The sequence below is a fragment of the Falco peregrinus genome, chromosome 5 (assembly GCF_023634155.1).
Source record: "Falco peregrinus isolate bFalPer1 chromosome 5, bFalPer1.pri, whole genome shotgun sequence".
NCBI lineage: Eukaryota > Metazoa > Chordata > Aves > Falconiformes > Falconidae > Falco > Falco peregrinus.
Genome location: NC_073725.1, coordinates 4,347,537 through 4,491,715, shown reverse-complemented (window position 1 = coordinate 4,491,715; position 144,179 = coordinate 4,347,537). Strand labels below are relative to the sequence as shown.

Below are 144,179 nucleotides of genomic sequence, written 5' to 3'. Positions count from 1 at the left end.
ACAGTTACTGGCCCAATAAGGCTCTTTGCAGACCCTCACAAGCACCAAGCTTCCAGGTCAAAAGGATCCTCTGCTAACCTGCAGGGAGTCAAATGCCAGTTATGTCAGCCCTACCACACATACACAGGGACAAACATGATGCTCATGAGCTGTGGAATCTCTTTGTGCACAGCACATTCCCAAGGTGTCAATCTTCTAAAGCTGACTGCGGCCTCCCCAAGCCAACATTCCTACATCAGACCTATTATGGCTTGTATTTCAGACTTCTCTCTTTCCTTTTTGACTCATTGTCTAAGACAGGAATATTTAAGAGAACTGGAAAGGCCACAAAGACTGTATTTAAACTGCAGTGAAGACTGGCAGAGAGAGAATGGGATTTAGCAATCCCTGCAGGGCTTTGAAGGTGCTTTAGAATGAAGAAGGAAACATGTAATTACAGAAAATGTAATCTGTTAGGAATTAGCCCTAGATGGCTGCAAGTGGTCAATATAGTAGCTAAGGATTAATAGTGGGCATTAACTTGGTGCTTATAAAAATAGTTAAGAACAAGAAATATGGACAGAACAGCTCTGCTGCTGTGTTGTGCTTACTTAGCTGTTTAGGATTCCTGAAGCATGTGAACAAAAACCAACCAAACAAAAAAGTCCCCAAATGCGATGTATTTAAACACCTTAAATCATTTTTGTAAAGCATTTTGAAATTAACAAAGCAACAAAAGAAACTTTATTGGAAAGCTCTCTCATGGATTAGCAATTGGCTTTGCAAAAAGAACACAAAGAATAAACTTAAATTGCTACTTTCTGTGTGCTGACAGATTAATATCTCTGCTACCCAGAACTCAGGAACATAGCTAATATTGGTTCAATGAATATCGTAAGGAGCTGTAGCCAAGCGAGGATTACAGAAACAGAACCAGCACATAGGCATTCATTGGTTTTTTTTAACTGCTTAATTAAATGAGATTATTCAATTGTTTCCCAGAGAGGACCTGAGGAGGGAGCAAAATGCCATTGTATTTTTCATTGAGATTTTTTTTTCATTGCAGTCTTCTCAGTTGTCCTATTAAGAGGTCAGATACATATTTCCCTCTCCCTTCAAGCAAATTGCCAGAATTCAGAAGACTGCCAGGATCACACACTGAATATACAGCTCAAACAGAAACATGCTTCAAGCTAGTCACTATCCACTGGACTTTACAAGGAGAGATACCAGCAAAGAACCATGGCAGAAACGTAATCCCCTGATTACTTTATTCGTGTGTGAGATCTTCAGGAGGCCAGTCAGGACACAACGCCCCAGCAGTGCACTATTGTCTGTGCAAGCATTCAGAGTACAAAGGGCTCAGTGGCTACCAAGAGAATATAAGGAAAATTATGTGACAGGAGTCAGAGCTTACTTTCCATTAGGAGAGGATACTCATTTTCTATCCCACCTTTACACATCTCAGAAACAATCATACTTTTAGTCCTTAAAACAGAGATGATTGATAGATGTATTAGGATAGAAGAAGAGCACAGGAGACTACAGGATTTGGTACAAAAGTTACTGTCCAGCATAACAACAGATGAAATATGAAAGTGAATTATGAAGACACACTGCAAAGAATTGTTGAAGACAACTCAGGCACAAATGAGTTTTAAAATATTTGTTACCTCCTGGACAAATGATTTCAAAGTAAGTACAGACTCCTGCCTTTTGCTCTAATCTCCTGAGTGGTGCTAAAGGCGATGTTAAACTGCAGAGAAAGGAAAATATTATGCTATTTCATAATTCTTGTGTATCTTGCATTTAATTTTGTTCAGCACATTTCATAAGTGACTAAAAGCAAAAAAAAGTCTGGAAAAGAGCAACAATTATTAAAAATGTGATTAGTTAGTTACACCCCAAGAAAGATATGTGAAAACTGAACTTGTTCTTTCTAGGAAAAAAAAACCAAACAACCAAATCAAACACACACACACACAAAAAAAAACCAAACAAGAAACCATACACACAAACAAACAAAATCCAAGAACCCCCCCAACCCTATAAACTACAACTTACTACAACTTAACAATAAGTATATAACACATTTACTATAGACAAGTTTCATCAGTCATTTGTATCATGTATTTGTAAGCCCCCAAATGAAAAAGCAGTGGGACTTTTTGTTTGGTCAAATTTACCAGACAAAAGAAGAAACTTAGAAAGTACACTCTAATTTACTTGTTTAGTTTCCTGCTTGGAACAGGATGAAGGCAAAGAGCTTGGTATCATTAAAAAAGCTTGGAGACATCCTAGGAGCATAAGATAAACATCTGCAATGCTAGTAGTTTGGATCAAGTGTTCTCAGTGCCCTGAGACTTCATGTTTTAGGATAATAAGCTCATCCTGGGCAGTTTTTAGTGTCTGCAAAGCATCCAGCATTGATCATTGTCAGAAACAGTGCTAAACCACTGATTTGCTCCAATACAACACTTGACACGTTCCTACAGTCATACGTAAAACCAAGCAGACAGTGAAGCTGGAATAATTAAAACCTGATTCTAAAACTGCCAGCCAGGTGATTACTGGGTTACAAGTCTTGAAAACTTGACACAACAGGCAGCAAAACTAGCATAAAATCTCAGCAGGAATCCCACCCCTCCAATGACAGAAACATCCCATGGGTGCTACCACCTGCAGCAGCAATTTCCTCTCAGTGAAGAAGACAGCTTGTACATCTATGAATCATGAACATGTTGCATGACTTGGTCAGGCTTCACATTCAACAGCTTATCCTGCTCTTAGCTCTGCAGAGAACTGGATATACACTTAACAGCACCAAGCCAGCCATAGCACACAAATTTTATTCGTATGGGAGAAAAGAGCTAAATTTAGCAGTTTATGACCTTATTTCTAATGATGTTATAAATGGTTTCTCCTTTGAAAATCCTAAGGCAAGCAAAGCTTTTTTTTTTTAAGACTCTCACCTGAATTGTGGGGCCATGCTACTGCTCTTATTTCATGAAAGGTCCTCCTGTCTGGTCTACAGCTTAAATACAAGAACTGTACGCTTTAGTAGATCACATTAGATTAGCATGCCAACATTACATACAGAGACCCAACCATACAAATCTCCTTACAGAAGGAGTCTTAATTTGGAGCTTTTCTCAGGGCTCAGTTGATTCTTTGGAGACTAATTTGACAATATCTTTGTTTAAGCTGCTGCAGAAGTACTTCTTACTCTACAGCTTAGATTATTCAGAAGATGATGTCCCAGCTGACAAATGTAAATCAGAGGACAGTAATCTTTGGCTTGCACAGATACACAAGGCAAATGTATTATCAATGTAATCAACTGTCATCCCCTTCAAACAGGATAAGGCTGAAATTCTTCCATTTGATTCATCAGAAAGAAAAATCCTTTTTTAAAAAATTGGAAGTGTGGTAGCTTTGGCCAGTGACTTGCCACCTAAGAATATAGATTGAGGCCAGTAGCAATTACTGTTCTTGTAAGATGTTTTGTTCTCAGATGGAATCAGACTCTCAGACAATGCTCAAGGACATGTATTATACCTCTATTATTTTAAGTTTTCCAGCAAACTGTGGCAGACTCCATAATAGCATAAGACTAGCTTTAAAGTTAAAAACATAACAGACTTAATGAAAAGATAACCTTTTATTTGCCTTTCAGTTCTTAAGCCTTTAATTTTAAAATTCTTTTCCAAAAGCAACAAAATTACGGTTTTAATAAAAACTGAACTTCTGACAAATCGTTAGGTCCTGAATCTTTCAAATGTGAATGTCCTTGTGAGTTAATGAACTTTGGCCTTGAGTCAAAAAATGTTCTTTTTTTAAATTACTATCTTGAATCACCTATCTTTTTAGCCTACTTTCTCTATGGGAACTGATTTATAAAGACTCAGGGTGAGTTTTCTGACAGTAAAACAGAAGTTGATGTAGCCTTGTCCTAGGACAACTCTTGTATTTGGCAGCTATTTCTTGCTATTCCATGTTTCACTGCAAATTACCTGACTTTATGCATTCATGTTTCATACTCACCGTTCCCCTACACTCATCCAAACAAGGTGCTCCTGTTGTGCTACTTGCCTCAAACCATGAACTGATTACAGAGAAGTTGTATCCCACACTTCTACCTTATACTGAGGTTCCAAAGCCTCATCATACTCTTCTGTGAGTCTACAGATAACTAGCCATCTATCGGTCTACAGGCAGGTACTAGAACAAATGCTTGAGCAGGCCAGTCCAGTACCTCAACATGGAAAAGACAGGCATTGAGTCAACGTTCTCCTCCTAGAGGTCTGTGACTAAGTTGACCAAAAGTGACTTCTGAACCCTGGATCTTCTTAATCTACCCAGCTCCCCACAAGCCAGATGCTAGGAATGTCAGAAACCTCTACCTACAACAGTCTTGGGAATACTTCCATCATAAAATAAATGGCTCCCAAATAAATCTCCACACCTGTGACGTAAATCCACAGCATCAAAGTACTTTGGTATTTTCACACCTGTTAAACTCATCAGTAAATTTATCACTCAGTAAGTTGTGGCATTATAATGGTTGTGTGATTGATTCAGCTATGAAATATTTTGGCAATCTTCCAGCTGCCTGCTCTGCTTTGCACTCTGGGTGGATTAGCTGGTGTCTCTACCTGTGTCACCTGTCATTTTTTTGACAGTTTACTGCAATGGTGAGCAGCAATGCCTCACCCTGTGCCTACCTGGAGTCTACAGCAATATTCTGGCCAGGCAATTCTCAGCCTCACTGCCCACCTGAAACCTCTCATAGCAGAATATCCCTTATCTCCCCCAGCGCCAAGCAGTTGCATCCACAGCCCTACAAAACTCTCCAAAACCACAGGAACAGCAGATACAGAAAGAACTCGTTAAGTTCTGCCTTCATCTGCTAACATCAAATCCTTCAACTGCCACTCTGCACCCTGGCAGGGTGCAGAAAATATTTCTACGTCCAACTCCCAAATACTTTATCTTTATAAAAAAGGTATGTGACAATACAGTAGTAGTTCTTTTTAATTTGAGAATAGCCTTTATCTGTTTGATAACAGAAAGTAAGTATTGAATGCAATCCAGATATTCAAGTCAATACAATACTTATTTTAAAAAAATAACAATGTTGTCTGAGACAACTGCAAAAAGCTTAAATACGCTGCCACATGAAATTACTATAAACAGAGCTCAAAATAAAACCAAGACTTCTTTGATAAAAATGTTACAAAAAAGCAGATGCTATGCACAAATTTAGCTTTGTCTTAAGAAGGAGCCTAATACGTAGTGACCCTCAGCAACTGCCACATCTCAGAGACTCCACCTTTCCAGCTGTTCCAAGCAGTAGCACACTGGGATGTGTGCTTGGGAAGCCCCATCCCTGGCAGTGTTCAAGGCCAGTTTGAACGGAGCTTTGAGCAACCTGATCTAGTGGAAGGTGCCCCTGTTCAGGGCAGGGGGGCTGGAACTAGATGATCTTTAAGGTCGCTTCCAACCCAACCCATTCCATAGTTCTCTGATTTGCCCTCTCTGTCTTAAGACTGTATAAAACACAGCAAGCTGCGAAGATTAGAGACACTCTATTCAGAGGCACACTATTTTCAGACTCTTAGACTCAACAGGCACGTTTAGACTCTTTAGAGACTCTTCATTCTATAATGTTTGCCATCTTTGTTCCTCACCTGTTTGGGTGAGCAGGTTGCTGTCTTCCATCCAAATGCCTTGTAAAAGACATGATAAACATAAAGCTATCAGTATATTCCGAATAACAGGACTTGCACTCTAACAGTGTTGAAAAGTAACCCTCAAAGCATTTGTTTTCCACTACAGTATATGTTTGAAGGATCCTAGCATCAAGAATTTTTGAAGCCCAGCCCAGAACTGCTCTTTCATGCTGATAAACCAGGCTTTGAAAAAACTATGGATAGACCATTCTCCCAAACAATTTCAAAGGCAAAGATTTTTTTTTTTAAAAAAAAAAGCAAGTATTCTGAACAGCTTCAGTACAATTCAGAAATCCTAATCGTGCAAATTAGTCAGTACTGTTTTGTGATGAGGTAAGATTTACGACTCAGATCATATTCTTAAAACCTGCTCACCCCACCGTGACTGCAGCACAAATCGCAGACTCACCAACACTGATAACTAGCAGCACCTCGGGCTTGGCCTACTTCCATGATGTAAGAGGATGAGAAGAGGCCAAGGTACTCAAGCACCTAGCCCCTGAAGATATCAATGCAAGGAATGGGTTCTAAGGTATCCACCAAAGACCAAACAAAACGTTCACCACTGAACTGAGAAAAAACTGATGTTCTCCTGAGTTCTAGTCTAGGCCCGTAAGGCCATCTTTCTTCTTTTATCTGCAGTGTACCTCTTAAAGAGAAGTGGTTGGCTTTTTTGCCATTTTTCCTTTAGTATTAGACGTCACATGTTGGGTTCATTTTTCCTTCCTTCGGGACAGAATTATACAGCAATAATTCTGACTGCAGAATAACTATTGTTCCAGTGTGTAATAGTCTGAGGTAGTAAAGAGACAAAGGCATTTCAGGTGTAACCACAGTGAATAACTGAAAGGCTAAAATACAAACCTTCTAGGCAAACCATACCAAGGCAGTCTAATTAATGTTAATACATGCAGCAAAGTAATAGTGCATTGAAATACGCCCTGAGTCATTTTAGCCTACTTAAGCAATTCAAACCCACAAAGGCAGAAAAGCCCTGACCTTGCCTTCAGCATTGCCTCTGGAAGTGCCACAACATACTCTGTCCTACAGAGGAAATCATACGTGTGCAGGATTCACACATAACATACACTACAGACGCTGTACTTAGAAGAAATTGTCCTACCACAGAATGTTTCAAAAAATAAAACACCGGGCACCTTGAACAACCCCCCTTCCTGCACCTTCCACTTTACTTACAGACCAGTTCTTACCACTGTGTTGCTCCAGATTCACATGTACTTATACCAAAATGGGCTTAAATAAGTAAGTTCTCTTTGAGATACCTCTTCTTACTGGTGAAAACACCTTCTAAACTCGTATATGTTTATATTAGGCAGAACCTCTGCTTCCACTAACCATACAGGTATGCAAACCCATCAACACTCCATTTGTATCATTTACACCTTCATGAAAGGGTATTACATCATGACTGCTGCAGACATCTGCATGGTCAGGTGTAAAGCAGAGAAGACAACAGTTCATTTCACAGACTAATTTTTAGTACACTAGTCTTTAGTGCTGAAAACCTCACAGGTTCAGTATTTTCCCTGAGAGTATTACTTCCTTATTTCAAATGTTTAGCAAAACCGATTCAACTGTCTTGAATTAAGGCGTGGTTTTCAAAAACAGCTTCCTGGAGAAAAATTAAAGTAACATTTGTAATACAGTGTCCCTCCACATGCATGAGAATGGTTAACCATGAAGTTCAACATGCAAGGTTCAGTATGGAGCGTACATATTTACATGGCAAAACCCAACAGAAAATGAGAATTACATATGCTTGAAGCCTGCATTCTGTGACGAAAGGGAGAACCTTTGGATGGGCGTGAGTGGCCATCAGTCCACATTAAGCACTTAAAGAAGCTTAAGAATTTCTACTACTGTAATTTCTTAACACAGCTTAAAAGGTACTCTCAGCTCCTTCCTCTTTTAAAGATAAAGAGAAACCAGCAGTCTTATGAGTCTTGTGATAGTAAGTTAGATACATCTGGCTCCTGAAATCATGTAAGACACAGAAGGCTTACTGAACAAAATTACATTCCCTACAATCATGGTAAAAAAATCTAAAAACATGAGCAAAGTGCACCATGAAGATTCAAAACCAAATGGCAAATAAAAGGAACAGAGAACGCCTTTAGCTTCTAAACTAGTATTTTTCCAGTCAACCTCGTCATTCCAGGAGTCTGACATGATTTGAGATTTGAGTTGGGCAACAGGAGGTCATGATGCAAGTTTAAAGTGGTTCCATTGCACATGTATTACCTCACTCCCCGTAAGGTATATGAATTTAGCTGTATATTATATGCAAATTAGTTTTATTGTGGTAAGTGTACTGCCTACAGTGTTAACTGTTAAAGTTTACAACTATATTAATATTTTGTATACACCTTCTGATGAAATGTTAGAAACTGCACAAACATGTCTCTCATGCTGTAGACACCACAAGCGCTGGAAAACAACGTACTCTCCAAACCTGGAAGTGATGTTTTGCTGAATATTCTTATGAATTGTCTGCAATATTCTACCATCAGTGGAACTTTTGTTATATTTTTACCCTATCCTCATTTCTTCTTGCTTCGTTGGCACTTCAGATGAGCACTGCCTCACAGGGCAATCACTGGAGCAACTTACACCAGTTCCAGCACAGCATAAAAGCACACACAGGAAAAACCTCTTCCAGTGCCAGATAGTGGTAAATTCTCAGTTTTAATGTCTACAGTTAAGGCAAACAGTTCACCTCTTGTGATCACTGTGTTTTGATCACTGGACGTTATTACACTAGGCTTTTTTAGGTTTTTTTTAACAGCTTTTCTTCCTGGCCAAGGAGAGCGAGTTGGGGTCACATCTGAAATTCATTATTTGAATTCTGTTTAGAAGCCCACAATGTATGGATACCAGCACATCCTCTTCAGGCACCACAATGCTATCTAGCCAGCTGGGAAGATGCCTGGGGTATCTTCTTTTCTTGTGGTGGTCAGTTCTGTAATACTCTCATCTTCTTCAAAACTGCAAGATTTTCGGATGCCACATGAGATGTAGGCTTCAACCGCGCACCTGCTCCCCCTCCAGCAGCATATGGTGGCCACAGGCGAGGGGTCCCGGCTGGCCCTTGTCCAGCCCCCGCGCTACCTGAGGCACTTCCCGCTCTCCACCCCCTGGGCTCCCTGGGGGCAGCTGTCAGAACGGCCAGCACTTCCCTCAGGTTCGCCTCACCGCTCCTTCCCTCACCCCTCGAAGGTGCCAAAAAGCGCGGGCGGCAGCGGCCAACGGAGCGCAGGGGAGGAAGGGGGGGAGGAGGGGGGGCGGGGGGGGAAGGGTGGGCGCCGGCTCCCGCCTACGGCACGCGCAGGGGACCCGCCCACCGCGCCGCCACGCGGCCGCCCGAGCCCGCCCGCTGAGGTCGCCACCCGCCCGCGGCGGCGCGCGACCCTTGCCTCGCCTCGCGCCCCGTCGTTCCGTACGTACTAGAGTTACGTCTGACGCCCTTCCGCGGGGAGGGGCAGGAAGCCGGAGGCCCGCCTCGCAACCTACCCCGCTAGCCGCCAGCGCAGTGACGTCAGCGTGACGGACAGGAGGCACCACCAGTCAGCGGTCCACCGGCCGCACTTGATTGGTTGTCACGTCGGAAGAGGCGGGTCGAGAACCTGCGTAGCTAGGTTGCGCCAACACCGGCTTACATAGGGCGGAGTACGGCGTGTCCTTGGGCTCAGACGCCGGACGGTGCGGGAGTTAGCGGGGCTGCGGTCACCGCCGTGGGCGCAGCGTCAGCGGGGCGGCCGGCCAGGCAGGTGCGGGCAGCAGCTGCGCGCGCGGCCTGGCCCTGCCCCCGGGCCCGGGCCGTGGTCCGGGGGGACCGTTGGCTCGGAGCGGGGCGGTGGGGCAGCCGGGCCGGAGGGGTGAGGGACGGGATGGGGCGGGCGATGCCCTCGTCTGTTCCGGGAGCGCCATTCCCGCCTCCGCGGGCCGGGGCGGGGGAGCCCGGGGTCGCGGCCTGCGGAGGCGCCGGGTTGCGGCGGAAGGTCACCGCGGGGCCTAGTGGTCCTACCGCGGGGGTCTGCGGCCGGGGGGCCGGAGCGGTGGCGGGGACCCGGCCTGTCTGAGCTCCGCCGGCGGCCGCTGCGGTCGGGGGTGGCGCGGCCGGGCCCGCGCGCCCTTGCGGGGTGAGTGCGCCGGGCACCGCTGCGGGGTCGCGCCGGGGCGGCGCCGCTTGCCCGGAGGGGCCCCCGCGCCGCAGCCCGTCCGCCGCCTCAAGGTCAGCCTGCGCGGGGCAGGGCACGGCCGGTGCCGTTGCCCTTGGTCGCGCTCGCCGCAGCCCGCGCCGGGAGCGGTGCCGCCGGCGGGAGCGGGCCGGGCCGCGCCGCGGCCCTGTCCGTTTACATAATTGCGATTTTACACAAAGTCACGGTAGGAAGCCTTGCTGTTATAGACGCACAAGCTATGTACGTGGGTGTTGTGTTCAACTTACTCTTCAGAAGTTATCTCTGTACGCTCCAAATGCAGTGGGGCGATTACTTTGCCTGAGGGAATGACAAGACCGTCAATGTTTATCACCTTGATGCCTTTTATGTAATTTAACAATTATGTGCTAACCTTGAAACCCGGGAGCTTGTGGATGGAAGGTGTGCTGGAGAATTACTAGACTGATGGGCCACGTATAAGGTTTTATAAACAGGATGCTTTTAAAGTTTCTGTTGATAGGTGACCTTGAAATTGTGATACTGACCTCTGCATGTGTTCTTGGTCTAGTACTGAAAATGGGAGATATTGAGAAGGGCAAGAAGATCTTTGTCCAGAAGTGTTCCCAGTGCCATACGGTTGAAAAGGGAGGCAAACATAAGACGGGACCCAACCTGAATGGCCTGTTTGGACGCAAAACTGGACAAGCTGAGGGCTTCTCTTACACGGATGCTAATAAGAATAAAGGTAAACTTTAAAGCTGCTCTTCCAGGTTACTAAGTACAAAATTACTCTGTTATCAGTGATAGTTCTAGGAGTACTGAAATCGGCCAAAACATAAAATAACATAGAGGACAAGAATATAAATGTGTGTGTTATTGTAAAGTTGCCAACTACCCTTTTTTTTTTTTTTTTTTTTAGGTATCACCTGGGGTGAAGATACTCTGATGGAGTATTTGGAAAACCCAAAGAAGTATATCCCAGGAACAAAGATGATTTTTGCGGGTATTAAGAAGAAGTCTGAGAGAGCAGACTTAATAGCATACCTCAAAGATGCCACTTCAAAGTAAAAGTGATCTGCTGCCTTATTTATTTCAGAAAGGAGATGGCAATGGAAATGTCTGTGATGAGATCGGTTTTTAAACTTTCTATTTTTACATGTACTGTGTCTAAACTTAAAATCTGTCTCGCCCATCAGATAACACTGCTCACAGTGGGTCACTAGAGTACACGCTTGTTTGGCAGCCGTTAACTTCATGGAAACTATGTAATTGCATTGATTTAAAAATGACTATAATGTTCAGTCATTCTTGGTGGTAGAATTAAAAAAAAAAAATAAAAATTTCCTGCCTCTTCATTGTTTAAAAGAATTATATAAATAATCAAACAAGTAATTGTCAACAGCATAATAGCTTTGACAGCCCAACTCTTTCAGGTTTAAAAACAGGGTGGTTTTTGGCATCTTCCACCATACATCTTCAGTTGCATTACTTTAAAGATTTTTAAAAACACAAACAAAACAACAAAAACTTAAAAAAAAAAAAACCTCAAAAACAAAACCAAAACTCCCTCCACCAAAACCCCAAGATAATATTTTTCTAAATTTAATCAGTACTAGGTGTTACATATTAATCAAAAGCTTGCGGTAAGAATGCGTTTCATCTGACTTAAGTACTATTTGTAAAATGGCAGTTGTGCCCCGCCACTTTTTTTTTGTTGTTTTTTTAATCTAGGGGAAGCATGTTACCTAATTTATCCAAGACTCTTGACAGCTGCATGCACTAGTAGAGTATAACTCCCCTTCAGAAACATCTTCAGCTTTGAAATATTATTGAAACCCTTTGTTCAGTAAATCTTCTGAAAACAGCCATCTTTAATGTAATGAATAGAACAGAAGAACATCCTATTCTGGAAATAAAAGTGCTGAAGATCAAGCTGAGGGTTATTAAATCTTAATTCAGCAGAAGCATTCACCTAAAATCTACTGTTACAGGCCATTTCAGATGAAGGGGTACAGAAATGAATGCACTGGTAGACTAAAGGGAAAGGGTCTTCCTCTGTGCCTGGCTGCAGCCGATGTCATTACTTCCAAGGTTCTGTTTCGCACAGTGTAAAGCAGACTTTTTAATGTTTTAACTGCATTTTTTCATACTAAGTGAATTGTTCAGATGAATGTGTTTACTGTGTACTAGCAGTAAAGCATAACTTGGAGCAATCAAAACTGTAAATTAAAAAAAATTAAAAGTCTTGTTTGCTGTATGTGTCTGAAATTAAGTGAAAACCAGTGAGAACATAGAGAAAAGTTGGGAGTCCAGCTTTACATCATTAGGATACAAAGCGAGCAAAAGCTCAGTGTGGGGAAAAATAAAAGTAGATGCTAATGGAGTTGGTGTGAGAAGCATGAATGTGGCAAAGCTAGAAAGTAGTTGGGACTAGAATGGGCAAAGCTGAGCTTTTCCACTGGTGTTCTCTTCAATGGCGCTTTTGCTGTGCTTCCTGAGAGAGACAGAGGAGAAAACTTGTAGTTTGAAAGCTGTAGTGGTGTTGAATTGGCCGAGTTTGAGTCATGTCAATAGAATAGCGTGCTTAATGACTTGAGTTGCAAAGGGCTGTTATTCACAGTAAGTGGGAAGCGTTAAGATTACTAACAACTTGTCTCAATGGTGGTTACCCTGTATGTTGTGTTTATTAACTTTTTTTAAAAAAAAAACTAAATGTGCAAGCAGTATTTCTTCCAGACAGAAAGGCTTAATATTAACCAACAGCAGCGTCTTTACTAAAAGCTTGTTAAGAGACACCTTCAAATTGTAGTAGTCTATTAGTGTTCCAGTTTTCAGAAGTGATGTTTGTTATAGCACCCTTATGGCTGTGCAGAACTCAGTTTTCACTGTGCCAAAATCCTGGTAGAGCAGTTGTATGTACAGCATGTAACCTTACCCAGCCCTACAGTATTCTGAAATGATTCTGAAATGAAAGTGGATTGCATGGAGGGAGTTGTGACACTTTCTGTTCTGTCAGCACTTCTGTGAGTTGGAAGAAGACTGATCTCCAAGCTGCTTTTCTTCCCTAGTTGAGCCAGAGAAGAAACGGACTGGAGAACAGAAATTTGCAGTAAGGTGGCATTTATTTCTGCACAGGCAACAATCTACAAAAAATGAAGTTATCCATCATCAGAAAAACTTCAGGAGAAAGCAGTGTGATTCTTTGGCCCAAGTGAGTAGGGGACACAATTTAGCTTGGCTTATTCTACCTGTCAGTACCTCGAAGACCTTGGCACAACAGCAAGTGCAGCTTATACATACCACTGAAGATGGAGAAAATTGAACTTCTTAATTCTAGGCTAGGCATGCATCCTTGCTTATGTTTTAGGGAAAAGACCCTTCTTACCTTTAAAATTTTGTATTTTCGTCTGTATACAGCCCTAGACAACAACGATTTGTTGTAGTAGATAACTTAGCAACCGCTTACCACTGGACAAACACAATGCTGTAGTATTTCTACAAGTGAATTGGTGAAGCAAGAATGTTAAAATGGAAGGAGTTAGATTATCACTTGTTGAGAGAAATGTTAATGCAAGTGCCTGAGTTGGGTCTTTTGGAGGCTGGGGGAAGGCGTCCGGATTAGTTCTGGAATCAAGCTTTAGTTCTTTGATTTGTAGCGTAGGAGGAATGGGGTTTGCCTTTGTTTTACAAAGTAGCAAGTTTAGTGTTTTTTCTTTCCGATAATGATACCAATCTAGACACTTGGTATTTCTGTAGTTCCTTTACAGTTCCAAATTGGAATCAAGGCACCATTGCCAAACATTGCACCATCCCATAAAAATGGTTCTTGGCTACTAGTTTACAAATTTGATGTGGCATGTCTTTAAAACTGTTTTCACGTGTACTCATGCAAATGCCTAAACATTGTCAATAACGATGTCAATATCAAAAATGACTGGAAAAAAGGTAAAATTCAAAAGTACACCTTTTCACAGTGCGACTTTTCAAACCCAAAGTGGAATAGGTAGGGTACTTTTAAAATGGTAGAAGTTATTATTTATGCGCCCCATTGAAATTTAGTGACATAGAAGCTCTTGTTTTATTTAGAGTAACAACTTGAGCGTAATCACTCTACAAACAGCTTAATTTGGGAAAATTCCATTCATAGCTGTTTGTGCAATTTTAGAGAATCGCTTCAGTTAAAGATCTGTTCCTTTTAATAAATCTCGTCTTGTATGGAATACTTTCCTTTTTGTGTAAAATACAGTATTGGTGATCCAAAACAAATGTGATGCATTATGCTTCTCTTATGGGGGAGAACAGAAACTAAACAGCTAATAGTTAAGAACTATTAGATATTCTACTCTCGTGTATATCAATGGCCATTGAAGTGCGCACATTTACCTCTGTAATAAGCCTCGTCATTTGCCTTTATCTAAAACGCATCCTAAAAACTCTTCCAGGGCCAAAGCCAATAGAAGTCTCTGTCTTACTGCATATAGGATGAGTTGAGCCGTTTCAAACTGGTGTCCTGCAAATTTTTTATTGTGGGAGATGAGCAGCCCAGAGCTAGCTGTAGGAAGCGTTAACCCTGGGGAAGGGTGTGAAATCCTGGCCCTTTCCAGTGCTACAATGGCTGAGTAAGGACTCCAGGTAGTTACTACCATCTGCTCATGATTCAGAGCTTGCATGTAAGTACTTGCATGGTTTTTTCCAGGATCATTCTTTTGATTTGAAATACAAAAACCACTATGGTCACCTTTTCAATAATTTGTTTCTGATTAGAGGTCTCACAGGAGGTAAGAGGTGTGGATGACATTTGTTTCTGTGACAAGATCCAGATTCACATTCCCAGATTTCCGGAAGGCTGCATTAACCACCAAGCTGAATGTGTATGCTTTGAAGAAGATGCTCTGTACCTCTGTTGGAGCTGTCATTATACAAAAGGAGAGCCGGAAAGGAAATTGGCAACGGAGGAGCTAACTGTAGCATAGTGTTCAAAACAACACACCCTGGAGCGGGAGAGGTGTGTTCTTTCCAGGTTGTTTATGCATTTAATTTTAAACAGACTTGCATAAAAATAAACCTGGCAGTGAAGATCAGAAGTCATTACTCTGCTGGTTCTACATGTTACTAACACTTCACCGCTGCTTGCTCAGGCAATGTGAAGCCCTGCGTGAACCCCTGCCTTGTTCCTTTCAGAATCACCCACGCTCCAGGCGCATCTTCCCCTTCCTCATTCTCTATGTGTTAGACCGTAGTTTTGTATATAAGACTGTGCTGTCCCTGCCTTACCGCACTGCCTGGCTTTTGGTCATCAGCACACAAAAGCTGTTGATGGAAACATCAAGCGGTGTTTGCATCCTTACAGTAATCTGCAGAAATTCACTGCTGATGTCCCCATTCAGTTGTGACCGGTGACAATTTTTTCTTAAGACAGCTGATGGTTCTTAATCTATATGACATTGCCTTTTATTGATCTTTTTTAATTCAGATTTTTTAGTAGAGCTAACTAAAGCAGGTAAGAGTTTTACGTGGCTTTTACCTGCACTGTCTCAGGGTTTGGTTTATTTTTTACTGTGAGGTGCAGCATGATGATTCATCATTCCCTGATGTGTAGTGCTTCCAGAGAAGTTGGAAAAATGCACCACATACACTGAATTTTAAAAATTCTGGTGTCACCTACATGTCATTGGTAGCCTCCTCTTACCCATGTTTCATTGCAGGAATGTGCCTATGCTGACTGTAACCATTCCCTGAAAGCATTTCTCACATTTCTCCTTCCGCTGCTGATTCATTGTATGGAGAACAGAGAGAAATGGAAATCAGACTTCTCCCTATCTTACCATGTTTCCTCTAGGACTCTGTCATTTTATGTGCAATTATTCTGTCACTCTACCTGCTATTGATACTGGTTCTGGAGTTCTTCCAGCACTATTTTTAAAGGAAAGTTACCACATTTTCAATTTCACAGATTTTTGCCATAGTAAATGATTTTAATTCTAATTCTCATATACAAATTATCACTGGTTAGCTTACCCATCTGGTCTTTCTCTTCCTCATTTTACAGGTTACTGTTACAACTTACACTTCTTTCGTATTGGATGAACTGCCGGCAGCTTCTTCACTGTTCAAATGTACTCTTTAATTTACACACCTCTTAACTCTGTAGTAAACTGTTTTTTAAAGTTTCCAGGTAATTACTTTACTTATTTCATTGCCTTTTTCGTAGGTTAAAATATTTTTTTTAAAATTCACTGAAAAGGGTTTGGTTTTTTTTAAGCTGTCCCTCACGCATTGATGTTCTATTTAACTATTTTGTATACACCACTGTTTTGGACCCAGATATTCTTATGTATTAAACAAGGACTGTGTCCTTCATATGGATACCTGAGAAACAGTCTTATGAGCCTCAGAACAGGCTTCCAAAAAGCAATCATGGGAAGTGCTGAGAAACTTCTTTAACTGGCGCGGAGCCGGTTATTGCTTGCAGTAAATGAACAGGAGGGGGAGCAAATGTACTAAAAAGCTGGAGGAAAAAATGACGTGCACTGGAAGGTAATTTTGAGCAAACCTGGGACTGTCTGAAAGACAAAGTTCATTTGTACAAAAAGCAGTTTTACTGCAAGTGCCCAGCAAAAAGCGCCGGAGGTGATTAGTACAGCTGAATGCATTTATATGTCTGCAATAAATTTAAGGTCTTCTGAATTCTTAAACTAATTAACGTTTCATATTTTATCAGGCTAGCCCAAGTTTGAAATAGCCTCTATTAAATTTCAACCTATTCAAATGGTATAAGATTATTTAGAAAGCAAAATGTTTCTTTCTGACTACTCAAAGAATCTTAATCAAAAGTAGCAAACTCTAATGCATACTCTGGCTTTGTTCCTACTGTGGAGCTCACTGATACCATCAGTTGAAGTATCGCACTCGAGATGGATATACAGACTGTAATGTAGTTTTTCCACTTGCAGTTAGGTAGGAACACGATGACCTTTGTTAGTAAAAATGCACTTTAAATATGTCTTTAATACTGTTTTATGGATGGCGTTTGATGATAAACTCAAATTACTCTGCAAACCATGGTAAGTTTTATAATGCAATTATAACTAAATACCAGCATTGTTACTACCTAAGGTCCTAGGAAATCTAACATTTGCAACACTGAGTCAGAATTTTACTTACCTGGGACATTGCTCGTGGGGATATCAATGTTAATTTAACTATCAGTATGGATTTCCTGGCACATGCCCAAGCACAAAGCCTTTGCAACTCTTCAAATTACCCTGTTGCCTTTCTTCATATCAATCCGTGGTCTACATGGATGTTGCAAGTTAAGCTTGTTTTTCAGTGCCTAACTCTTACCAGCCCCAATGTGATCAGACATTAAAAATTTCGCTCATATGTGTGTTTGCTGTCACTCTGTATTCTTAGATGACATCTCTCTTTTCTACCATGCAAGGACACATCAGAAAGAAACCCTGCATAGAAAGAAGCAATCCAAGGGAAGAGCTTTGTAGTTGAAAGGTACTGCCACACCAGAAAATCTGTCAATAATATAGAGAGTCTTCTACAGATGAACAGGGCTACAGGATAGAAATCAAGATGGCACAAATGAAGCAAAGAAAGGGGAAACAAGGCAGAAGTGAAACAAGGTTAGTACTGCATGAAATATTACATATTCTCATTACGTGTTCAGCAGTTACAAAGACTGTGCCTGTGCTTTAACCTAGTGAGCCAGGTATTGCAGTATGAAAGCAAAAGCAGTGGAAACCTAGAAGCAATAAAAACCAAACTTGCCTACCTCCAGCTGAAGGTTTGGCAACTCTGTGTGTGTTCAGTGAATATCCCTTTGGTTGGATGCCTTTAATTTTGCTTCAGTTCTGTGAAGTCATCCAATTGAGGCTACCTGGCTCCAGCAGTCTGTACTCCCTCCACTGATTTTAGTGATATATGTTCCACATTAGCAAATCAGCCAGCTGAGAAATGGTGTGATGTTTACTCAGTGCACATATCAAATGATGTTTTGCAGGGCTGTAAGCTCTGATCCTTCTGTAACACTAGAGCCTAACATCCCCACTTATGCAATATGCTTGAGTTACACTGCAGTTGATGGCATAGGTTTAAATTTTGCTCCAGTTTCAGATCTTACCTCAAAAGTACAGGCCAGTAGCTATGGTGAACATAAGATAGACAAAAGGGCCACAAGAAGGGCTCTAGAACAGCAGAGAGTAGTCACGCAGTAGAGTCAGCATGAAAAACAGCCTTTGTTCCTTAGCCAGAATAGACGAAAAGCACTGATGGAGAGCATGGCCTAAATTACATTTACATTACAGATTATTTTCTATGATAGTTCTCTGAGCTGCTCTGTGCCAATCCAGAATTCAGTTGGAAGTCAAGTTATCAAGGAAGTCATCAACAAGTTAAGATAAAAAGATCCAAAGCCCAGTGAATCCACATCTGCTACAGTGCCCTCTGTCTGGCTCTCTTAACTGTCTGGCTCTTTAACACCAATTTTCATTTTCTAGATAGTGCAGCCTGATGCTCAGACTGATCAGGTAGCAAATTGATGTTTTTCTCCCAGGAAATAGTTTCCTATAACCTTTTTTCATTATTTCAAGATTTTAAGGAAAATATTCCTTTGGTAAAGCAGTTGGGTTTGTTTTTCTCATACCAGTCAAATCGGTGTCATACATAGCACTGATGCTCTCACCAGGAGAGCCGGAGAGGGAAGTCACAAGCAAAGGCTTCGCCCGCTGCCTGCAGTGAGCTGGGGTAGTGCCCTCCAAGGGTTTCACACCACGGCCCAGAGACAGCACCATCACAAACCGTGCAGCCACAACCGTTTGGTGCCTGGCAGCTGGGGTTTTGCTATGGCTCTGGGAAGCCCTTCCCAGCCCCGTTTTTGTGATCTAATGACGGCCAGTCTATGCCCACTCCTACTGTGGTTACAAAAGGGGATGGAGGAAGAGACAGAAACTGTTACCAGTTTGTCCACTGTGATGCAGGGGTTCAGTCTGGGAGAGTTTCCAGTTTGGGCTAGTGTGCTGAGAGATGTCTTGCCACCCAGAGTTATCTTTAATCTTGACCTTCCCACTGCCCATCACCATTAGTGCCTCTGCTGCCTCTCCCTGCAGCTCCCTTTCCTGCATAGCTACAGCAGTAACCTCCACCAGATCTTGGGCATGTTTGACTTCTTCAAACAGGGGGACAGTCTCCACTGATCTTGCAAGGTGGGTGTGATTTCCTTTCTACTGTGTTACAATTTCCAAACATCCTTTCTTTCTAACCTTAGGGTTACAGATTTTGGTTCTTCTTTAAAGTGCAGCACAGGATGCTTTCTGGAAGAAGCTAGTCACTTGAATTCTTCAGGTCTTTCTTGGGCAATCCAATCACTCTTGTTTGTTTTACCAGAAGAGCTGGGCTCTTCATTTTCTGGAAGATCTTCTAAGTTCAGCGGGATGAGTTTTTCTGGGTTGTTTGTTTGTTTTGCAAGAAGTAGTAGGTTTTATTTGAGAGGGTCATTTGAATGTCCCAGCTAGTCCCTTCCTCATGGGAGAAGAACAGAACAATATAATCACAAGGGCTTTGCTTTTTTTCCTATTTCTCTGACTGCTTGAAGGTGACTTTGAGGGACTTCAAATATTGGGTAGGTATTTCTTGTTACTTTATCTGCAGAAGTTCAATTTATTGGTGCATCATATGCTCACCTTCTTTTCATTTATGGACCTAATGTAATTTGAGAACTTGTAACTTCACTGAAAACAGTAGTAAATATCAAGTGTGCATTTTATGACAGCACTCAACATCAAGAGGTTTCAGAGGAAATTTTCTTAACTTTCAGTAGCACAGGTGCATAAGCCTAAACAAAAGCTTTATACCTGCACAATGAGAATCCTTAATTTGGAAGTTTCGTATTAGAACAAGAAAATACTAATGAAATTCTAAAATGCTTGATCCTCTGTTGACCCACCCTGCTTTCTTTTGCTGTCTTCAGCTGTTACAGCCACGTGTCTCCAGAGAATCAAATACATGGCTGTGGTGATTACTGGAACCTTCAGCTAGCAGACGCTTGTTTTAAAGCTATTTTTAAGGGAGTTCCTACATGAACTCAATAGCTTGTTCATTTTTCTTTTTTTTTTTTTTTTTTGTTTAACTGAGACCCTTGTCTCTCACACACATGGAGGGTGGAAGAGGAAAGAGAGGAGCAAGTGAACTCTGACCACTCTTTCTATAGCTGTGGATGTGGTCCATATGGGTAGTGCTTTCTCTTTTTCCTGTGACTTGTTCATACGTACCGTTTCTTTCCAGCCACAGAGGAAGGAGACCTTCTCCCTTGTGGTGAAGCCACCTTTTAAAGGAATGCCTGTTATTTTGTTGCCTAAGCCCCTCTTTTTCAGTAAAGGTGTATTTTCAGGAGGTAGAACCAGTCTGAGTTTGCAGGCTCTCACGCCTGTCTCTGAAACTGTTTCTTTGCAAGTTTAAAGTGGTGCAGAGGTTTTATTTGATTAATAGAAGCAGAGTTTTCACTCCTCTAGGAGTGGTATCCACACACAATTGTAAAATAAAATGCTTTAACTTTCTAACTGTGGGCAAATATGCATTTGTTTGAAATGTGCAAGGAGGTGGAGTCTTTCTGTCTTGCCAAACTTTGTAGCAGTTAGTGCTACAAGCAATTTGTAAGTATTGAATAGACTTCGGTTAGTTCAGAAATGCTAGTTTTTTTCTCTTACACTTTAATGGATATATGAGAGTGTGAACCTGCCAATAGGTGTCTAATCACAGAAAATGCAGTAAGTCCACACTGGGCGTACAAAAAGCATGCCAGAGGCGTGAGCTTAACTGTTCATTTCTTGTTAGTCTCAGGAAAACCAAGGTCTTAAAAAATTGCAGGTGTCAAGTAGAAATTAATGTGGCCATATGTCTCACACATGTCTGCCTGAAGTTTGGCTCCTACATCCAAACTTGGAGTGGATTTACTCTCCATATTGGCCTTGGTTTTAGTCCCCTGTCACCATGATCAAAACGAGAAACCTCTTCTAGGCGTTATATTAGCTGGGGAAGTTGTGTGTAGACCACTGTATTAAAGCATCTCAGTAGGGGCTTGCAAGGCTGGTGTATATGTACATCAGCCCTGAAGGTCTGTGCTTTTGTTTTTCAGCTCTGGACTTCAGTTGTTTTGCTTTGATTGCATCTTGCTGGTATGTCCTTTCCTGGATTATTTCTCTTTAGTTTCAAAGCTTGCCTCAGAAAAGCTCAGAGGCCACTATTTCTATTCCTTCTTTGAATTCCATGTTACAGAAGACACAGGAGAGGCAGTCCAGTAATTAAGAAGAAGTGAATGTTTTGCTGCAGTTACCTTAATGAGAAGAGCAAATTCAATGACTGAAGCAACAGCTTTGGTTAAAAAGACATAGACGTGCTTTACCCGGAATCCCATTTTTATGTCCTGGAGGGATCAACTCTTCATCTTTCATTTATCCAGCATTAAATACTCTATTCGGAAGGAGCTTGTCTACAGTGAAAAGATGATGAACCACCCCCCACCCCCACCCCCACCCCCCCCGCCCAGCTCCTTCTGGAAAAGTAGTTTGTCTATTCTTTCTGAACAAAGCCTTGTCTTGGTATTGCTCTGCTGTTTGCTCATTGATGACTACCTCATATATATATATATATATGTGTGTGTGTATGTTCTATATTCTCTCATTGCTTCACAGTTTATGTACAGATAACAAGAGGTTAAAAGTCTGTACCACATAAGTTCCTACAACAATAATTACAGATTCAGTGCACTGAGTGATTTTTATTTTTTTTTAAGTAATTGTCCCTAGCAATCCAGAACAGTTAAATAGGATGCTGGATAAAGATATCTAGCCCAAGGACAATGTTTTCAGCAATCCTGTTTTTGCAGCTCCTTTCCTACTATTCATATGCATTTTCTCGATCTGTGTCTGAAGCTCAGGAGGAAAATAATCAGCTTTTATGGGATTTAGATATTACAGTGCTTCTCTATTTCTAAGCACTCAAGTAACAAAGGCTTTTGTAATCATCTCCAGCATACAGTATCACTATCTTTCTAAACTCTCATTGCTGTTAAGTTTAATGGCTACTCTACAATTTAGAAGCTACTATGAAAATCAAAAAGGATGGCACCACAACTGTAGGCTGAAATCCCGAAAGCTGTGGTTCTTGCTCCAAGAAAAATATTGAATGCATTAGCAGAACATGACTTCATTAACAGTATTAAATGTTATCATTTATGGGAAGGCAAGCTCTACTTTGGCACATTTCAGTGAATGACAACTTTTTGAATATTTAAACTAATACGCATTGACAGCTAGTTTAGGGCAGCAGGTCTAAAAGCATTTAAGATTACAGCACTGTTCTTGCACTCATGTTTTTCATTTTAAAAATACATTTTGCAGAATGTTTATTGTATACTAATGCTCATATATAATTTAAACTAGAGGCATGTCTCCTAGCTAATTATGTTGCCCAGTATCTTTCTAAAATGATTGTCTTTTATACTTTTCTTTTTTCGTCATAGTAGAAAAAGAAACATTCTAAATTTTGCTCCTTCATGGCTTTTATAGTTTTGCTTAGGGTTGACTCAATTTTGGGACTGGGGGGTTGAATTGTTTCCTTCTGCTTCTCCTCTGTCCTCACCTCTATGCACAAAACCTATGTAATTCTCATTAGTCCTTTCTGCAGCCCTGTCTGGACTTGTTGATGATCTCTTTATTTCTATCAAGGCAGCAGTGAGTCCTCTCCTAGGCTGCTAACACTGCTAGTGCCACACTGAGATTTAGCTTTTGTGACATCCATTCTGGTAACAGCAGAACAGATTTCTTGGATTTCTGCAAGCCACCTATCTGAATAAGAATATACCACTCTGCAGCTCAAAGACTGCTATTGTTTCCTGAGCCAGCAAAACAATATTGATAATATTTCTTAGCTGTTTTGACAACCAAATTTTTTCTCATCTATCTCATGGTTGTTACATGAATAGCTGCTATAATTTTGATTTAGGACAGCATGATTCAATGTTTCAGAAAATCAGGATCAATTTCAATTAGACTTTTTCAATTATCTTTTACTTACAGGAAAAAAAAACAGTGGGTATGAATGCTATTCTGTCTCTGGGGATTTCTTGTTTGCAATTGTAAGGCTTGATTCTTTTCTGTTTTACAGTGACACAAACGATGCATAAATGTAAGTAAGGCACAGCATAAATGTAGGCTGCTGAAAAGCAGCGGGGAGAGAGGAAGGAATTTGGGCCTAAGATGGGCAAAACGGAGAGTATTTAGATGCAGGTAGAGTGCATGATCTTCAGAGCAAAGATGGCAAAGACAGAAGGTCCATGAATCCAAAGTGGACCAGTAATCTGAACTCAAATCCTGCAGAAAAGCACAAGGGGCAGCCGGTTTCACGTCCCTGCCCAGCCTTGCCACAAGGCAATGTTTTCAGATATGCCTCTTCGGACAGAAGGACATACAGGTAAGGCACTTGACAGGCAGAAAGGGAACATAACCACGTAATACAAGCCTTCCTCCACCTCCAGGGACTGGGAAAGGAGAGGAAAGGCAGACAGGCTGTTTCCACATCCTAACTGGCTGTGGGTGGCTGCAGAGACCAAGCACACCTCACCATAGCTAAGAGTACCCAGGGGGTTTCTGGAAACCAGGAGAGCTTCTCAGCAGCTGCAGTGCCTGAGGTGCTGCAGATCCAGCAGGACCTGCCTTCACTGTGCCCAGGCCTGGGAGCAGCTGTCGTAAAGCAGATTTCTCTCCCAGGCAGTTAGAGAAGTCATGCAAGCTTCATCTGCTGTCACCACACGCTAACAGAGCCAATAGCCTCCTCTGTAATGGAGCTGGGCATCATTATGTCATACTAAAAAGAATGAAAAATGAAGTTTAAAGAAATTTGAGAACAAAACAGGAAAGTAAATAAAGTCAAGCTAAAATTAAGCTTGCTCTTCAGCTTGTCACGGTGAAAAGAGTGGGGACAAGAAGTCAGCAAGCCCTTGAGGGAAGGAATAGGGCACTACATCAGTTAACAGTGGGAACTGGAAATGCACGATGTTTGGTCCTCAAATGCTTTGTTGCTTACATCTAATTTTCTACCAATGTTTTCAACAATAATGGCCATTAAACAACAACACATACATGCACAAAAGCTTGTATTGTAGAAATGGCATTCTCTTCCTCAGTCACTACAGACCATCTTGTAGCACTAAACAACTGCCTGGCAATGCAAGGAGCTATTCTCTCTTGCTGCCTACTGACACTGGTTGCCTGTGTCTGCCCTTGCTGCCAGTTACTGAACATGGGCTTTGGCACACCTGACCAAGCTGCAATGTCACCAAGGTTTCCTCAAGCCACTGAAAAATCAGCTACATAATTCACATTTGGCGAGGGTGTGGAAAGTAAAGTACCAATGATTGAGGCAGTTGGTGTGCTCCGTGTCAAGCATTTAGATGGAGAAATGCACAGGCACTGAAATAAAAGAATGAAATCTCAGTTGTGGAAAGGAGTAAGGGAAACATGGAAGGGGCTGAGGGGAAGGTGAAAAGAATTCATGGGAGAAAGGTCCCCAAGACTCCCACTCCTCAGGAAGAAGACAGCAAAAGGGCTGGAGATAGTCAAGGGGAAGGAAAGCTGGTGAAGTGATCACATGGAAATTAGGGAGGCAGACCTGATGACATTTACTGGGGACACAGTGCTGAAGGGAGACTAAGCTGTAAGTAAAGCAGGCGGCTTTAGGAAGGAGGAAAATAAGTGCAATTTAAAAGGACCAAGGAATTTCCGTGGAAAGTGTGAGAAATGAAGACAATTACAGAAAATTCACCGGGACATAAAAAGATGATAATGCTGGAGAAACACAAAATAAGAGTTGGAGCAGGACTAGGATGTTATTTGCTTTGCTTTATTGTTTGGCCCATCCAGCATTCTGCCCTATGAGTGACCGACTAATAGCTTGCTTTCCTCCCTAGATTCTGCTCATTTGAATACCGTCTACACCAGCCTTTTTCTTTTCATTCTGAAAAGCTAACTGATCTTGCACTCGTACAGCTGAAAGTCCATAAAAATTCAAAAAAGTAATCTCACAGCAAAAAGCAGTATCACAATAGCGAAGCCCTGTGCCTCCACAGGCAGCAGCTGCAGGAGTGGGGTCTAATCTTCACTCTGATCAGCTCCTCAGCTGAGCATTTTCACATGCCTGTGGTCTCATTCTGTGCAATAACCAAGAGGTAACAACTGAAAACTATGGAGAAGCTTCATATTATTAATTATGTAGTTACTTCATTAGTAATTAGAACATATATAAACAGGAGGACATATACATACATTGAAACAATTCTAAATTACTCAATTGAAATCACACTTCCCAAAATGCCCAAGCCAATTATGCTCTTTTTCATATGGTTTTGAGCTTTGTACCTTATTTGTTCATAAAGATATGAATCCTTTATTTTCTTTACTTTGTTTTCACATAGAAGAAAGAGATTACCTATGATCCCCTTTCCTTCAGAGGAATTTCAGAGCAAAGAGTATCTCTAGTAGCACTAAATAACTCGTTGAGCTAAGCCTTACATACAAACTCATAAAATAATAGCAATTCTTGAAGGCAACTTTCATTGCTGAAATTGATAGTCCTATACTGTCGTCTTTTGATTAAAGTTCTTTTGGAAATATGGAGTGGGGGAAATTACTACCCACGCTGTTTATGTTCCTTTTAATAATATTGCCCCACAGTTCAGTGATAGCCAAAATGTTGCTTGTATGTAAATATATAGACAGTTTCTATCCTCTGATAATAAGTACGTGTCTAGGAACATCTGAAGCACGGGATTCATTTCAATGGGAAATGGAGTTTTACAGAAAATCTCATGCCTCACATGGCAGGCACTTTACTGGCTTCTTGACAACAGCATTTTCATTTCTGAACAGTTTATTTTTTTAATTTGTGCTTAGGAGAAGGCCTGGTTAAAAGGACGCTTCAGCAACCGAGTAAAAACTCCTCGAGGAAGTAATGTTTCCATACTGCAGGGTGACAGCAGAAGTGGGTGCTCCTCCTATTCTCTTCTGCTCTGCGCTTGCTCCGGCTCTTCACTCTAAGGGTTAGGAGTACCTGTGCTGCACGCTGCAGCATGCTGTAAAGGTTTCCAGACTAATTGCTATCACAGAGATGAGCTGCATTAGCAGAGTACTGTGTGACAGCCAATTTCTCCCGCTGAGAAACTTGCTGGGACGCCTCTACTCATTTAGCACTAGGTCAGGCGTCACAGCCAGGTAGCACAGTCTGGCTTGGAGACGTGGGCAGTGTTCCTGTAGGAACTGACCGCTTCCCCAGTGATTCATCAGGCGAGTCTGCCCGTTAGCAATCCATGCGTGATGTCCCACAGCCTTCGGTCAGCCATGAGTGACACAAAGAGGCTGAGAGACCTTTGCACCTTCAGCTCCTCAGCAAACTCCTCCATGAGAGGAGATGCAGGTGAGTGGTAGCGGCTGACTGGGAACATTGATCTGGGTATAGATTTGTTTCGTTCTCCAGCCTGAGCAGAGCAGGATCCTGCCCCTCCTTTCGAAGGGAACTGGCTGCGCGGGGGCCGAGGCAGAGCAGCATCTCTCTGATGCCTGGAGATGCCGGGGGAGGCTCTGCAGTCGTTACAGCCAGTGCTTCACCCAGCACCAGGAGCAGTGCTATTGATTTTGCTCCGTTCTCTTGTCATCAGGACTCAGTTCTTCTAAAAAGCTGCATTATAAAAGCATCAGCAGAAGATCCGCTGCACCTCCACATATTGTTCAGAAAGCTCGTGGGATTAGCTAGGCCTAATGCAGTAGGATAGCATATAATCTTTCTCTTTGATTGCTGGAAATCTGTTGTTACGCCAGGCTCTGCCTGTCCTGAGAGAGGAATATTGTGCCAAATTTCACATTGAGTGAGTGCAGCATTAAACATCGGCATTAATGCTTAGCTTATTAGAACTACAGGCAAATAAAAGAAGGCTACATGAGCAAGACTGTATATTTAACTATGTTTGAGGTACGATTCAAACAGCACAAGGCCTGTGTGTTGGATGTACTGTCAGTGGACTCAGTACTGAAGCTGTTTACTGGGGAGCACTCACTTCCCTTTAGCCAAATGACAAGAAATCCTTTTTGGCATTGTATGACTGTGATACTGCAAGTTTTGCAGTGCAGAAATAAACTTGAAAATATAATTTAACACTGAGCAATATCTTGCCGATCACAGACCGTAACATTCATCTTAAGGTAAATCACTTTCCTCTAGACAACAGCAATTAATGGTTAGACACAGACATATAACAGGCAGTTCAGAAAGAGGGTAATGTCTTCATTCCTGTGTCTCATAAACTCATTGTCCAGGATGTACATAGCTCTGCTTAACCTTCACGGATGTCCTCTGCAGAACAAGTGTTTCAGACATTTGCTGCTTAAAGGATGATCAAAACCATAATAAGATGAAAATCGTTGTGATTTATTCTTGAAGCTGTTTGTTGCAAGATTCTGACCCAGATTCTGAGCCCTCCTTAGAGCGATTTTGCACTGCACTGGGCAGAGTGCCCTTGCAAAGGGCAAAGCTTGTATATTTGTGGACTACACTCCAAGGTGTCTTCAGCAGCAGAAGTCATACTCTGCTTGCTCTATGAATTATTTTTTTTTAAGTAAAAAAAAAAAGCTAAAGGCGAAAAAGAAAGAATTTAGTTTGTAAAGAATATGCTGTCTAAAATCTGTGTTGAGATCATGTTTGGTGAACAGCGCATTAACAAGAAATCAAAGTGATTCCTCCAAAAAATTTGAAAGCAGACCTTATTGTTGAGAAAAATAGAAGAGGAGGTTAGCCATTCTAACTAGTACCCTTTGGATTTGCACTTTGATACTGATGCTGAAAGTACCAAGTTGACAGTCGGAGTCCAGCTTTACAAACTTGACCCTACTTTTACCTTTTGCTGAAATGTTCTATAACAAAATGGGGGCCCCGTTTCCTTTTCCATGAGAGATAGGCTTTTGTCATCCTAATTCCACTAAGAAAAAGAAAGATTCATAGGAAGCAGCATCATCTCCACTGGCTTTAGTTTACAGATGAAACTTGCTGTTCTTCCTCCCGCCTGTCCTTTCTGCATTCTCCTTCCTCACATCCCATTTTCATTTCTCTTCTTCACCCTCTCCTTGAGCAGGTAAGACTGCACACCTCCGGAACACCTGGATTAGGAAGCTGTGCCTTAAAGGGGCTGAATGCTAATGCCAGCTCATTAGATTTCACAGGCTGTGGACTTAATCTGGGTGCAAGGAGTGCTGCAGCAGCACAAGCCTCATCTGTATCTCCTGCATTTTCACTCTGCTGTGTCCACTTCTTTTGTCTTTGCAGAAACACAGCTAGTTTCTCAACAACTCCCCAGGGAAAGACCACGCTGTCTGTTCTTCTAGAGACTCTTTTCAGATGGGCTTCAGCTGCTGGGATGATCAGATAAGTGCATCAATAAGGATTCCTGTCTCACTGCTGCTAGACCAGACAAATTCATCTCGATACAGAGAAAATCAAGTTTGCTTTCCTTCCCTCTATGTGTCTTCCTCATATACACAGGCACGTACACACATATAGCTTCCTACCTGTTGTTTCACATCCCTCTGGGCCTGATTGTCACACCAGCAAGCTATAGCATGACTGAAGGAAGTTTCCATATTTGTATGATTAGATTTGTCCAGGGATATTCCACATCATGAAAGACAGCCAAGATCCAGAGCATCCCCCCAAATCTGCCATTTGTGGTTGATAAGCCCCACTGTGCACTGGAAATATCAGCAGATGTTGTATTCCCCTACACATAATGAATCTGTTCTTCAGTGTTTGGCCTGGATTGTCTGTCTGTCCTAGGACTCAGCAGACAGTAGTAGTTGGTCTCAGCACTTCAAACTGTGTTTAACTATTCATTGCTATTCAGAGACAAGATTGTGCTAGCCCCGTTCATTTATCTGGCCTGTGTCACCACTGAAATTAGCCCAGCGCTTGCCACACAAGTATCTTTCACTTAGAAATCATTATATATGGATATAAGAGCACCGTTAGGACTCTGCTGCACGCATCTGTTAGAGGAGGCCAGCACACCTGATCTGCAGAGCCTGGGGCCTAATTCTTCAACACGAGTGAAGCTGAGAGGAAATTTCTCCCCACACTTAAGCTTATGCAGAAGTCAGAATGGACATTTGCTGTAACTGATAGCAGAAGTAGACCATAGACAGTTGCAAACTGCAGGTGAGTGCATGTCACAAGATTAGGTAAGCATGACAAAAGATTCAAAGACTGATGCAACCTGCATGGTTTCTTCTTCATCTTTGGCTTTCCTCATTAGAAAATATATATATTTTTTTTTTATCTTCCTCAATGCAAGATTTTAAAACAAGAGTGAAGTAGGTGTGCAAGTATCAGGAATAATTCTCATACTCGCCCTGCTGCCAGTGTCCTTGGGAGCTGAGATGGTATTGACATTTTCCTACTTAATTATGCTTCTCTTAATTTGCTGCCTGTCCATAAGGAAGCTGCTAGTCTGGAACAGCTGCTGGGTCTGTGTAAAATTAACCTGAGCTACATCCAAACTCTAGCAGATGGGTACTGCTCTGCACAAGCTGACGCATTTGGTGCTGACATCCCATCCTGAAGCCGAGTGCAGAAGGCTGAAAGCCGGGTATGCCCTGGAGATCAGTATGTCCTGCCTTCTTCTGGGTTTATCTTCTTAGGCCTCGCAGAGATGGATTTGCAGGGGGAAATCGGGAGGAGCATAATTCTCCTCATCTAGAAGTACCATCGCATATTTTGTATCATGAGATGGGGAAATGACTCTGGCAGGCACCGCTTTCTCCCCAGAAAGGGCATCACAACTGCTCTATAGCTAACCCTGACCTATGAACACGTAGATGAGATACTTCTGGAAAACCCTAACTACCTCCTACTCCCCATTTTCCACGCTAAAGAACATGACACAATTTCTTGAACTAAGGCAAATCCGCCCTGGCTGGAAATTCTTACCCCAGCTAAAAGGCGAGGTGATTCTTACGTTAGCAGAGGTGGTTTACTCTGGGAACAGTAGCGTGTGTGCTGTTGGTCTAGGGCGGCTACCTCTGGGCTTTCGCCTGGAAATTTTTATCTCGGGGCAAGTTTGGTTAGTGCTTTTGCTCTGGTTTTACCTGTTCTCTCAATGATATGATGCAGTTTTCAGTGCTCCCAATACAGTGTTTGGCTGCAGTGTGCCCAAGACTCATTTTGTCCTGTTATTCCGAATGCTCTTATCTCAAATTAAAGCTGTGTTTCATGGGGAAAATCAGCAATGCTATGGTGAGTCAAGAAGTAGAAAAGTCAGTTATTGTAACTTAAAAAAGGAGAAACCTGTATGGTGAAGATTTCATCTACAAAATGTCTTTGAATCAATTCAGAGCACTCTTTCACTAAGGACTAAATCCCTTAAGGATTAAGGACCACTTTAGTCACATTAGGACCACTTTAATCCTAAATGAGGACACTCATTTGGGGCTTTAATGCATGTTGATTTCCCATGGTCAGATGAATTGGCTTAACTTACCGAGTGTCCCCTTGCAGACAAACCCTAAGGCTCCTTTGTTTAGCACTTTTGCAGTATCCTACAGCAAAGGACTGCTGCATCACACCTGCTACCCCACGTGTACCCAATCCTCTTTCCTTCTTTAAGTCACTGAGTCATCTCTTTCATCAGCTGACTCTCTGCAAAGTTTTGTATGCTGCAAGCTATATAAAGAAACAAATTGCATTCAACTGTATTAGCAAGGAGCCTGGAGGGGGTTTTAATTTTTTTTTTTTTTGTACAGTGCCAGAAACTGATTTTCCCAAATCTTCAAAATTTCTGAAACACTTGACTCACATTCCTGAGTTATCAGGACTACTTACTTCATGGTCATGTTTTACTCCTTTATTCACTGTGTTCTTTATTCAGAGCTGATAATTTTTTCTGAAATTATTTAGATGATGCTACAATTAGCATAATTCACATAGAACTAGCAAGCCCATCTACTCTGTCATAGTAATTAGAGAGAAATGTAACACATTTGAAAATAAATAACCCAGGCATGAGGTGGTTTTGTGGAACAATACAGAACAAGTGGGTGGACAGGAATGTGGAAATAGAGCCAGGATTCCAAGCAGTAAAAATTGGCTCATCTCCACCAGCTTGCTAGATGTACAATAGCTTGAACCCTTGTATGTGGTAATAAGGTATAAAATGGCAAAAATACATCGTATAAGGAGAAATGTGTCCTTCTAAGCTGTTCTTTCAGTGGAGTTCTTCTGACAGCAGCACATCCTCGGAAACAAATGTTCTAAACTTAGGTTTCTGTAGTTGCACTCTTGGCTGCAACTCACATGGAGTTACGGGGCGGGGGGGGGGATGGGGGCAGCGGCAGCGGGGAAGAGGAGGGGGGAGAGAAAGAATGAGAGAGAGAGATCTGAATGGCCAGGAAATATGATTGCTGTGACTGACACTTTACGATTTGTAATTTTATGCCCTTGAGCAATGGACAGAAAGGAATATTGAAAGAATCCTTTTATTTTTTTCCTCTTCTTGCTAGCACAGCTGCTTCTTTTCCCAGGTTAAATTCTGGAGTATTGTTTTAAAAAAAGCCAACATATCTTCAGAAAAAAAGAGGTTACAGGTTCCATATTCAAGGTGCTGTTGGAAGTTGTAATCCCATCCTGCCAGTCATCCCTAACTTCATACCAGGAGTCTCCTACACCACAGCTTCTGTTTATAGCTTCTCACAGCCAGATCTCTGGTTTGTGTAGATTGGTTGGGCTCCCTTGACATCTTCCAAAAGATCATAGGCAGTGCTCAATAAAGAAAGAGACACCTAAAATCTGCTTCAGACATCATTTTGTTAGCACTAAGAGAAGAAGATCATACCTTGGTGGGCTAGCTTCCTAGGGTATTATCTAGGGATAGAAATGTGTCTTGAAACAAGACCTTATCTACTTGTTTGTTGCTATTTAAGAAAGTCAGGTCATTAAATCCAGTTACTCATATCAATCTTCACTTGAGAATCTTGTTCATCTTTTCTGTTTTTCTGTAAGTCAAAAGATTTTGTGACAGTTTAGAAATATCTCATCATAGCTATGCTGTATTTATTAGTCAGAAGTCTGATAAGATATGGCCTTTTCTTCTTATGACCCTCCAAACACATTCTTCTACTTTCATTTATTTGCTGCGTCTGGCTTACAGCAGCTCTTCAAATGGCTTAATATAGCATGTAAATAGAATGAATTTGCAAAATATGGAGCATCAAAGAAGTGAATTACATTGTACTGTGTCCTCCCTCATTTCTCAGGCTAATATAAAATGGCATATGCTTCTGTTACTGAACTGGAAACAAGTTGTTTCTTTTCTTTAAATTTAGGTTATGGTGAAAGGCTAAGGGTACTCCCACATGCTTACATGGGAAAATATTATAAGTATGAATCATCTTTATTGCATTTTCTTCCTCCCTGATACTAGCAATATGGCTAGTGATCTCTCCCAGCAATGAGATTGTGTGTGCTGTTCCACCCTTGATGTACATCTGACGGCTGGGATTGGGACCAGTACTTGGTTTTCACAGTTGCCAGCTGAGTTTCACACTTATACTACTTCTATCCTGAAATTAGCAGGACAAAAGAGTTTGTGCAAAGCCCTACTGAGCTGTTAGTGTAACAGCTATTATTAGGATAGTGTTGGGAAGCAAGACTCATTTTTCATTTATTATTGAATGAAGTATCCTGTCAAGATTATTTTACATAGCTAACTCAGGTTTCCTACAATGAATGATCCAATTATCACCTGCATTGCCACTGATCATGCAGATGTAGACCACAGGAATACTGGAAGACCAGAATTTGCTCAAAATTGTTAATGTTGGTAGAGTTGAGATGTCTGTGGCCTTTCAGATGACATCTGCAGCTCAGGGGAGGCTAGGTAGGGAAGACTCAGAATTTCAGAAGTGCACAGTTTCCCCACTCAGACATGATGAGCTTTCTGGGCTCAGTGGCCCGGGAGAGCTGCCAGGGACTGCCATCATCACTTGTCTGCAGACAGAAGGACATGAGTAATGGTTTGGATGTCACCCCACACCTCTCCTACTGCAGAGCAGTGGTGGTGCTGCAGCAGAGTCACAATTCTCCCTGGAATCCAGGCTGGCAGCAGGAATGTTGTCCTACTCATGTTTTGCATCTCACGCAAACCTCTGGGCGTAAGTGACGCTTTGGTCTTGGCTAAGAAGAAAAACAGAGCTGAACCTGAGGTTTTTTCCCTAGATTTCTAGGTCTTGTTATTTGGAGTACCATGCACCTCTAGTGCTTGGCCAGGTTCTCACTGCTGTAGGTTCTCCCTCTCCAGTGTATAAGGATGCTAAGTGTGCACACTCTTAGTGGATTATTTTTCTTAGAGAGGGAAAGAAAGAGCATGTTGGTTTGTTTTTTTCTTTTTCACTTTTGTGTCTTAAGGAAACAAAGTCTCTGTCAAAGAGTTTTGAACATGTTGCTGGGCAGAGATCTCTGAGGAGTGAAGATCTGACAGGTGGTTGGATGGGGGCAAGAAAGAGGGAGCAGCAGGGGGAACTCAGCTGAGATTTCTCTCTGACAGCAGCTGGTTAACCAGTGACTGTGCCTGTAGCTCTTCATACCCTGTGCTTGCTTGTGCTCAGCAGGAAGCCTGAAGGCTGTAAACAAGGGACATAAGTAGATCTTTGGATGTTGTATGAACAGATCAAGGGACTGTAAGAGGAGCTTGAGGTGAGGAGGATTTAGCAGAGGTGGAGATTGGGGACATGGAGATTGTGGTGTTGCAAGAAACATAGGTGAGAGTTGGATTACATATATGGATTAGTGCTCAGGACACAGAAAATACATTTGTAAGACATCAGGCTTAACTGGCTTTACTCCTAACAGAATATGTTATTTCCCTCTTCAGTCCCAATTGCCATAGCTCTGGTTTTGTATCAGACCCCTCGTCCACAATGAGTAGAGAGGCAGGCACAAACTTCCACAGTAGCTTGACATTTTAGCATGGAAAAAAATAGTGTTTCCTAGCCAGGGAACAGCTGCCCAATAACTGCAGCAAATGGAAGAGCCCGAGCTCTGAAGTGCATGTGTGCTTCTGTCAGCAGTGGTTCTCTCTTTCAGTGCAGCAATCTGTACGAATTAGAAGCAGAAGTTGCTACACAGCCAGCTGATATAAGTAGAACTTACCCAAAGTGTGGTGCTTAGCACCTTCTCCTACTCTTGGCTTTCTGATGTGCTTAGTGTGGGTGTTCTGCAAATGTGAATAGGCCTTATCAAGCTGTGACCTTGAAAGAGCTGCTATTATGCAAGAAACCAGATTCCACTTGTACAGTGCTTGTGTAAAAGTTACTAGCAGTCCACCATAGAGTTATTAGCCGCTTCCTCGGTGAATAGAGGTTTTTTTCACTTGGTGGCATGCCTAGTTCAGAGTTTGTACTAACCAGAGACTAAGTCTAGATCTGTTACTTACTTCTAAGAATAGCATTTGCAATAGATCTGATTGCTGTTCCCTTTGTCAAGGTAACCGTGTAACCTTTTGTAGTTCAGTATTATGTTCTTACAAAACTTGAGCTTTACAGAAGTCCTAAGACAAATGGCAACAGCAATAATATTTCTTTGAGTCTCCAAGAAAGTGGTGGGATATGACAAAGTGAAAAGACTTGGGATAATTACCCTCAGCCTTCCAGGATCCATGTTATTCACGTACGTGATCTGACGTAAAGTATCGTGGAACTTTACAGGATGTGTAAAAGGAAGCGCTGTGCCTACTGGCAGCTGGAAAGCCCAATTTCAGAGAGCAGACCAAAGGCATTGTACGACATTCATTTCACCAAGCTGAAAGATGCTACAACAACATTATTTGTAGACAGGCAATGGGCAGTCTGTAAAAATGGTCCAAAACATTTAAAAAGGCACAAGTTTACTCTGCAGAAAATAAGATGACCATTATTTATTATTGTCCTAATCTAGGAATGTGAAGATCTAGCAGTAAAATGAGAAATGGAAATGGCCTGCCAAATTAGTGACACCCTCCTTTTCCTCGCAAGACTTAGACCACAGCCAGAATCCTTGCTACTTTGTCTTGCTCCCCTTACCAGTAAGTTTCAGAAACTCTCTGAGAAGATAATGGTTTGCAACTTTTATGATTACATCTCTGGAGTGCTGTCAGAAGGAAATGCTTGCCCTGAGCCGCCACAAAGTATTGTGCTGCCAAAGAAAGTGGCTCTTTGTAACCAAGGAACTAGAGATCTCCAACTTTTCTCAGCTCTGCTTACACAACTTTGTTGAAAACAGTCACAAAAGGCTATGTCCACATGGACAGCTTAACATGCTCATGCAACAAATATCTGACCATCAGAAAGAATTGTCAAGAGTTTATTGTGGAGACAGAGGAGAAAGGAGAAGCAGGTTGCTAATACAAGACTAGTGCTTATTCTCTAGATGAGCTTAACACACAGTAGGATGTAAGATGTCATGCCAAATCTCCAGCGGTTCGCTTCACACCACGAAAAACACTTGAGCTTAGTCACTCAAAGGCATGTCACTGTTAGATGCGGGCAATTTGTTTGAAAAGTACGACTATGACTTGGCCACACACTAATAGATTTTGTTGCATTGTAAATCAATTGTATTCCTGATAAACTTTTTAATTGCACACTTTTTAACAGTTTGTAGACTTCTTAATATTGCTGAGTTTCCATATTAGCTCTTCTTATTACATCTGGAAGAGGCCCTTCCCATGCACAAATATTTAAAATACCTGCAGTTTTTTGAACCAGACCAGCGTTTACCTTTTATACCACATTATCCTTATTCAGGTGCCTACTTTCCTGGTCAAAAGCATCAATGTTGCTCTCCCACTGAAAGGTGTGCTTTTGGATCAGCCAAGAAATCTTTGGAGGAAAAGAGTAATTGTATGACAATGTTCTTTTTAATCTTTTGTATCACAACAGCAAAGAAATGTACAAAAAAGTCACATGGCCAACACCTTCTCTAGCCCAGGAAATGCAGACTACCCTAAAAAAGGCAGTGTCATGGACAAGACAGAGTAAATGACAGTGGATCTGGGAACTGGGGGTTACTTGTCAACCAACAAAGTTAGAACTTTTACCCTTCTTAATTACTTCACACACTCACTCACGCCCACTACCACCCCAGTGTTACATCCACCAGGCCTCAACTTCCTTTCTCAGCAGGGCCATCACTGTCCATCCAGGAAGGCCATCCCCTGGCACTCACCTACATGCAGCCCTCTGGTCTCCAGGATCTTACCCTACTTTCAGGACCTTTCCTCTAGCCAAGAACGTCACCTTCCTTTTTCCAGGCAATCTTCTTTTTATTGAGACCACATCTTTTCAGAAACCCTTAATTTTATCACCAGCTCTTCTTTCCAGAATTCCAGGACCCCATTTTCCCCAGTCTGAACAGCCAGTGTGCAGAAGCACAATGCACATGATCAGTCTCGTAATTGGTGGTTCTGTCTCATCTCTTCATTAATTACAGGATTTGGGATGTGCCATTTCTGTTTAGTCCAGGTGTTAACAAAATCTAGTACCAGCCTGTACCAGTTGCAATTAGTAAGTAGCAGGCTTCTGCTTGATAGTTCAGAAGTTCAGCTTCAGACCTTCACCCTGCCACACATACATCCAACTATCTGTCCCTGTTAGCTTTCACAATTTAAGCCATTTTTTTACTTAGGATAGGCAGGACAGAAGTTTTCCACATTCTTCACCCACTGCATTAGCTGGCACTGGGATTAAAGGGCTTGGGGTGAATGCTTGAGGACGACTAGATTTTAAAGTATATCTGGCTGGAGAAACACTGCTGAATCCTACCTGGGCTTTACTGGAAGAAAGAATGTAGTTGGAAATAACTTGGTCATTTCTGTCTTCCCTGGCATGGGTCCACAAAGGCCACCCTCAGGTTTCTGGGCCAGAGTCAGGGCCACAATCCTGCCGAGTGAGGGAGCTGTTAGGATAAGATGGACAAGACAATAACAAAGTTAATGAAAACACTGGTAAAACTTGGCATCAGCACATACAAGAGATTTAATAGTAGGCAACTCTGCAGTACAAGGATCTCCAAACTCTCATAAGCTCTAACTCCTAGAGCACATCCCCATGGGAACATGGGTGTATTACTTCCAGACTTAACCTGGCTCACGTGGAGCCCATGAGAGCAGTGTTTCCAGGCCACCTAGTTAATTCTCCCCCACCTAACCAGGAGGAGACTGTCATTGTTTTGGATGGGTTAATATAAACTAAACCTCGCTTACTTGTATTTCATACAGGCTAAAAAAGACAATAATGACTGGATCTGGTGTCTAGGATGGCAGTGTTTTATCAAAAGTCTGTTCCACACTTGCAATGCTTCAACCCAGCTTTCATTAGAGACTCTTGCCTTTTTCTTCTTTTATATTTCTAGGAGCTAATTTCCATTTACTAAGTTATTTCAGCTGGATCACATAGCTAGGTTTTACTTCTTTTTAAAATGACTGAAAATTATTTAAGTTTATTCATTGTGAAAAGAAGCCCCAGAGTGTTGAGCATTCACAAGAGAAAACTATTTTTAGTCTTTTTTCTTAAGGAAACAATGCCTACTCAGCCAAGTTGTTTGCTCACCCATACGTCAATTTAGTTCTAGTAACTATAAACCTGCAGACCGACTTCAGGAAGACTTGGCAAATTTGCAAAGTTCCCATAAATCACGTAAAAAATCTGTGGTTAGGTAGAAAAAGCCTATTGTTTCCTTCATGATACAGAAAAGGGAAGAAAAATTAAGTCATTGTTCTTTTGAAAGAAAACAGGCTGGACCATTAGTCTGTGCTACATATTGACCAGGTGCAGAGCTCTAATTCAGCTACAGCACATCTTGCCTCATCCCTGCATGGTAATAAGAGTACTGGGAGTGAGGTGAGACTACTGTAGGAGAGCTTAGGGACATGTAAGTGTACTGGAAAAGATGAAGGGAAGACTGGGGTTATTGAGTGGACCTTTGTAGGAAACATGTAGAGAAACAAACCTGCAGGATATCAGACTTCATTAGTTCTGCTACCTGTGAAATACTGTCTTGTCTTTCCCTCTGGAGTTTCTTACTCTGAATTTTTTTTTACCATTTATATTCAGAAATCTCACCTGAATGACTCAGATCTTTTCAGCTGGCAGTTTGAAGATGTCATTGCCATTCAGCCTACATTTGCTGGATGAAAATGACAGCCACCTTTCTGAGCATCTTCTCCCTGAGCTACTTTGAGAGCACAGAAGCCCAAGCAGCACACTCCGTTTTTCCCCCCACGTTGTCTGTGTCACTTTGCTTTTCTTCTTTTTGGGAGTGTATACTGAATGTACACCTCACAATGACACTGGGGAACTTTTATGATGACAGTCATGATTTGTGAAAGTGTCAGCTTGTTACATCAGGATCATTTTCTTTCTTTTAGGTGTGAGATTTCAAGTATTGAAGGCATAGAGATTTTTAGCATGGATCAGCTGAACAAGGTCCTTTTCAAATTCAGGTTATTCTCAATCTCAAATACATACAGAAGTGACAGGATAACCACCTGAGGAGGTGAGAGGGGAAAAGGGGGAAAAATAGAAGTAAAATAGTAGAGGGAATGTTTGGATCTGCACTTGTGGTACATGTGAGTCTGGTAAAGGAACAAATGAGAAGAGAGGTAGATGAAATGAGGGAGTGGAAATGCAAAAAGCTGCACATGAAAGCAGTATCGTCTTTGAAAAATGCCTTTAAGTTTCAGACCTGCTCTGGAGCAGCCTTTTGTTAACTGACAAAGTGAAGACCAGAAGAACACTGCATAGTATCATATTATTTTGTTTATTACCTTTCATTTTCTTCTTATGTTAATACTTCATTCACTTTGCAACATCTGCTGAGCACTCAGCAGATGTCTTGGGGTGAGCTGTCAACATGCATTTGCATCTTGAGCACCACAAATTGATTTGATAGCTAAAATGGACAATTTAAACAAAAATTGGTTACAATTAAGATTGAAGTCTATCTTCTCCTTGCCAAAACAAACCACTGGAAAACACTGGTTCATTTGACACAGATACTCCGTTCAGCCTTAGAGAAAGGCTTTGCTTAAAAGAAGAGGAAAATACAATCTAACCCTCCAACATTACTGTTCCTGCCTCTTCAGTAAGCAAGCATGAAGTGGGACTCCTAACCACCTGCCTGAAGCATTTTCTGGGATAACTGAAAGGAATCAATGTGTTTTTTTGGCATACAACTAATAAAACATACTGGATCAGTTAGAGGCATTAAAGCACTGCATCTTCTTGGGAATAGTTTAATCACTGCCAAGGTTAGGCATTCATTCTCTTTTTTTTTTTTTTTCTCTAAGTAAATGAAATCCCTCAACCCACACCCTTTGGCACAGCTTGTGCTGTGGTAGCTCTGGAATTCCCCCATGAGATAGCATCTCCCTCACAAAGGAGGAAGAGGAACTGGTTCTGCTGCATCTTTGCCAATTGCTCCAGTTATTTCTTCACTTTTTTGAATATGGCTCTCAACCATTTATGGGTCTTTTCTTGTTGAAATTATTTAGCAAAGTCAGATCATACTTGCAAAGAGTCTTGAGATGACAGCAGTCACACTGGCAGTTTTACTGGTGGTTTTTTTAATGGTCTTCTTGCCAGTTCTGCTTAGAGCTGTCCTTGGAGGTTACAGTTCATTCACAGCCCACTGCACCCAAGTGTGCCACAGCCTATGTTCCTTCCAACAAGGCTTATATTGAACTTTCTCTGTTGGCATTTCATTTACAATTATATTGCTTCCAAACATTTACAGTAGCTTTATTAGATCCATCTGGTATTCTTCATAATCCTCACAAATTATGCCAAACCCAAATAATCTGTATCATAAGGCAATTTTACTATCAGACCATTCATCCTCCCAAGACTGCATAATATACAGAACACTGGCTCTAGCCAGGGTCCTGGGGGCATCCTGCTATTAACCTTTTTTCCATTTTAAGAGGTAGTAATTTATTCTAGCTCTTCATAGCCTCTCTCTCAGCTAATTTTTAACTCATGACATAACTTTACCTTTCACCTCTGATTCTCAAGCTCCTTTACAGCCTCTTCGAAAAAGACTTTCTTTGACAGTGTTTCAAGGCTCTGAATTAATTGCAACCCCTCATTCTTCATCAGCCATTATTTTAATATTGAAATATTGTTTATGTCTTAGAAAATAAATGTTTTTTTCTACCATTAGCAAGTGTCTTTATTTTGGTTTATCGAAGCCAGTGCATGGAAGGCATATCTGCTTGCTTTTCTCCCAGTGTTATGACTGTTTGCTTTCAGCCTATAATAGTCCTCCAGCTGCCTCAGAAATGCATTTTCTAACAAAAATTTAATTCTTTACCTCAGCACTGAGCTAAAATTCTATAACCTGTACGATTCCTAAAATCAACGTGAGTTCCACTTTAAAGAGTGAATACTATGTTTTTCATTTTCTCCTTGCAAAGTAAATGTTTGCCATAACACATTGCCTTAGCTCTTTGAGGTCAGATAAACAAGCCCATTTAATTCAAAGTGCATTTTTCATTTTGTAGGCTGGGTTTTCCTGAATTCAGCTGCTTCTTACTTTAGTTCTTACTAGACATTCATATATCACCAGCTTCCAGTTATGTAATGTGATTTAATTTCATATTTTCAAAGAAGTCTCCAGGAGTCTTTTGCCTTTATTACTTCTAAAAAGCAAGATAAACCCCTGAATTCCCCACAAGGTAGTTATTTCCTGCCATTCCATTGTACTAACTAGGGTGAAAATGAATGTACATAAATAGCTCTATGTCCCTGCCAAATAGTTTTCTTCTTTGGTTATGGGTGGAGGACTTTCCCTTTTTAATCACTTTAAAATACACCTCTTTGCTCTTGGTTCCTACAAATGTGTACAGACCAATGACCTCAAAATTTTTGCTATAGTATTTGCTTAAATTTGAACAGTTGTTTTGGTGGGTTTTTTAATTCCATTACAAAATAGCAGCTTATAAAAATAAAAATTTTAACAGCTGGTAAATCTGTGTCTATTTGTATTCAAAAGGAGATTTTAAAAGTGGCTGGCTTTAAAACCTTGTACAGACATCCCTTTTCCACACCTTTTCTGGAGGCAGGAAAGTGGAAAGGCAGCTGCACACCTCCATCGTGGTTGGGGGCACTGTTAATTGAGTTTGTGCTGAGTTACTACTTGCCTGATCAGCAACTGACTGGACTGAGGTGACCGTGATAAACTGGCTATACCTGGGCTGCAGGTAAATAAACTTCCTTTCACGACTTTTGCTAGTGACCTCTATAGTTGTGTTTGCCCAAGGCAGGCTGCATGGGAGGTTTGCTTTTCCTCTATTTTACTTTGTCAGTCAGTCAGTCAATGTGCACTAATGCCATAAATGCTTTTGTTCTTTTCTTTCTCAGCAATCACCTTTGAGTTTAATTAAAGGTTTTCGTTGCTTTAGCATTGTCAAAATTTTCTTAACCACAGAGAGCCATTCCTCAGCAGTAAACCCGCAGAAAAACAGCAAGTATGAAAGGATGCATTGAGCAATAGACTAGGCAGCCTGTCTTGCCTCAGTTATCACAGGGCAACAGTGGAGGGATGTGGTTGTCCTGCCAACAGCTGCCTGGATTCTCGTCAATGTCTTGAGATGCAAGGGAAAATTCCAGCCACTCAACATTTTGAACTGTTAGGCGAGGCACCTGACCCCAAAGCGTGTTGAACTTGAAGGATGATTTTTCCATTGATTTCAACAGCTCTAGATCTGGTCCAATGCAGCTGCCTGGAACTGTAACATTACTTTGAATAAAGGCAAAGATTTAATTTCTTGGACATCCCTTCTGCCTGGAACCATTGCTAGCCTCTGGCAAAAAAAAAGGAAAAAAAAAAAAAAAAAAAAAAGCAAATCTGTCTGGACTTACTGACTTGTTTTGTATGGAGTCAGGGTTATGAAGTGTGGGAAGATATATTTTTCTGTCAAATAAGGTCTGCTGGCAGCATTGAAAATGGAAAGTAAGCGCCATACTAGTATGCTTCTGAATTGTTTCAAAACTCAGGCCATGACACTAATGGCTGTGGTACAGAAAGAGGAGTGGCTACTACTGTACATCAGCAGAACTCAACCCACCTAGCTTAGCTTTTCCCTGCTGCAACTTGGCAGTCAGACAGAACAGTTCCTCTGTTGGAAGTCTCCTGATGCAAAATGAACAGTTAATCACACCAGCAACAGGCATGCTTTCTACTCTCCTCTAGTGAAGTTCTTATCTAAGTACATGTAGCTAAGAGCTGTGGCAGTGGATAGGTCTGGTACATTAGTTTTTTACTGAGGTGCAGGTCTGGGGGTGCAAAGTATCAATAGGCCAAACTGGCTGAAACTATGCCTAGTCTGAGAGCTAGGAGACTGTCTGATCACTGGAGCAGGAAGGCTCTGGAACAGCTCTTTGGTTGGAGGCCAGAAGCCTAACTTTCAAGTGAGTGTGAGGAGATCTGATCCTCTCTTCTTTCCTTCTGACACCAGTGAGGAATATCTGTTTGCTAACAAGTTTAATGTCTGTAGCTAGACTTGCAGACATTGTCAGGGTCGTGCTCGTTACTGCCATTATTGACCCTTGCTGAGTCAATGAAGCACTGGCAACTTTAAGGAGTTCACACAATGGAAAGCTTTGTCCATGCTGGCAGGAAATGTGCCTTGTAGGTATAATTTACAAGGTTTGAACAATTATGATTTATTTTTACTTTGAAGTGAAACACAAAGGCATCTATCCCATGGCCTTCCAGATATATATTCAGTGCCCTATCTTAGCTTTTGCTTTCATGGTCCCAAAAGAATGAAATAACTTGACGTCAGCAGTTTTTGTGCATTAATGTTTCCACATTTTTCCTATTGTGTGCATTCAAAAGAAAAGAATAGCAAAGGTAGCACTAATAAGAGAAATTGGGATGCTAGTCTCACTGCAGAAAACACGAGAATCTTCAAAGATTAAAGAATCTGTGTGTAGTTCCTCTGAGAAAAGGAGAGCAGGAGCCTAACCTCTGGACTTTTAAGTGCTCCACGCTATGTGCAGTAGTTACAGAGAAAGAATAACAAAAGAGGTATGCCTGTGCCTCACCCAGAGCCCAGTGAAGTAGAAACTTCAGTTGCAATGGTCAATACATTAAGTCTTCCATCTGCAAGTACCTAAGACTTTAGAAAGACAAAACACCTGTGGGCGTGGAGTATCTGCTACTCCTTTGTGCCCCACAGGAGGTTTCTGTCTCTCCTACTCCAGAGAGAACCCCCCACTAGCAACCCGAATAACCAGGCTTGCATGAGTAGGAAGGATAATCTGGCCCACAGTGCAGTGAATTACGCTGTTTCCTAATAGCTGTACTGCTGCCTGCCAGTTGAACTGCATCTGGATGCCAGATTCTGCAGAGGCCTGTATCACATCTCTCTAAACACGCTTTCTGAATACGGTAAATTTCTATGTACTCTGATACTTTCTGTCTTAAGTAATATGGAAAAAATAGGACTGTTTTCTTCCATCTGACTGCATTTTATATAAATACTAAAATCCTAGAATACTTGGAAGAATGAGTAATAGTCACCAATGAGGGGGAGGATAAATGTTATAAAACAGCATCTGGCATGTATGAAACCAGCAGAAGACTGACAAATCCAGAATCTTCAGTTGCCAGTTTGTTTAGCTTTTCTTCTTAAAGGAAAATGCTACTATTTTAAAAAAATCAGAATAATTTTATCTTGAAAACCTTGGAGTTGCCTCTCATTTCCAAGTCAGTATTAAAATTACTGCTTGAAGCACGTCCTCATCTGTGTGAAGCAGAAGCTTAGTGATTCTTAACTCCCTGTTTCTCCAGCAGTCTGGATGTCAGATTTTCTCATTCACCACACAGTGACCACTTGACATTCACAAGTTGGCTCTCAAATGCAGTAAGCCTGGGAGCTAGACCAAACACAACTGGGCCCTCTCCATTTCCCTGGAGCTAAATGGAAAATTAAATTAACAGCAAGAAAAGTACTAGCAATGAATGTTACTATTAGGAATTCAGCTACTTCCAAGTCCACAGGTCTTGTTGTGGAAGGTGCTGCACAAACACACACACACACAAAAGACAGGGTTCTTCAGAGTCTGCATTGTCAGCTTTGTGTGTTTTTTAAAAGAAATGGTGTTACATGCCTTCTCTATTTCTTTGCTGTCCACTGGCACCTTCCAGGTTGGATTAGCAATGCTGTGGAAAGAGACTGTAAAGCTATCTTGTGTCATGTTACCCAGCAGGTAAACACTACGCACAGTCATGGCAGCCACAGTGAATCTGTGCGTCTTGTTAATGTTTGTTGCCTGGTTTATCCTACTCCAGCTTTGTAAGTCTTGGGCCAGAGCAAACTTCTTTTGCCTATTTGGCACAGGGACTCTCTTGAAGAGCAATTTGGGTATGGGGAATGGAATGTTTGCTTGCTTTCTCCACTGTAGTACAGTCCACAGGGGTAATTCCTTGCCGAGTGCCAGGCTGGTGGATGTTCATTCCTTGTCAGTTTTTGCCTTCCCATTTTGACTAACCTCAGGCCACACATCTGCTTTGCCAACACAGAGAGACTAAGACCTCCTGCTTTCTCTGCCCTCATCTGAATAAGTAAACTACAGCCAGTTAAGAAGTTTGTAAACAGAAGAATAAAGGCTGATGTGACAGCAGGTCTTTCCCCCACAACTGTAGAGTTCCAATCACCATACAAATGAGGGGCAGAATCAAGACTGCTGAAAGTATTTACAACAATTAATGAATTTTGCAACACATGTAAGATGCTTTCGTATGGACCTTACAGCATGAGGCACTTCAGAGGTAAGCCTGGTACCTCAGATGTATTCAGAAGGGCTCCAAAGCTAGTTTAACAAGGCTAATTCTGGCTGGGAAGCCAGACAAGCCATGAAGAAGACACAGTGACTACGGTCATGTGAAAAGAGGCCTGGACAGATTAGGGAGACAGGGAAGCATTCAGAAGTACCAGCAAGAACAACACAGCAAAGGTAGTGCCAGTAGCTTGCATAATACCAGCCTGTAAATGCAACAGGACAACAGCAACATTTGTCAATGGGATAGAAAGCTTCTCAGCAGTGACTGAGAATAACATTAAAAAAAAAAAAAACCAAAACAACAAACTGGCAGAAGGACAGAAATAACATGATGGGTAAGGCTGGAGGAAAGAGGAAAGCTATCAAGGACAGATTTATTTTGGTACACAAGGAAAGATGATGCTGAGTTTCAAGACGGGGAACTAGTGCCCAGGACTGAATATATATGTGCACAGTCATCAGAAGAGAAAGACAGATTAATACAATAACTTTGCAATGTACACAACTCTCCTGCTGCTCACACCTCAGCCACAAGGGTACTTATAAATATATTCCTCTGCTGTAAATGTAGAAGCTCTTCACAAGTCTTACTTGTCTTAGTTGTTCAGCTCAAACCACAGGACATAACTTATATCTTACAATCAGCCTTTCTTTCTCTGGTCTGTATACATGGTATGGAAGTTTGTTCACTCACATGAGACTAAGATTGCTTAAACATGAAACATCATTGCACATCTGTGAGTTCAGTAGAAATGCAGTAATTATTTTCACCTAATAATTAGGAAAAAAAAAAGCTGGAAATCAAAAGACAATCCCTTTCATTGCAGTACTGGGGAACTTAATTGTGAACAGTCTTTACAAAACCACAGGAAAGAGCAAGCTAAAAAGACACACATAGTGGTAGAGTTTTAATTCAGGCCATGTAATTTAAATCTGTATTCTATTAGATCAAAGGGAAACTGAATTAAAAAATACCTGTTGAATTATGCAGAATGGAGTTCTTCTTCTTAATAGCTCTGGAAAGATTACAATGTCATGAAGCTCCATCAATCAGAACAGAAAAACTGAAGACCAAGGATAAATTGAAGGTTAAGTGCATGGTGCTGAGGAACACCCTTAACCACGTTCCTTTTACTATTATAAACCAGATGGGTTTGAGTTGACAAATCTGTTAAGAAGAAAAACCAGAAATCTATATTCAGACAGAGGCTTTCTGCATATACATTTACTCTGATGTGTACAACCATCTTGTATTTTGCCATCTCAGTTAACAGATTCACTACTCTGTGTGTTGGTTTTCTAACAGAAAGAATGATCTTAGTCTCAAAAGGCTGCCTATTAATTTATTTCTAAACTCTTCTTTAGGCCCGGAAAAGAAAGCACTCCAATATCTTTTCATTATTTCTGTTTAGCAGAAAGGCAGAACAAAGGGAAAGGAAACAAAGCCCTAAATCCATAGAAAGCTCAAACTTCTTCCTGATGTAACTCCAGGGAAATAATTCAATACAGCCTGGAGATGTGCTCAGTCCCTGTTTTTTGCTGTAATGAACAGTAAATGTCCTAAATATTTCAGGAACCTCAAACAGTTCAGTGGCCAGTACTCAAGATGGAGATTTTGGACTGAAAGAGAATTTTATTTTTGTTCTGTTCATTTCCTTTTTGTTGCAGGGCCTGGAGATCATACATCCTCGGGGAGACACAGAGTTCCTTTCTAAATCACGAGGTGGTCTGTGTTTGGCTTCAGTGGGAGCTGGAATAGGCTGCACATGCATACGAAACATACTGTTACCTAACAGTATGTTATTATATCATGTGATCACTAGAAATGTGTAACATCAACATATTCCAGTTGCCTAATTTTTCCTTAACTGGTTTGCTGTTGCAGGCTATTTGGTGCCTTTAGTTCAACAGTTGTGCTCTTTAAAAGGACAGTGCTAATTTCACCCTAAAACTTCTATTTATAAACCCAAACTTATAAAACCTGAAATCTGAGGAACCGCTATATGCTATTGTTGAATTCCATTTTTTTGCAAGCTGATAAATACTCTGGCAATGCCTGGATTCCCATACAGCAGCAACTTGAAGCTAGATTAAACAATACAATCAAAACTAAAACTGCTTCTGTTGCTTTTCATTGACTTTGCTGCTTGATGCTGACCAAAACAACATTGCTCGGGTTTTCATTGTGTAGGCAGCATCTTCACAAGATATCATCAGGCCGTATAGCTACAGTGAGCAGCAGAGGCAAGAGAAGCCCTCTCTGCTGTCTTAGCCCAGAGACCAGCTCCGAAAGTAGCATTGAAGGTGTTTGGGTTGCTTTGGTGTCTATGGTATGGGAAGCTTCTGCTGCGTAACATTCTTACTAAATGTGTTAACTTTGTGGTACTTTCATGTCCTTGTAAGGTTTCATTCAAAGTGCAAGGTACTACTTGCGGGTTATGCTACCACAAGTGCCCATCCATGAACACCCTCCCTACCTTTTGGGATGGCACTTGGGCTTGCTTTTCCAAGTGCTTCTGTTCTAACGCAGTGCCAACAGTACAAATGAAGAAAAGTGCTTCTGTTTCCCATAATCGCTCCAGCTGAGGGAAGCACCAAGTTCTGAATAGAATCGAAAAGCAGCTGATCAGTTTGGGGCACATGAGGCTGAGTAGGGAAATCAGGGTCTTTCTTCCCACTCCTCGCCCTTTCTCCTGAGTGTGGATTAAATCGCACTTTGTGAAACAAAAAACTGCGTGAAGCGGGTGCCAGGTCACATCCCGTCTACATCCTTGCAAGCAGAAATCATTTTGGAAATCTTTAGCGCACGCATTAAAGGGTTCGTGGAAGCAGTCCAGAGCGCTTCTAACGGCTTGGATCTAATTAGTCATTCAAGTTGTTTCTTCTTAAATAAGACTCGGAGGAACGTGCTAAATTTGGGATGCCGGGGCGGGGCGGGGGGAGGCGGGAGGGGGTTTCTCTCCCACCGGAGGAGCCCCCCCGCGGCGGCGGGCAGGGTGGGCGCGGGGAGCGCTCTCCGGTCGTCGATCCCCTCAGGCCGCTGGGTGCGCGGCGACGCCCCGACAAGCCCCCCTGCCGCGGCCGCCCGCCCGCCCCTCACCCCGGCGACGAGGCAGGCCGCGCCCTCAGGACGGGGCTCCCGAGGGGGCCACCGCTCCCCCGGCCCCGGGGCTGCCTCAGGGCCGGCGTGGGATTAGCTCCGCGCCTCGCCCCCTCCCCCAGGCGCCCTGCCCTGCCCCCGATGCTTAAGGGCGGCTCGCGGGCTCAGCTCCGGCTTAGCCCGGGGCTCCTGTCCCCGCGTCCCCTCAGGGACCGCTCCCCACCTGTCCGCCGGGCGCTGCCCGTGACGTCATGGAAACACCCCCTTCCCCCGCCCCAACGGCGGGGAGGCGGGCGGGAGCGGGGGTGCGAGCGGGCGCTTCTCGTTGGCCAGCGCCGCTGCCAGTCGAGCGCGGCGGCCCCGCCCCCGGTGCCTCTCGTGGACGGACGCTCCCCAGAAGCCGAAGCGAGCAGAGGTGTCGCTCCGCGCGCCCCCGCCCGGACCGGCGCAGGTAGAGCGGCTCTGTGCGGTCGCGGTCGCCGCTCCTGCCCGTCTCCTTCCTCCCTCCGCCCTGCCGGCAGCGGGGCGCCGCTGCTCGGGGGGCCATGGCGGGGGCGCCCGGGGGGCGGTAGCTCGGCCGGCGGCAGGTGAGGAGCTCAGGTGGGTGTCCGGGCAGGGCCGGCGGCCGTGGGGCCGCTTCCCTGCCGCGCCGTAGGGACGGGGCAGCGGCGGGGCGGGGCCCCCGGGTGGGCCGTCGGCCGTCGTGGTCCCTCGCTGAAGCGCCGCCGGGGAGGGGAGTGGAGGGGGGTCCGCGGCGGCGGCCGCCGGCGAACTCGCCACGCGGGAAAAGTGGCTTTTTACCACAGGAAAAACGCCGTTCCCGGCCCGGGCGCGACGGGAGCCTGGGAGCCGCTGGCCGGGAGGCTGCTGGCGGCGCAGCGCCTCGGCCCCCGCCTGCCCCGCCGAGCCCCGCTCCGGTCACCGCCCGCGGGGTGCCCGGCGCCGCCGCTGCAGCCCCGCGCGGCGGTTCCCGGGGGCGGCCAACTTCAGCACCGTTCCCTGCTCCGGGAGGGTGCTGCCGGCAGCTGCCGGTCGCTCGCTTAGCGCCCGGTGTGCGCCGTGCGGCACCGAGGCGGAGCGAAGTGCTGGCGGGCCGCGGAACGCCGGGCAGGGCAGCTCCACCGCGGGCTGCCCGCTGCGGGGGGTCCGGTGCGAAGCCGTCACTCTCGTCTAAATCCCTGGTTCTCTGTGCTCCTGTAAAATAAAAAATGTCACCATTATTTTTTTACCCTTTTTTTTTTCTCCTTCTTGCCCACACCTTAAAGAAAATAGGTTAATTAAATCTAGCCGCTTCAGTTTCCAGGTTGATTTAACTTCCATTTGAGGACAAATTTGTCAGTATGAGCATTTAAATGCTCCATTGCTTGAAAACCGTTTGGTACGGTTCACTGACAGTGAAGTATTCTTCACTGACACTTGCTGATTTATTTTTACTATGAGGGTGTCTGGAATAGGTAGAGAAAAGGATGTTTTAATAAATTTTCTTCCTTGTAAGGTAATTTGCCTGCCGTACGTTTTTGTCCTAGGCCTCTAATGATGGTAGCAGCGTTTCTGGCCGTTTTCTTCAAAAGGATGCAGGGAACAGTTGGTTGTTGCTTCATCCCTTGACTTTCAGTGATTAATCATAGAGTTCAGAATGTTTCACTCAATTTCAACAGAGCTTGTAAGTCCAGTTTGGGGATTTAAAGCAAGTGTTTTCATGGATGTTTTTTTCTGTAAAGCCAAGGGTAACAACAGTTTTAATTTCCATGAGCTTTGCTTTTTTATTACTGAAAATGGTTATTTTTTAAAAAAACTCAAGTAACACTCCATAGTCTGTACTCCCAATAGATTAAGCTAAATAATTTCTACTGTGGCTTCTAGTCAGTTTTCAAAACTATAGCACTCATGTTTCTTTATTTTCTTTTTCTTTACTCTGATATCCCTCTCCCCACATACCACATTAGGCCCATTTATGTCCTTTCATCATTTTGTATAATATCTGGGTTTGCACGCAGAAAAGGTGGAGGGAATTTTAGGGAATGGAGATGCGCTTTTTGTATGAGTGTGCCTGTGTGTGCACTGAATGGTTTTGGGCAGAAATCACTAGCATGTTCACCAAGGACAGGAAATGATGATGAGACTCAGCTGGAGTTTGCTCATTGCAACACTGCATGTGTGGCTAGCTCATTTACTTTTTGTAAACGTAAATATACTGTATTTTACACAAAACCCTATCTGCTTTTATTTTTTAGGGGCTGTGTTTATGTTGTAAAGAATTTGGTCTGGGTCAAACTGTATCTATTATAAACAGATGCGTGTCGATGTAATAACCTTGTCTCCATTTGTTGCATTCTGTAGGTCTGGTTACGTGCTGTGTAGGAAGCAGAGTGAAATAGGGCATTATCCTGGTAGTCTTGGGTCTTACAGTTTCTAATTGTAACAGTGCTTTAGCTACAAAATGAGAAAAGCCTTCCTATTGAAAGGTAGTTCATATATAAATTGCTAATATGTTTTAGACTTAAATTTGATTTGCTGTAATGTGTATTTCAAGAAAATGCTGTGACAAACAAGGCAGCAGAATGAGTATGCGATTGCGCAGTCACGGGGCACTTTTATGTCAGAAGAAACACAGTATCTATATCAGTGTATTTTGATCTTATTGAAGTAATTCTCAAGTTATTTCAGTCATATAAAGATTTGACTCCCCAAAGGTGCAAAGTGTTGCTGATAAAAGGATAGGGGATAATACACCACTGCTAAGGTAGCCAAAGAAACTTCTAGCAGAATCTAATTGCCTCTTCCTATATCAAGTTTCAGATAATAGGATGCAGATATTCTGAGATGTGGCAAACAACTCTCCAGACGGGGACTAACGTGTTTCTGTTACTGAATTTACCTAGCTCTGCTCTTTGAGATGCTGGGTTTTCGTGTCTGTCTGCTGCATTTGTGGTTGTGTTCAAGCAGTATGCTTTGGGGGACAGACATTGTTTTTAGTCCCCTGCAGCTGTCACTTGTGGTACAAGTGTGTAAATCCTTGAATGTTGTGCCTTAAAATACATGTCTAATTGCTTTAGTTGCTTGTTTATCTGAAGGGCAAGGAGGTTTTGTCCCGTTGTGGGTACTTGTCCTTATTTTGCTAACATAAAATGTATTTCCTTGATATTAATTTCTAATTGCCTTAGAGAAACTTGCTATCTGTCTTAAAGGCTGAGTGACGTGGGTGTTGGTGCTAATGAATATGACTATCTAGGTGAAGTTGGAAACTTAACAGCTAAGAAAAGCACATCTGTGGGTCGGATCCTGGAAGGCAGGATATCCGTAACTCCTCCTCCTTTCAATATGTATCAGCTTGTTGCTCATGTAAAGTTCTTCAAGCTGCTTGGTACTTTTACGTAGTGCATATGTTCAGAAATAGCAGATTCTATTATATATGGAGTTATGACATGAATTAGCACAGAGTTGGAGTGGTGGTTTTGGAGCTCTGTCAACATAAAACTTGTGACACATTGTTGCAAGTTGCTTGAAACATTTAGAAAAAAACGACAACAACCACCAGAGGACAGCCTCAGCAGGGGGAGAAAACAGAAAACTTGCACAAATTCTTTTCTGTATTCTAGTGTTCCAACTGAGATAACTGTTAAATGAGCAGAGTTATTTTTTAAATACAAATTCAGTGGAAATTGTGGTATGTGCCTTGTTAATCAAAGCAGCGAGCACTCGAAGTGCTAGCTGAGACCAAGAAACGCATTTGGTCATTCAGCCCGGTGCAGCTCGGCCTCTACTGCCCTGCCTGCCCGGGGTGCCAGGACGGGGCTGACCCAGCGCAAGCTCCTTAGGATGGGAGCCACGTGTTAGCGCGTAGTGCTAAGCACAGCAGCACTTAATCCTATTTTGGTGTCTGGGTGCTCCGTGATGCTAACCATGAAAGTAAAGAAATAGAGTTGAGCCGCTTTCAATGTGGCAGGTGCTGAGCAATTTTTGCAATGCCTCTTTGCTATTGATTCACAATCTTCGGATGAAGGCTATTCTAGGCATGACTCTTGAATCTTTTCCTGTGGAAAATAAGTACTGATAAGCATGACTTGACAGGAATCCCTGTTACGTACAACAGGAGGGAGGAATAAGAGTGAGAAGTGACTTTCACTGACCTCTAAGCCCTAAGCTGAAGTAGTGCATTGAGAATTGTTATGAGTTTCTAGCTCTTAGATCTCCAGATTTACTAACTGTGTATCTGGCTGTAAAGACAGCCTGACATAAATATAGTGGCTGCCTAATAGCATCTGAAATTGTAGAAGTTATGGAAAGAAGGCTGTAGGTATGGTTCCCTATGTGCATCTGTGCATCACTTCTAAATTTTTTTCACAGTTTAAACAACTTGAAAAATCCTTCCTTTGAAGTCATTGAATAGCATATTACCCAAGCTCTTCACTCCTTGTCTAACCAAGAGGTGTGTATGTACCTGTGTTTCTAGATTTCTCACTTTCAAGTCCAGCTCTTAAATTTCAAGTACTTGAACTGAAGATTCCCTCTTTAGTCTAAGTTGCGGGGTTTTGATGGCTGAATCACATTTAGGTTGGCAAACACAGCTGCTACAATGTCAACACAGTTATTTCCTTATGGACATTTTCTTTGGCACTTATGTTAACATGGATGTGCAAACAAATCTTCCTTTCTTCTACCTTTCAATGTAATGTATGAATTGGGAATTAAGGAAACTTTTCTTTTGATTCATCTTTCCATAACAGCAACTTTTTAAGTGATAGCTTCAGATTCTGCCTGCATGTTGGTTGAGCTGAAACCTGAAAAAACTCAGCAAAAACATGGTAGTATGTGGTGCTGCAGTTGTCATGCAGCACTTGTATTTGACTGCTGTTCTTAGAATGAAGGTGGTAACAATACAAAATAGTAAAGGTAAGAAACTAAACCTTGTTGGTACCAAAGTTTATAACTATGCTGTGTTTACTGCAATGATACCTGTTGGATATCAATAATGATTTTTGTTGCCATTAGAAAAAATGGAAGCATTGGGCTTTCTTGCCGTTCGGTGTATTCTCTGATTAATGTTTTTAGAGTAGAAGCCTGAAATGTTTCCCTGGCTGAATGTAATTGTACTCTTCCCTCATCTTAATTTCTGCTAATTCTGTTATTATAGTGCTCATGATGATACTGTGAAGAGTCTATTATCACAAGTGTCATAACTTTATCCGTTGTGGCAATCACTTAGGTCACTTCTAGGTCACCTCTCTCTGATCTAACTTACGCTGCTTTTTCTTGTGATTTGGAGGCTTTTCCTAGTTGCAGTATATGCATTGTTACTCTTCTGATTCTGTTCCATTTTCATATAATTGCTGGTGAAAATGAATCTCCTGGTCTTAACGGTTCCGGTAAAGAACAACTGTGTGGGTATACTCGATTTGCTTTACATGTTTACTTCTTTCTGCCTAAAGAGTAACCAAAACCATAGGAGACAATTTCTGAACAGCTTGTCAATCATCAACAGAACCGTGTGTGCAGGAGACTTTATTCTTCTCAGTCCACAAGCCCATCTGTGTCACTGTTAATTCTGCTTGTTACAGAAGGTTAAGTTCTGCTCTTCAAGTTTTTGTATGAGCAGAGTAGGATATAGGTCTCTGGCACTACTTACTTTCATCTCACCAACCACTCATATTAAAAAGATTTTGTTGCAGTGTCTCCTCCTTCTCCAAGATAATTGCCTTGTCAGTGTGTCTGGAAAAATAGCCTTGAGGAAGGATAGCGAGAGTTTCTTCATACTCTTATTTCCCCAAGTAAAATGTACAATTCTTATTTTTACAGAACTTTACTGCCCTGTCTGCAGTGGCAGCAGATGGCTTTGAAACCAGTCTTGGTAAGTTTTATTGTCAAAAGAGTTCTGCTGCTGCCTCAGGCTGCAAGGCATAATAGCAGCGTCTCCCCTGAACACAATGCAGAACTCGTTTGGCTCATACTGGCACCTGTGACTATGCTGGCTGCAACTGTGTTGCTAGAAGCTTGTATAATAGTATTATAAAATACTGTATTCTGAAGGAGAGTGAATGATGCTATGATTTCTTTCTATATCCCCTGCTTGTGAGAAATAGGAGTGCTGAGATCCTCTAGACAAAACTTTGACAGCATAAACTGTGAATTTAAGTGTAATTTACAATGTAGGAGTGGAGGAGAGAGAAAGTTTCACTATGAATGTGATTCAGTCACTGACCGTCTCGTATACCTTAAAAAAAAAAAAAGGAAACAGCAAGTGTCTTTTAATCTTCTGTGGTAGTGCTTGAGCACTTCAAAATAATGAAGTGTAAATCAGCAGCAGCAATGGGAATCCTGAAGACATGCTAGTGACTACCGTCTGCGTACTGGGGAGCTGGTGAAGCTAGCTCCAAAGGATGTGGGCTACTGCATTTCTGCTAGTTTAAGATGACTGTGGTAGGGGTTTGTGGTGGCTTTCTCAAGTTCACTCCCTGATGCCTTGCTGATTGCTGAAGGCAGGCAGGCTGGTACTTGCTGTAGATACCTTTCTACAATTTGGTAACTGTGTAGGGTTTGCTGCCACCCACCCACCCACACGCCCACACCCACCCCTGCAATTGGATGTTCTAAGAACTTGCTTGTCCATTTTTTTAGCAATGGTTTCCCTCCCTCAAAAGAAGCAGGCCACCTGGCATACATTGGGCTATTTGGAGCTGGTATTATTACTAAAAGATCTTTGTAGGTCTTTGCTTTTTAAATAAGTGATTATGGAACAAAGAAACAAAAAATAATAAGCAAAAGCTGTTCTTAAGACTATGCCTGAATATAAGATTTCTCCCTAACGTGCTTTTTTTTTTTTCCTTGTAAGTGAGGGTGATTAATAAGGCTCTGTGGTCCACCTTGGTGCTCTCATGTCCTGGAAACTTCTCGGAACTGCATCTTACTTGCTGTTACTCTTAATTAGGGTTAGTTAAATTACTCAGAACAGCCATGTTTAGTTTCCTTAAAAGATAACATTCTAATAATGGTTTTGTCACTCGTTAAAGATATGTATCAGGACAGGGCTAGAGGCAGTGTACGCTGAAACACAGGAGGTTCCCTCTAAACATCAGGAAGTATTTTTTTTTTTTTCCTGTGTGATTGAACATTGGCACAGGTTGCCTGGAGATGTTGTGGAGTCTCCCTCCTTGAAGGTACTCAAAAGCTGTCTGGATGTGGTCCTGGACAACTGGCTTCAGGTGGCCCTGCTTGAGCAGGGTGGATGGACCAGACGACCTCCAGAGAAACCCTCCGACCTCAACCATTTTGTGATAATTCTACTAGTGTATTTTGAAGTTTAGTGTAGTGCTCTTCAAACTCTGTTAGATCTAGAAATTTTGGAAAAGCTAGTCGGAGTCCTGGTGTTCTTTCCCCATTTTGCCTGGGCCTTAACTGAGTCAATAAGCAACTTTGTGGTTGGGCTACAGGTTATCTTTCATACAGGAGGGTGCAGCCATTGTTGGAATAGGCTTCTGATGGAAGACTGGTGGTGTCTGACAGGATTTGACTTGTAGAAATAGAAGAGAACTTGAATTAATGGGGTTTGATAATTTGTCGATACTGAGGTCAGATAACAAGCAATTTGTATATGAAAAGAGGAGAATCTAGGCTAAATCTAGTCCTGTTGCTGAACTCTAGTAACAACCATGTTGGGGAAAAAAGAGTTGATATTTCTTGTTGATTTTCTGATTAAGGTCGAACAGTGGAAGGAAAAGAACTTAGGTGTTGGTCTACAGGGCTTTGTCATGTCTTGGCAAGAAAGCTACTGTCTAAGAAGTGAATTCAGTTAGGTATACCCTTACAAGCATCAACAAATACTTATTCACTGAATGAAGTGATGGACTAAGACGTATCATGGGCCCTCATTTGCCTACCACTGTGGTGTCTGTACTGCTGCTAGGCTGAGTGAACACCCGGCTAGATCTGGAGTCCTGAGCTACCTGTTTTGTCATGTTGTTCTTAATCTTCTACCCAAAACACAGATCTAAAGGGAAATGAAGTCTAAAGTTTAGGTGTTGAGCAAAATATTGGGCCAAAGTATTGTGACCGATTCTTGTCTTCCTTAACTGAATGGTACTGGTAATTTTTTTATTTTTTTTTTTTTTTACTGACTGACCTAGCTAGGAAGTAGCAATTCAGAGCTCTTACACTACTGCTGCAGCTGCTGAAATTCAGGAAGTATAAACCCATTCATTCTTTCCTGTTGTTTTGAGAAAAAAAAAAAAAAGTGCTATCGCTGAGTTCATTTGCAGATTTGTTGCTGTCCTTCAGATCCACCTATCTCATCTACAAGGCACTGAACACAGAAACACTCAGTATTATGATAACCTTATAAACTGTATAAGGCTCACTGAATGTCTCCCAGTGTTCAGAGAATCTCAGACTGTTGAGGAAAGAGAACTTATTGAGGTAGGGAACTGCTATAGTGAATAAATAAAGTTCCTGCCTTTTAGCTGATGTCCAGTTTTTGTTGAAACAAGCTTTTTAACATCCTGTTTCTTAAAATAAAAATGCACTGCTGAAATAATGCTGTTTCATTCAATTCACTGAGTAAATATGGAACTTCATTTCAGATTCAGAGATAAAATGTTAGAATTTTCCACAGGGTAGCTGAATCATAGGCTTCTCTCTACACACGTGAGCGCACACACGCTTCATTTTGCAGCTTATTTTTCTATGTGTAATACTATATTGTACTGTACTCTTTGAAGTTCAGCAGGATTGATGCTTCCACTTGAAAATCAACAGCAGAGCTGTTGCCAGGATGTCACTTTGGCAGATGAGACTTATTGTTTGTTTATGTTCTTTTTTTTAAGAAAAAAAAATATACTGTACTGCTTTCACAAAATGGAGTATTTGATAAGGGTGACTTGTTAATATTTTTTTTCCTTTATTGCAGGAGCACTTAAGTATACAAGGTCAATTTCTTTTTCCATGTCATATGCATGCAATTGCTGGTGTACCGAAGATCCCTTACTAGTGATAGTTTTACATTTTAAAATATCAAATTTCAAGTAATGGGACCCAACTGAGTATTTCTAAATACATACAAGGTCACTGTTTTCATCAGGCAGGCTTTAATAATCTGCTTTTGGTCCTAGTTGGTTAGTTTGATAACCTGAGCAGGGAAGATGCAACTTCCAATTGATTTCTAGCTGTATTGTCAGCCATCTCTGTTTTTAAACAAATGGCTTCCTTAATTTCATAGTAATTCAGTGATAGAACAGCGGTGGTATTTTAGTATCAACAAGTGACTGAGTGTCCTCACTTTGTGAGACACTTGTGGGGCTTGTCTGTGGTTGTGACTGCTTCCTGCTTGGAGGGGCTTGGAAATCTTGGTTTGTGAGGCATGGGTCAGCATTTGAAAACATCCATGTCTTTCTGACTGTGAATGCAGTTTCAGTCGTGATAATCCAGACATAATGACAGTTCACATTGAACTACTAAATGTTTTTTGGCAAATGAGCTTGCATTATTTACAATATGATTAGAATGCATGGTTAACATAAACGCACCCTCTATTCAGTGCAGGATGAGAGTTGTTCGCTTTGGGTTTTCTCAAATTTAAACTGTTTAATAGTAGTTCAGTTTGTAGAGCCCTTCTGCAACAAGGATCATCTTTGCTTGCTGTTTGGTGAATTTTATGTTCTAAAAGTAAAAACAAAAAAAAGTTTCTATCTTGACTATTAGGAAGACGCAATGCCTTTCTCACTTTGGCCTGTCTCCCAGCACACACGTCTTGCAGAATTTGAATTTTTGAGGGATTTTCATTCTTAATATCATTAAGACTGCTCACAGTCTGCAAGTGCATTGCCACTCCATCCACTTTGTGATGGGTGACTTAAGAAGAGAGCAGGTACATTATCAATACAATTGTGTACATTATCAATAAAATCCTATCTTCTATATTAGCCTAGCCTAATGCACTTACAGCTGAGAGAGTGATGTTTGGTAAGGGAAGCAGGGATGGAGGGTAGGAAAACAGATTTTTAAGTATTAGTGTATGTAACTTTCTCAATTCTTATTCTGGTTGACCATACTGCTTTTTTTATTTCCTCATGGTTCTTGTTGGCCCTTGAAAATCATGGGGGTGTTCTGAGTAAATACAGGGGAGTCATCTTACGAAATTGTTTTGCCCAGTCCGTGAATGCCACTGAAACATTTGCATGCAAAAATGTTTCAGTGGCATGTAGGAGGAGTGCGAATGAAAATCACAAGGCATAGATTAGCTAGACTTGTGCTTGGATTGGCTTTGTTGAAGGGAAGAATTGAAGAAAACTGTTCTGATTCCTTGATTCCTCCCTGCACTGAGATTCTGAAACGCTTGTTTCTGTGTATCTGAGTCCCAGAATTGGGGAAGCTGCATTTACTGTCTCTGGAAAGGCATGGACGTGCAAAGTACTGACATCGAACTAAGAATGAAATATCAACAAATTTCAATGTCAAAACTGATGTGGTAGAAGCTACATATGTCTGGTAGCCCAAACGCAGGTTCTAAAAATCAGAGTTTTCTTCATCTGCCACTTTTTGAAATTAGTAGTGCTTTAAAACCAAACCTTTGTTTGCAAAAGAAATCCATATAAGTGAGTAAAGCCTAAGTAATTTCTTCCTATTAATGGAAACTTTAGAGTATTAAGGCACAGTTGGTTTGCAGCCCAGGTTAAATCAGTACAGTAAAGATGATAAATAGTATATAAAGACTTCCTTGCTGAAAGTGGGTATACTGACATACCACAGTCTGGAAGAGAGGTCCTGAATACTCACGTTTAATATCTGCTGCGGTCAATACATTTGTATATTCCCTTTTGTAAAGTGACCAGTCATAACCTTAAGATAGTCAGAACTTTGTCCCCTAGTATCCCACTAACAAATTATTTCAAAACTTCCCTGCTTTGACTAAAACTTTATTGCAGGATTCTGTCTAAATGTATCGACGACCAGTTTGCACACCTGGCTAAAATTGATATTTTCTCTCGGTGTTTATAAAGGCATCTGTGTTCCCTCTGAGTCTGTGTAAACTGGTGAACTGTTTGCTCCGTTCATGTTGGGGAGGCTCCCCCTTTCCCCCCATCAACCTGGGAGACTTGTGTTTAGACTGCAAGAAATACAGAGAATCTTGTGATGTGGCTGACTAGGTATGCTCATGGTATTCACTTTAGGACAACATTCTGCTGTCAATCTTCCTTGCTTAATATTGCATTGATCTCAGGTGTGTCCTTTGTGCTATTCGTTGTTTCCTGACCACATTAGATGCAGGCAGTGCCTTGCACAATGACTTTTTTTAATGCTTCCCTATATGTCTCTGTAGGAAATGCCTTACTTCATGTTGAGGATAGCTTTTTTTCTTTTTTCAGACCTTCATCAAATTGGTGATGGAGTGAATGTGTAATCAGCTCATGCATGTGAGTACCTTCCCCTCTGTTACTTCCAGCTGTCATAGCAGAACTTCTGCTTGTCTTACTCCTTGGGTCCTGACCTTGCCTCCAGGACTGATGAACTGCATTCCCTGTCACCACTTTCATTCATGTGGTTCCTCTCACCTGCTGGTCTAGTTGTTTGGTGCAATGGAGGTTCCTCTGTGCTTTTTGTCAGCAGTAATTTTTATTAGACATCTAGGTTGTTTTGCTGCTAGTAAAACTGTTAAATAAAGCTACCCCCAAGATAATTCTTGGCAACCTCTTCTAGTGATCTGTGTCCAGACTGACTTTTTTTTTAAATTGATTTCTGTGGCCAGTTGGTTAGTCACTTTGCTATTCTTCTACTAAGATCATTGCCAGCTTTATTAAATTTTTATGCAGCTGTTGTCAGGTCCAGATGAGATCTACAAATTTTCCTGGTCTTTTTTATTTTTTTTTTATACAAAGTTAATCTGCTAGCATTGACTTTGGTATTTCCTTCTGACTATTTGCCTTAATCTGAAATCTTGCTTGTTGCTGATTTCCCTTTCTCCCCTCGCTTCCACTCTAAAGACAGGTATTCTGTTTGCTCTCCTGCCATCAGAGTATGCCTCCCGCTGCTTTTTTGTCTGCTTCAAAAGTACAGATTATATTTTTTAAATGTTTATATTGGCTGGAGGTGAAGTAGGCACAATAACTTAAGAATGCATGAAAGTGAATTGTACATATAGCTGCAAATAAAAATCTGCCTTTTCTTGCAGAAATCTGTAGCAGTATCATCTGCTTTCCTCAAGTCGTGCTCAAGAAGTTGTTAGTCTTGATTTCATGCTGGTTGTGATAGTTTCCAGGCCTGTTTCATAGCAGATATCCTTTGTTTCCTTACTAAGAAATTTTCACTGCCAGTTACTTCTTCACTTAGCTTCGATGTGTTGTTGAAGAACTTTGGTTTTAGTATATTTTAAATAAAATTTTTGAAAGTTTTAACTTTATTCCTGTACTTCAACATACGAGGTGCAGCTTCTCCTGTCAACTCCTTTCCTGCCTTTTGGGGAGGTGTGGGGAAGCCATTTATCTAGTTAGGGCTTTTTCATCTTGCAAGTTGTGTACTCCACACTGCATTCCATGAGGCATTTCCAGATTAATTTCTGCACATCTAATGAAGCAGCAGCTCAGCATTTTCGATTTAGAGAGTCTGAATTCCTCAGTCTACCTGATTACTTAAACTAGTTCCTTTTGCTTATTACTCATTTGAGTCAGTTAATCTCCTGCAATGCCTGATTCACTGTGATGTTTTTCATTCTAATAAAATAAAATCTCTACTAAAGGCTGGTTTCTTGGATTCTGCTACAGTCTCAGCACTCTGAGCAAGGCTTTTTTTTTTTTTTTTTTTTGGACCCAGTTGCATTCTGATTGCTCTTTTGCAGTGATGTATGTGTTGGTGCGTTGTTTTTTTTTTTTTAAATCTATCACAGTCTTAACAGGTGTAGAAGTGTACTGCCCCTGCCTCTACTGGCTTTTCGGAGTAGAGTGTACAGTTCAATGTGTTTAGCTACTAAGACTCTGCTGTCCCTCTGAAATTGTATTTAATTCAAGTTCATCAGTTTTGTAGTATAGTTGTCTTTTTTCTTTCTTTTTTTTTTTTGTAGTACATAGCTACTTCAAAGTCTTTTATCTGGTCATGCTGTTTACCAGGACAGGCTATTTGTCTGCCTGACCCCTGTTCTTTATCAAGGACCCTAGTCTTTTATCAAACAATCTGAGATAAAAGTCCTTCTCAGCTACATCCTCATTTTCCTTTGCTAGTGCAGTGAGGTTAGGTGTGGAAACTGTGTGGGTGCCCAACAACTTTCACTTCTCACTTTCATCTGTAAATCCCTTCTTGGGTGTGTCACCTTGTCCTAGAATGTCAGTGTCCTTGTCTCATGAATAAGAGTCCATCAGCAGAAGAGCCCTGATGAGTGACTCCGAATAGTGTTTCACCCATCTCTCTCTCTCTCTCTCTCTCCCCTTACATTAATACCTCTTCATCAAATCCCTTGAGGTACAACTGGATCAATTGTTTGAAATCCTGCTATATAACTAATCTCCAGATTCTGTCCCTGCCACCTCTGTTCTTTGATGGTAGCTTAAGTGACCTTAAACACCCAGAAAGTGTGTAACTTCAGCAGGGAAATACCTGAAGTACAAGGAGGAAGGCTGATATATGCAAATCACTTGATATGATTGTGAAAGCATTCACTTAAATGTGACTATATATTTATAAATATATTAAAAAATCTCAAGTTGCATCTGAGTGAATGTATGGTGTTTTTTTTAAACTGAAAATATTTATAGGCAATTTTCTTTCCCCATAAAGTTACAGATATGGTAGTAATTGTTGCCAGAGTTTTTCCAGCACTCATTGCTACAGCTAAGGCAATTTTGCAGGCCACCAGATGTAGAGGAAAGAATCTGGTAAATAAATAATTCTGGAATTTGTAGACCTCATAATTATCCACATCTATTTGTTTTTTTCCTGCAGGAAACATTCACAGAATAAACTTACTGTGAATAGGTTGCAGCTTCTGCAGGATGGCATGTATTTATTCTGGAGGATGATACGTATTTACTCTGATGGATCTTGTTTTAACATAATTGCTTTTTAAGTAATGCTTCCATGAAAGTTTTGTGAATGTTTAGGCCTCAGCTGTCTTTGACCTGAAGCTGATGATGCTTTTTGGTGTGTGTGGTTTCTGTGTGTAGATGTGACTGAGGAAAAGAAGGGGTTATGCTTATGTAGGTGTTCTAATTTCAGAGAGAAGCATAAAATCTCTCCAGTATTACTGGTGGCAAGAAAACAAATAACTTTTTTTTTTCTGGTCTTCTCTCCTGCTAATCCCCAGATCCAGATTTAGTGGACAGTCAGTAATGGTACATCACTGCATGCTTACTTTCCCAGACTAACACCGTGGTTGCTTTGGCTCGTCTTCCCTGTTCTTCTATCCTTCCACTTGTGCAGGTTTTTCTACTGCTTTCTTAAAAGGCAGGACGTGGTATATCTCTACTCACTGTACCTGACATGATGGTTTTAAATGTGGGGAGAGGGTGAGAGGTGGTTTGGTGCTCGAGGCTTGTGCAGCCATACCTGGCAGGCTGCCCTGCCTGCATCTGGTTGCCACTGCCTGAGGTGGAATAGCCCAGCTAGGAAGAGCCCTGTGGAGTTCTAGGTCACTCAGCTCTCATTCACAAGTTAACACGTAGCATTAAGAGTGTATTTATCTATGGTAGATGCATCGTGTTGTGTGTGTGGGCTTTTTGTTTTGGTTTGTTTTTTTTTAACATTCATCTGTACTACATAGGCTGTTGTGATCTGGCAGGGTTTTAAAATAAAAATGCTTTCTGTAAGAGTGACACATCTAGTATACAAAGTGCCTGCAGTATTCATCCCTATTTTTGATGCTATTCATCCACACTTCGGTCTGTTAATTCAGAAGAAAGAGTCTTAATGGCAGCGAGTGTCATAATTTTGCACTTTATCAGAAGTGGGTGAATAAAGCCTGTCTACACCTGCACCGACAGTAGGGAGCCTTTTTGTTCTGCAGCAGCTCAGCTAGCAGTGGAACACGAATGACCCACTGCAGAACACTGCATGTCAGGAGGCTTGCTTTAAAATCTCTCTTAAGCAACAAATAGACATAGTTCCTTTAACCTGTTCAATCCAGCCTGGTTTGCACCTCAGAAGTCATTGGTCAGAGGACAGAAAAAACTGTGGCACACTACCTTTGGTCATATTCAGTGTAGTAGGTTCTTCCTGGCAGACAGACCTCCAGCTGCTGCTCCTACAGTGCATGTGCAGCTCTAACACAGGCAAACCTGGCGTCTGAGCTGTAACGTGACATTCAGTAATTCGTATGGTCTGATACTTTCTTTTCCATAAGTAGCATTGTTCTTCTTTTCCCCACTCACCAAAGACAAGGATGAAGAATACCAGAACTGTGAAAAATTAAGAGTTTGGCTCAGTAAAGAAGAAGATGGATGAAAACAGAGAGAAAGTAGTTAGAGGGTACAAGCTGGGTGATGGTTTGGAGAGGAGGGAAGGGAGTTTGCAGTTATGGCCTGAGAGAAGGTGGGCAGACTTGTCATTGCAGCAGTGACTCTTTTAATTTAACTCCCTGAATTGTAGAAATATGGTGGATACTTCCATTACATAGCAACCTCTGAAATGAAGATGAACAGGACTGCTGAATCTGTAGGACACATCTCTAGCTGTCAGCCGAACTTTCTGCCTGAAACCCATTACCAGCTGAGAAAAGGAAATCAAAGCCTGCTACGCAGAACTCTTCCTTAAATCTTTTGAAATCCATATGTGGTATGAGAAGGCAGAAGAGAGAACTTGTTTCATGCCTTTATGGGGGTGCTGCAGCCTGCTGCCATAGCAGATTTTGGACCCCCTTGTGTTGTACCTCATGCCAATACAGCAGCTGCAGGGAAGGGTCAAGCTGTGTGCGTGTTCAGGAGATGTGCTGCTCCTCTTCCTTCTCAGTGGTGCCTGGCTAGGTGGCACAGGAAGGGGTGTGTGGGTACCAGGGTAGATTGCTGGTAAAGGCAACATCTTTACTAGAAACACGGGGAAAGTGAAATTTGGAATGGTTTGCTAATAAAGCAACAAGATGGCTTAGCTTGAAAAGGTGCAGGTACGTGTGCTTCCATTGCCTGCTGGCACTGGAACCAGAGTGACAGGAAAGCGATTGGCCTCTTGAAAATAGGAGTTCTGAAGGAGTGTTGGAGACTTTAATGTAATCATCTTCATGGTTTCCTTCCTGCTTCTCTGTTGTAATGTGCAACTGAGGGTGCCTGTGTGCTTTTTCTAACGGGAAGATTTTTTTTTTTCCTCCTTGAAAGAGAAGAGCTGAGGGGGGGAAGCTATTAAATTCTGAGAGCTATATTTAGCTCAGAGCAATTAAAGCTAGCACTATATAATGACACTTGTAACTAGCTTATCCATCATGCCAACTATAAGATTTTAATGTTTGGTTTCAGTCAGACTTGGCATTACTTTTAGCTTTTGCTCACATTCATTAAACTCTGAATTTTAGAAGACATCTATTTGTTTGTTTTGGTCAAGTCACTTTCTTACTGTTCCCTGTCATGTTGTTTGATTTTATTTTTTTTTTTTTTTTGTATGTAAACCAGCCTAATCCTGTGTAGCTTCTGAAAGGGGTAGTTCTGCTCTACCCTCCTGTCTACAGCTGCCTGATTTGCTCTTTTAATCTCCTATATGCTGGCTGCACATTCATGCAGTGAACTCATTAGTGTGAACTAAAAATCTGACTTTTTTTTTTCCTGGTTAGTTATTAATTGGATTAATTTCCTACTCTGTTTCCACTCTCTAGTTGTGGTGTTACTGGTTTTAGTGAGAGTTGCAGCAGAAATAAAGGGCTAACTTTAAGAAGGGAGAAAATGGGCTGGTTGCTCCTCAAGGGCCCGGTTCTGCTTGCTGCAGATTTACACCAAATTACACTCTATTGCCAGATTAGGTCTTTGTTATGCTCCTGGTAGGCATTTCCAGGAGTACTTGGAAGTGTGTAGCTTCTTTGGGACTCATACAGTACAAAACAGCTTAATGAATTGTAGAGTTGTTAAAAGGTCAATTATTGCACATTTGTTCTTTTTCTTTCTTGGGTATTAAATAGCTAATTTTCTCTGTTCTGCATTAAATGAGCGTCCCTCTATGATGCTCACGTGAGCTGTAGTCACCCACTGTGAGATTGTTTGTTGTTCAATTTCTTCTTCTATTCCAAAGTATCAGGCTCTAGGACTTTTCTAACGTTTGTTTGTATGTCTGTACAGGTGTGGATTACTTCTTTATTCTACAGGAACAAAAAATAATAATAGTAAATCAATCAACAGTGCAGTTTAGCTGGTCTGGATTTCCCAGATAAATTTAGAAAGTGTGTACCTGTATCGCAAAATACTCTGAAACAAAATATCATATGGGTACATCCCTATGCTGGCTGATCAGACTAGCTCACTGGAGAGCAGTGGGGACCATGGAAACTTTTTTTGACCAGTAAATTGTGGGCAACATTTCATTTTGGGAGGAGGATCTGCTGTATGTACAAAAATGTGGCAAGATTGTGGAACAATAAAGGCATCAGTTGCCTATATGGGGTGACCAAGTGGCTGATCCAAGCCTCGGCTCCCTGATGGACTTCTCAAATACCTTAAGAAACATCATTCAAAGTTAAGGCCCCTGCGTTTGGTTTGTCTTGGGTGGCATGGAGTTCATGAATTCTGCAGTTGTGAAGACAACACTGAACTCTTACACAGGGGGCTGCATAATAAAGTGGAAAGTTCTAGATATTGTTTTGGGTAACTCTTAGCTAAATAAAGGCTTTGAGATGGAAATGGTAGAAATAGCAGCTCCCCTTTCCAGTCCCCTGACCTGTGGGGTTGCTGCAAATGCCTGACCTTGTGGGCTGTGTTGAAAAGCCCAGTTATTTCTCTTGCTTTTTTGGGATAGTGTTTTATTTATTTAGGCCATCGCATGTTTTGGAGGTCAGTGCAGAACTGCTGATGGCCTGATGTGCCTAGTGAGGGAGACGGCTTAGGTTGTGCCTCCTTGTATCTGTTGCTTTCCTTTGGGGTCCCCCTAGGGTCCCTGCTATTTCAATGTGATATGTAATATGCTTCTGGTAACTAACATAATTGTCTGTTACCTATATCAGCTAATTTTTATTCCTATTTCTCTTATATGCAAGCAACACAAAGAATTAAAGGCACTATTTTTTCAGACCTAGGTATTTTTATTTATTTTTTTGAAAGACTTACCATAAGGTAATGTTGTTGCCTTAACCGTGAGAAGTTTTTGGTATATGATTAGTTGGAAGTTTCAGGTGTAGAGCAGCTTAATTTTTGAGTTACTGGGAGAAACACCTGCCATAGATCTGGGAAAGTCTGAGTAATAAAATCATAAAGCTGGCTCATCACTTAAATATGTTATTATTTCAGCTGCATCTGCCCTCTGCATGCTCATACAAGCTAAAAAAGTCAATAGACTCTTGTATTAATACCTATTTTAGGTCTCTAATCTTAAAAGGCAGCACAAATGAAAGAACCTTAGATTAATCTAAAATATCAAAGTTAACATGTGAAGTGTTCTTTCTTACTCTAGTTTTAAAGACTTCTGCCCTTAATATTTGGGTTATTAAAAATACGCAAGTTTATACATTAAAAAAACTAATCCTAAAATTAAATCACAGATGTTTAGACTCCAAACCAGCTGGGGCAGTAGCATTTTCAGGAATGTAACACATAGAAGCAGCAAGGAATTGAGTGTAAACATGAAATTAGAAATGATTAATTGTAGACAAGTGATACAAGAAGACAGAGGAATTGCTTAAAACTCGGCTCAGTGAGTTGAGAACGGGGAAAAAGATTTATTTTCTTTGGAAAATATGCTAACACTTTAACAATAATATTCAGTAAGGGTAGTAATGTAAATAACTCAAGAAATTCAGAAGAATTTAGTTCATTACTGAAATGAAGCTGTGTGGTCTATTGAGAACAGATAGAAATAATAACTAAGAAAAAATAAATTGTAACAGTGGATACTGGTTTTGAATCTAGGGTACAAATAATTGGAAGACTTCTGTTTTTCATATTGATTTTGATGAAAGCTGGGGAAAGCCTTGGAGCACTGGAGGAAGCTTAATGATGTGCTAGTTTTTATAAACAGTAAATGATACGTGGTGCCCAGACACTGGTTACTCTGGTATTGATTACAGCCTTTTGGAGCTGCATCAAGCTGATATGCGACCTGACTCGGTGGAACAGAAATTCAAATCTAATCATTGGAATGAAGAACCGTATGGTCTATGAATATAGAGACTAAACCATTGATCCTTTTTAGCTCAAATAAAGCACGTCAATGCTTAATTGTATGTCTAGAAGAACTGAAGGACGTAGCAAGGAAATGGAATAGGTAAACCTGAAGTTGTGCTAATGTAACCTTATATTCTGCTGAGATGAGGGTAATTCTTCAAAAATACCACAAAGCTGTGTTACTTTGTCATATGTGATTTCTGTTTGGTAGTATTCATATTGTACAGAGAAGTTCTGCAGGCTGCTAAAACCGTAAGGCTGGATTGTCTTCAGAAAAAGTGCATTTTGACTAAATATTAAAACTGCGTGTTTAGTGCTTCAAAGCAACAATTTAATAGTGGTATGAGTTTGTCAGAGTAGTAACCCTGGCATCTTTCTGTACAGGATTATTCTGTGTCTTTTCTTTGTACTGACAAGATGTTTGTTTGAGTGGGTTCCCTACACCCTCAGCAGAGTTACACACTTGTGAAGAATTCTGGATCCTTGGGGCAAGAAAGATTTCTGTTAAAAAATGCATTGCTCTGTTAGTGTGTTACTAGACTGAAACTTAGTTGCTTAGTTATATAGGAGAATGTTGCTAACCTGAACTTCTAATATGTATGTTTCAGGAAAGGAAGATGTAGCTGCAGGTTCTGTATTTTAGGGAAGTAATTTTTGGGGGTGGAACACATGAAAAAACAAGGTAGAAAATTTTCCAGATACTCGTACGTTGTACTCCTTGCTTTGTGTGCTTCCCAGGTATGAAAGGACAATGCAGCAGGAAGTTTTATTTCTCATCTGACTTTCTTTTTTTGTTTTTCAGATCCAGCGCAAGACTCCTGTGAGCTTGCCACATCTTGCCTAATGGAATTGCTCAGACTTTCACTGCTGTAAAGGAGGAGGAGATTTAGATTCTTCATAGTTGGCACTGAAAGACTACCCACTTACTGTAAGTTGGTCTGCCTTATATCATGGATGTGGTGCCCTCCCTATAGGAAAGCAGAAATTAAATTTATGTGGAGCCTGTTTTGCCCTAGAGGGGCAGCTGATGAAAGAAGCTGTGTAAGAAGCTGCTTGCCATGAAGAATCACTCCATCAATGGAGAATGGGAGAGGACTGCAGTGTAGCTGGCATAGAGGCAGTACTTCAGCCCCCTTTTGGGATGATACATTGTGCTTAATTGCATGTGTAGAATAATTGAAGAACCTAGCAAAGAAATCGAATAGGTAAACCTGAAGTTGTGCTAATGTAACCTTGTATTCTGCTGAGATAAGGGTAATTGTTCAAAATACCTCAGAACTGTGTTATTTTTAAGGGAACGGGAAAAACTATTTGTTGGGCTGTACGGTTTCCCTTTAATCTTAGGCTTTGGGGTTTCCACTGGTCACCTACCAGGAAAGGATTCTCACCCATTGCGCTCTTTGTGTTTTGTGTCTCATTCTGAAATGCTCTGTATAGACTGCAGCCAAAGATAGGCTTTTGGCAAGGTTGAGATTGTTACCAGTGATATTGAGAAACTGTGTGTGTTGCTGGCGGGCATGTTTTTTGCCCGAGTGTTCGCTAATTGTGAGATTTATCATTAAAATAAAATTGTGTCCCAAGTCATATTGCCAATTATGGCACTTGTGGTGTTTTACCTTCTCTGATAGCATGTCAAAGTACTCACGGTGCATCCTGAATACTTAATAATTTATATTTTGGGGTAGGGACATTGATAATGTACTTGAGCTTCCCGGCTAGCTGCTTGTGCTACATTTTAACATTTTTTTAACATATTCTTGGCCTTTGTAACCTATAGGCATTAAATTAGTATTATGGGGCACATAGGACAGGTGTGATGATCTAAGTCTTACATGCATATAATTTACATATTTGTTTGCGGTTGTGAAAGGCTAGATGTTCTGAATTGTGCAGTTCTTGCAGTGCTGTGATTGTATATAAACTAATGTCTTGAAATTAGTGTTAACGGGCCTACATGGATCTTTTACCTGTAAAGCAGAATATAGCACTGCTGTTCTGCACTGATTTCCCATTATACTCACATCTGTATGTGTGTAGGCTTAGTCACTGCTTTAAGCTTGGCAAATTCTTTTAGACTAAATCTCTCACAGTTTCTGTGTGAGCATGTAAAAGGTATTGCTAGCTGTATATTGCCCAGCAGGACTTCCTTTCCTCTGGAAAGCTGGAGATGAGTCATGAAAACTGAAGTATGTAGCAGGCACAAGGGTTGAATCTTTGCTAGATGTGGATGCTGTAAAGCACAGTAATGTCCATGTGTGTTTTCAGCTTCTACAGATTAGCAGCTGAAAAAGAGTTGGAGGAGGAGACCAAAGACTGGAAAATACTTGGTTTATTTGTTTTGGTAGGTACTGCCGTACTGCTACAATGGGCTCTCTCTGGGAGGTGCCCTATTGCTATAGGATCCTTTTACCTATGCAGATAGCAGAGTTTATCAAACACAATTACAAAACAGTTAGCTGTTTGTATTGGGAAGTTTTATGTTTAAGTAGCAAAGCAATGTTTTATGCTTGTCTAATGACTTTCAAAAAAGTTTCAGTGTACCTGGCAGAAATTAATATAGACCTGCCCTGTCCCAGTGTGCAACGTGGTTATTTTATTTGCGGGGGGGGGGTCCTGTGGAACAGATATATTCATGACTGCACGTGGAGTCATGCAGGAAACCTGTGAAAAAGTCAGGGCAAGACCTCACTGCTTTATTCTAATCTTTCCAGTGCAAGAATGCTGTCCATTGAAAGGAAGGGTGGTAGATCTACAGGGGTAAAAATACTAACGAGTTTGAACAGTTATAGAAAGGGAATGTTTTGTTGCTCCTCCAATAGCTGTAGCAGAAGGCTGCAATGAGTACTGGTATTTATCTTAACAATAATATTTTTGTTTTCATACTGATGTAGTACCATCCTGTTGGCATATATTCTTGGAATGCATTAATTTGTAATACCCTTTTTCTGAGATACATTAAATCTCACATGGTGTAATTTCACTGAATAGCTCTATGCCTTTGGAAGAGGAAAAAAACGGTACTTGGTGCTCAAAGTGAATTCACCTTAAAGTTATCTTAAATGTGTTTTCACACAGTTGAAAACTGAACCTGTGGCTCTTACAGAAGCAGTTTCCATGTATTACTGACCCTTCGGAGGAATTTTTTACTGCTGTCTTGGATGTAGGAAAAAACAATGAAGGAAGTGATCCTCAACCATAAATTTTATTAAGAAACTTCATGGAGCCCCTGTGTATTCTTTTGTTTGTATTTTGTCTCAGTTTTGCCAACCTAAAATTCCTAGCTTAGTTTTTCAGTATAAATATTATGTACATCTCTCACTTGGACCACTGACATAGTAAATCTTACGAAAGGTATTTAACTTTACTTTGTCAGGTGAATATTGACAGAAGAGTTGAGAATATTGACAGCTCGACTGCTGGCTCTTTGCTAACTGTCTTATATGAGAAGCTCTTTGTACAGATATAAATTCTGTGCTAAAATGTGCCATTTGCCATTTAGTACTTCTTTCAAAGGAAACTGAGGTCAAATTTCAGTGTGCATGTATCTGTAAATGCAAGAATAACCAGTGTGCACAACCCTAGCTGCTCTTTGTGTGCAAGCTCATGTCTATGAGTTTAAGCTACTTCTCCCAGATGAATTCCAATGTGTTTCTTGTGGATTTAGTTATGAACACTTGCACTAACTTGTTCAATGGCTAGTAGCATAGGTAGATGATGTTCCTGCAAAAAAAGTGGAGTAGGGGAGAAAAAGGATGTTTGTCAACTTATTGTCTTACTAGTTGCTATTGATACAGATTGATTTTATGTTATTGTTTAAGACTAAAATAAACTATACATATGAGCATCAGGATGGGCATCTATGGGAAGGGAGGTGTGAAGAAGCAGGATAACTTGACCTCATAAGAGCATAATTTGTAACTTTTAGTTTCGATCATAGGTACTTTAGTCTTAAACAGATAAAACCTGGTTAGACAGAGGAGCTGTTTGAAACTGGACTGCTGATTCAGTATGATTACAGAACAAAGTCATTTTTAGAGTTTGTGTCAGTAAAATTAAATGTGTTTTGAAACTATGAAAAGGTGGATCAAATGTACAGGCACAGTTTCGTTAATACAGCATTGTAAATCAGTCATAGCTTAAATGCATCTTTTAGGGCAAGTTGTCACCGGTAAATGCCAAACTTGTCAGGCTGATGTTGGGCTTGAAGTGGTGTGAAAAGGTTGTGAACTCCTTGGTCCTGTGGTGTCAAGGCCACAGACTGATCCCCCTGCAGTAGGAACACTGTTTGCCTCAGACATGGTAATTCAGATCTTTTTAATAGTTACTGCTTCCTACCTTGGGAGAGACTATGAACTCACGCGCTTAAAATAGGTAATTAGCGTAACCAAAAGTGACTTAGATCATGAATCTAGATCATGAGATCGTTATCAAGAGAAGACCATGAATCTTGTTTCCTGTTAATCAAATTTTTGATTCCTTACACAGAGGAAAGTAGCAACTGCTATGTGTCTCATTGTTCCAGAGACAACCAGGATAGCCACCCTGCGTTTTGGCAACAGGAACAAATTGCCTTCTTACTAGCACTACAAGGAGAATTATGCAAAGTAAGGTTCTGCATTTTGCTTCCAGAAAGTAATATAGGTAGTGCAGATTCTTACCACTGAAAATGTTTTCATTGCATTCTCACTGGGCAGGACCACATGCTTTTCATCAGAATGTCATGAACTCAGTCAGTCCTCTGATGTAAATCAGTTTTGTGCTTGGAAAAGCCATGAAAACTTCCCCCTCATTTTAAGAGTAGCTCTAAGATACTGTCTCTGTCTTTTGGTTTGTGTTTGAACCTATGTTTCCATCAGCCGTATCTTTCTAAAAAAAATTGGGTAACTTTTTCTTTCCTTATGTAAACTCTGGTAAGTTGTTTATTTGTCCACTAGGAGGAGAATGAAAAGAATGTTTCATATACATCAGAAGGCAGAAGATTTGTCACATTTCAAGGGTGCCCTTAGAAATGTATTTATTACGAGCTTCAAAGCCCCTTGCTTTCCAGCTGTGCAACAGCAAAGGTTTTGCATGCAAGCCAATGGCATGAGAGGGGAAAAGAAGGCTGCAGTTGTTGGTGGACTTCTTTAGTAGTATGGCAATGAGAATGTGGGACTGAATCTTCAATCTTGGCATGTGTAATAGTCAATGAGATATGTTTTTGGCCTCTAGTGACTCTTTTGCTCATTCACTGACTCCTAGTTTAAATGCCTTTTACTCCCATGTGCTTTTGCAAAAAGGTCATATCCTCATTTTAATTCATAAGGCAAGTTCTTTTAGCAGTAAGTATTTGAAGAAAAATAAACCCTATATTGTTACTTTAGGTTAGCAGAGGTTTCCTGTGCTAAGCAGAGAAATATGATGATTAAACTAGGTACTTTTCAAGAAGAAATAAAGTTTACTCAATCTTTAAAGTAATATGTTAACAGTATAGTTTTTTAAAGACACCTGTGTAAAGTTCACAATCACTGTGCTTCTGTAGTAATGTGTGTTAATCTTGTTTTATCCTCAGTTGTTGGTCCAAGTGTGTAATCAGTTGAGGATTTTTTTTGTTGCAAATCTTATCAAAGCATATATAAGGAATGGAAAAAGGTCAAACCTGACCAAAGATAATTATCAATGGTGATTAATAAATAGAAATATATTTAGGAAAATGAAACACTTGCAGTATTTGTTTAATAAGATTTTTTTTTAAAAAACTTAGACTTCTATGCATGTGCCACAGGGGAGAGAACATCTACTATGGAGACACATGCTTTTTAGTTACAAAACCATAGCAAGAACATTTGAGAAGAAAAATACGTTCTCCTGTCAGCTGAAATTATGTTGGAAGAACATTAAGATTCTGGCAGAAGACCAGGCACAGTCTTATCTGGTAGGGAGTAAAACATGCTGGCTGGTAACTTCCAGGCGTGATAGCGAGCATCAGAGCAATATAGTATAAAATTATTATTAAAAACTTCAAGAAGATTTCAATGCAGCAGCATGTTTTACTGTAACTTTCGCTGACCTTCCCTTCTGTCCGGGTGAATTCTGTGCCTCCCTATCTCCTGGAGGAGACCTGGGCTCTGCTACTGTATCTTTGGAGGCTGGCAAGTTATTAAAAAAAAAGGGAAAACTTCTTGATCTAAGACCAGATTTCATATGATGCCTTACCTTAAAAAATAATAAAAAGATTCTTTATACTCACCACCCCCCAGTTTTTGTCCGTGTATATATTTTTCCCCAGGAGTTTTTTCAGTACTTAAATATCTGAACAAATTGACAGCTGTCCACAGGTGTGTTTGAACGTACTGCAAGTAGTAGCTTATTTTAAGCAGCAGGAATTGTGCTTTCAGAAAAATAAAAGAAATTATTATTCTACTTTAAAAGTGTAATACTAGATGATTAGTGACAATGTTAGTACTAGAAAATTGTCCTTCTGTAGTGCAGCAGGTGTTTGGAAATGCTAACAAGCTGTCAGGTGCTACAAAAATGAAATAATTTTAATTCTTGGGGGCTCTTACATTAGCTAAAAGGTAATGCTGTCAGCTACAATCATAGTCCAGAGACAGCAGTGCTGACTGTGTTGGCAGTGAAAAAGCTGCATGTTTTTTCTGGTTGAGAGACATCGATAGAATTTGGTGTTGCTGCTGAGAAGGATAAGGAGAACTGCAAAAGTGCCCTGTTCCTTTACGTGTAATTTTAAGGCAGCTCTTATTGAGCAGCAACTCTTTGCTTCTAAAGGTTGAAACCATTTGCTAATGCAGTTTTTAACATTAATGCTGGGCCGCTCCTTACCTGCTGCTTTTATTTTTGTCATAGCTGAACAAAATGATATTAACAAGTGGTTGGCAAGGTAAAAGGTGTTCTAACGTATGCTACTTTATAGTTTTACCTGTAACACCTTCCAGCATCTGACCAGCAGCTTTGAGAGAAAACATTTGGTTCAGGAGAAATGGAAAAAGCATTCATCATTTAGGTCAAGCTCTGGGACTCTGAAGGAAACTGGATGGAGAGAGACAGGCTGCAAAGTTAAGAACTGAAAAGTTCAGTGGATTTTGATTTGCCATAAGCGTAGTATAAATTTGCAAGTTTTCTGTGCCTTTGGCTTTTATAGCAAGTAAACTTCTGACTAAATTTAGCATGTTGTAATGAAATGGGGATTCAAAAATATAAACAAAGCAGACTGATTTCCCTACCCATAAAGAAGAAACATGCTATATATCTCTGTGGACATGTAAATTAAGGTGATACTGGGAAAATGACAAGTATCCCTAAATCCAGAATAATTCATCTTTTGTTTGCTTTAATCGTTTTTGTATGTTTGCTTTTTATGAAGATATGGAAAGACTGAATCTCAGTAAAACACAATGAACTATATGTGGATATTTGGTAATAAACTTAGCTTGGCAAAACAAAGTACTTTCACAGACAGCTGTACATATTTGCTTCATTAATTAAGAATTTATGTAGCATTGCATATGTCTAATTCTGATTCTTAGCTTTACACTTTATTACTCTTGGAATGGTAAGTAAGATCATATTCTGTATGTAATCTGTGGTAAGCTGTATTTCCACTGAAATTGGTTAAAATACTGAAAAAGAAGTTTTAAACACTAAATTTTAAAATATGCAACACACGTAAGACTAATTTACTAAATCAGAAATGCACAATTGTACCACTGTACTGATTTGTTTCTGGTTGTACTTAAGCAGTGTAAAAGCTGTTCCCTTCCAGAGTTTGTTGGTATTTTGTTAATTTATTAGGTGAAGAATAAGCAATATTTTCAGTTCCCAATTGCCTTCCCTCCTCTGAATGAGCAATAGACAACACATAAACCTAGGCAGCATACATTACCTGAAGATGACGTTGGTCTAAAATATACTTTTTGTATATTTTAGACTTTTGCTATAAAAGGTCATGTTAAGTTTCCAGAGCAGCCTGGATTCCAAGTGAGTGATTGACAGCTCTTTCTAATCTCATGGTTAGAGTCCCCTTAAAACCTTCTACTTAAGCATATGCTACTTCAATTTGCTTTTTCAGCTTAAATCATATTTAGTAGACTATCATCAGGCAGTGTAATCATAATTCAGAAATAAAATTTCAAAGTTAAACATTTTGACAAGATTATGTTTTATTTTTATTTTATGATTTTATGATTATTTTATGATCATCTTTCAGGCTGTTCAGAATGACCACAGTTTCAGTTTTTCTAATGTTCTGTCGTCTCCTTCCTTTCTGTTCTTCTAATGGGAAAGACAACAGATCATAAAATATGCGAAAGCTTTAACTGCCGCATCCTAAATAACAATCAGATAGTAATTCACTTTCAATAACGCATTTTACAAGGAGTAACTACCAAAGACTTCTAAATTAAATTCAGTTTCTGCTCTGCAGTGTTACAGTTTGGAAAAGAGATTAATGGATAAAATGGGTTCTTTAAGTAAACATAAAAGAATGAAAACGTAAATAAAAGTGAGTTGTTTTTCTACTGCAGACCACTGAGCTTGGAGAATTTCTGGCACATATGCTGTATCTTTACTGTATGACCAATTATCAAAGCATGCACGACTGATAAAGGTTTTTGCTTGATTTGGTTTTCTTATAAATCAGTCCTTGACAGCATGCACTTTCCTTTCTTTCATGCGTTGTTGTTGGAGGATGTATTGGAGAGAAGAAATGGGAGGTCAGCAGTGGGTGAGGGAGAACTGTGGCTGGCTGTAAGAAATGGGGGTGCGGGTGGGTTACTGCATTAAATCATCTTCTTGTCTTTGTGCAGCAGGGACTCTCCTATAGAAGTAGGCTGTATTGAGCGATTTTCCAGATAAATACTTGGATGTATCAAATTTGGAGACAAAGCTTCTTTCCTTACGAGCTCAAATGGTGCTGGGAGGTGGCTGAATAGTGAGAGTTCACTTGCCTGTTTTCAGTAACCCCTTGACCAGAAATTCTAAAGTTTTTAAAGTCTAAATGTAAAATTATTCTTCCCTCAGGCCATAATTCATGCTGTTGCTTAGACAATGAATCTAGAAGGCTGTTTGTTCTATCTGGCCAAAATGTAGCTTGTGCTTCACCTTTAAAATTGTTGCATGCATATGATTTATGTTTGGGGTTTGGTGTTTTTTTTCAGTACCATACAGTTAACAAGAAAATGTAAAAGGAACAACTAATTAAGAGGTGGTAGCTAAGTAACAGCTGTTAAGAGCATGATTCAGCATCTCACCCTGCAACTATCTCCCCCTGCAAGTTTTGAGGTTTTGATCTACCCTGTGTTTGCAGACTCCTTGGTGAAGGAATGCTGGTGACCAGGGTACCGGGGATGCTGTGATGGATGTTGTGGTGGGTTGACCCTGGCTGGACACCAGCTGCCCACCAAAGCTGCTCTACCACTTCCCTCCTCAGCTGGACAGGGGAGAGAAAATACAATGAAAAGCCTGTGGGTTGAGATAAGGGCAGGGAGGTCACTCAGCAATTACTATCACGGGCAAAACAGACTCAGCTCAGGGAAATTAGTTCAATTTATTGCCAATCAAATCAGGGTAGGGTAATGAGAAACAAAAAATCAATCTTGAAACACCTTCCCCACCCCTCCCTTCCTCCTGGCCTCAGCTTCATTCCCGAATCCTCCGCCGCCTCCCCCACAGCAGCAGAGGGAAGGGGGTTGCTGTCAGCTCATCACTTGTGGTCTCTGCCGCTCCTTCCCCCCCAGGGGGAGGGCTCCTCATACTCTTCCTCTGCTCCAGCCTGGGGTCCCTCCCACAGGAGACAGTCCTCCATGGACTTCTTCAACATAAGTCCTTCCCACAGGCTGCAGTTCTTAAACTGTTCCAGCATGGGTCCCTTCCATGGGGCGCAGTCCTTCAAGGAAGGACTGCTCCGGCATGGGTGCCCTGTGGGGTCACAAGTCCTGCCAGCAAACCTGCTCCAGTGTGGGCTTCTCTCTTTCCATGGGTCCTGCCGGGAGCCTGCTCCGGCACAGCTTCCCCCAGATCACAGCCTCCTTTGGGCACCTCCCCGTGCTCTGGTGCGGGTCCTCCATGGGCTGCAGGTGGGTATCTGCTCCACCACGGACCTCCATGAGCTGCAGGAGGACAGCCTGCCTCACAGGGGTCTTCACCAGGGGCTGCAGGGGAAGCCCTGCTCCAACACCAGGAGCACCTCCTCCCCCTCCTTCTTCACTGACCCTGGTGTCTGCAGAGCTCTTGCTCTCACATATTCTCACTCCTTTTTCCAGCTGCAGTTGCAGTCGTGCAGTAAATTCCCTCCCTTATCACAGAGGTGGTACTACTGTCGTGAATGGGCTTGGGCTTGGTCAGCGATGGGTCTGTCTTGGAGCCAGCTGGTATTGGCTCTGTTGGACACAGGGGAAGCTTCTAGCAGCTTCTCACAGAAGCCACACCTGTAGCCTCCCTTGCCATGCAAGCCCTATACAGATGTACTTTGTGCTTCTCTATACCTGCCTCTGGCACTGGCCAGTACCAAATGCCATAGAAGAAAGTGCATCAGTCCTCATCCTGAATAGTTATAAAGCATTTGGTTTTTTTCAGACCCTTCTTATGGTCTTCATCCGGGTGATACAATCTGGTGTGAAAAAGGCTGTCTTTGAATTACTTTTTTCAAGTTCATAGAAATTGCACATCCTATTCCAGAAAGTGTATACACAAAGCCAAATAAATTTATATTATAGGACTTGACTTTGGATATATTTGGCAAAAAAAGCCTGTTTTCAAGGCTGGTATACGCAATTTCTACCAGCAACAGTTGCCATGACTTAATGTATCATCAACTTGAATAATAATACTCATTTAATTTAAAAAGTTAAACTACAAAAAAGAGAATCCCTAAACACTCAAGCTATACGGACTGTAACAAACTGTAGCAGCTGCAATCACAAACAAACAAACTTGGCCCTTGAAATGAAAGGTGGAGGAAAAATAAACACCTGCCCCCAGTGAAGTAGCTTTACACTGTATCATTAAAGCTCACTTGAAAAAATCAAGATGTCTTGTTCAAAACACTGGCAATGAGAAACTTCATTTTTTATTTAAGGCTGTTCTTTTCCCACCCCCAGAAATGCCTGCAAGTTCTCACTGGTTTTTGCTGTGTAATTCTCAAGTTTGTTTTCTCCCTGCAGTTATATTTCTTATGGAATATTTTTTAACAATATCACAGAAGTATTTGTCAAAAGAAGAAACACATGACATTCCTAAATGCTGAGTATCTTTCAGATTGTCAGTATGTCAAAACAGTATAACTGAAATGAGCCATACTTTAGTAAAAGTGGATGTAGTGGTAGGAGAACGGTACCATGCGTCTATAGTCGTCATCTCTGCATGGCAGTGGGAAGTACAGAGGACAGTGACTACAGGCTTTGGAGAAATACAAGGAATGAAAGAAAGAAAGGAGTGATAAGAATTTCTTACAACTTTATCTTTCTGCACTTAAAATCAGATATTTGGCTTTGTATAATGCATATATTTTTCAAAGCAGAAGTAGATGTTTTCAAATCACGAACAGATTTCAGGGTTCTGTAAATCTTATCAGGGCAAAAATCTTATTTCTAAATGCATTGTGTTTTGTTCCTGTCAGTGTTTTCCTGCCTCTTTTATATGTTTGAAAAAGCAAATTTGAAGATTTTGATACTGAAAGGGTCAGTCTCACCCCATTAAGACTGAAATGAAACTCAAGGTAAATGACTTTCAGAGTTTTCTTTTTTTCCTTCAAGTTCTAATGGAGGAAGGTATAAATAGCTCTGCAGAGTTATGTTGGTCAAGCCACAGATTATTTAGTGTGCATCTGTTTAGGCAGATTTGAATATTTTGGGATTTATCTTGTTAGCATCTTCAGACTTGGTTAATTCATGACTAGCAGCACAGAATTCGAGGAACACTTCTGAAGTGGGATCTTTGGCTATAAGCTGGAGGCCTTTTAATAGTGGCTTGCAAAGGATAATGAACCACTAACACTGTCTTTTGCCTGGATATCTGGCTGTGTGTGGGATGCTCCAGCTGTACTGTTAGCATCATCACCTGTGGGAAGATAAATTCATGTTTCTCAGTTCCATACCTACACATCTCATTTTATTTAACTTATAGCCCAGAAGTCAGATCACAACATGCTAGATACAATGTATGCATTTCAATCACAAGGGCATTGTCACAGAAAACAAGAAATGTGCACATTAAGACTTGATTAAAAAAAAGATCATTAGCACATAGGTAATAGCATCACTGCAGGTATATGTATGGAAAGCATGTATATAAATATGCACAGACTTTATATAGGTATTGGAAATAAAGTAGCTTAATGACCAGCAGGAATTGTGGGGTTTGCTGTGGAAGGTGCTGCAGAAGTTCTTGGCCTGATAAATGGAATATTGCTGCTGAAGGTGTGTTTGGTAGGCAGCAAGGCTGCGATCCACCTGAGTGTCCCAGGCAGGTGGCACACGGACGGATCTGAGTACAGTGGCCAGCTCAGAAAGCCCAAGTGATGCAGATGTTGAGTGAAATGTAGACTCCGCAGCTCCTCAGAGCTAGGGGGCTTCTGCCTTAGCTTCCAAATACGCTCTGTCATGAGGCTAGTGTAATCTAATAGGCAATGACCTTTAATTGTCCTTCAGCCTGGCAGCATCAGGCCACAACTGCCACCATTTATTAGAAAAAATCCTGTCATTAAGCTGGGGTCTGAGAACAACAGGTAACATGTTATTAAGTGCAGGGTAGGGAAGATTTACCTTCCTTTAGAAAGAATATTTTAATTTTTAAAATATATTATATGTATAAAATATTAATTTTATTACATTATAAATATAATATTATTTTATATACATCACAAAAGTAATTACATTTCTGCATACATTTGTATTGCAGAGTACTCTGAAATGATTGTGAAAACCAGCGTTGCTGTTACATGTTTATTTCTGTTAGCAGTGGTGCACGAGTCCTGATTCAGGATGTTACAGGGAAGATCAAACGGAAGGCTCTTCAGTGGTTTTGGATAAATCGTAGCAACCTGATTTGGACTGTTTGTTTCCACATGATTAATTTAATTTGCTACCTGTGAAATACTCTGTTTCTGTGCATGTGGACATAAAGACTGTTTACTCTTAAGTGGATGTTGTTGAAATAATATCTTGCTGCTTGCTCAGCTGAAGAAAAGTCAGGCCTGCAGCATCCCTGAAAATGGTTCTGAATATAAAAAAGCCAGTGGTTGATTATGTACAAAATGTTAATTGTCGCTCTGCTCTGTTCAGACATAACTAATGTGTGACTTAATTTAGATACATTAGCTGAGAATCATTACATTCACATGGGAAGAAATGCATTTGTCACATGTATTTACTTTCTCATGCTTAATGCATAACGTCCAGCTTGACAATTCCTCCACTTGTTGGTGAGTTTAAGCCTCTTAAATTTGCTGTATAAGGTGGTTAAGCTGCTGGTTTTAACTTCCAAATGCCTCATGCTTTTTCCATGTCCTCGTCTAGCTCTAGGAAATTATTCCAGGCACAGAGAGTGGGTCAGGGAGGAAGATGGAGAGATGGAGCTGCGAGTGTACAAACTGGCAACAGATGTTCTGTTCAAGCAGTTTGTGGAATCCCCAGGCAAAATTAATACTAAGTCAGATCCCTCTTCACAAGGCAGCAAAACCAGTGCATCACAGCGTTTGCTAGAAGCTCTAATTATTTTAAAATACTGTATGCTGGAATTGTATGGACAGCCCACAAGAGCAAATGATAGACTTTTCAAAGTGAGTTGCTGGATGCCATGGGGAGTAAAGGCAAATTTACATCTCATTTTTGGGAATTATACTGAATTTTTGCATAGGTTGGTGGTTGGTCGAGATTTGCATTTCTGGGAATGCTATATAACTTATATATGTATGTATTATATATTAGATATGTATATATAATTTATGCAAAAGCAAAATGTGACATGTGAAAGCTTTTAATGCAGTTTTGGGTCAGTCTAAATGAACTGTGCTTTAGGGTAGGTGTTTTGGGAAGCAGGAGGATGCAGGCAGCTTTCACTGGATGCTATTCAGAGCCTGGCATATGGCTCCCATTTGTTCCACTTTCAAAATCTTTGTTCAGAAAGCTAATAGTGCTGGATGGAGAGAAACATAAGGAGACAGATCAGAATCTTTTTCTCCAAGTAATTCAATAACTTTTTTTTACTTGATACAAATATAAATTATTTGGATTTTGATGTGTGGGCTTCCTAAATGAACTGGCATGACCAAAATGAAGAGCTGTAATACAACACGAGGTGCTCAAGAAATATGTTGTGTTGTACCGTACTCTGTATTTCTTGACTTTCACCTTTTAAAAGTATGATACCCATTCAGCATGATAAGCGATCTATTCCTGAAATCACCTCTCCTGGTGATGCGAACGATACTGGAGCGTGACAAGAGATCCTGCTTGTTTTGTCACTGTATTTTATTTTAGAATTTGGTTACTGACTTGAAGCAATGATCACCTTTGCTGTTCATCTGCCTAACCAGGATTATAAAATCACACTAGAGAACAATCTTTCAACATCTCACTCTGGGAACAATGTGGGAGTAGCTTCAACAACAACAATTTTATGATTTTCCCAATTAGCGTGAGTTTTCTACTCTGGAAGATCATTATAATGAGACACATCAGAGGGCTTGTCCTTCAGTTAAAAAAGAAACTAGTCCATTAGTTTTGTTAGGCAATCAGATACTTGTGGGGCTCTTCTTGACATCTTCATGTTGCTAACCATGAAATGCTGCTCATAAGTTTAATCCATAAAGAATTTGTTACATAGAAGCTCACCTCTTCTACTCCAGGAAAACCTGTAAGTCTTTCCAAAAGGATATTTTTGCAGCACTCTCTCCATTGCACAGGAAGTAAAAATATGCTCAAACCATCTTGCTCTTTTCCCCAGATGCAGATGAGCAGTCAGGCAAGTTAGCATGCTGGAGGGTGACAGTCTGCAATAGGAGCTGGAGAACTGCTGGCCTCTGTGGCCACCTTGTTTGTTTGCTGCTAGGACAGACACTTGACTTATTTTCTTATTTTTGACTACAGAAGAGAAGACTGGAAAACTGCAAATGCTGGTGATATAACTTCTCCAAATGTACCCCTTCCAGCTGCCATTGGTCATTCCAAGATTTATCTTTAATGTGATGTGTGATGTAAATCCTTGTTATTTTGGAGTAACAAAAGTAAAAGATTTGAATATTTTGGAGATAATTTTATGATGTGCTTTAAAAAACAGTGTAAAGATAATGCTTAGGAGAAAAGATTGCGTGCATTTTATATGGCAATTTTAAATTTTCTTGACTTAAATTACAATTCACAGTATTTTTTTTCCACATTCCTCCTGCAGCTCTTCACTTTCTACATGCATTTAATTTTTCTACCTGTTCACAATTAAATGCATAGAACAAAATAATGAATTTCAATTCAATGGTTGTGTTTTAGCTGTATGGCACAAGTGTATTTTTTCTAGAAGAAAATGTGAGTTATGAAAATACTATAATGTCTGCAGACTTCAAGTTTTGTGGTCAGGACTTGGTGAAAACTTTGTACATAGAGTTTCAGTCTTGAGCAGCCTTTGAAAAGATAAGTTTATGTCAAAAGTGCAATTTTATGCATAAGCTTAGTAAAGGTGTTTTTCTCCTTTATACGTTCTGTATTTTACCATTTAAAACAGATGTACTTGAATGAGTTTCTCAGTCCTTTTATCCTAAAAATACCACTTGCTGGCAAAATTGTGGGAAACACAGTCAATGAAAGATGAATATTAATAAAAGTTAAGGAAAAAGATGTAGGTCAGCATGGGTGAAGTGGGCATGACTGTCATCTGTTAAGAAATTAGCTTTCAGTATTATGTTTCTGGCAACTTCATGTTATTTTAGACATTTTTATTAAAAACAAAAACTGCTTTTAGCACCTTCCTTTAAGAAATTATTTTTTTTTCTATTTTCCTTTTCAGAAATTCAGGAAGTGCGTTATATGAAAAATTAGAAAATTTTAAATTATAAAAAATGCTTAAAAATATGGAAAATGTCTTAAGTATGTCAGGATGTGATTTATGCTTCACTACTCCTAATTAACCACAGGTTTAATTTATTTTTGTGTTGTAAGTCCTGATGGTCTACAAAAGACAATACCATATGCCAGCATTTTAGAAATAAACAAACATGATGACAGGTTGGGAGGAGAGTAGAAAGAGAGAACGCAACTAATATTAAGCAGTTTAAGGGGAATCAACATAACTTGTAAACACTTCTGTTTATTGCTGCTTTATAGCCTATAATTAAAATCCAGGTTGTTAGTTGCAGTTCAAGTATAACCAACCTCAAAAATGCTATGAAGCAACGAAGTCACTGGACTGCACACAGTATAAAACTTCATGTTGTTGTCTGCTGTCTCTGTGGCCTGCTTACAGTGCCTGGAACAGAAGTAAAAAATGAGTGTACTCATTAGAAATAACAAATATGGATTGTTATGTTGTAGCACCCTTTCACTGAGCTCAAATAAAGTTTTCTGTAAATTATTCATTCTCTCATATTGCTGATGCATCCTAATTAAAGCCTTCCATCTTTTAAACCACTAAAAATGCTTCGGAATGGGCATGTAGCTGAAGCTTTTTTAAATCATGCAGCATTCATTTTGTTTTTAATTAGATTTAAATAGAGATAGCTGGTGGCTTGCACTAACCTGAATCTAAATGTAAGATAGGGACAGTATCTTTTTCAAACCTGTCTGGATCAGTTGAAAATAATATTGCTTCCACTTTCTTGCCCACAAGTTGGTGATGACCATCGCTGCATTTTGACCAAAGCAAAGTATGTGAACTACACCCTGTGACAAATGGCTCTCCACTGAAGTGGATTAGAGAGGACTTACGTGACTTTATTTTTTTAAATTTATTTATTTTTTGGCAGGGGAGCTACTGATGTCCAGAAGAGGAACATTAACATTCCTATTATTAATTATAGAAAGTCCTACTCCTTTAACTGCTTTGGCAGTTTTACAATTGAGTATAAATTTGAGCTTTAACCCATCAGCGGGGGCACTGAGCTGCTACTGAGACCCATAAAAGTTCTCAGCAGCTTTGTATTAACTCTAAGCTCTGTTGTTGGAGGCAGGCCATGTTTTTGCATTGGGATATCATACTGTAGTAGATTTGAATAAACAAACAGTGCATTAAAACTCTATACATCTTCTTCCTTGTAATAGTGTTAAATTATTCACAGAGTCCTAAATTGAAGCTTTCCTTTTTGGCCAAATTCCTAACTTGCTTCTAGATTTTATTCCATTGTAGCTAGGCAGTGATAGGACAAGACTTGACATGAAAGCACTAACACTGAAACAGACCTTCTGTTCTTCCCAAGCATGGCTGCTGCTTCTGCAGCTTTGTGTTCACTTTCTTCCTTTTTCAAGGTCAAAAGTTCTTTTACCAGCACTGTCCAAGTAGATCCTCTAAGGTAACCCTAGCTGGATTCAAGTTCTCCTTCATCGTTTCAGAACTTGAGGAGGTGGTGGTGGGATTCTATCATTTGAAGTAGGGAGAGGATCCCTTTTATGGTCTCTTTCCTGCTGAAGGGCTGCCCTGTTAACCTAGTCAGAGGCCCTCATCTCCAGCAAGCATCTTCTTGGGCTGACCCAGCTATTGTGATTGATACTTTCCCATTTCATATTGCTTAGGCAAAACATTGCAATGTAATCATTCAGATTTATGATCTGCTTTCCCATATCTTGCATCTCTCTGCTTCTAGGTCTGTTTCAGTTCATCTTTTCCTATGCTGTGAGGATAATGTTGCAGAAAACCTGATCCGTGGAACTTCTTTCTTGGTTCCCATTGTCAAGGTGTTCATTACAATCATAAATATGAATGGATTAAGAAAAACTGTCATGTAGAGCATGGTTTACTCCATCCACATCTGTTTCTCATGGTTCTTGTCATCTGCATACGTGTATGTGGTACATGTTTCCAAGCAAAAGGACTGTTGCAGGTGTCATCCTGTCTATCCTTGAAGATCTCCAGCCCAAGCCTTAACTTGAGATTTTTAATTTTTACTTAAGAGAAACATGTTTCTGTGTCTTTTTTCTTTCTATTTGCTTTTTTTTTTTTTTTTTTTGCTTTTTTTGTTGTTGTTGAAAGCTTGACATTAACAATTCCTCACTTTTGGCATTAATAACAAAAATACTTAGCACTTGTAGTACTAATTATCCTCAATATCTAAAGTGTCAAGGTTTATTCACACATTGCATATTCAGAAACACAGTGTTGGGAAGTTAGTGGCCCCTTGCCTAAGATGATGTTAGAAAGGGTTAATATTGATGTGCTATCAACTACCTGTCCTTCTTCAGAATACTACACATCTTTTGATGTTTCAAGCTATCTTAATATGAAAGACCTTCTGTAAAGGAATAATCTGCATATTTAAAAGAAAGCTGTAGGTCTGTCTGCATTTATAAATACTAATATTGTAAAGTACACTGAAAAAGGTGTGCTGGAATGGGCTGAGAGACAGAAACCTCTATAGATACAGTAAGTCAATCAAGAAGAAATGTGACATTTTCATAACTCATACCCATTACATTTCGTAAAGTGCATAAATGAATTTCTGTGTATCCTAGGAAGAACTGAATCTTGTTACCATGGTCATTAAAGTTAATGAGATTTAAATTTTGAGCTAATAGGCCTGCTTATAAAGGAGAAGCACTAAACGTTCTCAGGGAAGTGTTGTTTCCTTTGTATCTTTTCCCTTTCAGAAATTAAGTCACAGACACAAGACATACATGACAATTCCAGTGTATTGTGGAAAAACAGGTATCTGGGAGGGGGACTCTAGTTTATTTGTTTGGTTTTTTTGGCGTTATGTTTGCTTGTTTTAGAAAATATATGATGCCAAAGTGTGAAAAGTAGAACACCACATCAAAGAGGGCAAAGCAGGGTTGTTGGATCCTGCCACTTTTTAATGAATGTGTCTAGCTTTCCTCTGTGAGATAAGGGATCTCTGTGTTGTGTTTGCTGTTCATACATACCCCATGATGTTTTTCTTCAGATTTTGGTGATTATCATTCCTGACCCATGAAAACTCTTCCAGCAGTCCTACTTGATGTTTTACCTGAAACCACAGGTGACCCGTTTTTGGTTTCTTTCTCCATAGTTAAACCAATTATGTCAGCTGGTTTAATAAAATATATTGCTTGATGTCAGCCTTGATAGATCTATGCTTGTCACAGCATTATGCAGCTTATCAGGTCAGAGAGAGACAGTCTGATTTGAAGTTACATGGATGCCTTCAATGGTTTGACAGGAAAGTGATGTCTTTTTCTTCATGTGCAGACAATGCTGTCTTTAGATCTTGAATTACTATGTGCTGGCAGACTGACAGATATTTCCAGAACTAATGTTGTGGCTATCAAAACCAAATCTAGGAAAACAAACAATGTGTATTTCAGTAACATCTTAGCAATAACAAGTGTAGTTTTAAAAAAGAATAAGCCTTGGGGCATAGTGGAGTATCTTTGTTGTTGTGAACAAAGAAAAGCTTTAAATAGCAACAGATAGCAGAAAAATGGAAGGCAGCCAAACTCATGCCAAAGCTCTGATGGTGATGTTTCCAACTCTGGGACGTTATCACTAACAGATGGGCCTTTCCAAGGTTTTTAGTACAGACTGTAAAATGATACCATGTGCCTGTTACTTTCCTTACTGGAAATGATAACCCTTTCTCTCTTTTCTGTTGCCTGATCATCCTTTGTCCTTTCACTTGTCTTCTCTAGACGAATAGCGCTTCCAATGCAAACAGACCCGCTGCGTTATTATTTGAGCCCAGGGAGGGCTGTCAACCTCATTAGCACTGCTGTATGCAGTTATGTGCTCCCAGGGCAGGATTGGATCACAGCTCAGTAGCTGTTGTTTTCTGCTTCGCCCTCTTGACAGGGGAGACTATGGACTCCTCTGTTACTGGGCCTCAAACCGGTTTCTGTGGTCCCCCAGCTTTTGGCTTCTCAGTTGACTGTGTAAGTTATGCTAAGCTGGAAGGGGGGCTGTGGGACCCCAGTGAGCCCAGCAGCTCGTGCTAGAGGGCCCTGGGCTGCCAGGCTGTCCCTAGGCAAGGCTTGTTCCAAAAGGGGTGGCAGACAAGGAAAATTGTTAATTATTTAGGACCTGACTGCGAGCTAGGTCAGTCCTTTTTAGTTATGATTCTTGACGCAGTTAAAAGTGGGGTAGAAAAGGTGGTATGACAGCTGACTAATTACCGTAACAATACAGCTATTACTGCATGTATTTTCTGTATCACTAGTCACAAAGGTTTTTAACATATCTGTTTAGAGTATATACCTGGCAAGCTTGGTTTTTTATACAAATGTAACCTCTTGCAGATCTCCTGGGGGAGTGAAAACAGTATCAAGATTATGCATTTAAAATTAATCACGTTGCATGCAGTATTATAGTCAGTTTCTATGGTGGATGTAGGAGAAAGGTGGTATTTTTATATATACTTACATTTCAGGATGCCGATTGACCTATTTATAAATTTACGTAAGATTTTTCTAATATAAGGATTGAATTATTTGCTCCAAGGGTTAGTGAAACAGCAGATACTTGCTTTGTTTCAGGGAAGTCTGACTAGACTTGACATTGAAGCATGTTCATCTTGGATGTCTTTCTTGGGATGTATTCTGCTGAATTGTGTCTGGTTTTTTGTTTGGGATTTTTACTTTCTGTACACTGGAACATACAGGATTTTCTGTCATCAAGTGGTGAACAATATACATGAAGAGTAATCCGGTGTTAAATGCGGTATGTTTGTCATTTGTCTAGCTTTTCTTCTTTCCTGCTCTGTCTGTCTCTCTCTTGATTAGAGGATTAGAAGAGTTTTGTTTGAACCAAATTTTCTTCTTTTGGGTCACTGAAATAGCATGATTTAATTACTCCAATAGCCTCCTTAAGGAATTGGGCTGGGTGGAACTAACTGTTTCTTTGCATCACGGACTACTTCAGAAGGTAGCACATGTCCACGGCAAATGAAAGCATCTGCTCCACAGAGATGGTGACTTGGTCGATGTCTAGGGACAGCACCTATCTGATGGAAGGCAGTTCTGAAATGCTTCCTGTTATTATTGTTAGTCTCCCTAAGCTGTTTGAACTTTTGCTTTCAAAGGTACTTTTAAGAACTTAGTTGTTTAAAACTATTTTATGTTTGGTTTTCTTCTGTAAAGAGAACAGCTAGCAGTGGGACCGTATTTGTGTGCTTTGTCCTTCAATAGTATGAATCTTATGGTAATTCAGGAACAGCAAATATCTGCCTTGAAAAGACATCTTCAATTGTTGTACGTGATGTATCTGTAGTCTATAAATAATTCTTTCCTTTTTCGAGTCTGATGAAACACTGTGATAGAATAAAGCTGACAATTTGAAGTGTAACAGAGAAATCCATGAAAGCAATAATTGGAAAAGACTATTGCTTTGTTTATCCAGGTGGACATGAGTGAATGTAATTTAATAGTTTAATAATAGCTACAGAGCAAAGGTTTCAGCACGGATTCTGTTTTAATTCTGTGAAAGTCACTCAATGTTGCTTGCAACTCTGACTTGGATTGTGCAGTCCTGTGCTTGCTGTGTGCATGTGACTCTCATCAGGCTTTCTGTTCTATCCACAAGACTACAGTTAAAGAATGAGATGTATGCTTCCAGTTTTGCTGTTCTTTCATTGCTGAATCAGCAGCTCTGAAGCAGCTGTTACAGCTTTATTTTTCTTACAGAGCTGTAACAAAAATAATTGCATAATGTTGATTTTATTTTTTTTACTGCAGTTTTCATTTTTTTTCCTTAATTTCTGCTTTTTTGTGAGATATGGAAAAACTTGGATTTTGCTGTAAGCTTATTGCTTTGAGAGTTGTGAGAGATTAATTGTTGATACTGAGAGGCTGCTTTGAACCCATGCAATTTTAAAGGTTTAAGGACAGCTCGGGATGGTACTTTTTTTTTTAAAAAATAGGTCTTCCTATTCTACGTATTATATTTTTACATTGGCTTTAATTGATGTAGAATAGTAAGTCTCTTAGTAACTGGTGATAAGTAGAGATAAGTGCTGTTTATAGGTTTAGGATGTAGTAGCTATAAATATTTGACACTCATTTATTCTTAGTTCTTTAAAATGCACCTGGCGAGGTCATTTGCAAAAGTACTTTTGGCCTACTTCTACTGCTGTTGACTTGATAGCAAAGAATTAGGCTAATACTTAGCATTTGTGAAAATTCCTGTCCTAAATTTATTTGGATTCGCCTCAGCCTCACACCTTTGATTTGGCTTTTTGGAGTAGACCAAAGTGGCTTAGTGTGCTCCAGTGAAAGGTGGGAATAAACAGCTCTGAGGCCATCCTGTGGCATGGCGGGGAGCAAAATGTATGGAACCTGAAGCAGTTATATGGCTTCTTTTTATGTTACAGTCCATGAGACCTCCATTTTTTTCAGTTATCTGACACTTCCAGGACATCACAACATTGTGCTGTGTGTTCAAACAGGCAAAGAGTATTGTATAACTTAAATCGAATGTGTCCTGGGGATGTATTTGCAAGGTACTGGTGACAGCAAGTTTTGCTGCAAATTAGAGCCTGTTTCTTGCTGTGAACTCTGCCAATCTTGGCCAAAATGCCAGACAGCCACTGGTGAAAGCCAAGTGGTAAAATGCTTATTTTGAACATGGAGCGATGAGGAGGACAGGTGGTTATCTGAGCAAACAGTGTGCCAAAAAAGTAAGGCACTTGCTACGTGGTACTATTAAGAGGGTATGTGAATGATGAGTTTGCAAGAAGAGTGTGTTTCTGTTCCTGTTGTGAATATTTGACCTCTGCTTGTTAATAAAGATGTTATCATTAAATTCTTTTACTAAATACAGTTTGAAACTAAGTAAGAAAGTTATACTTCATACTTACTCCACAGTTAAAAACTTGCATGAAGTCAGATAAATTTAAACCTTTTAAAAGTGCTAGTCCTTAATGAAACGCCACTCAAATTTATCTTCTGCATAGGAAGCAACTACACCTTCTCCAAAAGGCACTACTCCTATCTCAGTAGTAATTTCAGTTGAAACCCACGCCCAAGGCCCTGTTCAGACCTTGCCATCACATTGCTGTACTGTTCTGGCTTGCTTCTGCTCTCACACTGCTTGTTGGCACTGTACCTGTCTGGTGTTCCCTGGACACAACTGCCAGCCTGCCTTACCAGTGAAAGAGCCCCAGCGAAGCTTGCTTTCTCACCTGGCTTTTGGAGACCAGGGCTGTTCATTACTGTTGCTGAGCATAGATTTGCTCTGGGGGTAATTAAGTAGTAGGGAGAGAGGTTTTCTGCAACATAGTCTTGTTTTCATCTTAAATATAGCACCTGGTTTTATTTGGGGTTGTTGGTGGTTTTTTTTTGTTTGTGGGTGTTGGTTTATTTGTTTGTTTTAAAGGAAAATTAATTCTTCAAATACACAAAGTGTACTAGGGATTTGAAAATTCTGCTTCTCAGAATAGGTTTTTAAGCCTCTTCAAGAAAAAAATGAATGGCAGACTTCCATAACCAGTGATCCCAGTTCAGGACTGTGAGGGGATTGTTAAGTAGCGCCTCCCTGGTTTGGCAATGAAATCTCTCTTCTCCTTGTGAAAAATTGCGTATCTTCCTCAGTGCAAACTGAGGAATTGCACTCTTCCTAATGTGAAAAAAATTTTTCCCTGAGACAATAAAATCTGAAGTGATACACAATTTATAAACCTCTTTCACCACCACAAGTTTTGGAAAGCATCACCCTTTTGTTATGCCCTCTGGTTTTTAAAAAAATATGCAGTTACCATGACAACTCTTACCCACACTAGAAATCCATTATTTGGAGTTTCTGGCATGGGTTTTATTTGCATATGCTACAAACAGCACTGTTATTAAACAGACTGCTAATTACTCTTCCAGTCCCAGACTGAGACAACTAATGTGACGATAGTTACAACTTTGTGATTCCAGGTAAGAGTGCTCATGCACAGCTCTATATAGCTGAATTTGCACACTCACAGCTTTTATTTATTGCTTTTTTTATAGAGAGAAGTTTCTTTTTTTTTTTTTTTCCTTACAACCTGAAGCCATGCTTACTTGTTTAAATTATCAAGCAACTGGGAAACAGAGGTGGTTTTTTGATTACTCACCATCCTTTTTGGGAGACATTTTATTGGATGCTTCCTTCACATGTTGAGGCTGTTTTGTTCCATTTTATATACAAATTTATTATACCCTATTTGTGTCTTTATTAATGTTTTTTAAATGAATTTAAATCTTTAAAAATAAGCTTCATACTGTACTTTGTCCTCTTAATAAATAGTGACAATTAAAGCATGCGTTTAGGATCCAAAATTCATGTTGTTCTTGTTTGAGACTTGAAAATTTGTCTTAAAGTGATTGTTGAATTAATTTCTCATAATGTACAGTAATGCAGTCAGCTTGTATTACCAAAGGCTTTATTATGATTCATGCTACAGGAGGGCAGTAAGAGATGGCATCTGATAACTTGGCTTTTGGGATTTTTTTCCCCCTTTAGGAATTTCCATGGGATGCAGATCATGCCACGGGACTGCATTTGGGTAAAGAATGAATTCTGCGTTTCCCTGGGGAGTCTTCCAACACTTTTTCTAAATTACCTTTTAATGGTTGTTCTAAGGGAGCTTGTTTGAAATAAATGGTATTGGATCATGAGCGAAGAAAAAAGCTTTGGTGTATCCCAGAAAATGTTGTCTCCTTCAAGAAGTACTAGCAGCTGCTCTTCCAAGCAAGGAAGTCGACAGGTAACGCAAACTTTTTCAACCAAACTGAAAGCATTACTAGGATTGGCTGTTACTTTTGCTTTTGAATATTGGTGAATCTCTTAAACTCTGTTTTCCTATTGCTTACTTGTTTTGTTTCATCACTTCATTTTCCTTACTCTGTTTTCGTTTTTTGTTGGTAGCAGCATCTTGTTTTGAGTCAAATGCAGTAAACAGATGTTACTGAATAGCAGACACTTGTAGAACTGGAATGCTAACAGTGAATTTGATTTTCTATCACACTGTATGTATGGTGCTTTTATAGTGAAATATTGCTGCTGTAGCGGTTTGGTCCTGAAATCCCATCTCTTCCCTGTAATATACCACTTTTGTGGTAGAATATTGTGTAACTGCTCTGCTTATTTCAAGTTTCCAGGGAAAGGTGTGTGTGCATGTGTGAAAGAGAACTCATTTGTCTGAAGCGTGACACAGGGCCTCTGACAACAAAAAAGCCTCTGTGAGTCCCTGTGTGTGCTGGTTGTTGCTGTGGAACCGTAGTTATGAAAGTATGTGTGTAACGTGATGCATCTGGGTGCCTAATGCAAAGGATGGTTTGTTTTCTGCAGAGGCGATGCTATTCTTTAAACCTTACCATTTTGAAAGACAAGTCTACGAGTGAGTGCACCTGACAAGTGAGACTGCTGAGGATGGCTTTTGTTTGTGGGCAAGAAGCATTGACCTGCAGCTGTAGTGAGAATTAAGCTTAAACACACTCAATCCATGCTTGTAAAATCATGAGCAATATGCTCAACAGAAACTTCTATTAAGCCAGTATTTGTGAAAATAGAGGTATTGAAGCTGCCTCTGGTTGAAATTTTAATCAGAATTGAGCATCCCAGTCCCCCAAAAGCTTTGGAGACCTCAGATGTGTTTGGAAACAGCACCTGCTTTTCTGGCTCTGTACATACAATTCACAAGGCAGACAAATCTCTGAACAATTTATGACTTTAAAAGCACTGTGCTTGTAAGAAATGTTGTGTGTTTCTACTATACTGAGCAAAGAAATCCTTGCTTTCTGGATGTCTTGTTTTCCTGTAACATTATTTTTCAGATCCTTTTTAAAGGTATGAGATTACCTTTAAAAAGTATAATTTAAAGCATTTGGTATTGTCTGTTTCAATAGTTCATGTCTATCAAGTGTTATCATGTAATATTTAAATAATAAGATTTGCATGAGCATGACTAAATCCACTGGTGTGTTACACAGCCAGTACAAGCAACCTTACTTAAGCAGAAGCAATTTCTGCAAGAACCTCACTTACTGCCATTTAACACAATCAAATCTATTGGCTAGCTCAGGCTTTTGATACTATTCTTAGCAGGTCCCATTTCTTATCCATTTTGTTCTCACCTGCTCTCCTTGGAGAAAAGGAATAATTCAGTAAGGTTTAATGTCACCTTGTCAATCCACAATTTTTTAGGTTTTGATCCTTGTACAAAAATGCAAGGTGTACCTGACCAAGGTGAGAGGTGCAACTTGGTGTTCTGTTTGTATTCCTGGTACATCAGTGCTCATTCATTATAGTCGGGGAGATGGTAAATTGCCTCATATACCTAACAGGTCAAGCTAAGTGGCGATATCAAGTAGGTTGTTTCCCAGTGTATATTGAAGGGCGATAGAGTTGATATTTCTTTGTGATTATACGCTGCATTGTGGTAAGTATCTCCACTTCATCAATGTTTCAGTATTACTCTTTTCATGGTCAGTCTAATTACAATACCAAGAAAGCAACAGTATACTTTTGCATCTGGGGAACCTACATGGGTTGTCAGTCCATGGTTTTGGGTGGGTGGCCCACAGAAGTTGCAGAGATTGTGTGACTTGTATTGGGGAATGATCACTAAGCATGGCTAAAAGCTCTGCTTGCTTGCTTGTTTTTTCTATACAGTCTGAAAATTTACAAATATGTTTTTTCAGAAATTATTTGTGCTTTTTAAGGTTCTACTGGTCTTTCTGATCTTTTTAGTTTTAAATAGGCACGTCTAATATTTGTGAGTACTTCAACACCTTCTCTGTTTCCCTTTTTACCAAGTGCCATAACTTTCTAGCTTATCCTGTAACTGTTGTTTGCATCTGCTGAAATGGTCTAGAAGTCTTCCTTCAAAGTAGCAAAATTGAGAAAGAAAAAACCTGAAATGAATTCTAAATTACAGTTTCTTTCGTCATTGTCAGTGTTCATGTGCATGGCTGTGTATTGCTGTTCCTTCCTTAATTCCCTGACATTTTTGGTATTTTTCACATGGCTCTTGTTTACAGGTGCTTTCCTCTGGTCTGACACAGCAGTACTTTTAACCCGATTAAGTGGAAAGAAATCTGGAAGAGCGCAGCGGGAAGAGACCTGGAGAGTTTTGCAGGGATTGAGTTGCCCAAAAAATAGTGGGATCTGACTTTTGACTGTCTCTGATTTCCTAGGCACAAACTCTGTTGCTGGTACACACTAGCACCACGTAGTAAGTGACCTGGGGTTGTGACATGGAGCCGCAGTAGTGCAGGGATGCTGTGTTTGCTAATATTACGTGTCAGTGTGTTGCTGGTGTGAAGCGTCAGTCCCGTGACGCAGAAGATGGGGCACTGTGCTAGAAAGGAGTGTAACTTAAGCAGGGCTGCAGGGCTTGGAGGAGCCTGCTCCTTGTTCTGCTGCGCTTGGTGCCCCTTTTCTGTGAGAGGCAGCCCATTACAGAACTGAAGAGGTGTTACTCCTGTTCCACTCAGTTCACGTTCACCTTGAAGGCCCACGGCATAGGTGGAGGCTACTGCCGCTTCCCACCTTTCTGCTCATCTCTGCCCCTCTCCTTCAGCCACGGAAAGGGATCTCTTCCACAGAGCCACAACTCAAACTGTGTTTTGTGAGGAAGGAAAACTGGCGTTGATTTCCTTTAAATTTAAATTGGCCTGTCATCAAAAGAAGGTATATTGTGGTAGTATTTTTAAGTCTAATATGTTAACTAACTTTTAAAATAGATTCAGTAGGGAAAAGCTTTATGGCAGGAGAGCCACTTTAAATAAGCACGTTCTAAAAAAGAAAATTAAAGCATTTCTGCCAATTTTATGAACTGTAACAAATGCTTTAGTTGCAGCTGATGCCAGCCCTTACCCTCCACAAAGCAGATTTCTATTTTTGGCACTTTAAAATATTCAGTACAACTGACTGCATTTTACACTGGAAGAAAGTCTGGCACTGTCATCTGTTTTGTTCAGGGAGCTGAAACTGCAAGCATTGGCCTGAGCGCCATTCACACTCATTACTTCATTCTTTCCTCTGAAATAATTTGCCTTGAGGAGCTGTATGGTACAGAACCTTGCAGAAAATGAGAAGGCTTTTATTTTATTAAACAAAGAAAATGACTGCAGTTACCTAATGACAGACTTATCTCTGAAGACCAAAGTGTATGGTTTTTTTCCCTCAGCCACAGAGCCGGTATAAGACAAGTAGCAACTACAGGGTGATGTCCTAGTGCTGATCTGAAACTGGACCTGAGAAAAGCAAGAATATGTTCCTCCTTCAGCCTTGAGTGAAATTTCTCCCTGGGCAGCAAATGCAGTGTTGATCATTTTGTGTAGATATTGGCCCATAATGATGCAAAATCTTTTGTAGTGTATGATATATGTTAAGATATGACCTATCTGGACATCAGGCTTATGCTGTAGTTGTTAATGCCATTCAGCTGAGAGTTTTTGGGGGTGTGGGGGGGTGGGGGAGTGTGTGTCTTGGGAGATGTGGTGGTGGTTTTTTTTAATTTACCACTGTGGTTTGGGGTCTCTCTTTCAGTTCCCTGTTGTGGAATAAGAATCAGAAAAATGGAGCATAATCTCAATGCTTCCAGTAGCTTTCAGGAAATCCTGTATCTCCAGTTTGCTCCTCTGCTATTTCAAACATATGAGAACAGATGATAACTGACAAGCCTGATTCATTTGCCTTCATTTTAGAGAGTAAGCAGTTTTCTTCGCTTCTGCAGCTGCTCCCAGTAATAGCCAACTGATGCTTTTTCCTCATTAAATGAGGTGTCAAATCTCTTGCAAAACAAAATACTGCTCGAGATCCCATAGGGTCTGGGTCAAGAGCAAATGGATGCAAAACCAGTCACAGCAGCAGTATTCTGAAAAATGTGGGAGTTCAGGGGTTCAGGTGGGAAAGGTTGGGCTCTTCTGGAAGAGGAGCAGATGCTGTTAGTGCAGCATTACACCTTGCATGTATCCAGCAGGTCCCCAAACTGTTCATTCTCTGAGCTATTCCTTGCCTTTCTTTGGGTAACATAGTTGATTAAATAGTGTTGTGCTTTTAAAAGGGTTCCTTTTTAATTTTACTAAGCTACCTTTATGTAGTTTGCAATTGAAGTGTGAGGTTCCCAGGGCAGAAATCTGAGCAGGAGACTCGCCTTCACCACCTGAGCTTTGGCAGGCCATTGGTCTTGCTGATGGGAAGAAGTGCACCTACTTCAGCTTTTCTTCCCATTTTCACACTTCTTAATTGTGAAGGCACATTCCTGGCTGCCTTACTGACCTGAAGAACGGTGAGAAATGTGACTCTCCCACAGGAACATGGGAGACATCTTGGGTCTGGACTGCGGGAGAGGCCCAGACAAAATTTGAGTTGCAATGCAGGCCAGGATGTGCTTTTTTTATTTAAAGTTTGACAAAAGCTATTGATACCATGTATATTCCAAGTGGGTGTAATTGGCTGAGCTATTTCTCAGCTGCTTCATTTCTCTTCACCTCAAATGCCCAACGTAGCATAGGCCTGTCTCACTTCAGGAGCCATTTTCTTTCAAAGCTTATCCTTACAGATGGCTGGATCTGGATTCTTGTGTTTTTCTTGATTGTGCTCAAATTTCTGCTTGTCTCCTGCAAGCAGATGACTCTATCAATGATATATTGTGTTGAAGCTTAACAAATCTGTGAGAACTTGATCCAAAGTTCAAGAAACTTGTTTCATTAGGTGTAACGCTAGGACATTGAACAGGATCTACTGTTCACTAGTCTTGACTGCTATCAGATTAATTCTCAGTGGAAAAGTTGTGTGTTTAGGGACTGCAGTTGAACAGATTTTGGTGAAGACAAGGGAAATACCTTGGTTGGTAATCAGGTAAAACAGCTTTTAAGCTCTTCTGGCTAATTTCAAAGAAGCACAAATGTAAATGCAACATTTTTCTTAATCTCACAGATGCTCCTATTGGTTCTTAATTAGCATTATCTCTCACTAGTTCCATTAGGTTTCTCTTTTTTAAAAATGTTTACCTTTATCCAAGTCTCCTGTTTGAAATCGGCTAATGTCAAGATTATTTTTTATATTGGCTCATTTAGTAGATCGTAATTTTCTTAGGCGATTAGATATTATCCACCCCTGGACGTTTAAGCAGCAGTAAGTTCAGCTGTTAGTTTATGTAAATTGTAGCATTACACTGTGTGTCATTATATTTAAAAAGGCTGCTCTCTGCCATTATAACAGTCCCAATTCTTGTGATTACATAAGAGTAATAAATAATCTTTAATGGGAAAAAGAAATCCAAGACCACTAGTGAAAGCATTTAGTGGCCTAATATTCACATTGATGGTAAAAGAGGTGGTGGAACATCATTTATCTTTGGCTTTCAAGGCTGCAGACTAGAAGGTTCTTTTTTAAAAAAAAGGGGGGGGGGGGAGGGGGGGGAAGTCCTTAATTGTGGAGGCTTAGAGCTGCCTTCATGCTTGAATAGCTGTCAAACTGCAGCTAGCAAGCTCTGGCTAGCTGTCCTTCCACGCGCACAGGCTGACTCTGCTTTGTTCTCTGCCAGCTTCACCCTGTGAGAGGCCAGTGCTGTGGCTCTCTGGTGCTGGGCTGATGTGCTGGAGACAGCCCAGGAAGCCTTCTGCTCTCCCTTCAGCCCGCGAGCTCACGATATCCATGAGTAACTTCTCTGTTCCCTGATCTGGTATCATAGTAATTTACCCCAAATCAGGAAAGGGTTCATGATTATTGAGAATTTTAAGTGAGTCTCGAAGTAGTGAAAGTAAAAAAAAATAATGAATATGGAGTGTAACTTCCATTTTCAATATGGAAGTTGATTTCATGATCATTGGTTAGAAATAATGATATCTAAGTAGCTGTCAAAATACCTCTTAGACTGGAGGGAGTAAAGAAGCTATTTGTTACAAAACCGACAAGGATAAACCCCAAACTTGTCGGAGCATAAAATGAAATGTGTGCCATGATAACAATTTTGAAAACTGCAGTTTTCACTTACCTTCAGGTAGTAGAACATCATTGGGTGGTCTGTAGGATGTTTGAGTGACAGGAGCTGCTCAGCCCCACACTTCTGCTGCATGCAGCCTGTTGTGTGGTGAGTGCTGGCAGAGTGAACTCAAACCAAGAAAGCAGAGCAGCTTTCCAGTTTGTTCCGTAAAGTGCAGTGCACAGAAAATAATAAGAAAATAGCGGAGTGTCACCAGTAATGTGGTAGAATAAAAGATCGCATTCCTTAAGCTGTTTAAAGAATGTCTTTTTGAAGATGGTTTGCCACTGTGCCTTGTTGCTCAAGTAATGAGCATGCTACCTCACATATTTTTTTTTCTAGGCTTCTAGGGCTGAATTTTTAAGGATTCAGGAGATGGATAAATGAACACAGCTAGCTCTTGTTGATTTTTGCTTAATTTTTGTTTTAAAGGTTGGGTGGGTTTTTTGGGTTTTTTTTTTTTTAGTCAGTCACTTCTTGGGAATGCTTCCCTACGTGTCTTACAGGCAGGACCACAAGTACTTACTTACCTATCAGGTTTGGCCAAAGTGTTTCATACTGGTCCTTTTTCGTCGTTAAATTCTATGTTAAAGTATTCTCTGCCTTTTTCAAATACATGGGGATGGTACTAGCACATGCCATTTCCTGTCAGTTGTTCATAATTCTAATCTATGATATCCTGTGGTAGCTGGCAATAAATAATTCGTGAGATCTCTGATCTGAAATCTTGAAACTCATGTTACATTGTCATCAGCGTTTGTTCCATAAATACAAACTGTAACAATACTATGAGATTTATTCTCTTCTCTGTTATGTTGCTGCAATGTGTTTCATTTAAGAGCTCCTGATGGCAAAAAGAGAGACCTTCTTTTAATTAGAGGTGTATCTGCTGAAGGTTTTTTTTTTATTTTTCTTGTACTCTCCCTTTATGTCATCTTCCTCATAGTACTTGAGTTACTTCCCTGGCTTTTTCATTTGTTTTTATTTTATTCTATTGTCTTTACTGAAGTAAAGGGAGGCTGCAGTTCACACCAAACACACAACATTGAGTTAATGAATATGGGAAAAAGTTTTACAGAAAAGGTCTTCATTTTCAGTGTCTTATTTCTGTTTCATAACCTATAAAACATATCCTTTTAGCACAGGCTGTTTCTGCCTGTGATGGCAGAAGGGTTTTCATTGTTTGTTTTGTTTTGTTTTGTTTTTTTTCATTAAATAGTGACTAGGCTGTGGCTATACACTGTGTCTATGTATGAACAGAAAAATACACATGAAATTCTGGTAAGCATGTACACTCAATGAAAGATGGTGTCAGAAGAATAGTGTTTTGTTTACTTTGTATAGTTTCTGTCAAAATAAAAAAGGATCTTGTCTCTTGGAAGATACACAAGTAAAGATTGATCTAAGGTTAGATTTCAGGATAATTTTGGGTTTTTAACTTATAGCCTTCTTCCTGTTTAATCTCTTTTAATTCTCTTTCAATTCTGTTCTTTGGAAGAAATAAGATCTACATGTGGGTTTTCTGTTTGAGCAGGACAGCTGGGAAATTGTAGAAGGACTCCGGGGAGCAATGAATTGTACCCAGGAACCACAGAAGCAGGAGGGCTGCTTGCTGAAAAAGAGGAAATGGCCTTTGAAGGGCTGGCATAAGGTAGGAAAGGAACGTGTATGTGGAAGCCTGATGCCGTGTGACTGGGACTTACTTGGTGGGGTTTTGTGGCAAAAAGGTTGCTTAAGAGCAGATAAAGTATTCTCCAAGGAAATACAGGTGTGGGTGGTTGTGTGGGTTTTTTGTTTGTTTGTTTTTTTTGGGGTGGGTTTTTTTGGTTTTAATTCTCTACATTTTTGGTTACAGAGATATTTCTTTTTGGACAGAGGGATTTTGAAGTATTCTAAATGCCAAGCTGATGTAAGTGATCTGAACACCCTTAAGGCCATTATAAGGTAACAACACTATTTTATCCAAAGTAACAGTAATTCCATATTGTTGGCAATGGGAAGTAAAGTTTCAGCCATTCTAAACAGTTGGAGAGGGGGAAATGATGGTTTCGGCAGGTAATGTCTATCCTTTTGCTTTATTCTGGAGTGATTGTATTCTTTTTACTTTTTTTTTTGCAGATAGAGAGAGGGAAGCTTCATGGCTGTATTGATGTTGGACTTTCTGTAATGTCTGTAAAGAAATCAACGAAATGTATAGATTTGGATACAGAAGAGCAGATATACCATCTGAAGGTAGGTCTTCAAGTTTGTTATAACCTTGCTGCAAAAACGCCAACATTAGCTATGTATGGTGGACACATTTTTTTAATAGGTATGTGAGTTACACTAATAACTTACTTTTGTCTCAGCAGACTAGTTTATACTAGTTTGAGAGACCTTACTGTACTGTTCCAGAGTCAGTAACCCTGTTCTGAATAGAAACTTCAAAGATGCTTCATGTTTAGCAGCACTCCTTTCACCCAGCACTTTTTTCAGCAAAGAGTACGCACTTGTTGCACAAATGCTTTTCTTTTCAGTAGAGGTATCTTGATCTTTGTCTTATCTATTAGAAGTATTTTCCAGTCAGATCTGTAGATTTATCTATCCTTGTGAAATAAATTGTTTTAAAATACATCACCAAAATAAAATGTCTATTTGTGGTTAGTTAAACCTTGACTAAACCTTAAAAACGGCAATTTAGAAATTACAGATTATATGTGAGGGGTTTTTTATTTATGCTGAGGGTTTTTTCCATCTAGAAGTTGCTAAGTATTGTATTCTGCATTGGAAGTCATAACTATACTAATTGAAATTTCTATTTTTCTCATGTTATCTTAAGCTCAAACATTATGTATTTTAGTAAAAGCATCATTAGAAAACCTTTCCTGATATTTTGCCAGTAAAGGTCAGCCGGGCTAGCTGTCTAATGAGCACAAAATACCTTCATTTCTTTGGTAGTCATTTTGAATGTGAATGTTAAAAAATCTGAAATTTTGTGTAGGTGAAATCTCAGGAGCTGTTTGATGAATGGGTAGCAAAACTTCGTCACCACAGAATGTACCGTCAGAACGAAATCTCCATGTTTCCTCATGATGTCAATAATCTTTTTTTCCCTGTGTCTACTACTGCGGACTCTGTCTCTGGTTTCTGTGATTCTACTCCGGGTAGAAAGGTAATAATTATGATTTATAAATAATGAGCTTTCATCAGGGATTACATTAGTCTGATTTGTCTTTATTAAGTGAAGAGCGTAATGGAAGTTTGTGGTGGGGTTTAAGTTATGATCTAAAATGTCAAGAGGAAAATTATATTATTTATTGATTTACTCCTATGCAGTTTTCTCTATGATGCTGTTAAATTTTATAATAGCCTCTCATTGTTTACTCATTGCAGTAAATTATATCATCATGATCAGTTTTAAAACTGCATTATGAGTTAGAATCCTCATAATTTTTGAGACATGTATCATTATTTGTCTAATATGTGCTGGTGAAGATTAGTCTGGGTCACAGAAGAGCACTCAGCTAGATTTTTTTTTTTCTTTAGCATTTTTTCATTTATCCTTTAGCTAATAAAACCTCTCCCCTTTTATATTAATGAATCTAACTACTTACCTGAGGATTATATAGGAATTATTCACCTGTGGCCACTATTTATATTTTTAACTGAGGTGGAAGCATTGTTCAAACCAATCCAAGGACCATGCTGTAGGTGGGAATGGGGTCTGGAGCGTATTTCCCTTTAGGCAAAGTCTGTGACTGTTAGTTTCAAAAATGATTTGGCCAATGCTCAGACCAACACCGTAACTGGCCTCTTTGATGCAATCTTGTGTTCTGTGGCTGAACACAACCTCTGTGCCTTCAGCAGTCTGCACGTTGACTGACCGACTTTTAACCAAAGAAGGTCTTCTGCTCCCATTTAGAACCAGTGGCCTCTTCTGAGAATAGTGTCTTTTTTAGCAATACTGTGTTACTTACTATAACTGAAACAGCTCTATGCTTCTGTCGCCAGAGTGTCACCTAAAATCACCTCTTTGTTGCCCTCTCAGGTTTTCTTTTCCCTGGCCTATATTGCTGTATGATCTGAGTGGGCTTGTTCCCCAGTACCTGCAGTCCATCCCTTTGGGAGAATTATCCTGTAACTGAATATTAATTTTACTAAACACAAACATGTGCCTGAACAGCTTTTTGCTCGTGGTCGAGAGGGAGGGGTTCTGTGTGAGTGAGTGGCTGAAAGAACAGTAGCTCACCCCACGGTACCAGGGCTGTTCTGAAGAGAGCTGTCTGCACACTTTCGGTGGTGCCAGCACCTCTGTGGCTCTGACAGCCGGTTCTTCTGAGGCTGTCTGCAGAGAAATGGCAAATCTCCTGTGGCTGTTTAGTTCTTCTCTCCCAAAAACCAGAAGGGACAGAAGAGGAGAAGAATATTGAGGGCAAAAGTGGAATGTTGCAAAGCCAATGATACATCTATGCATGTGCTCTTAAAAAAAAAAAAAAGTCAGGGGAAAAAAAATAATCCATGTGACCACCATATCTAAAATCTATGCTCACTGTCAGGAAACTAACCATTTCTTCCTTGGCATGAAAGGCTTTAATTCACTTCTAATTTATTAATCCAGATTTGCACTGCAAAGAAGCCCTACTTATTTTCATGTGAAAAATAGAAGGGGATAGTTCTTAAGCTGCAGTTAATCACCTTAGCTCTGCTGAAGCTAAATGGAATTTTGCCAATTTACACCAGCCAAGCTTGATGTTAGTTGATACCAATCCAGCGGTTGGGTTATTTTGAGAAAAACATATTGGGTGAGCTTTGCATTGCATTTTATTTGCTTTTAGAAACACCAGATTGGTTTTTACACCTGGTTTTTTGTTGTTGTTGGGAGGTAGGGGTATATATTTACATAAGTTTAGTTGGAATGCTTGGATTCTAAAGCTTAGCCATGCTAAGCAAAACTATGCTATCTGGAGCCACACGAACTCTCTCTTGCCTGTTCCTTGGCAATGCCTACTTCTTCCTTCCTGCTTATGCCCCTTGCGTATATGAGTTCTGGAAAAGTTGATTATATGAGATAAGATTTCTGAAGACACAAATGTAGGATTTGTTCACATAACGCCAATACAATTGCTCATCTTTAAATTCAGTTTCATAGTGCTTTTAAAGGTGCTGGGATTATTATTTGGGTATATATATATAGATGACTAAAGTTCATATAGCTTTATGTAGAAATAAAACAGCTGAACTGCATAGATTAATTTAAAAATAAGTAAGTGTGCCTACTGATGCCTACTACTATTGCATGCTGGCTATATAAATTGACAGTACTGAATGATGCCATGTGGCTAATGCATTCTATTTTATTCTGCAACTCAAATTGGAGCTTATGTTGTAAATTTAAAAAGACCAACTAAGAAAATTGCAGCTGACAGAGATGTAGATGATGTTTCCTATGAACAGATTTAAAACTAGTACTACCTGAGGTTTTTATATAGGGTGAGCAGGAAGTAACAAAGTTTGTGAAGTGTATGCTTCAGAGAAGAGCCAAACAATTCAGTCAGCTTTTCTCATAACCAGTAAAGTGGCCATGTAATGGCACTTAAGATGAAACATTTTAAAACTGATATTAAACAAGATGATGACAAATCACATAATTTGTGCAACTTCCTGACATAGATATTATTAAAGATGAAAGGTTGAGTGAGATCTAGAAATAATTATGCATTTGGATAGCTATTATTTGTAGTCACGTTAGCGAAGAAAACTGCATTATAGGCCACAATCAGCTGGTAATAGCACTGGGTAGAGATTTCATCCTATTGGAAACTACTTCATTATCCTGCTCGAAAATACTTAATTATCCTGCTCAGTTAGCTCTTACACAGAATTTCAGCGTCTCTTGAAGCATCTGATAGTGGGCACTGCTGAAAATGAGAAAAGTTTGAAAATGGTTACCGAGTTGTTGTAAAAGGGTAGTAAATAATGCAGATGAGATGTACATTCACACATGTATTAAGGCCTGTCAAGTCAAAACCATGGTGAAGTCATACAACTTTGAGTAAAATTTTTGAATAGGATGTAGTAGATCTTGCTTTCTTTACTGAAAGATAGCTTTAACAAATCTGTGCATGTGACATTTAAGTTACTTTTGGGGCTTCTTTGTGGAGCATGGGAAAGGAACACAATGTCCAGCTTTGGTTCTGTTTGGGTATGGTGCTTTAATTGTATTAAGTTGACTTGATTTATGCAGAGCTTTTCCCTTCCTCAAAATTTAGTTTTCAGGAAATGTTTATGGTTCCTTTAGTATTTCTACTGCTTGCGGACAACCGTTATGTTAGATATCCTGATGTTATGCTCAATGACTCTACACCTAGTCTAGTTCATACACTTTTTTTTCCTCTGTGTTATTGATGCCTTCAGTCTTTGTCCCTGATCATGGACCTCAGCTGTCGGTAGTCAAAATCTGTGCATACAACATGAAAATATTGTTTCTTAATGATTCACTTTTTCTTCCCTGGAACAGGCAGGCAGCTTGACCAAACAGAATTCGTTGTCAGCTGGAGTTAACTTGTCATTTTCCTTTTCAAGTAATGAGTCCAGGATTTCATCCTGGCTACAATCTTCTGAAGACATGGAAAAATGCTCAAGAGGTAATAATATTTGAAGGAAGTGGAAAGTAGCCTAGTATTTCCCTAGGGTTTTTTGACAAGAAGACTACTACACCTCTGAAACAGGAGGGAGGACAGGGGTGGTTGTTCATTAACTGGCTGCTCACTTGTTTTCAAAAGGAATGATGATTTTGAATGTGGGGATATCAGTTGTGGGCACCTCTTCAAGTAACCTATATATTTCAGTACCTTTTTTTTTACATATGAACGTCACCTTCAGTAGTAAGATTTGAACTCTCATAAGCTGGGTATTCAAAAAGGGGAAGCATCCAAAACCTAGTCTTTTAAAAAACACTAAAACGCTCTGTTCTTCAAAGTCACCTTCTGCTTTCATGCTTTCCTAAGAGCATGAAGATCTTTCTCATGTTGGTAGTGTCTGTCTGATACTTACTTGGTAAAGTGCTACTACCAGTGAGCTTCAACTCTAATATAGAGGAGCTTCATCTCTAGCTCTACGTGTACAATTCAGCCTTGATGCCTATGGAATTATTACCCTCACCATGAGGAGCTCTGACTAGTCCCAAACTGCAGTAATTATCACATTTTTCTCATTTTTCTGCAACCAACTAAGGTAAAATATCGTGATCATTACACAGACCATCTAGATGCATTTCGGTATTTTGAATTGGAACTTGAAGGTAGAAGGATACAAGCTTTTTATCCAGTCATCTAATAATGTTCTTTTAGTCAATGAATAACTTAAGCTAGCTACAATCAAAATAAGACTAACCTACAAAGGAAAAATACTTTCAGTGTGTCTGTTACTGTAGAGCAACTGAAAATATTCTCTTGTTCAAAACAGACCTCTCCAACTGTCACACATATTTACTGGAAATGAACCAGCTGTTACAGAGCATGGATGTTCTTCACAGGACATACTCAGCGCCTGCTATAAATGCCATGCAGGTTTGTTGTTTAAAAAAACAAAACAAAAATAGTTTTCCCTTGCAATTTCAAAAAAACCAACCCCAAATCCTAAAGGATCAATGTATTTCTTTGTAGCTCTATTAGTTTTATGGCAATCTGTATTATTTTTGTCCTATATGTTGTTACAAGGTTGGACCTTTTGAAAGCCCCAAGAAGGAAAAGAGAACACACAGGAGATGGCGATCCAGAGTTGTTGGGAAAGAGGGTAAAGGAATGTTACAGGTAACTTCAGTCCTTTCAGTGCCCATCTTTCTCCAAATCTTATTTATCGCTTCTTAGTATGACCAGTTAAGGAAATATTAATCCTCTCTAAGTAGTGTCCATTGCTAGATCACTTTAAGTGGTAATATATCAGACCAAACACGAATATGTTGCCATTGATACCTGCAGTAGGATCTTTGCTATTACCTTCAGGAGACTGGCCATGGTTTTTATCCATGTTTTCAATCTGCCTCTGATTTGAAGCATCGTGGTGTTGGGTTTTTTTTATCAGTACAGATTTTTTTCAAATTTTTCAGATAGTTTTGTACAAATTTGCATCCAGAGACCATGTGATTAAATATTTCTAAGTGGGGAAAAATAGTATAGCATATGCTATAGCTCTCAGTGGTCTGGTTTCTTGGAGCTTTGCCAAATCTCCAATTACAATATCTTGGGCAAAGTTATATTTATGGATTCATTTGCCAGATGTCATCCATTTCAAACCTATTGGTAACTGACAGTAGTTTTTCCATTTTTGATGTCTTCAGTGTGCAACCCATATGGTACAATATGATAAAATTTTATTTACAGTTTTTAAAAACATCACACTCCTTACAGGTGCCTTCAGTATTTTCTGCCCCTATGAGACTGCATGCTTCCAACCCGAACTTATCTACAATAGATTTTGTAGAAGAGAAAAATTATTCCGATGGTTCTGAAACATCATCAGAATTTACTAAAATGCAAGAGGACTTATTTCATATTGCACATAAAGGTAAATGCAATTGTCTTTCATATGTGGTTTTATATCATCACAAGTTAAATAATGATGTGCCTTCTGAGAATGCTTCCTGTTTAATGTTTAGATAAAGCAGAAACCATCCTCCCTTCCATTAATTCCCCTGAGGAACTGCAAATGTTGAGTTCTTGAGTCATTTGAAAAAAGTGGCTTAATCATCATGTTTTTTTATTTTTTATTTAATAAAGGACAGCCCTTTGTTTTATGTGCTAAAACCCTAGATTGGTTTTTTTTTTTTTTTTTTGCCATAAGGTTAAAATCCTAAAATCAGTTGCTATAAACATAAGAGCAGATTACACTCTTTTGTGTTTGCATACATATGTGTGTATATGAGCACATACATGTTTGTATATTTGGTGTGCTTCACTGTATTTCAGAGTCAACATTTGTTGGTGATGCAAGGGGTTGCTATGGTAGTAACCTATTTTTAGTGAATACAGAAGAGTAAAATCATGTAAAGCAGCCAGAGGGGCAGCTTGACTAGAAATGTTTCTTCTCTCAGAATAATTTTTCATTGGCAGTGATTTGCTCCAACACCCTTGCACAAGAAACATTTTTATTGTTTAAATGGTTTTGGTGAGGAAGGCACTTAAGTATTTATACCTGAAAGACTTATGGAAGTATTGGCTTTGTTGCCTTTTGCACAGGATAATGGTTGATGTTATCAATAAGCATTCTTTGCTTGTTTTTCTCCTCTGGTGCTGATGTATCTTGATTCCATTACATAAGAAATGTATCTAAGCGGTAAACTTTATAAAGTCAATTTTAGTCAAAACTGATATATATTTTCCAAAAGGAGAAAAGACATGGGGGCAAGGCACAGCTGGAAAAGTTGCTATTAAGCCAAACAAAGAAATCACCTCCTCAAGATCATTACCTGAAATGTCCATGTCAGAAATTTTGGTTAGATTGACCCATGTGTTTGAGGGGACAACTGACTTGGTACCATATAATAGAGTATAATTTTATTAAGAGTGCAAAGAATTTTTTTCCAAAGTTGTTTTATACTACACCCCTTCCAAAAGAGGGTAATGAAGAAAACTTTTGCTTTAGCTTTTGAGTCAAACTAAATAAAATGTAAAATTAGTAATTTAGTATGTAATAATTCTTGAAATTTTAAGTTAGTATACAACTTATTAAATTGTATTTAAGGTCACTGAAGATTCTGGTCACATCATTCTCATATGAAAGGCTAACAAAATTGATCATAGTGGATACATCTTCTTCCCCACCCTCTGTGATACTGTTAAAGATTTCTTCAAATAGGTTAAAGTATGAGAATTAGCTTTGGTAATGGTTTGCAGTGTTGAAATAAACCTTAAGGATATTTTCTTAGAAGAGTAAATAAGGTTACATCAAATACTTAATGAAGTGATGATGATTCCGGTTAATGCTGAGTGGATGATTAGAAGAGAGAGGTATCAGAGATTTCTTCTTTGCCCCTGTCACGCATCCATGCTCAGATTTTGTATCTCCATTTCCCTGTAAATGGATACATTTTTGCATTGGCAGTTCTCATGACTGTATTACAAGGCTTGATTAGACCCTCAAGAAATCCTCTAATTTTCAAGTTAGATCAATGTTGAAATTCTATATAAACAAATATTACTTGAATAATTTTTTATTTCTTGTGGTTAAAGAAAAGATTAGTCTTAAAAGTAAAAAAATAAGGAAAGTGCATTTCCCCTTTAAAAATCTAGCGATTTTAAAATCACATAATCTGTTGTCTGATTTAAATGTTTCAGGCTGGTAATACTGGCTCTGAAAGGAGTAGAAGTAGCATTGTAACTTGCACAACATTCAAGATCTGGCCTTTTGAGTCACTAAATCATCTAACAAGCTGAAATTTCCTTATCCCAAAAAGACATAACAAAACTCAACAACGCAGTTGACTTGCTTGTGGGGAAACTACTAACCCTATAGCTGTGGCACAGTATGTGTTATAGCTGCTTTTTTGATATTTTTTTTTTTCTATTTCATTCTTTTTCTTCCCTGTCTTCTCCTCCCCCACTGGAATTCTTAAAGGAATGTGGAATAGAGTCATTACCATCTGAAGATTCATGCTAATTGGGGAACAAAAGCAAGTGAAGAGCAGATGTGGTTAGTTAGCTTTGTTGCCATCTGTCACAAATAATCAGAATAATTTTGACTGTGGCTAATATAGTCAATACAGTAGCATTCACCATAAACATTCCTTCTACTAAAAAATCTACCCTATAACCTTGATTAATACTACTTGTTTTTAGTAACCCACCCTGGATCTCTTAACCTAAGTTCTTGTTTCTGTCACCATAAATGATGCTTCATTGAAGTTTTAGATAATTGGTATCTATACAACTGGTAGCTGGTTTTAACTCACGTTTTATGAAATGGTTCTAGTTTACTTCACCTTGAGGTCAGCTTTCAGCACCATATCTACAGAGAGAGAAAAGCTGAAGCAGATGCTGGAGCACGATGCATCCTCATCTCCATCTGCACAAATAGTTGGCTTGAAGAATGCCTTAACATCCGTAAGTGACATGCTGAAGTTCAGCAAGCTTCACTGTCATCAGATATTACTTCTAAATTTTATAGTAGTTAATTTCTGTTTATTTAGTGTCTGTTCTGTGCTAGAATTTGCAGTATTGAATCATAGTATGTTACTATGTATGCTGTTTTTCAAAGATTCTACTAAATGTTAAAGGTATTGTGAAATCACTGAAGTTTGATAGATTGATTGAGGTATGTAGTATAATCTGAATCATTTGATGCTAAGAATCAGAGGGCTGCTCTGTGACAATGAATCTACTTTCTCTCACTGTTTAATCCCTCAGTTCTGGTAGGTTGCACGTTTCCTTTTCCTTTTCTTTTCCTAAACAGCACTCAAGTATTCACTGTATGACTTGGCATGAAATGAAGGTGAGAGTGGCTGAAAGCACTCAGCTGCCCCTTCTAATGCACTGCAGCTTCATCATGCTGCACCAAAACACTGCAAAACAAATTCAAGTACAACTTGTTTATATTGACTTCCAACTTTAATTATCTCTTAGTCATCTAAAAGCAGCAATGGAGCTGTTAGGGCAGAGTTCTAAATGATGAAAGATTGTGCTCTTTAAAAAGGTGGGGTTTTTTTGGTTGGTGTGCTTTTTGTGATTGGTTGAGACCAGAACTTTCAGATTGGTGATGTTTGAATGTGTCAACCAAACAGTGATCTGATTTCATAGCAATGAGTGCCATCATTATCATGGTCTTAAAATTTCAGTGTTTGTTGCAAATTCCTATTGCAAAATCCAAACTCTCTGGCATTGGATGTGATATAGATAATCTTTGAATTATTTCAGTATGATAATTTCCCTTTGCTTTACAAAAGCTGCATATAGTTATAGTTTTATAGCGTATAATGTGCCTCCCTGCCTAGCCCTTTAGAGGCCGTGATGTCTTCATGGTATTTAGAGAAAGCTGAGACCTGTTGCATAATAACTATATTCAGTTGCACTTCTTTGGTTTTGGCTTTCAGATGTTTCACTTCTGATATTTGAATAGGTGACTTTTATTTTTCCAGTGTTACATGCCTACCAATTTTATATCCAAAAATCTGTTTTAAGATATCTGAACTCAGTGAATACAGCTTAGCATAAATATTTTTTTCTGCGCAGTGAAATTCTGTTTTCTGTCTTCATCCTTTAAATATCTTTTGGAAGTCATGCTTTTAGGTCTTACCTGATACTTAATAAGCCTTTTGTAGCCCATCCAGAAGTCATCTGTGACCCTTGCCAGTTTCAGCAGAGGTTTACATCTGTGAGAGCTATTCTTAGCCTGCAGATCTGTAAAGCCATGATGCCAACAGAAATTTTCTCACCCTATACAGCAGAGATCTTGTAGGAGAAAGGAATAGGCTTCCTTTGAAGATGTATGGAAGCACAGATATGATAAACTTGGCATATTTCTAAGACTTCCTTGCAAGAGAGTCTGTGTTGATGACTTTGACATAGTGTTTGTTGTTGTTCATTTCTGTTGTTTTCTGTACGTGAGGAACAAAAAAATCAGACTACAGGTTGAAAGCTATCAAACATAAGTCTGTTTTGCTCTCATAAGCCTGGCAGGGGAAGAAAAATAAACAGATTTAAAGCAGATAAACCACCACAAAATTAGCATCTCTGCCTCTGCTTCTCTCTCACTAAGATAGTACCCTTGACCTACACACAGTCTAAGAAAAGCACATACAGAATGGGGAAAAGTACAATATTTTTATTTTGGGTGGAGGAAGAAGACAAGAGAAGGAAGAAAACACTTTGTAGCAAACAATGCAAATTGGAAGATGCTATTACAGCAAAGCTGTGTAAATTCTTTTTTGCACTTACGTGATGTTGTGGGTATAACATAATGCTGTCCACTTGAACACTTGACACAGAAGTGATATATGCCTGTATGGCAAATTCAGACCACACATATGGAAAGCCGGAAATTACTTTCTCTTCTCCATTATCACTTCAAGCTTACTGTCTTTCCTGCCCTCAAGACTATTTCCAAAAAAAATTACTGTTGAAATTGGAAGCATTTGTGGGACAAAGTGAATGTGTAAACAGCAGGGTTCTCCACATCCTAGTATTGATTCAGATCACCAAAATGGGCAGTAAGTCTTCAATATTGTTCCAAAATTAGTAACCCAATCTTTTCTTTCAGGGATATTTTCGTTGCAGGCAGGGTTGCAATCTCTTCCTACAAGTCTACTCTAACTGACATCTGTCCATCAGATGCACCCAGCATGAGTAAATAACCTGTAACAAACATGAGTTTGCAGTAGAGGCTTTTTATTCTGATCATTGCCATTATAAGCTGAGAGGACACAGGTACCTGTCTGAATTTAAGTCTTGTTTCTCTGTCAGTGGAAGACATGGGGAACTGTCACTATACCAGGCTGATGGGAAATTCAGATGTTTTTGGATGTGGCAAGAGTAAGAAGTAATGTTGAGAGAGGCTAGGCTGGAGATAGGGATGAGGGAAGGGAGCTTGAAAAGAAAAAAGATGCACAAAATTCATTTATAACATTAAATTAGCTTGCAAAACTTAGTAACTTGAAATATCCCTGCCACCTTTGGCTTTTTTTCTCCATTTATGTGTCTTTTCCTTCATGCTGAACAAAAAATAGTTTTAATTTGAGAGATAAGGAACAAGGTCTGGAGCATTTGTAAATAAATGATTTGCTGAACCAGTGAAAACTCATGTGGTGGTGGTGTTTTATACTGCACTTTAAATAATACTCTTTGCCCCTTTTTACACAATAAAGCCATGTTCAAGTTAGTTGAGAGAACTTTATATCCCCGATATTTTTGTTAAATGTTCCAGGCAATAGCACAAAACACAGATCTTAAAGACCGGTTACGCAGAATACATGCCGAATCTATGATCCTTGATTCAGCATCTAATGCAAAATCAAGTCCAGATTTGGTGAAGGTGGGTATGGATTTCCTCTTTCAGTGATGTGTGTTCCTCAAGCCCCTACTTCTAGACAGTGCTGCATAGCTGCATTTTGTCCTGTTCTTTGTGTCTTCTGTATGGTGTACAGTGTTAGTAAAATGAGTCCACTGTCATGGCTATGAGTCATTTCTGGTGATGCATTGTGCAGCATTTGATTTCAGAGACTTCTCTTGTGAGCAGTTTTCCTGAGCACACTTCTAATTGCTTTTTGCTACTGGTTGCTGGTGTTCTCCCTCGCCTCCTGTCTGCTTCCCGTTCAGCATGAACAGAGCTGCTGCCTTGTTACCCTCATGCTACTGTTTCTCTCCTCGTTATTCCCTTGTTAACTTTCAAGTTCTGTAGCTCCTTGTTGCCTGTCTAAATATTGTTAGCCTGGAACACTGGCTACCAGTGTGGATCATGTGAGCTTTAGAACAACTATCAGACATTTCCATGGAAGGTTCAAAGAAATGAGATGTACCAGAGCCCTTCCAGCCATTTATTTTGGTTTGTGTGAAGCCAGGGAGTCTTCTGCATATCCAGTTAGCCAGTTTGATATGTACTGATGTTCAGACAGTTTTTTTGGCTTGCTGCAGAATGCAGAATCTAGTGTATTTATAGGTCATAGGATCTAGGTGTTAATGGTGGTAGCGAGGGAAGCAAGAACTGTGTTATCTCTGATGGATTTTCCTAAACGTTAACTCATACGGAAACTTCTGCTGTGCTTGTAGTATAAGTCTTTCATTAAAACCTGAGTGGATGTAATGCTGAGTTATATATAATTTATTATTTCCTTTTATTTTTAAAGATAGTTTAGTCATTCCATCTGTTTCGGTAGAGCTGTGTTTTGATCATATTTAGCTGTTCTTTTTTTCTTTTTTAAGGTAGTTCATCATTCTAATGCTTTTTGCTTTTAGTCCCATGAGAATGTGAACCGCACTTAACTTGCTATCCAGACAAGCATTAATGCATTGGGTTTTAACTTCAGGAGTTCTTTATTTTCTTATTTAGTGGAGGTCCTTGCAATGACAATGGATTATTTCTGAAACTTGTTCTGTCTACTATATGCCCCCCCGCTCCCAAAATAGCTTTCAAAAGGTCCTTTCACAAATTCCCTCTGGCATGGTTTGGGATGGAACTTAAGGATGAAATCACTTACACTGGAGAAGTTTCATTTTAGATTTGTCTGAGGACTGTGATGCAGTAATGCTGCTGTGAGGAAGACAGGGCCACTGCACAAAAATTGGCTGTAAATGATACATCAGTTGCTATGATAGACCTGAAAATTGAAGCAGTATAAACTAGTATCTCAAGCCTGTGCATAAGGTAAAAGTTTAGTTTGTCTGTTGGGCAGTTTATGTTGTAGTTTATCGTGCCAGAGCGGGAACATGAAAGAAGATAATCTGAAGGTAGATCTAAATATCTGCTGTTCTTTTATGAGCCTTTTCTGCTCACTTTCCTTCTCAGGTTCAAAATAGTATTGGAAACAATCCCAGCAGCAATGCTCATGTATGTAAGATTTTTTTTTTTTGGTACTTGTAGACTAGTGTAAATGCCTTCCCACAGAAGAGACAGTGTTGAGGTTTCTTCTTTTCCTGCTGCTGTATCAGAAGTATTTTATTTAAAAAAAAAACAACAAACAAATCAAACAAAAAAACCCCAAACCCAACAAAAAAAGTCTTTTGTGTGATAAGTTTGTGGTGTTACCATGTCACCGTTATCAGCACATACTGAATAACATTCCATGCTATAGTAAAATCTACCAGCAGAAAAACTTTTCAAGAAGATTTGTCAGTTTGATTGTAGACTTGTCAGATTGTTCATTGTGTTGTTCTGCAAGTAAAACACGACAATTCCTGCAAAAATATGATAAGGCAGTCATGGTTACAGGTTAGTAAAACCTCTCATGCAGAAAAACTTGGGAGCAGTTAATACACTCCCTTGGGCCAGCTAGCCCTTTTCCCACCAGTGTTGGTAGAGTTATCAGGGAAAACAATAGTGCACAACGTTCCTCAAGTTTTTTACTGCATCCACAGAATGAAACGAGTCTTGCTGGTCACTCCACCTTTGCTAGGCCACCTTTTGGAACTCTGCTTATGCCTTCTGTGGGAGGAGCTGCCGGGATCTCTGTGACAGCCAAACGTGCCTGCAGCAGCAAAAACAATGACCCTTACATGGCTTTGTTAGTATGCTGGGTTTGGTTGACATGGAGCTATCTTAGGTGTAGATATGAAGGAAAGCTTTCCAAAGCACAGCACAGAAAATTATCTAGTGAAGAAAAAGAGCTAGGAAAGCATTGCTATTATGTAGAAAGCAACTTTGCCCCTCTGAATTTTGTATGCCACTGCACCTCAGGCTTTGCATTCAGCCAGGCTTGGGAGGCAAAGACTAATTCATTTGTTAGATCAGAAAGGAATGTAAATCTAGGATACGATATAAAGAGGTGGGAGTTTTGTTCTTTTGGGGCTTTTTGATGATACACTTGTGTATATCTGGCTAAATCACTCAAATATCAAAGCATTTTTACACACTTTTTACCTCAGGAAAAAGTACATGCAGGGCCATAACTGATTTACTGAATATGCATTGCCTTCCCCGTGCCCCCCCCCCCCCCCCCCCTTCTTTTTTTCTTCTTCTCTTCGGTCTGTTTTACTTTGGTTTTAAATCCCTCCATGAAACACATGCTACCTTTCATTAAATTCGAGAACAGCATGTGCAATCTTCTCCCAGTGTGTTACAGCTCTTTACCTTATGTGACTGTGGAATAGCAGGCATGAATACTATGTGTGGTGGTACTCCTCTCAAAACTTTTTATTTCTTTTAAACAGGAAAATTCGAGAGAAGAAAGCAGAGGTCTGGTGCACCAGGTCTCAAATGAAAGCAGACTGTCTATAGCTGACTCTCTCACAGAATTTTTTGATGCACAGGAAGTCCTGCTCTCTGCTAGTTCTTCAGAAAATGAGGTCTGAGCATTAAGATTGACATCATTCCGATATAGTCTCTTATCTGCTACTTGACGTGCGGTCTTTCTGAGCACTAACTGCACATCAGATGACTGCCAGAAAATGAAAATCTTCAAAACATTTACAAGTGAATGTGCTGCATATATTTATTTGTTGTCATTGCCTCTTTACATGTAGTAAAATGTAACAATTATTATGAAGAAGTCTTACATGCACATTGGGGCAAATGGCAGTTTGGTAGTTAGTCTGCAGATACTGCATATATTGTACTGTCTGCCTTGAGTCATTATACAGGTGCTTAAATTGTATTTTAAGTAAGAAAAGAAATTGTATCATAGAAATATATAATATATATTGATACCTGTCCTTGTGGTACCTGTAGGTACCTTGGGGCTGATGTCATGCGTATTGAAATGTTTTAGCTCATTTTTCTCACCTCTCTCAAACTCTATAAAAGCACCTTGAGTTTTGATATGAGGAAAGCCTTCTTAGCTGTGGGGCCAAGAAGATGAAACATGTCTCCACTAAAATAATAGTTGAATTTTCAGTGATGGTGATCTCTCCCAAGCTCAATTGTGTCTTTGTAGGACTTTAGTACTTTCCTGTAATACTGAAACATACCTTAAACAGTTCAAATCTATTAAAACAATAATTGCAGTGGAAAGTCACAATTTTCATGTGCGTATGGGGTTATTTTAATGACTGATGTATCTTGTTTATTTCCTCAACCCACCTCAGGTATCAGATGATGACTCATATGTAAGTGATATCAGTGATAATGTCTCAGAAGATAACCTAAGCAATGACATGGAGAATGAAAGACAAACTTTAGGTAAGTTCAGTGATTTATTATAACATGTTTTGAGAATTTTCTTTGATTCTTTTTGTTTGGGATATTTTTTTCTTCTCTTACTAGAAATTATTTGATATTACAGGTTTTGAGATGTAAACAGCCTGTGTTTTTTCTCTTACAGCCTCAGATTGGTTTTGAACAGGACATTCTGGCTAATCTCCTTAACAGGGCCTGGGTACCATTGTTTAAACAGGATGGCGGTTCTGCATCAGCAAAGAAACACCTATTTTCTTGGCTTCCTTGGTGCAACTCGCACTCCTTTTCAGTTACTTTCATGGCCACAGGATTTTTCAAAGTAGCAAGGCCTAGCTGCTTTCTTTTTTGTCAAAAAGTAATTTTCTTCTTGTCAGTCTGTCTTTTTTAGTCTACAATTTAACAACCACATTCAGAGTTCTGTTGTTTGTAGCAGAACTGTGTTTAAAGGAACATGAGAATAATTACACGCTGGCAGGCCTGGTGTATGACCATAAGGATTTATTTTTTTGCATGTTTTAATCATGATAGTCTTGTTTAGTACATATGCTTATTTAACTGTCTTGCTAATTCGAGACAGAATCAAAAAAAGAGGGAGAAGAACTGGTCATAACAAACTAATTGGCTTTGTGCCTTCAACTCCTTTCAGCTAACCACAATGGTCTTCTCACTCTATCAATACATTTTTATCTTCATAAATTCTGAACAGTGGTTGCTTACCAGCAGCTGTTTCCCGATCATCTCCAAGGACCAGTGGATCCCTGTGAATTTGGGTAGTTTGAAATGCCTGGAGATCTGTTGTATTGTGTAATTGTTTAAAAATTAAGGTGGTTTTTTTGTTTTTTTTGAAAGACAGGAAAGAATACAGGTTGATTATCTCATGATCTGGACCTTAAAAAACTGTACTAGTATGACTGTTCATCTTGTAACAAAGACTGTCACTGAAGCTCCTCCGTATTAGCAGCACCTCCACATCCTTCTGGTACCTGCTATTTCTGTGCTTTGGGCACCCTGCCACTCCCATTAATAGCAAACTGGATATTTTATTTTTTTTTTCCTGCAGGGCTTTAGCTGAACCGTAAATTGTAGGATTGTGATAAAATCCTCTGGCCACTGTAATGCAGAAGGGCAGACCAGATAATGGTTCAGTCTGGCCTTAAAAGTCATTGAGTCTAGCTGGAGGTCACAATCTCCTCCAGTATTGTTGCTGGCCATTTGTTACAGCTTTTTTAAACCAGAACTGCACAGACTTTTCTTCTCATAGTGGGGTGGGCAAACTTCACTTTATAGAAAATTTGGTATCTGAATATCTTAGCTGCTCTCCACTCTGTTTTATCACCAGTTTAACCCAATTAATGGGCTGGTACTCTGCTTTTAATTAGAAACTGTCAAAGGACATAGCCAAATTCCATGTCAGAGAGCTCTTTTGAACAAGGATAAATTTTTAGCATTTACCTCCTTCCTTTACAGGCATCCCCTCATTCCTGAGGTATCAAAGAAGGTATCTTTATGGCCTCTTCTGATATTAAATAAATTCCTTCAAGGGGAAAGTATAGAGGTCTACCTCCTAACTGTTAACAGTATACCTATTTAAGGTAGAGTTTTTGATTCATAGTGCCCTTGCTGTTTTTATGCAAAAAGAGATAGGCAGTAGACTGCAAATAGTTCCCCTGTCCTTGTTACAGTAACTTAGTCATATGAAGTTTTAGGACCTCTAGTTTGAGTGGCAGAAAAGGTGGAAATTTCTTCCTCAAAATTTTGAACTGCTGATTACACTTGAAGCATCCGTCTGAGGCATGGGCTAGCATACGTGACAGTGAAGGAGAAATTTGCCCGTGTGATTATCTGTACTTTGTCGCTGCTGGAAGCATTGCTGGTATTGTGCTTATGTCAATGGACCAGCAGAGGCAACACTGGTTGAAATCATGCCTGTAAGGGCAGAGATTCTTTGGGTATGTACAGCACAGAAAAAATGTGCTGCTCAGTGCTGTTTTAATTCCTCCAAGACAAAGCTGTGTGAGGAAAGCCCGATGAGGACAGGGGTTAACAGACTGGGGCTATGCCTGAATGTCTCCAAATGGTGACTGATTCTAGGGCAGAAGCTTCCTAGGTGTATCTACGAGCGTGTAAAGATAAAATACGTTCTTGTAGTGGCAACCGTATTCCTCTCTGAAATGAGATTGTTGTACAGATAAGCAACGTAGTAACTTCAGACTAGTGCCTGTTGCAGAAGCTTGTAGCTCTGCTTTGACCCTGCCACAAATCATTTCATGGCATGCTTAGAACTATTTATCCTGTTCCAATTGCTTTGACATAGGAACACAGACCTCAGATATTCATGTCAAAGACTCTTGACATGAGTCCTTTTTTTTTTTTTTTTTTATCTTCAGCAAACATATAGCTTCACAGTTGCATCAGCTTTTCCACCTTCAAAGCAGGCCATTTCTTCACCAAATTATGGGTGTATCTAAAACCTAACATCACTAAATTTTTTAAAATTATAAATACTGTGGAAAAGTCTGCATGTAAATCTGTGGTGCAGTAAATTTCCCTGATAGGAGTATTCAAAAAAGCAGAAAAAGTAGGTAGGAGTTGTTATTATGCTTGGATCTGTAAGTTACGCCTTGCCTTCTGAGAAGTGTCAACTTAATTGGAACTCTGTCAAGAAGGGAGGTTTTATGTTCCTTAAACATAGAAATCCATCTCTGTTACAAATAAAATAGTTATAATATTTACTTTTTCAAATTCAGTGGAAAGCCTGAGCCTTCTTATGGCCTTTAAGGGGAAGGAAGGTAATTTTTTATGCATCTTTTGTACCTGGCATTTATCTCAGTTAACATACAGAAATTAAAATCTTGTTCTTAATTTTATCATTTTTATAACAGGCTATCTTCAAACCACAAATGAAATATGTGAATGAATTGTGAGAGTGGAAGGAAGTTTTGGCAGAAAAAAGATGGTTGCATTTTAATGTATGTTGCAGAGGGGTGAAACTAAGTAAACAGTGATTTGACTTATTTTGCCACTTCCTTCCTTTTCAGACTGTATTTCTGAAAGTGGAATCGGATGCAATTCTAAACGGAGAACATGTTTACCAGCTCCGTGTCCTAATACAAGTAACATCAGCCTATGGAATATCCTGAGAAATAACATAGGAAAGGATCTCTCCAAAGTGGCCATGCCTGTTGAATTAAATGAGCCACTTAACACCCTTCAGCGTCTCTGCGAGGAGCTGGAGTACAGTGAACTACTAGATAAAGCAGCACATACACCTAATCCATTTGAACGGATGGTAAATATGTTATTCCAAATACTTAGTAACATTTAATGTAATTAGAACAAAGGAAATATGAAAACAGTCTGCCAAAGAAATTAAGATGTTCTGTTCCATTTTTCTTTTTCTCCCAGCTGAGAGAGGAAGACTCTCCAAACGTGTCTGTACATACTTACATACCCACTGTTTTAGACTCTTCTGCGTAATTTCTGTTGCTTTGTCAGAAAATCTCTTTCCTCAAGTACCTTGCTGGACAGCAAGGTTAAGCAAAGCAGTAGTTTAGTTCTGTTTTGCAGGTCATACTCTGTCAGATTAAAAATTTACAGAAAAAAAGAAGGGGGTTGTGAACTAATATACTTCCCTCTTGAGTATGAAAGTTACAGTATATCCTTTTTTTAAGGATGTCCAATCTGGTAACACAGTTGTGCATAGAGGATGCCTCATCTTCCAGCCCTACACTACTGTGATACCTTTGTATTAACCAAACGAGCTCCATTTGTTTTATTAACTGGTTTTGTGAAGTTTTGGAGTTGAGTCAAAATATTCAGGTTCTCAAAACTAGGCAATATGAATGTATGTTAGGTATAGTAACAGTGTCATCTTCTGCCAGTGCAGAACCTGAAATTCAGTGTTTGGCAAAAGAAAAAACACATTTCAGTTGTTCTGCTTCCAGTTGCATAAGAGCTACTTAATATGTAAACCCGTAAACAAAAGGTTAAAACCTTTCTAAATTCTCTTAAATGGGAGGTTATTATTTACCCTAAAATGAGGTTATTAATGAATGTAAATAGTCACGTTATGAATACTGTTTGAAAAGCCTCTTGCTCCGTTCTGACACTCCGCAAGAGTTACAGTTTCGTGTCTGTCCTCAGAACAGAGGGTATGGTTATTAACTGGGGGGGTTGGTGCACAGCCTTTTTTGTTCGTTTGAGAACATATCTTAAAAGGAAAAGGAAATGAGCAATAGTTGTTCATATGGGAGTCAAAATAAACCTTTTCCTTCCTTCCCACACCCAAGCATCTGGAAATCACCTCAGAATGGAGTGTTCTTTGCCTTGGAGAAACTCCTGAGGCAAAATTAGTGCTAGTGGTTGCATAGTAATTGCAATAGTTCATAAGAGAGCCATTCTGAAGTGGATTCAGTTTCTGAAATCCTGAAAGGAGACCATCTACACTTTCACAAGATGAGGAAAAGGGAATGAAAAGGGAGAAAAATGGTACAAAAGAGACCTAAATCAAACAACACCAAATTTTAATTCGTCATGTTTAGGAGGAATTATGCTTGAGTTGACTGCAAAAATTTGGAAGGGTTACCTGTGTCTCAGTCATAATCAAGAACAGTTTCATGATTAGCACATGAATAGCACACAGCAGATAATTCAAACTGCATTAGCAATAGCATACTTGGTGAAAACTCATCCAATACTTCCTGTGCCATGTTGAGAAAAAGAACAGTTGGTAGATCCATAGATTCACAAACCGTAACTGTGAAAGCCAGTTATAATACAAAATCTAACTTTTAAGTTAGATTTTTAAAGTTACTGCTTTGAACTGTTGCAGGATGCTAAGCTGTTTCAAACAGTTTTCAGAAATGCTGTTCCAAGTTGCTGAAATTTGCAGTGTCTGACTGTAATAATTCCATCCCTGGACCACTGAATGTGAATAATTCTCTGATGTCCGAGCTAGTGCTTAGCTTGCAGGAGGCACACATGTTTGTAGTCTGCAAATTATGGGAAAAATACAGAACCTGATGTCAGGATAAGGCCTCATTTTTTCCCCCTTCTGTTAAATCAGAATGTATAGCAAAAATTGTGCATGGCTGCGGTAAATTAATTAATCAAAATTCAACGTATGTTATTCCCAGGTGTATATAGCTGCATTTGCAGTCTCTGCGTATGCATCCAGTTACTACCGAGCTGGAAGTAAGCCATTTAATCCTGTGCTTGGGGAAACCTATGAATGTATTCGTGAAGATAAGGGTTTCCAGTTCTTCGCAGAACAGGTATTGTATGCTGCAGCCTTTAGATTTGCTACTTGATACACTGCCTCATTCTAAATGCATGGCTGGAATCCTCCGGAATTAATAGCAGAATACAAAACTAGTTTACATGACCTGAGCCCAGAAAAACTCAAGGGACGCTGCAGAATTATAAATGAAGGAAATTGTTTTTTGAGGAAAGTCTGCTAACTCTGGGATGGGACGTGACAACCAACAGCTGACACTCGAGAAGCCAAGGCTGGCAGGCTGCCTACTCCAGTAACTGGATAACTTGGTTAAGTGGAGTGCAGTTCTCTATGCTGAAATCTGATCCGGACTGCAACAAGCATTCACATTCTTGTCATAATATTCTGTGTGTGATCATTAAAAATACTGTATCTTCAGCTATTTAATATCTTTTTTTATAACAAATATACCCTTTGTGTGAGCCAATCAGCCACTAGTATTTTCTACGGCAATATGACTATTTTTGCTTCCTGTCCAAACACTTTGTGGGCTAAGCCTTTCAAACCTGGTACCACAGCTTAGTAGGTGAAGGATGTATACAACATATCCAGGTCTGAGTGTTTATGAAAATAATTCCCCAATAGGAGAATAATTATTAAGTATGGTTAAAAAACACTAAACTTAAACCAGCCAAGTTACCAAAATTGCTAAGCTTGAGTCATATGTTAAAAAGAGGCAAAACTAAATAATCTGATGCCTAGCAGAATAAGAATGATTGAAAGCTGCTTCATTATGTCTAGACATAACAAAAAAAATAATTATAAAATGTGCAGTGTGCAAGGGTGTACGACCTAGAAATTTGATCAGAGAAAGCCTTCTAAGAGGCTTCCTTTAGGAAATGAAAAGTGGTTTTGGCAGTCTCTGAAGATACAACATTTTGTACATTATGCTTTACAACAGACCAAACGGAGTGCTATGTGATCTTTCCTTAGTCTCGGGGAAATGTGCACAGGCATTAGTAAAAATAAGGAAAAAAAGAGAACAAAACAGTCAAAGCAAGAATCACATTTAAAGTTCAAGTAATGTATCTGGTTCTTCATTGTGTTGCTTCAGTTCTAAGATGATGTGTATAGAGCACTGAAGTTACCAATGTAACCTCAAACTGAAGTAACAACGTGGTGAATAAAGGTCGGTACTGAGCGTAAATGTTAGATTGAATTAAAAGAGATTTTCCCCTGAATATTGGATAAATCAGTACAAAGGCTGCTTTTTCTAAAGAGGAACTTTAATACATGACGGGGCTTGGGCTGTTGACAGCTGTTGTTCTAATATGTGCAATAAGTGATGTGTGGTAAAGTTAAGTTACTGTAATAGTATGGGGGTGGAGGACTATTAGGAAGGGAGGATGGTACAGGAGGAAAGAAATTTCATGCAGCTTTGCAAGAATTAAAGTTTCTCTTTGCATCGGGAGCTGTTGCTTACTGCTTGTGCCAGCATTTTAATGCTTCCTTTAGATAACTTGTTAGTGCAGGTAGTAGGTAATCCATGGGATAGGCAAAATGTATAAAATAACGGATTCTGTTCTGTTACCAGAGTGAGTTTAGAATAACTGTTTTAGCATCATGACCTTACTCTGGAATTACAACAGTTTAAGTGAGAGCTAAATTTAACCCATGAATTATAGTGACATCTGGGGTTAATCTGGGTGCAGCATGTGAGAGTGTTGCTTGTGGTGGATTATGGCATAGCTGAGAGTAGTTAGTACTCTTCTCTTTTTTTTTTAAACCAAGTAGAGGATGTTACATAAATAACAATGCCTGCGGAAAAAATGCTCGATAACAGATTTGCAAAATGAGTAACAAAGACAAAATTAAAACTGCATTTGAGCCATGTAGATGGTTAAGAAATTAAATTCATAGTGGGAAATAGCAATTTGACTTGAAAATAAAGTTGTCTTTGTCAAAAGAACAGTAAGCACTGCACATCAAAGAGTTGGTCCTGGTCAGTTGTTAGTCATGTTCATCCAGAAGGCAGAATTTACAGCCAAGGAGGAGTGGCTGCTTTCACTTTGTGCAGTTACTTTATTATTTAGTATTTCATTTTAACAGTCTGCATTGTGTATTTGTTTATTTACTCACAGTCTTTGCTTCACTGTTTTGGTGGTTGCCCTAATTCATGTATGTGCTACTACCCAAAGCTGATAAAATGCAGTGTGTGATTAGAGTTTTGCACTAGAAACACCTGGAGTATCACTGCTGCACTAGTAGGGGTTGCTAGATGGAATTTCGTGGCTCGATTTCTCCACCTGTGGCCCCTTCAGAGAGGCTGATCTCTGTCCCCTCCCTCATAGTTAGGATTTTGTGGGTATTTACTGTACAGAAGAAACTGGCCCGTTTATTTGTACCTTTTTTTGGGGGGGTGGGGTGGGGTGTGTGTCTGTGTGCCCAAATTGCAGCTTCTGTTAATATACAAAGAGTCCTAAGGGTAAGTGTAATTATCACCTTAGAGTCGATGTGCAAAACAGGTAGATTTTCACTTGATGAACAAGCCTTTTAAAATAAGTGCTTCCCATTTCTTTGAAGGCTTCTTAGGTTTCAGTACCTTATTGATCTGACTGACTCCCCCTCCAGGACACAACTGCAAAGGGAAAGTAAATGTTCAAATTGTAAATGAATAAAAAATGAAGGGGGTGGGGGAAAAAAGAACCCAAACCAAAATGACTGTTCAAGTGTTAATATGTCCATCCTTTTTCTTCCCCGTTCATGCCTTGCTATTAGGTCAGTCACCATCCGCCTATTTCTGCATGCCATGCTGAATCTGTGAATTTTGCTTTTTGGCAAGGTAACTCTTCAGTCTATCATTTACTTTTACAGTGTTTGTAATATTTTAATTGTATGTCTAACATGAAATATCCAGAAACTGGGAAAAGCTGAAATTCCCTGCTTAAAGTGTATTAGAATGGCTTTAAGAAATGTCAGCCTATGCTTACTTGCATGCCTCTTATTTGGATGTTTATATATATATATATGTATATATATAAAATATTAAATGATTATTCTTTTCATGTACAAATATCTGCATTTCTTTAAAATCAGGTTTATTCTGGGGAGGGGGTTCTTAATAAAGGAGAGTTGTACCTCAAGTTATTTATAAAACAAACAAGATGGAACACAGCTTGAAAAAACACAAGTTAAATCCTGATCTTGTAAACCTGTTCTGAAAATAATTTCCAAATATGAGCATAACAGCAATGATAAATATATTTACCTTGTCTTTCTCTGCTGGCATTATTATAGCATGTAAGATTCTGTGCTATTTTTCTACTAACATGGTGTTTCAAAAGAAGTATTTTGGAGCTGTGTAATGCTGGTGAAGATGTCAGCTAGCCACAGTACCTGTGTGGTTAGATATTTCTGGAGTGTACACAGAACACAATTATGCCTTTTAACTCAGTTAAAATCCTTCACCCAGATCTGTCGATTCACAATGTACCTTTAATTCTGTTATGATTGACTCTGCTGACTTAATTATTACAGGTGGAGCCATACTGAACAGAAATTGGAACTTTGTCATTAGTCTGGGTTTCATTATTCAATGTAATAATTTGCTTTGTAAACAAATACAGGGACATGAGGCCTTTTCTTCTCAGCTAAAAAGCAGAGATGACCAAAAATGTATTCAGTTACTGAATACTGCATAAATAAGACTAGATAGCAGCCTGTCTTAACAACAACTTGTGAAACTGATTTGTTTAACAGATCTTGACAACTGTTGTCACTCAAATATTTTAGAGAACAAAGCTCTTCTGTAGAGCTGAGAGCTGAGACTGATCAATGAGAGTGTGAGATTTGGTCTTGATGAGCACAGGAGACTCAATCAGGGTGCAGCAGGGATTTTGTTGTTTTGGGTTTAAATGTGGCTAACTGAGTTGATGGGAGATCTAGACAATGATTTTTTTCCAATGCAAAGGCAATTTGTAAATGCTGTGGCCTCTCTTTATGGGGCTATATTAACTTACACGGAAAGGTTAACATCAAGTTAATCAGAAAGGTAGCTTTCCAGTGAGGTAATTTCTTTCTGTGTGTAAAGATCTTTTCACTTACCATATTATCTCCTCAGCTGAAAAGGAGACAGCCCTCAGCAATGTTGCCAGAGTAGTTCTGTCATCCCACCAGACGCTGACTTTAGTTCATCTGTTTCACCACCAAAAAATTTTTTGATCATCTCTAGTGAGCCAGAAGACTGGGTTCTGACAGTGACAGTTACTTTGGAAATTGTTTTCCCAGACTTACAAAGCTGAATCTGCTTTTGCAGAGGAGTGTAGACACATGAACAATGGAAATGCAGAATACAAAGTTCCAACTATTACAACATCTGTGCCTGAATTAGTCTGGGCATAGCTTTGAAGTAACACTTTGTCCTAAAATTTTTGCATGATCAGGTTGCACACTGGTTCCCAAGATGTTTATCTCTGTGGGACAGCTTTGCCATTTACGAAAACTTAGAACATAACACGGTCTAATAATACATTTTAACTCAGCCGGGTGATGCTGACCCAGCAGCAAACTCCAAAACCAAATAAACCAGAAGGTCCTTCTCTCAAGTGATAAGAAAAGGATAATTTTTTTTCCATGAGGAATTCTGCCCTATGTCCCATTCCAGCCTTTGCAATAGTAGGCAGCTTGGTGTGGCTCAGTCCTATCACTTGCACATACATACTGAGGAGATGTGTAATCTCCTACCTACGGTTTGAGCATCTATCTCACAGCCAGCATAACAGCTTCGCCCCCCACAACTGCATAGGAGACAGTGTTTTGTTCTCCTTGTGTTAGTACTGGCATCTTTTTGAGACTAGAGATGAATTTTTCCCTCTTTTTTCGGATTGGACAGAGAATGGAGTTCCTAGTGTCTTAATACAGCAAGGATACTATTCCCCTAAGCTCTGAAGTTACTGTGAAAGTTACTGCCTGATTATCTAGCCCAATTTAACTCTATACTCTTCTGCCATGCTTTTCTGTCTATGTTTCTTTCTCTTCCAGATGTTTTTGCTCAATAAATTTTGCTAAACTTGCATTGAAATTTCTCATCTTTTTTTTTTTGAGAAATGATGTGAGACTTAGACACATCTTTCTGTGATTCAAACAAGATTTTAAAAGGCCAGTTAAACTTACTGAGGAAGTTGGACTAAATCCCTCTGCAATTTTGTGCCCTTTGAAGCATTTTCTTCTTCACTGTGGATGGTCTTAGTTCTTATATATTTATATTTGAAATTCTGCTTTTTTCTTTGGAAATGTCTGCATTCATTCACTAGCAACTGAATTGCAGAGAAATATATACTGTCTATAACTTTTTCAAATTTCTGTCTTTTGAAAAAGTTTTTCAGAGAGGACTTTTAAACCTCTGTTCCTTTGTTATTTCAATACCCAATAATATAATGAAAAAAAAAAAGCAAAACCCAAACCCATGTTTAAAGGTCCACAGCATTATTTGAACTCTTATTCTGTTGCACCATGTTATTTTGCACTTCTTGAAAAGAAAGTGGAACGCAGAAATAGATTGATTTATCCATTCCTATGAATGAATTCCTGTGATTTATGAATTCCTATAAACCTGTCCTTTTTTTTTTTTTCCTCTTCCTGTTTCAGATGTAAGATGGAAAAACAAATTCTGGGGAAAGTCCATGGAAATTGTTCCAGTTGGTACAACACATGTAACTCTTCCAGCGTAAGTGCTGAAGTCATGCATTGCTGTTCACACAGAGGCACATACATGCTTGCACACACTGCAGCCACATTTAGCCAGATAAGAACAAACTGTGCTGTGCCATATTAGACCTTTGGGAAGAACTGGTGATTAAGATTTAGTTTTTTAAAAAAAAAGGGGGGGGGGGGGGGAGAAAAACACCAAAGCAAACCCAGAAGCATAAAACAGAAGCCCTAACTCTTTCAAAGGTTATAAAAAACAAACGATGAAATAAAAAACATCACTCCTGTGTTTTCTGCAAAAAGAAAAGTTGGTGTTTTCATACTTCAGTTGAATTTCAAGCTTTATGCATTCACAGGGAAAAACTGCATGGTAGAGGAAGCTATGAATTCTTTTCTTGAATATGGTTTTGGCAGAGGAGGGTGATGGTGGTGTTGCTCATGTCTTTTGTACCCATATTTGTACGGACCCTAACACCATGGGGTCCTGGTCTGTAGTTGAGGCCAGTAGCCATCATCACTGCATAAATATTGTAAGTGAAAAAGAGAACTGTTACATGTCTGGTGTTTATTGTCCCAGGAAGTAAGCAGCCACTGTAGCTAAGTGTTGAATACAGTTTAATTTTTTCAAAAAAAATTAAAAATCTGCAGTGTTCCTATGCTGGCTTGACAGTGTGCCCATTATAGGTCAACAAATAAAATCCCTTAAAATTTGGCCTATATCCATCATATTTGCAGAACCGGAGGTCTAAAGGTTGAGCAGTGTTCCAATTAAATCTGTTTTCCAAAGAGAGTCTACAAAAATAATTATTCTGCCAACTGAAAAAAAAAAAAGGGGTGGGGGGGGTGGGGGGTAAAAAGAAAAATAACTCAAGAACCTAGCACTCACCAGACTAAGTGACTAAGCATGCCTTTTCTCTTAAGTAGGTAAAATTGTGATATAGTAAAATGTCCAAAAGGTAATGTATAAAACATTCTGTGTTCACAGCTGCTAGCCTAAGCTGTGGAGTGAAGGGTCTTTAGGATGTGAGTGGGGGTTCAGAGGCAAGGTAACTAACAGAGTAAGGCCCACGGTGAGCCGATGAACTGGAAAATAATCTGATCCATACATGCTGTTTGTAACCCTGTGTATCTGATACAGAATTCCATACAGAAAAGGTACTGAGGCTATAGGCAAAAATGAAGCAATAATATAAAGGTTATTTTTGGAGCAAATACACTATTTTTAGCATGCATGATAGAGCACGTGACCTGCAAGTAGGAGCAGGAAAACAAGTTACTGTGGGGCAAATTGGACACTTCTCTGCTAGTCTAAAAACTATGCTTGTGTATGCTCTTCCAAAGAAGCAAGTGAAAGCAAGTGATTAAGGGGAGGTAAGGAAGATTCTAATACCCTCATGGGATGTGTGCAAGGCACTTGCTCTGAGGAAAATGGCGCTTTGTAAGTTTACCTTTTACCTTACCAGTAGCAACTTCACTATCAATACCCAGAACAAATTGTAGATATGTCTTCAAGAGGCTTTCCTTTTCTTGACATCTTATAAAGCTGTTTTATAAGAACATCTAGTTCTTTAATAAAAGATAAAATACTGTATTACCTATTGGTATTTGTTTATCTCTCCCTATTTGTTGTCTTCCAGTGTGCGACTACATCTTGAACTACCTGGTGAGAACTTTTGATCTCACCTAAAGCACACACATAGGTGCAGCCTTGAGAGCCTGAGCCAAGCCCATTCCACTCAATAAGTCTTCTGATGACTCTGGTGGCCCACGTCCTTGTGTTTTCAGTTGTCACTGTGTTACAAGCTGTGAAATGGGCATTTCAGCCAGGAGAAGATATTAGAATGATTACTTTTGGAAACCTAAAACTGATAAAGAGGGGCAAGTAAACTGAGAAAAAACTGAATCCATTTGTATGGATTTCTGCTATTCTGTTAATAGCAGTAGTGGAAAGGGTTTTCTAGTAGACAGGATTGTTGTCATAGGGTTTGGTTTTGAGAAGGTGTGGGACAAGAAGATGAGGCATTTCAGAAGAGAAAATTGTTTTGTGGGGTTTTCTAATCAAGTTCTCTGCAGGTTTTTTTTTTCACAAGTATATGAGATCATTTGAACAAGGCATGAGATTTTTCTTCTGTGTATTTTTCTTACAGTTTTAAAGACCATTTTGCATGGAACAAGGTGACATCTTGTATCCATAACATCTTAAGTGGGCAGAGATGGATTGAACACTATGGAGAGATCATCATCAAAAATCTTAATGATGACACTTGCCACTGCAAACTGACTTTTATAAAGGTAACCACAGCAGTAACCACAGCAATGTTGGCAGTGCCTTTTCTAACAGACACAGCAGTGGGTGGATGTTCTCTGCTGAAGCCCAGTACAACTGCTTACAAGCTACATTTTCCTAGAGTTCTGCTGTAATTACATGTGATTCTTTGAGAAACTGTAACTCTGAAGGAACTGCTGCTCACTAGGTGGAGCCAGGCCAGAAAGAGAAGCAACAGCTTTCTAAGGTGATTCAACTGGAGATGCGGAAAAGTATGAGGGAAGGAAAGGAAATACGATGAAAAGCCTACCATGGGTTTGATGAGAGAGGTAGGCACAAGATGTCTACTGACAGGGGTTTACCACATACCTCCTGCTAACCCATTGGCATGTGCTGTGGTTGCATTAATTCAGCAACCATAGAACCAGTGCTTACGTGCGGTGCTTCACCCAGTGCTCTTTTCTAGCCCTTTGCAGGTACTCAGAGGAGTTTAAGTGAGAGGTTGCCGTGTCACTCAAAGCTTTTGCTTCAGTACAAGGCATCAAGATATGACTTCCTCAGGAAATGCCCTTAATAACTGCAATTAAAATTAGGTTTTGACAATAGATGACTTCTTCCTAGTAAAGGAAAATCAATGAAAACCTAATACGATGCCAAAATTTCTAACTTAAGAAACAGTTTTGCAAAGCATGCTAGGAGACTTGCCTTAACCTGCATTTTCTGTATCTGATCGCTGGAGAAAGGCTGTGCTTTGCATAGAAACAGACCATATAGATATAGCCTAAGTACTTCACCATACCTGTGCAGCATGGCAGGCTCAGCAGCGGAAGGAAAGTTCCCTTTTCTTTGTTTTCCTGAATACTTGGTGCTGTCTTAGAAGCAATAGGTTGATTTTTCTTTTTTAAATACTCGCTTGAAAGTACTGTATTATATTTGCAGAGTTGCAGTGGATGTTTAGAGTTCAAACTGTAAAGATTGAGAGCCTGCAAGTCTTACACCTGTGATACTGCAAATTGTCTAAAGTGGAGATTACTGTATAAGTTCCTTCTCTTCCTCTTCTGCAAATCTGGGGAAGATGTAGATAACTAAGAAGTCAGTGTTACCTGTTATTGGGCAAAATTCAAGGTCAGCTATGCTTTATCTAGTACTGTCCCCAAAAAAGGCAAATAAATTCTCAACATTAATATTTTAATAAGCTGATTAATAATATCAACAGCAGTTGTTTGGATATGGTATTGTAATGCACACCTAAGTGAATACTTTGCAGAAAACCACTCTGCAGCATGGTGCTACTGACATGGCAAAATCACTGACACCTGACGGCTTATGCACCTTTTTTCCCCTCATTCCTTTTAATTCTAGGCAAAGTATTGGAATCCAAATGCACATGAGATCGAAGGCAGTGTCATGGATAAAGCTGGAAAAGTTGTGCATCGACTTTTTGGGAAGTGGCATGAAAGTTTGTACTGTGGGACAACTTCATCTTCAAACTGCATATGGAGAGCAAGTTAGTGATCGGAATGGCTAATGTAGAGAACTTAGGATCTGCTTGAGAATAAGCTTACTATTTTCATCTCTTTATTATGCCCCAACTTATTGTTATTTCTATGGTGGAATATTACATTTTTGTCAAGCGTTTAAAATCTAGACCAGAAGAAAACATCATTTAAATTATACGGAGAACTTAATCCCATGGCTGCCTGCACTTGCTTCATTCTTTCTCATTTTCATATTTGGGCATGAAGTGGGTACTGAGGACGCTAAAAGGAAGACAAAAAAAGAATGAACAACCCCCTTCATTTTTTGTGTAGAGAAGTGTTGTGTATTTTGTGTGTTAAACATTGGACGATTAGCCCACGAAGCTCAGTTCTGTAAGGACAAGGACAGCCATATCCAACCTTCTCTCAAACTTGTGGGGTTTTGTCTACTGTAGTCTGAAAAAGCACTATGCTAATGCCATGGCCTTCATCACAGTTGTGCTCTGATTCAGCTGAGAGAACAGAAATCTGTTTTGTTGCAGTGCAATTATCAAGGGGGATGTTGTCTTTTGTTACATTATTAAACACCTCTTATTCCCCCCAGAATTGAGACTGTGGTTCAGAGATAAAGGACTGAGGGGAGCTTGGAATTTTCCTTCTAAAGATAACAGCATTTCAGTAGAATTCTACATGTACTCTTTTCTTCTGTAGATCCGATGCCTAAAGATTATGAACAGTGGTATGGATTTACTCAATTTGCACTGGAGTTAAATGAACTGGACCTGCAAACTAGGTCATTACTTCCATCCACTGATACACGTTTTAGGCCGGACCAAAGGTAAGAAGTTTTAACTCTTTAAATATCTTTCTCAAATAGTTCTTAATCTTCTGCACACTCACTTTACCTTAAGCTCAAACTATTTTTTGTAGATACCTGCAGTGTGTTTCTATTTCTACATTAATGTGCATCTGAAACAGACATCTTACTTATCAAGAGATGGTGTAGTCGTCATGGACCAGTGTTTCCTAGAATTGGCTCTTGGATGCTTCTAGATAACTGCCTTTCCAAAGATGTTAAAACTTCAGTACTTTAGGTACTGGATGTTGAACATAATGTGTTTGAATAGCCAAAACCCGAGACACCTGAGATTTCTTTCTGCCGTGGTATTTCTACTGTTGCTAACATCCAAGTAAAAGAATGTAACGATGACTTTGAGCTGGTTATGAGGGTTGCTTTTCCTTAAGTACTTTTTGATAGTGCAGTTGTCTGCAGATGTAGCATTTTACCTTTCAAACACTGTGAACCGCCTGCTGTAAAGATTAGATTCTGTAGTTCTAGAGGACCTGGCAAAGATGGAGGACAGGAGCACCAATTGTGTCTCTTATCACTGCTGGTGCTACAGGTTTCTAGAAGAAGGGAATATTGAAGGGGCTGAAATGCAGAAGCAGAGGATTGAGCAGCTACAGAGAGAACGACGGAAGGTGCTGGAAGAAAACAATCTAGAGCATCAGCCTAGATTTTTCAGGTACTGTATAATAATTAGCATATGCTACCATTTACTGAAATTCTTATTATAGAGTTGGTTGTAAGCTGCCATAGAGCAGGCTCCAGTTTTTTCCAGGTTTCTTCCATATTCTTGATTTTTATACTTTGGCAATGTAAACCACTCCAGACTTACTTGAAACTCAGAATTAATATATTTTATTTTTTTCATTAGTGCATCCCTGAATTTCTTTCTGACTTTTTTGCCTTGATGGTGATTGATATTTAGACTGCTTTTGAATTTGCCTGAGTGAATGTAGCATCTTTGATTCTTTCAAGCAAAGTGAAGTAGCTGGATTTAGCTTAATTATTTCTTCTGACCTTCTGCCAAATTCAGTGGGATTGCCCTGTGCAGAAGTGTGCAGAGTTGGAGCCTTTCATTTCCACAGCTGTTTTTGATTTGTACCTTTCCCCCCTATTTCATGGAGAGGGAGTTATCATTCAGAGGGCACTTTATTTCTTCCTGTTGTAAATCAATTAACATGAGACTTCAGCCATCAAAAGACAAAAATGAACACTAGTGAGATCACGGCCTTCTGCCGTCCAGCTTCTCCTAGTCTCCTGCAATGAAACAAGTGGAGCTGAGTTGAATGTTGTATGGACCTAGGTATCACAGCTAACAGATCTGGGTTCCTAATTTTTTTCTGGATAGATAGGTACTGTACTTCTGAGGAACATAGAAATGTTTAAAATAGGTGCAAATAGGTGCAAAAAGGGAATGGCTCAGACCACTGCATGCCTGACTGTGAGCTAACTCATCACATGTCAGTCATACCTACTAAAGACAAGGAAACGTTGGTTCCAGCAGGATAGAGACAGTCTAATACTTTGTAATTGTATATTCACAATGAGAATTGTGAATAATAATGAGGATTTGAAAATTGAGGTTTGTGCTGTAAATTTATATAACAGAATAAAGAATTTAATTACTATATGGCAAAAGTGTTAACCCAGTATTAGAGTAGATATGAATTATGCATTCCGCTTTTCACTAGTGATTTCTCTCTTCAACAAATCACAAGCCTTGATTTGCTTGAAAGAATAATTAGCTGTTGTGCCAAAAACATTGCACACTAAAAGCAGATTGATTACTTCAGGATATGGTATCTAGTGCAATGAGTCTCACTTCTTGACTGAGAGCAACTTTACTGAATGCAATAACTGTGGTGGGCCATCTTTGGGGGGGTGAAAGGTAAATTTCCACTTTCCACTCAAAGCTGCCTTTGAGACCATGAAATAAACCTGGAGTGTAGTTTTAAGTACTAAGCACTAAGCACTGGCATGTGACTGTGAAATACGTGTTGATCTCAGCTGAACGCTAGGCTACTGAGGTGCGTCTCCAAGGCCCGGTACAGACACACCAGTTCAGCTCTCCAAGCTATATCGCTGTGTTTGAAGACTGTACTGGGTTGCACTGCAGCTGGTAATTGGCTGGATTGGGTATCTGCGCATAGCATTACACAGCATATGTATGGAAAACATAAGCTTTACATTTAAAGATATTTGTTTAATCTTTGATAGGAAATCCAACGATGACTCCTGGGTGAGCAATGGAACTTACATGGACCTTAGAAAAGAACCTGGTTTTTCCAAACTGGACAATCCTGTCCTCTGGTGAAAGAGGAGCTAAGTGAAGATATTCTGTGTGTATTCTCAGATCTGATTTAAAAGAAGTATATACAAAATATATCTCTCTATATATAACTATATATACACACACACAGAGACACAAATAATATATTTGTGGGGGGTGTGTACGTGTACAAGTGTGCATATCACCAGAATTGTGCTTAATTTAGAATCTGATGATTAATGTTTCCTTTGACTATTGCAGTGATTATTTGAATGTATAAATGCCCTAGCTTCTTTTTATAAAGTATTTAATAAATAGTACTGAATGTTAGCAGCAAGAGGGCAAAGCGGAGCTTTTACACTACTTTTCCAATATTAATAACGTCAGTTCTGAGTTAACTTATGCCTTATTGAATTGCATTGGAGACAGCAGCAGCCTCTCCTAGCTGTGCTGAGAAATCAGAGTGCAAGCCTTAGCAACTCAAACTGTAAGTAGGCTTCCACAGTTCAATGAGTAGTTCAGCTGTCTCTGGGCTGGTATAAATTGCTAAAACAGACTATCAGCTGGTGCTGGAATCTGAGTGATGTTTTGCTGCCTGTAGAAAAGATTTAAATAAGCTTTTGTTTCTATTAGCTTACTCCTTAGCATTACGGAAGAAGTAGTTCTGAGCTTATATCAGTGGTTCTACTGCCTTATACATGAACTGTACCCAGCTAAATATAGTGCTAGAAATGCAGGAATCGCCAAAATTTTCCACTGGGAAAAATTTCCACTTCAGATTTATAGCCCCCAACAGGGCAAAAGGAGGACATTCTTTGTATATACTGCTGGAGCACTGACTAGATGAAGAAGCTCTCTCTTTTTCCAGTAAGTAAAATCTACACAGAGCACGAAATCCTGTGCTTCCGTAGCTTCATTTGCTTTTATTAACCTAAAAATTGCAACAGTAAGACTTTTTAAAAAGTGAGCTGATTGTTTTAAGCTAGAAATTTTTTCTTAGTATTTTGATATTTTCTACCTCTTAAGAAATAAACAGCATATTTAAGATCTTATATTTAAAAAATGACCATCTGCCTTATGGAGAAGTGTATGGAGTCTTTGATCTTCCTCTGTTTGTTATGTTCAGATAAGTATTCAAGTATCTTGCACTAAATCAATTGCATCCCCTTCCTGTAATTTTATACATATGGCTAGATTTGTGAAACTACTAAATCATAGGTCAGAAATTTAGCAGGAAACAAATGTAGCAGAAGTCGTGCTTTTGCATCAAGATTATAGAGATGGGCAGTATTTTTGTGTTTTCCATCAAATCAAGATGGCACAGTCGTAACAGAATAATTTGCATTCCTGTCTATCTGCAACTCAAGCCTGACCTATATGATTCTTCAAGTCTGTTCTGTGTGTCTGTGGCTCTGGCAACAACAGTTTCCAAGTTATCGATCTATATCCCGTCACCACCCACACCCCCTTTTCTCACACGCCGCTTCAGTGACACAAAACAAATCCATGCGTCGCTGGCGTGTTAAACTGGTTTATGACTGGAACAATTGGACATGGCATGGAGACGGTAGACTCTTAGAAGGACCAGTAGCTTAGAAAAGCTTGCACTTTACTGTGTGCTGCATTGTTCTAAAGAAAACCCATTAAAAATAGATCTATGTATTATATGTAACACGACGGAAATACGATGAATGCTTCCATTTTAAACCAAATCTGTGATGTCATATTGGATTTATATTTGAATTTTGCTTTCTGTTACCTTGAAGCCCCATTGTCTTAAAGGCAGACGAATGCTTTTTCACCGTTTTTCACTTTGCCCAGGAATTCTGCCTCACTATTAATTCCGTAATTACCAAAGAAAGAAGATAGCATAATACTTTGTATTTAATACATCGTTTAAGCACTCGACTACTACGCCAGCAGCTTACAATAAGGCAAGGTTCACATCCATATGAAGACAAAATTTGGGCTTTGATTCCAAAGGAAATCTTAAACTTTGGGGGCTGTTTGGTTTTTCAAGGAAAGTGAAGATCTCTTCATAGCTTGTTCCCTTCCTATGTTTTATTCTTGTATTAACTGTCAAAACTTAGCACAAAAATGTGTTGATATTTGTAATTATCCTTGCTGTTGGTAATTACCATTTATACTAAAAATAACGTTCATTTAATAACAAAAGAGGATAGGGGGATAAAATAAAAAAGGTTTTAAGGGATCAAAATTTGCGGAGGATGCATTAAACTTGCTCATTGTTATATCTGGCAGCTACTGTGATTGCTGTCTGATCTGGTTGCTGGGTTTGTATTTTCTATGTATGGAGGGGATTTCCCCATACTTCATCGTATGAGCTAATAGTTGATAGCATCTGAAACTAAAAGGGTTAGAGGCCAAAAGGCAAAGTTAAATAATTGTAATGCATTAAAATTATCAGGTGTTAAATGAAACTAATCTCATATTGGGTGTTTAAGTCATGATTTTTGAGAAATCAGACTGGCAGTGTTGCCTTGTATCTTGCTAAATACTTATCTAAAATGTCTAAAATACACCTGATTAATGACAAGAAGCATTGATATAAAATTTTCTTGTAATTTTAAAATTCCCATGTCAAGAAAGTAAACTTCAGAATATTACTACCATCTCCAGAAAAATAATGCCTGAGAATAATCCAGGGAATTTAATAAATACACAAAGCAAAATCATTGCACAAGTTATAGCTCCTTTTGTAAATCTCAGATACGCATTTGCAAACACGATATAACAAGTTGTGAATGATTCTCTGACCCCATGTTTCCAGCTGCAGTGTAATTGTCCCTGCTTACTTTTGTATGAAACAACTGGGTTTAGTGTTAAACTTCTTTGTATATTAAGAAGTGGAAGAAAATTGTCTTGACGTGACTTCTGTGTATTTCTGCATTAAAATATACTCATCATTCACAAACCTTAATATACTCTATACAGTTATTCTTGCTAAAATAGGAAATTTTGCTAAGTTTTTTCCCCCAGAACTTCAGATTTATTAATGGGTGCAAAATTTACATTAGCTTTCTGCAATATAAGTCAGCTGTTGTTTTTAATAGTTGACTTGTTCCCCCATTCCTATCCTGACCGGTAAAAATAATGTATCAGGCAACTTGCTGCTTCCTTTCATACACAGCCATGATCCCCGAGCTGTTTAACTCAACGGATCAGTCTTAAAATTTCCTGATGACCATTGCCTGCTGGTACAGCTCTTTTATTTGATGACTTTATAAACATTAATTAATACAATTTTGGAGGGCTGGTTGAGAACACTGCTTTTCTTTGTGTATCCCTTCACAAAGTAAAACACTCGCTATAAACTTAGATCAAGATGATGGAGCGGCTCAGGCCTTTGGGTGTTAAAACACTGGCTCTGTTTTCAAATTACACAGCAAAGAAAGGAAAAAAAAAAAATTATCCAGGGAAATAATGTTCATAGAAACAGAAACCCGCAGCTCTACTTCCAGATTTGCAGACTCAACACGGTTGCTGATTTTGGTAGAGTGTAAGTTTGGGATTATGAAACAGCCTAACTTGTTTAGGATGCTACTCTTGGTAGCATAAAGTGCCCTTTAGACTGACCAGGACTGGAATGCACTGTTAATCACTGCGTTCCTTTGAATCTCTGCTCTCTGAGATTTGCTTTGTGTTAGTTTGCCAGCACTGACCTACTTCTTTTAGATGCTTTTTGAAATACAGATCCAGCAAAGTACTTAGGGTCTTTATACAGAGCTCAGAAAATGAGATGCATGGAAGGAAAAGTGAAAACAGTCACAACTTTGAGAAGGAAAAATCCTAGAGATCTGTTCTTCCACCAAAAAGTTTTGTTTGAAGGACTGGAAACAAGATTGCTGCTTTCTTTTGAAACCTGGCTCCTGAAGGAGGTGGTGGTTGCAAACACAGGCACCTGTTATTCGGCACTTCAGTGTTGAAGCCAGATTGCTGTGCAGAAAGGAACACAAATTCATGGTGCCAGAATGTACAACCAGGGACAGCTTTGGGGTTGTGCAAAGGTCCAGTGCTGGTCTCAAAAAAACAACCTCTCAAAGACCCTACCCCTTTCCATGCCCCCCACTTGCCCTCGGCTGTTTACAGTCCCGTTAAGGTTTTCTGTGGGGCCACTCACATCTAAAAGTCCTTATTCAGTGTCCCATTTTTCTCTTTATTAAAAAAATTTCTGAAGAATAGGAAAACAGTCCATTCTAACAAGCTTTTAAATGACAAATCTGGCCTAAAAGCTGTAGTTAACAACTTCCCCCATAAACATTGTGGCCTACTTCTGTATCTTTTCCTTGACTGTGAACAAGACTTTCTTCCCACCTGGATGCTGGAGTCTGACCTTGTAAGGGTAGCGTGCTGTGGGAAGGGGCAGCTGTATCTGCTCAGCATAATTAATGTCCTTGCATCTGCTTTTGTGTCAATCTCTTCTGGTGTCTCTCTAGATGACCAGCTTTGCAGAGCAGGAAATTTTCAGCATACCTTATTTTATTCAATACAGGGTTTTTTTTTTGTGTACAACTCTGAGAGGGCAAGCTGGAGTGCAAAACTTGGCCCGCTGTGCATATATGATAGAGAGAAGGATGAAATCAAACTTCTCCACATAACTGAATACATCGTGCAAGGGCTGGAGTCAGTGCTATTCAAAGGAGTGAAGTTAAAAAACAAAAGGTTTTTTTTTGGTTGAGTGTGTTTTCATTCATGAATTCATGTCTACTATAAATAAAAATCCCAGTATTCACCAAAACTCATCTTTTCTATTTTCTAGCTACTGGTGGGTGCAACTTAATCCAGCAGCTGTGGGTTCATAAGAAACTGCGCATATTATCTGGCTTATCTGTTGAGACTTGGTAAATGCTGTAACTTATCACCAAATGTATTATTTACTGCTCAGTTCTTAGATGCTATTCTTGCTGCAGCTTTTGAAAGCAATAAGAGAACTTTTTCACATAAATAGTTGCCATATGTTAAAAGATTATTTTAAGCCGTTTCTTTTTTATATAAATTGTGGATTTGGTGTTTTTGTTGTATAAAACAAAACTGTATTAAAGCTTATGAGAACGTTTGAGAGGTTGATCCACAAGAGGTGATGAGCTCCTTCAGCTCCACAGCTTTGGGATGGCTACTATCTGTGAGAATCAGGCAGTCTTGTATTTATGTTAACAGTATTGTACTAGTTCCAGTATTGGAAAAACATACTACGTGTATGAGGTATTACATACACAAAGCTGCTAAATGCTGAATTTGTTGTTTGTTTTTATAGGGCATTAGGGATTTCAGAATGAAGAAAGGTATCTTATGTGTTAGAATTATCACTGACTTGCAGATTTTTAAGAAAACTTTCTGTAGTCAGGATCATTCCTGTTTTCTGCTTCACTTACTCCAAAAATTTGTAATAATGTTGGAGCACCTTGATTCACAATTTGATTTATTACTTTTGTCTCTGTAACCAATTTAGTTGGACGTTAATAAATCATACTTTCAAAAGGTCATAGAGAACCCTGACTTTTTCCCAGGGGTTGTAAGCATCTTTCTTCAAAGGTTGTTAGTCACAGCTGAAATAAGTCTAGCTTCTGTAGTGATCTGTGCTTTTTACACTTTCCAAAATGGCAAGTATGAAAGAGCTTCCATCTGCTAGAAGCCCTGTTTATCACTCCTACAATCTGTCTGGTAGTTGTGCAGCGTTCCAGTTGTTTACCAGTTTACCTGCACACACTGTACAGCACTGTCACGTGGCTGTTATGCCAGACACTCCGGCAGGGAAAGGGGTAAGCTGATGGAATTCATTTACAGCTAGAAGTTGACTCTTAAAAGCAGGTTTTGGTAGACAGATGTGCAGCATAAATGTTATGCTTTACCATGAATGTGGAAACCACAAACCACATGTTTTCCATAAAACAACTTTCAAAACCAAGGAAACATGGCATTTACTGGAAAGATAAATAACTGGAAGGAAAGGATATCGATGTGGTGTTTTCTCTCTTAGGGATGGTGTTTCAGGACAGCTTTGCCAATCTGATCTCAACTGCATCTCAGGGTCCCACCATATGTGTGTAAGATGCAATACAGATGTATTAGGATCCTGAAAAATGTGGGAGTACAGTGAGTATAATTCCTGACCAACCTGTAATTTCTGACTGCAGTTCTGCAGCACTTCCCAGGCTCAGTATGTACAAAGATTTGGTGGGAGGAAGCCTGGAGGTTCCAAGAAGAGCTGGGACAATTGGATCAATAAATCTCCTACCATGCAAAATAACCTCAGCTGTTGAAAAATAAGGATAGAGGCCAAAAGAAAACCAGCTTATGTATTGGGCAAGAGTCAGCTCCTGTTTTTTGAAATCCAGCCATTTTGGTTCTGTGTTGGGTTAGGAACTTTGGAACTAGCCCATCATGTCAGTGGGAATCACTTCTTTGCTGATTAATTTCATAGGGATCTGACATGCTTTAATTGGTACCTGAAATAACAAGCATTTAGTTCAAGCTGCTGGGAAAATATCCTTTTATAAAAGCAGCAATAGTTTTTGCATAATTATAAAAGGCAGAGGAAGATGACAAGGGATGCTCATTATTGGTGTCCATCATGACCACCTAGGGCAGCAGGAACTTCTCTTAGAGAAGTGGATATGGAATTAATTTCTTGTGCTTGCCCCTTGAGCTAATAACATGCCAAGTACCCACAGCGTGGTCAGGACTACCCAGTAAAACAGGCTGTTCTCCCCTACAGAAGTGTGAGGTTAAACTTGGCGTCTATATACATTGCATCCAATTTGTGTTTAAGCTCAGTTGTCTGGTCCTTTACAGCAATCTCTCTTTTAAAGTAATTTCGCTTACTGCAGAATGATTCAAACCACCACAGAATGAGGAAAACGACAGCTGAGCAGAGCTTGCTCTGCATAGTAACTGACACATCCTGGCCTCTTTTTCTTTATTTTTTTAATGCTTCTGTTACATTTCTTTCATCTTGCAAACATTGCTTTCCACGTTCAATTTGTTGATATTTAGCTTAGATCCCCTCTAGTGCAGCAGATGCGTAAGAATTTGTGAGTTAATCTGAATTTTTAAATGGTGTTAAAAACTGGCCAGATAACAAATTCTGCTCTATACTTAGGAATTTATGTCTTTACTTACTCTGTACCAAGGGAAATACTTGAAATCGGTATGTGTACACCCTCATTTGAGGTAAATCAACACCGCTGTGCTGAGCTGAGTATAACTGAGGCTTAAGTTAACTGAGAATTTGACTCTGTGGGTTCATTGATGTAAGAGTTTACAGGCTCTCGGAACAATAATAAATGTGTGGAAGACTTGATGTTCTGTATGAACATCAGCTGATGTTTCTGTCTGTAATTTCACAGACTTCAGGAATTATTGGCTTTCTCTAAGTGTTAGGGCACTATTTATCTTTGAGGATTTTTGAAGGGATGTTTCATTTGGTATTTTACTAAGAGCAGCTGTTAGAATTCGAAAATATGATTCTTTACTTAGTTGACATTGGTTTTCTTTATTACAATTTCTTTAATAAAAAATTGCTTTCCTAAATTACAGATTTTTTACTTTTTAACTTGTGTTGGTAAAAAAAAAAAAAAAAAAAGCCATGATAAAGGCAGCAGTAAATCTAGTTTGAATTACTGCAGTACATGCCTCGAAAAATCTTAGGTTTTATGAGGATATGTCTGCAATACCTAGATTGCTGCCTGGAGCAAGGAAGATTATGTAGATTTATCAATAGATGAGAACCTGTCTAATAGCTGTGAGAGATTTACTGTTTTGTTTACTCTTAGGTTTGTTATCTTTTCAGCCATTGACAAACTGAAGATGAAGTCAAGAGATGATCCTGCTTGTATTCATCGTTTGTTACTTGTGCTTCAGTCACTGAAACAAATCTTGTGAAGCAACTAGAGCTATATAATAGCTGTATAGGTTTTTTGGATTGGAAAATCAATTTTCCTCTGAAGTTCAAAAATAGTACACCAAATCCTTAAGTCCTTTTGTGGGAAAAATTCTACTGTGGACTTTGCCTGTGAAAGAGCACCACAGGTAGGTCAGTTAGAGCAAGCCTGACTTTCCTGAATTTTCTAGTTAGTGGAGAATGGTAAGCCTAGCCCATCGTTAGCCTGTCCCCTTTCATTTTGGTGAGAGTAAAATTTTGGTTAAAGTTGACAGAGGGTAGAGAACTCAAGGATATTACTCACCTTTTGTGACTATCAGAAACTGGGAAAGAGAGCTGGATGTGCCACGTCACAGGAAAGCCCATAGTAACAGCACCTCTGTATTTTATCTAGCTGCGAAGCTTCCTAAAGCTGAAGCTCATGTGAATGCTTTGGTCTTGATACTAACAGGAATTGTTTGTTTGAAATGATGGGGGAAAGAATGAGAGGAAAGAGTATATAGTGTTGAAATAAGATTCTCGGTATTGAAGTGTGCAGTCACAAGGTCCTAGCCAAAAGAACGACTGCAGTTCATGCTTTCCCAGTACCGGTTGCTCATTGTTTCCTTTCATACTAACACTTCCTCAGGACACAGCTGGTCTTCCTTCTCTCTCAGAAATTGCATTGCTCGCCCTGTGGTGTATTGGCATCGGTGAGGCCATACAGTAACTGCGGAAGAACCAAATAAGCCCCAGCCCAAGCTGGCCGTGACCAGTTCTGTAGGAGGAGGTGCATTCCCATCTCCCATTTGCAAAGAGAGTAGTACTGGCAGTAAGAAAACCATCCACCCAAGGTCACTTGCATCACTCACTACAGATGCTACTCACCTAAATCAATGCCTCGTTCAGACAAACGAGGGCGGCACAACTAGCAAGGACACCAGTTTCAGTCCGGTGATAGAGCAAGTGAAATACATGTTTAATTGCCAGAGAACAGGCCAGCACTTGGTTTCATCCATGAGGTTTTTTCCAGCATAGCAAAGACCTGGTCTGTATGTGTAACTGCAATGTAGCAAACAGTGTCCATACTGGAGTTGTGTGACTCTAGCCCTAGTCACCACCTGTACAAATTCACAGGACACCACTGCTGTGTAGTGGTTCACCCTCTGATCAGAAAGACAGCAGCAGCCTTCCACACCTGCTGATGTGTTTTGACCCACAGCACCTTGTGGCACCTTGCTGTCTTTTTGGGCAACACTTCCATTACATAAAAAGAACTCCCATGCAATTAGCAGCCCACACCGTTTTCAGCGGTTTGCCAGCCCTTGCTCCTTGTTTCAAAAAGAACTGTGTTCTTGCCATCCTGCTTCCCTTCGGTGGGGAAAACCGTGGTATGTTCTTACCCCCGTGTCTGTAAGACACTGAAAAGAAAACCCGTCGTGTGCTGAAACGAGGAGGCAGCAACAGCAAGCTGAAAAATGAAGTGGCTTGAAGAAGAAACATGGGCCCTTCAGTCTTTGTATCCAGTGGGGCTGAACTGTTGGCCCTGTACAAAATGGGGTGGGTTTTGCCTTTTGTCCTCCTTTGCAATGTGCAGAAGGTGCAGGCAGCCCTTGGCAACTCCTGCTGCAGAGACTCTGGGAAGCTGTAGGAGCCCTGACTCACCTGGTAGTAGCAATGCAGCCTCACGGCCCTAAGGACCCTCTGGAGCCACTGGCTACTTTGCCGTTTGTGGTTTTCTCCTCAGTACATCTGCTACTTCTGTGGGCCCTGGCCTGCTTCAAAGATCACCACACAAAATTCTCAATTTCTGTCTTTGTGGGTACTTCAAAAATGCATTTACTTTGCTGTCCAGGACAAACACCTTTCAGATTGCCCTGGAATGGGAATTCCAGTTGTTCAGTTCTGAAAGAGAGACTGAGCTGACAGTTAACAGATAACACGAATGGGGGGTTACGGAGTAGCAAAATAACTGGGAAATAAAACAAAGGAGGCACAAAAACCAAAAGGGAGAGAAAGATTTGTTTTAAATCAAAATAAAGCTATTGCTACAAATGTTGTAGTAGATGAAAACATGCGTCTGGTGTTATCCAATGAAATATTAATGTTCGCTTCTGAACATTTTGCAAGGTTTGACTACGGCTGTGCTCCAGTTCTGTGTCAGTGCAATACAAACACCAGCCAGCTGCCTCAGGAGGAACTGCAATCGCATACTACGGACTATTTGGAAAATTCTCCCCAGATCATTTGTTCCTACAGTCAGATAATGAGTGTTTTTGAGAGTGCTTATGCATATACACATCCATTCAGAGGATCCAAGAGGAACTGTGTGAACCAGAATAAACCTGGAGAGCTGATCCTTACAGTCGGCTTTCCTCTCTACAGGCAGCTTCAGTCGCAGGCTCTTCCCCACAGATCATTTAACTCCTCATTTCGCCAATCTTGCCCAAAACTTTCTATGTATTCTTTAGATGTGCTTTCCTTCGTTCTTCCATTTGCTGT

At 39.9% G+C, this 144,179-nt stretch overlaps 2 protein-coding genes and 1 long non-coding RNA gene across 19 annotated transcripts; 2 read left to right on the top strand and 1 right to left on the bottom strand.

Moving 5' to 3' along the window:
* Positions 1-9,343: 9,343 nt before the first annotated feature.
* LOC101923643 (cytochrome c) lies at positions 9,344-12,134 on the top strand. 2 transcript variants are annotated; one of them, XM_055806189.1, is made up of 3 exons: positions 9,344-9,499; positions 10,458-10,634; positions 10,809-12,134. In XM_055806189.1, the coding sequence occupies exons 2-3, from the start codon at positions 10,466-10,468 to the stop codon at positions 10,955-10,957; spliced, it is 318 nt and encodes a 105-aa protein (XP_055662164.1). In that variant the 5' UTR covers positions 9,344-9,499; positions 10,458-10,465; the 3' UTR covers positions 10,958-12,134. The 2 variants fall into 2 exon arrangements, with proteins under 2 accessions (XP_055662164.1, XP_055662165.1); XM_055806190.1 differs by having other exon boundaries at positions 9,363-9,495.
* A 23,720-nt stretch (positions 12,135-35,854) lies between these two features.
* LOC114012097 (uncharacterized) lies at positions 35,855-48,206 on the bottom strand. 2 transcript variants are annotated; one of them, XR_008747223.1, is made up of 4 exons: positions 48,129-48,206; positions 47,283-47,406; positions 45,781-45,973; positions 35,855-36,913 (listed from the first exon to the last, which is right to left on the bottom strand). It is a non-coding gene; the product is annotated as an uncharacterized LOC114012097 (long non-coding RNA). The 2 variants fall into 2 exon arrangements; XR_003554363.2 differs by lacking the exon at positions 48,129-48,206 and adding an exon at positions 38,784-38,908 and having other exon boundaries at positions 47,283-48,112.
* Positions 48,207-48,271: 65 nt separating this feature from the next.
* On the top strand, positions 48,272-138,557 carry OSBPL3 (oxysterol binding protein like 3). 15 transcript variants are annotated; one of them, XM_055804028.1, is made up of 26 exons: positions 48,272-48,505; positions 53,702-53,753; positions 67,967-68,092; positions 91,750-91,792; positions 91,870-91,993; positions 99,756-99,872; positions 100,077-100,130; positions 100,340-100,453; positions 101,202-101,372; positions 104,718-104,844; positions 105,665-105,768; positions 105,919-106,011; positions 106,609-106,765; positions 109,169-109,299; positions 112,115-112,222; positions 115,054-115,188; positions 115,927-116,020; positions 119,056-119,306; positions 121,153-121,290; positions 124,011-124,074; positions 126,879-126,957; positions 129,086-129,230; positions 130,567-130,711; positions 131,394-131,520; positions 132,086-132,208; positions 133,747-138,557. In XM_055804028.1, exons 5-26 carry the CDS (start codon positions 91,901-91,903, stop codon positions 133,841-133,843), a joined length of 2,667 nt encoding a protein of 888 aa, XP_055660003.1. In that variant the 5' UTR covers positions 48,272-48,505; positions 53,702-53,753; positions 67,967-68,092; positions 91,750-91,792; positions 91,870-91,900; the 3' UTR covers positions 133,844-138,557. The 15 variants fall into 15 exon arrangements, with proteins under 15 accessions (XP_055660003.1, XP_055659998.1, XP_055660001.1 ...); XM_055804023.1 differs by adding an exon at positions 59,260-59,307 and having other exon boundaries at positions 48,273-48,492; positions 91,750-91,993; XM_055804026.1 differs by adding an exon at positions 86,237-86,311 and having other exon boundaries at positions 48,273-48,505; positions 91,750-91,993.
* Positions 138,558-144,179: the final 5,622 nt, after the last annotated feature.

Coding starts and splice junctions, on each gene's coding strand:
- OSBPL3 (XM_055804028.1), top strand. CDS start 91,901: ATGAGCGAAGAAAAAAGCTTTGGTGTATCCCAGAAAATGTTGTCTCCT. Junction 106,012..106,608: donor AGGGTAAAGGAATGTTACAG/GTAACTTCAGTC, acceptor CACTCCTTACAG/GTGCCTTCAGTATTTTCTGC. Junction 109,300..112,114: donor TGAAGAATGCCTTAACATCC/GTAAGTGACATG, acceptor TAAATGTTCCAG/GCAATAGCACAAAACACAGA.
- LOC101923643 (XM_055806189.1), top strand. CDS start 10,466: ATGGGAGATATTGAGAAGGGCAAGAAGATCTTTGTCCAGAAGTGTTCC. Junction 10,635..10,808: donor GGATGCTAATAAGAATAAAG/GTAAACTTTAAA, acceptor TTTTTTTTTTAG/GTATCACCTGGGGTGAAGAT.